Here is a 144,179-nt window from a genome sequence, read left to right as displayed (position 1 = left end):
CTGCTTCAGAGGAGAAGACAGAAGCTGACAGTAGGGAAATGAGTGGAGGCAGTGGTGAGAAGAGATGGAGGTCTGCATATATTCTGAGGGCAGAGCCAATAGGATTTGCTGATGGATCAGCCGTGAGGTGAGAGAATGAGAGGATTCAAAGACGACACCAAAGATTTTGGCCTGAGCACCTGGGAGGATGGAGTTCCCATCTGCTGAAATGGGAAAGGCTGCAAATAAAACAGATTTGGGCATAGGATAACAAGTTCAGTTTTGGACATAAGAAGTCTGAAATGTCTGTTAGACACCCCAGCAGAGACATGAATCTGCTATTCATGACAGAGGTTAGGATGGAGATATTAATTTGGAAATCATTGATGTATAAATTGTATTGACAGTACTGAATTGTACTGGGTGAAATCTCAAAGTGAGTATGTAGATATGGAGAAGAAAAGAAGACCACATACTGAGGAAAAAAAGGAACAAGCACCAAAGACTAAGAAAGAGCCATCAATGAGGTAGAAGAATCACCAGGCAACATAGTATTTGGAAGCCAGATAAAGAAAGTTATAATAAAGGAAGAAAGAATAGTCAACTGTGTCCAATGCTGCTAGAAAAAAGTAGAGAACTGACTTTTATATTCAACAATGTGAAGCTTATTGTTAAATCCAAGGACTCACTGGTAACTCTTACAAGAGCAGTTTTGATGGAGCGGTGAGGCAAAGCTTGATTGGAGTGAATCATTTCCAGTCTCTGTTTCAGAACCGTGTTCCCTACACTATTCCTCTTTCTGCCCTCTCTCTTATCCTCCTGGTTATTTGCCTTGCTGTTTTCTCATCTCTGTCTTCATATCTGGTTTGGATTTGGTGTTTGACCCCATTTCCATGATTATAACTTTGATTCCTTTAAAAAATGACTATGTGTCCCGGCCACCGTGCCTCCAGATGCCTCATATACAAATCTCTCCCAGCTCTCTCTGACCCTGACCCATTCTACTCTGATATTAACCTCATAGTTTATTGCTACTGGATTTGTCCTGGCTTTGTAGGGGACCAGATATAAGTGTCAAAGAGCTTACCACAGATTGGGTTGTTGGCAAAGCTTTCCTGGTGCACAGATTGCACCAAATTTCTTTCTTCTCTTCAACTCATTCTGGTTCATTTTTCCTGAGGCAGACCCATCCACCTGGAGGGAACAGTGGGCTCAACCCTTCCATGAGGTTGGGACCCTCCATGTCTTCAGCTGGTCACAAGGCCTAGTTTCTCTTAGTGGCCTTGTGGCTTCCAGGGAGAGTTCTATCTCCCTAGTAGCCTGTTTTCCTCTGAATTCCTTTAAAGCTATTTTTGGAACTTTATCTTTCAAAGATCATCCTGTGTAGGAACTTCTACTAAATTCTTGTCACCAAGAACAGCTCTAATATTCATCTTATTTGCATCACTAATACCAGACCCTGCTGAATGCTAGGGACACACAGATGAAGAGAAGGTCAGAAGGATTCCTAACAGATATTTGTCATCCAAAGAAATATGATAAGAGTATTCTTCAGAGACTTATGTTGGTCCTTATGTTTGATACGGCTCCATTGGCCTATGATTAGGCCAATATGATGATGGTAGATCCCAGGATCTAAATTTCCTTGAAAAATAAAGGAATGATGGGGTAAGAATGGAAAGTTGTTGAATAATAACTGCTAAAAGATACTATCCAGAGAAAATTTGAATTAATTGTCTTTGTCCATGTTCTTTAGTCCAAACATTTTATGAACATTTCCTGAAAACAAACACAATAATACCTTGGAATGGCCATGGTGATTAGGTTAGGCATCCTAACGGAAACTCTGTGTAAAATTCACCATTTACTTAAGTTAACAATGATGGAAAATTTTGGAAGGTGTCTGTGGCAGCCACTCTCCAAGATGGCCCCCATTGATCTGTCCCTTCTAGTATTCACACTCTTGTGTCATCCCCTCCCAATTGTGATCATTGGAATGAGGCAGAAGTGATGGTATGTGACTTCCAAAGCTAGGTTGTAAAAGGCATCCTGGTTTCTGTCTTATTCTCTCTCTCTTGGATCACTCGCTCTGGGAAGCCATATGCCACGTTAGGAGGACACTCAAGCAGCCCTGTGGAGAGGTCCACATCATCAGAAACTGAGGCCTCCTAACAACTGCCAGTAAGGAACTGAATTCTCTTGCCAGTGTCTGAGGAAGCCACTTTGGAAGTGGATTCTCCAGCACTAGCCAAGCCTTCATATGTCTTCAGCCCTCTCCAACATCTTCACTGCAACCTCATGAGAGATCTGGAGCCAGAACTCTTCAGCTAAGCAGCTTCTAAATTTCTGACCCACAGAAATTGTGTGAGGCAATAATCATTTGTTGTTTTAAGCCACCACATTGTGGCATAATTTATTATGCAGCAATTGATAACAAATATGGTGTCATATGGAACTTTTTGAAGATACTACCTCCCTCAAATCCTAAAGTGCTAATAAAATCATCAACTTTATTTATCTGGTCTATGTACAATTTCATTTCCATTTTAAAATGTTTTCAGAGTTCTGGACATTACCCTTTTTCTTGATATTTACCAAATTTTAGCAATATAGCTTAGTGATTCAGAAGTTGAGCTTTGGGGTTAACAGGCTTTAGTTATAGATATACATTATAATCATTGTTTAATTTAATTTTGAAACATATCTATTTTTCTAGCTTCTTTACTCCCTTTTCAATAGCCCAGAACACAGCAAGCATGTTGCACGTACTCCCATGATACAAGTACATACTGGTTAATTAAGGCACAATTTTAGCAACAAATCTAATTTTCATGATTACTTATATGCCTATTGATTACTTTTTTTTGCAAGTTGGTGACCTATTATTAAATAGATAATGAAATGCATTAATTGTTCAACTATTCCACTCTTTTTGGAGATGTATAACTATAGCTTTAGCCAAGTATCTGAAAACTTTGTGGGGGTAGTTAAATCTCCATAGTAGGATTAATTTTAAAAGTTACATGAAGTTCCTTTTCTTTAAAGAAGATTGGGCTGAGTTTTAATTTTAAGGTTAAACTTGATTTTGGTTTTCTTTTCTACATGGAATTTGACAAATGGGGAGAAAAGACCTACTTGTAGTACAGACCTACTGACAGTAACAAGTATCTGTTACATTGGTGCCTCTTTTGTTCTCAATTTTATTGGTTTACAGTAAGTAGGTTGAACTAAATGACCTATAGAGTCATTCTTCTTCCAGATTTATACTCATTCTCCAACAGGGAAATCACAAGCCCACTTCTTTTCCCCCAAAGGCTATAAAAGATGAAAGGCTTGGCTGAATCTTTGTTTCTAAATGAATATCCAGTATTAATGGTGAACTCTACCTGCCTTTTATATATCTTTGGAGCATCTTGGGGCAGTAAGTTATGAAACTTTCATGAGATGGTTCCAAAAAGATCTAAATTCATTCCCAGAATGCCTGTTGTCATGAGACCAGCAATAGAAACAATAACAACAATGGAGGACTCCCTGTATGCTGGGCAGCATTTTAAGCACTTCATATGTTTTACCTCCTTTAATTCTCACCCTGACCCTATTAGCTATTGTTATCCCCAGTTGACAGAGTTGCCTGGTGTCTCATTAAGAGTGTTATACCTTCTCCACTCACCAGACACAGGGAAGAACATTCTTCCTCTCTCCATGGTCATCAGCATGGTTTTCTTCATGCCAGTAACAGTGCGAGCTGGACTTTAAAAAGAGCAGCTTTGCAAAGTGAGTACTGAGTAAGACAAGTCCATTTATAGCAAAAGGGTGAATATATGGTACAGAAGTCCATTCTGAGACTGTGACACTTTGCTTAGAAGTTGTAAAATCCTGTCCTCCCCAACCCCCCACTCCCACCACACATGCAAATACACACAAACGTGAAACACTCACTTCAGCCACTTCAAATAATTTAAATTTGGTTGCATACAACATTAGAAATCAAACATATTTTACATTTAATGGCTTTTTAAAAAATTCAAGTACTACACCAAAAGTCAATCAGATCAATGAATCATTTTATAGAAGAATGGCAGCAAATAACAGATAGGAATTTGGAAAGATCAGTGCTCTGGCTGAGAAAGAGAAACCTGCCTGCCTTTCTACATAATGAGATGGAGCAGTGCCGCCCAGATATGGGTTTCTTGTGACTATTTGATTTGTCCAATTAAGGTCTTTGATATTTATTAAAGTTTGTCCATGGAATAAACTCTAAGGTACGCAACTGGTTCCAAATGGCTTGTTTCAAGTATAGAACGGAAGCAAGGCTTCAAGACAGAACTCAGAGGCCAAAAGGCATCTCTATCCTCTGAAGTAGAGAAGCTTTCTGAATTCAAGTGCATTTGATTTATGCAAATTCAACCACTCTGTTTGTAGGGGTGGAAGGCTGGGACATAAAATGTTATAAAATGTTATTTTGTGTATATATCCTTTATTATATACTGAATAAATATGTGTGCTTATACATTATATATTGTACATAGTTTTGCACATTCCCATACCATATTATGCAGGGTTGTGCACTCAAAGCCCTGAAGTCAGACTTTATGGACAATTTAAGGGCTATCCATGGGTAATTTTTACCTTACTTGCCTTTTACCTTGAGAACGGTCTTAGAAGCCCAATCAGCCTATGACTCCGGTGTAAATGAAAATGACCCTTCAGTGAGCAAGAAGGCCCATGGGGTGGATGCCCCCTGGTCCCAAGTACTAATCCAGATCGGACTGTTTTTAAGGTGGGTCTCTCTCTGTGTCTGGAATTCACCAGGAATAGAGAAGGAAATGAAGTCAGAGTGACTAAACAATGTTTCTGACCAGTGTGTTAGGTCTTATCCAGAGTTGTACGGAGGTTTCTTTAGTCACTCTATGACAATTGGTAGAAAACTCAGGTAAGAAGACCTTTCAAAACCAGGTCAGTGAGAGGGTGTTTTATGAGCTGTCATATTAAAAGTGTGTTGTGTTGAGCTGGAAATGGTTTTCTTGCCCATGAATTTGCTTCTCTAGCTGGCTAAGGACACACAGGGAGGACAGTTCACCAGAGTTTGCCAGAAAAATCCTCTGCACTATTATCTATTCTTGGAGGCTGTGTGCATAGTAACTACGCAGAGACCAGCTCGAGTCTTATGGAAGAGAGTATATGTTTACAGGGACGAAAATAGTAGCACATTAAAGTCAAGCAGGTGCTTGACTGGGGAATGCAAAACCATCTTTTCAAAAGGGGCCCTGGAAGTTTTTATTCAAATGTTTTCAGCAAAATAAACTGTTACTAGGAAAACATGTTGTTATAAATATAAGAAGGGTCTGCAGGCCTGAAATGCATCTGGCTGATTCCTCCTTTCTCTGTAATCCCGCTAAGCCTAGATGCTCAGCAGTGAAAGTTGGATCTCCTTGCACCCTTCATCACCCCATGGCTGCTGGGAGAATATGGTCAGCTTTCTGAGCTCAAAGTAAACACTCTTTCTTGATTAATGACCCCTGACCTTTTAAAGACTATGTATTCAGAAATCTCTTTTGACCCAGGAGGCTCTTGCATGATCTAATGGGCCAATCTACAGACAGCAAGTTTTGTTTGAGGCAGTGACTGGTTTAACGAGGAGTGATGGTGTGCTCCAAAGAGGCCTGTTCTGAATTATCTCATCGACTGCTGTGTTGAATTATAAACAAAAGTCATTACTTCAGGATTTATTCATTCTGAATTTGTGTTATTTGATAACAATGTATTTGGAAGTTTATCTTTGCTTTATTTCAAAATTTTTTTTACTAAGCAAATTTACAAGGTAAACAAGATAACAATGGAATTTTTTGCTAAGATTTGAGTATTAAGTGTTTCTAACGACTTTGGATGCAACCATTTATAAACAATGTATTAATAATACCCATAGGGGGTTGGTGTCAAGATGGGGGCATAGGCGAACTCTGAACTCAACTTTTCCCACAAACACAACAAATTCAAAGCTACTTTTGGAAAAATTACCCCTGAGAGAAAACTGAAAACTAGATAAAAAGAACCCCCGCAACAACAGACAGTCTTGACTGAGGTGGGAGAGGCAGAAACTCCTTTTTGGAGAGAAAAAAAGCCACCTTCACAAGCTTCAGCACTTCATGGCCGCCTGGGAGCAGCCCAAGTGTACGCAGCCCTCCCTGGAAGAGTGGGGACCTGAGCTGGGGAGTGCTTCTGCTATAAGCATCTTTTGGTCCCAGCACAATTGAGACAAATGCCATGATATCTGGCTTTGCTGGCTACTAACAACAACGGGGAATACCCCCAGAAAAGCTATGGGACATAAGGAAACAAAAGCCAGCTCTTAAACGGCCCATTCATAAATTCACCCACTTCAGAAAGCAACCTAAAATCACCAGAAAGAAAGGTGTACAGTCCTTTGGTGAAAAGAGACTCACCTGATAGGCTCTGGATGCATCTTGGTGAGATGTGAGACCTCTCCAGGGACTGAGACATTGGCGGCAGCCATTACTGTGACCTAGTACAGGCGTGCTGACACAGACGCTGGCAGAGGCCATTGGAATTCTTCCCCTGGCCTCTTAGCCCAGGGTCTGCCTCACCCACTAAAGCACCAATTTAATCCAGCTCAGCCAGGGCAGGCAGCCCACCATAGGGACTGGCCCTACCCAACAGCAGGCCCTCAGGCTACTTGTCAGCCTGCATAGGATGGGTGCCTGGATCCCCCACAGCCGGGCGAGTGGGTCCACCTCTCAGGGGCAGGGCGTGCATGAGGAGCAGGTGGCATGTGGGGGGCTTCTGCAGTGGGGCAACTGGGTCCACTTCAGGGGGTTGGGGCTTGCACACAGAGTAGGACAGTGTTGACGGGGTGTGTGGCCCTGTGGGCGGTGGGGCTTGGCAGCTGCAGAAGACTTGTGCTTCTCAAACAGTCACATAGGGGATCGGCCCCACCTTCCAAAGTCTGAAACAATTGGGTGCTCCCATGCTGTGGGTCAGCCCCACCCAGTCGCAATCCTGAGATAGCTGACAACAGCCTTGTAGACTGGAGGCCTACAGCAATTGTAAGCCCCGGAGCCTAACAATGAGCCACACTGAGGGCCTACTTACTTAACAGAAAAACCACAACAGGAATGTGCTATTAGACCTTGCAGCCTATTGTGCTAGGGACCCCACACCCAATAAAGTGACTGAAGGGTCCATAGCAGCCACATGCAGTTGAGCATTACAACCAGCTGGCCAGGGGGACAGCCCAGCCTCCCTGGGCACCTGCAGCAAGAGTAACCCTGCCACAACAGAAGGACACACGTAGCCCACACAGGGGTCACTCCTGGAACATTTGTAACTGGTAAGGAGAGGGAACCACAGTGCCAGGCCTCATAAGGCATTTCTTAAATAAGTCCACCTCTTCAAGATCAGGAGACATAGCTGACCCACCTAATACATAGATATAAGCACAGAGAAAGAGGCAAAATGAGGAAGCAAAGGGACATGTTCCAAGTAAGGGACTAGGACAAAACCCCAGAAAAAGAACTAAACGAAACAGAAATGAACACTCTATCTGACAAAGAGTTCAAACAGAAAGTCATAAGGATGCTCACTGATCTTGGGAGAAGAATGGATGAACTCAGTGAGAACGTCAACAAAGAATTGGAAAATATAAAAAAGAACCAATCAGAAATGAAGAATACAATACTGGAAATGAAAAATTCACTAGAGGGACTCAAAACCAGAGTAGATGATACAGAACAGATCAGCGAGCTGGACAAAAGACTAGAGGAAATCACCCAAGCTGAACAGATAAAAGAATTAAAAAGAATGAGGACAGTCTAAGGGATCTCTAGGACAATATCAAGTGCACTAACATCTGTATCATAGGTATCCCAGAAGAAGAAGAGAGAGACAAATGGACAAAGAACATATTTGAAGAAATAATAGCTGAAAACTTTCCTAATCTAAGGAAGGAAACAGACACCCAGGTACGGGAAGCACAGAGAGCACCAAAAAAGATAAACCCAAAGAGACCCACACCAAGACACATCATAATTAAAATGTCCAAAATTAAAGATAAAGAGAGAATCCTAAAAGCTGCAAGAGAAAGGCAACAAATTACATAAAGGAAACCCCAAAAGGCTATCAGTTGACTTCTCAGCAGAAACCTTACAGTCTAGAAGAGAGTGGCACAATATACTTAAAGTAGTAAAAGGAAAAACCTACAGCCAAGAATACTCTGCCCAGCAATGTTATCATTCAGAATGGAAGGAGAGAGAAAGATGTTCCTAGACAAGCAAAAATTAAAGGAGTTTATCACCAAGAAACCAATCCTCCAAGAAATGCTAGAGGGACTTATTTAAGGGGGAAAGAGAAGACCACAAATAGGAAAAAATTATCTATTTCCATCATGAGAGGGTAAGGGATACAAACGCACAAAGAAGAGGTTAGATATGATATCAAAAATATAAAATGTGGGAGGAGGGGAGTAAAAGAGTAGAGCTTTTAGAAAGATGTCAAACTAAAAAGACCATCAACTTAATATAGATTGCTCTATACATAGGTTATTATATATGAACCTCGTGGTAATCACAAACCAGAAACCTATAATAAATACACAAAAAATTAAGAGAAAGGAACCTAAACATAAACTAAAGAAAGTCATCAAACCACCAGGGAAGAGAGCAAGAGAAGAAGAAAGGAACAGAGAAGAACTACTAAAATACCCAGAAAAAAGTAACAAAATGGTAATAAGTACATACTTATCAATAGCTACTTTAAACGTCAATGGACTAAATGCTCCAATCAAAAGGCCTGGAATGGCTGACTGGATTAAAAAAACAAAACCCATATATATGCTGGATACAAGAGAGACACTTCAGACCTAAAGACACTCACAAACTGAAAGTGAAGGAATGAAAAAAGATACTCCACGCAAATGGCAATGAAAACAAATTTGGGGTAGCAATACTTATATCAGATAAAATAGACTTTAAAACAAAAACTGGGGGCCAGCCTGGTGGAGTAGCGGTTAAGTTCATGCACTCTGCTTTGGTGGCCTGGGGTACAAAGGTTTGGATTCCCGGCGCGGACATATGCACCACTTATCAAGTCATGCTGTGGCAGCATTTCCCAAATAAAAGTAGAGGAAGATGGGCATGGATGTTAGCCCAGGGCCAATCTTTCTCAGTCAAAAAGAAAAAAAAAGGGGAGATTGGCAATAGATGTTAGCTCAGGGCTAATCGTCCTCAAAAAAAAAAAAAACTGTAACAGAGACAAAGAAGGGCACTACATAATTATCAAGGGAACAATCCAACAAGAGGGTATAACACTTGTAAATATTTAAGCACCCAACATAGAATCACCTAAATAAATAAATCAAATATTAACAGATATAAAAGGAGAAATAGGGGCTGGCCCAGTGGCATAGTGGTTGGGTTTGTGCACTCCGCTTTGGCAGCCCAGGGTTTGTGAGTGCGGATCCCAGGTGCGGACCTGCACACTGCTCATCGGGCCATGCTGTGGTGGCATTCCATATGCAAAGTGGAGGAATATTGACACAGATGTTAGCTCAGCGACAATCTTCCTCACCAAAAAGGAAAAAAAAAAGGAGAAATAGACAGTAACACAATAACAGTAGGGGACTTTAACACTCAAATTATACCAATGGATAGATCACCCAAACAGAAGATCAATAAGGAAACCTTGGCCTTAAATGACACACTAGAACAGACAGACTTAGTAGATATGTACAGAACATTCCATCCAAAAATCAAAGAATACACATTCTTTTCAAATGCACATGGAACCTTCTCCAGGATAAATCACATATTAGGCCACAAAACAAGTGTCAATAAATTTAAGAAGATTGAAATAATACCAAGCATCTTTTTGGACCACAATGGTATGAAACTAGAGATCAACTGCAGGAAGAAAATCAGAAAAGCCACAAATATGTGATTAAACAAAATGCTACTGAACAACGATTGGGTCAATGAAGAAATCAAAGGAGAAATCAAAAATACCTGGAGACAAATGAAAATGAAAATACAGCATGCCAGAATTTATGGGATACAGCAAAAGTGATTCTAAGAGGGAAGTTTATAGCAATACAGGCCTACCTCAACAAACAAGAAAAATCTCAAATAAACAATCTAACAGTGCACCTAAAGGAACTGGAGAAAGAAGAAAAAACAAAGCCCAAAATCAGTAGAAGGAGGGAAATAATAAAAATCAGAGCAGAATTAAATGAAATAGAGACTAAAAAAAAAATAGAAAAAGTCAATGAAACCAAGAGCTGGTTCTTCAAAAAGGTAAACAAAATTGACAAACCTTTAGCTAGACTAACCAAGAAAGAGAAAAGACTCAAATACATAAAATCAGAAATGAAAGAGGAGAAATTATAATGGATACCTCAGAAATGCAAAAGATTATAAGAGAATACTAAGAAAAACTATATGCCAACAAATTGGGTAATCTAGAAGAAGTGGATAAATTCTTAAACTCATACAACCTTCCAAAATTAAATCAAGAAGAAACAGAGGGGGGGCGGAGTCAAGATGGCAGCGTAGGCAGACTCTGAACTCACCTCCTCCCGTGGACACAGCCAATTTACAACTATTCGTGGAAAAATTACCCCTGAGACAGAACTGAAAACTGGATAAGAGGAACTCCTGCAACAACGGACAATCCTAACTGGGGTAGAAGAGGCAGAGACTCCCTTCCAGAGAGGAAAAACGCCGCCTTCACAAGCCGCCAGCTTCACGGCCACTGGGAGCAGCGCACAGGTACGCAGCCTCCCTGGAGGCGCGGGGCCCTGAGCCGGGGAGCGCCCCCGCTGTGGGCATTTTGTGGACCCAGCACAATCGAGACCAGTGGCATAATATCTGACTTTGCCTGCTACTAAAGCATTGGGGAGCACCCCCAGAAAACCCGGTTCACAAAGAAACTAAAACTGGCTCTTAAAGGGCCCACGCACAAACTCACCTGTTCCAGAAAGCATCCTAAAATCACCAGAAAGAAAGGTGCAGAGTGCTTTGGTGACAAGAGACTCACCTAATAGGCCCTGAGTGCATCTCGGTGAGGGGTGAGACCTCTCCAGGGACTGGGACATTGGCGGCGGCCATTGTTGTGGCCTGGTGTGAGCATGCTGACACAGACGCCATTGGAGTTCTCCCTGAGGCCTGCTAGCCCAGGGTCTGCTCCACCCGCTAGAGCACCGATTTAATCCAGCTCAGCCAGGGCAGGCAGCCCACCCTAGAGACTGGCCCCGCCCAACAACAAGCCCTCAGGCAACTTGTGGGCCTGCATAGATTGGTGACTGGATTCTCTGCAGCCTGGCAACTGAGCCGACTTGAGCAGGGCAGGGTGTGCACAAGGAGCGGGTGGAGAGTGTGGGGCAGTGGCGGAGTGTGTGGGGCTCCCGCCGTGGAGAGACTGGGTCCGCTTGGGGAGGTCAGGGCGCTCACACGGGGCAGGACTGTGTTGACTGTGTGTGTGGACCTGTGGGCAACAGGGCTTGTCAGCTGCAGAAGACTTGTGCTTCTCAAAGACCCACATAGGAGGTTTGCCCCACCTTCCAAAGCCTGAAACAATTGGGTGCTCCTGTGCCTGAGGCCAGCCCCACCCAGCTGCAATCCTCAGAGAGCTGACAAGAGACCTAATAGGCTAGAGGCTTACAGCAATTGTAAGGCCCTGAGCCTAACAACCTGCCACGCTGGGTGCCTACTCAGTTAAAAGAAATACTGCAACATAAATGTGGTATTAGAACTTGCAGCCAACTGTGCTGGGGCTCCCCACACCTGATAAAGAGACAGAAGGGCCCACAAAAACTACAAGCAGCTGAGCATTACAACAGCTGGCCAGGAGCATAACTCAGCCTCCCTGGGTGCAAACAGGGAGAGCAAACAGGCCACAATAGAAGGACACACGTAGCCCACATAGGGGCCACCCCTGGAACATTGAGAACTGAGGGAAGCACACTGGAAGCCTCCTAAGGCATCACTTACATAAGGTCACCTATCCAAGAGCAGGAGACATAGCTGACCTACCTAATACATAGACACAAGCACAGGGAAAGAGGCAAAATGAGGAGGCAAAAGAATACATTCCAAGTAAGGGAACAGGACAAAACCCCAGAAAAGGAACTAAGTGAAACAGAAATGAGCAACCTACCCGACAGAGAGTTCAAACTAAGAGTGTTAAGGATGCTCACTGATCTGGGGAGAAGAATAGATGAACTCAGTGAGAATGTCAACAAAGAAATGGAAGATATAAAAAAGAACCAATCAGAAATGACGAATACAATACTGGAAATGAAAAATTCATTAGAGGGACTCAAAAGCAGAGTAGAGGATACAGAAGAATGGCTCTGTGAGCTGGAAGAAAGACTAGAAGAAATTACCCAAGGTGAACAGGTAAAAGAGAAAAGAATTAAAAAGAGTGAGGACAGTCTAAGGGACCTCTGGGACAACATCAAGCGCACTAACATCCATGTTATAGGTGTCCCGGAAGGAGAAGAGCGAGACAAGGGGGCAGAGAATCTATTTCAAGAAATAATAGATGAAAACTTCCCTAACCTAAGGAAGGAAACAGACATCCAGGTACAGGAAGCACAGAAAGCCCCAAACAAGATAAACCCAAAGAGGCCCACACCAAGACACATCATAATCAAAATGTCCCGAATTAAAGATAAAGAGAGAATCCTAAAAGCCGCAAGAGAATGTCAAGTTACATACAAAGGAAACCCCATAAGGCTATCAGCTGACTTCTCAGCAGAAACCTTACAGGCTAGAAGAGAATGGCACGATATATTTAAAGTGCTAAAAGGAAAAAACTTACAGCCAAGAATACTCTACCCAGCAAGGTTATCATTCAAAATGGAAGGAGAGATCAAAATTTTCCCAGATAAGCAAAAATTAAAGGAGTTTGTCACCAAGAAACCAGTGCTACAAGAAATGTTAAAGGGACTGATTTCAGGGGAAAAGAGAAGACCACAAATAGGAAAAATTATCTATTTCCATGATAAGAGGGAAATGGATACAAATGCACAAAAAAGAGGTTAGATATGATATCAAAAACATAAAAGGAGGGAGGAGGGGAGTTAAAGAGTACAGCTTTCAGACAGAGGTCAAACTAAAGTGACCATCAATTCTGTATAGAAGAAGTAAGGAACAGAGAAGGACTACTAAAACACTGAGAAAAAAAAAAAAGTTAAAAAATGGCAGTAAGTACATACTTATCAATAGTTACTTTAAACGTCAATGGACTAAATGCTCCAATTAAAAGGCATAGGGTGGCTGACTGGATAAAAAAACAAGACCCATATATATGCTGCATACAAGAGACACACTTCAGACCTAAAGACACTCACAAACTGAAAGTGAAGGGATGGAAAAAGATACTCCACGCAAATGGCAATGAAAAGAAAGCTGGGGTAGCAGTACTTATATCAGACAAAATACACTTTAAAACAAAAACTGTAAAAAGAGACAAAGAAGGGCATTACATAATGATCAAGGGAACAATCCAACAAGAGGATATAACACTTGTAAATATCTACGCACCCAATGCAGGTGCACCTAAATATATAAAGCAATTATTAACAGACATAAAAAGAGAAATAGACAGTAACACAATAATAGTAGGAGACTTTAACACTCCACTTACACCAACGGATAGATCATCCAAACAGAAGATCAATAAGGAAACATTGGCCTTAAACGACACACTAGAACAGATGGACCTAGTAGATATATACAGAGCATTCCATCCAAAAACCGAAGAATACACATTCTTTTCAAATGCACATGGAACATTCTCCAGGATTGATCACATATTAGGCCACAAAACAAGTCTCCATAAATTTAAGAAGATTGAAATAATACCAAGTATCTTTTCTGACCACAACGGTATGAAACTGGAAATCAACTATAGGAAGAAAATCAGAAAAGCCACAAATACATGGAGATTAAACAAAATGCTACTGAACAACGACTGGGTTAACAAAGAAATCAAAGAAGAAATAAAAAAATACCTGGAGACAAATGAAAATGAAAATACGACATGCCAGAATTTATGGGATACAGCAAAAGCGGTTCTAAGAGGGAAGTTTATAGCGATACAGGCCTATCTCAACAAACAAGAAAAATCTCAAATAAACAATCTAACAACGCACCTAAGGGAACTAGAAAAAGAAGAAGAAACAAAGCCCAAAATCAGTAGAAGAAGGGAAATAATAAAAATCAGAGCAGAAATAAATGAAATAGAGAGCAAAAAAACAATAGAAAAAATTAATAAAACCAAGAGCTGGTTCTTTGAAAAGATCAACAAAATTGACAAACCTTTAGCTAGACTCACCAAGAAAAAAAGAGAGAAGGCACAAATAAGTAAAATCAGAAATGAAAGAGGAGAGGTTACAACAGACACCTCAGAAATACAAAAGATTATAAGAGAATACTATGAAAAGCTATATGCCAACCAATTCGACAATCTGGAAGAAATGGATAAATTCTTAGAATCATACAACCTTCCAAAACTGGATCAAGAAGAAGTAGAGAATTTGAATAGACCAATCACCAGTAAGGAGATAGAAACAGTAATCACAAACCTCCCCAAAAATAAAAGTCCAGGACCAGACGGCTTCCCTGGTGAATTCTACCAAACATTCAAAGAAGACTTAATACCTATCCTTCTCAAACTCTTCCAAAAAATTGAGGAGGGGGGGAAGCTCCCTAACTCATTCTACGAAGCTGACATTACCCTGATACCAAAACCAGACAAGGACAACACAAAAAAAAAGAAAATTACAGGCCAATATCACTGATGAATATCGATGCGAAAATCCTCAACAAAATACTAGCAAATCGCATACAACAATACGTTAAAAAGATTATACACCATGATCAAGTGGGATTTATTCCAGGTGTGCAGGGATGGTTTAACATTCGCAAATCAATCAACGTAATACACCACATTAATAAAATGAAGAACAAAAATCACATGATCATCTCAATAGATGCAGAGAAAGCATTTGACAAGATACAGCATCCATTTATGATACAAACTCTGAATAAAATGGGTATAGAAGGAAATTACCTCAACATAATAAAGACCATATATGAGAACCCACAGCTAATATCATCCTCAATGGTGAAAAACTGAAAGCTATCCCTCTAAGAACAGGAACCAGACAAGGATGCCCACTGTCACCACTCCTATTTAACATAGTATTGGAAGTCCTAGCCAGAGAAATCAGGCAAGAGAAAGAAATAAAAGGGATCCAAATTGTAAAGGAAGAAGTGAAACTGTCACTATTTGCAGATGACATGATTTTATATATAGAAAACCCTAAAGAATCCACCAGAAAACTTTTAGAAGTAATAAACGAATATGGTAAAGTTGCAGGATACAAAATCAACATACAAAAATCAGTTGCATTTCTGTACACTAACAACGAAGTAGCAGAAAGAGAAATTAAGAATACCATCCCATTTACAATTGCAACAAAAAGAATAAAATACCTAGGAATAAACTTAACCAAAGAGGTGAAAGATCTGTACACTGAAAACTATAAAACATTTCTGAAAGAAATTGAAGACGACACAAAGAAATGGAAAGATATTCCGTGCTCTTGGATTGGAAGAATTAACATAGTTAAGATGTCCATACTTCCTAAAGCCATCTATAGATTCAATGCAATCCCTATCAAAGTTCCAACAACACTTTTCACAGAAATAGAACAAAGAATCCTAAAATTTATATGGAACAACAAAAGACCTCGAGTAGCTAAAGGAATCCTGAGAAAAAAGAACAAAGCTGGAGGTATCACACTCCCTCCCTGATTTCAAAATATACTACAAAGCTATAGTAACCAAAACAGCATGGTACTGGCACAAAAACAGACACACAGATCAATGGAATAGAATCGAAAGCCCAGAAATAAACCCACACATCTATGGACAGCTAATCTTTGACAAAGGAGCCAAGAACATACAATGGGGAAAAGAAAGTCTCTTCAACAAATGGTGTTGGGAAAACTGGATAGCCACATGCAAAAAAATGAAAGTAGATCCTTACCTTACACCATGCACAAAAATTAACTCCAAATGGATTAAAGACTTGAATGTAAGACCTGAAACTATGAAACTTCTAGAAGAAAACATAGGCAGTTTGCTCTTCCACATCGGTCTTAGCAACATCTTTTCAAACACCACATCTGACCGGGCAAGAGAAACAATAGAAAAAATAAACAAATGGGACTACATCAAACTAAAAAGCTTCTGCACAGCAAAGGAAACCATCAACAAAACGAAAAGACAACCTAACAATTGGGAGAAGATATTTGCAAACCATACATCTGATAAGGGCTTAATCTCCAAAATATATAAAGAACTCATGCATCTCAACAACAAAAAAACTACCAACCCAATTTAAAAATGGGCAAAAGACCTGAACAGACATTTCTCCAAAGAAGATATACAGATGGCCAACAGACACATGAAAAGATGTTCAAAATCATTAACTATCAGGGAAATGCAAATCAAAACTACAATGAGATATCACCTCACGCCCGTCAGAATGGCTATAATTAACAAGACAGGAAACAATATGTGTTGGAGAGGATGTGGAGAAAAGGGAACTCTCACACACTGCTGGTGGGAGTGCAAACTGGTGCAGCCACTACGGAAAACAGTATGGAGATTCCTCAAAAAATCAAGGATAGAACTACCATATGATCCAGCTATTCCACTGCTGGGTATTTATCCAAAGAACTTGAAAACACCAATTTGCAAAGGTACATGCACCCCTGTGTTCATTGCGGCATTATTCACAATAGCCAAAACTTGGAAGCAACCTAAGTGCCCATCAAGGGACGAATGGATAAAGAAGCTGTGGTATATATACACAATGGAATACTACTCAGCCATAAGAAACGATGAAATCCAGCCATTTGTGACAACATGGATGGACATTGAGGGTATAATGCAAAGTGAAATAAGTCAGAGGGAGAAGGTCAAATACCGTATGATTTCCTTCATTAAGTAGTAGATAATAACAACAATAAACAAACACATAGGGACAGAGAGTGGATTGGTGGTTACCAGAGGGGAAGAGGGGAGGGAGGAGGGTGAAAGGGATAATTCGGCACATGTGTGTGGTGATAGGTTGTAATTAATATTTTGGTGGTGAACATGATGTAGTCCATGCAGAAATAGAAGTACAATGATGTACACCTGAAATTTTTACAATGTTATAAACCAATGTTACTGCAATAAACAAAAAATTAAAAAAAAAAAAAAAAGAAGAAACAGAGAATTTGAATAGACCAATCACCAGTAAGGATATCGAAACAGTAATCAAAAACCTCCCCCAAAATAAAAGCCCAGGACCAGATGGCTTCCCTGGTGAATTCTACCAAACATTCAAAGAAGACTTAATACCTATCCTTCTCAAACTCTTCCAAAAAATTGAAGAGGAGGAGAAGCTTCCTAATTCATCCATGAAGCCAGCATTACCGTGATACCAAAACCAGACAAGGACAACACAAAAAAAGAAAATTATACGCGAATATCACTGATGAACATCAATGCAAAAATCCTCAAGAAATACTAACAAATGGAATACAACAAGACATTCAAAAGATCATATACCATGATCAAGCGGGATTTATTTCAGGGATGTAGGGATGGTTCAACATCTGCAAATCAATCAACATGATACACCACATTGACAAAATGAGGAATAAAAAAATCACGATCATCTCAATAGATGCAGAGAAAGCATTTGACAAGATACAGCATCCATTTATGATAAAAACTATGAATAAAATGAGTATAGAAAAAAAGTACCTCAACATAATAAAGGCCATATATGACAAACCCACAGCTAATATCATCCTCATTGGAGAAAAGCTCAAAGCTATCCCTCTAAGAACCAGACAAGGATGCCCACTTTCACTGCTCCTATTTAACATAGTATTGGAAGTCCTAGCCAGAGCAATTAGGCAAGAAAAAGAAAAAAATTGATCCAAATTGGAAAGGAAGAAGTGAAACTGTCACTATTTGCAGATGACATGATTTTATATATAGAAAATCCTAAAAAATCCACCAGAAAACTATTAGAAATAATCAACAACTACAGCAAAGTTGCAGCATACAAAATCAACACACAAAAATCAGTTGTGTTTCTATACACTAACAACAAAGTAGCAGAAAGAGAAATTAAGAACACAATCCCATTTACGATTGCAACAAAAAGAATAAAATACCTAGGAATAAACTTAACCAAAGAGGTGAACATTCTGTACACTGAAAACTATAAAACATTGTTGAAAGAAATTGAAGACGACACAAACAAATGGGAAGATATTCCGTGCTCTTGGATTGGAAGAATTAACATAGTTAAAATGTCCATACTTCCTAAAGCAATCTATAGATTCAATGCAATCCCTATCAAAGTCCCAACAACATTTTTCACAGAAAAAGAACAAAGAATCCTAAAATTTATCTGGAACAACAAAAGACTCCAAATAGCCAAAGGAATCCTGAGAAAAAAAGAACAAAGTTGGAGGTATGAAACTTCCTGATTTCAAAATATACTGTAAAGCTATAATAACCAAAACAGCATGGTACTGGCACAAAAGCAGACACACAGATCAGTGGAACAGAATAGAGAGGCCAGAAATAAACCCACACATCTATGGACAGCTAATTTTTGACAAGAATATACAATGGAGAAAGGATAGTTTCTTCAGTAAATGGTGTTGGTGAAACTGGACAGCCACATGCAAAAGAATGAAAGTAGAACATTATCTTACACCACACACACAAAATTAACTCAAAATGGATTAAAGACTTGAAAGTAAGACCACAAACCATGAAACTTCTAGAAGAAAACATAGGCAGAACACTCTTTGATGTTGGTCTTAGCAACATATTTTCAAGTACCATGTCTGAGCAGGCAAGGGAAACAATAAAAAAATAAACAAATGGGACTATATCAAACTTAAAAGCTTCTGCACAGCAAAGGAAACCATCAACAAAACAAAAAGACAACCTAACAATTGGGAGAAGATATTTACAAACCATATATCTGATAAGGGGTTAATCTCCAAAATATATAAAGAACTCATACATCTCAACAACAAAAAAACTAACAACCCAATTAAAAAATGAGCAAAAGATCTGATCAGTCATTTCTCCAAAGAAGATATACAGATGGCCAACAGGCACATGAAAAGATGTTCAACATCATTAACTATCAGGGAAATGCAAATCAAAACTACAATGAGATATCACCTCACGCCCGTCAGAATGGCTATAATTAACAAGACAGGAAACAACAAGTGTCAGAGAGGATGTGGAGAGAAGGGAATTCTCATACACCACTGGTGGGAGTGCAAATTGGTGCAGCCACTATGGAAAACAGTATGGAGATTCCTCAAAAAATTAAGGATAGAACTACCGTACAATCCAGCTATTCCACTGCTGGGTATTTATCCAAAGAACTTGAAAACACCAATGCGTAACGCTGTGTTCACTGCAGCGTTATTCACAATAGCCAAGAATTGGAAGCAACCTAGGTGCCCATCAAAGGACGAATGGATAAAGAAGATATGGCATACATACATAATGGAATACTACTCAGCCATAAGAAACAATGAAATCCAGCCATTTGTGACAACACAGATGGACCTTGAGGGTATTATGCTAAGCACAATAAGTCAGAGGGAGAAAGTAAAATACTATATGATCTCACTCATAAGTAGAAGAAAAAAACAACAAACACATAGAGATAGAGATTTGTTTGGTGGTTACCAGAGGGGAAGAGGGGAGGACAGGAGGGTGAAAGGGATGATTAGGCACATGTGTGTGGTGATGGATTGTAATTAGTCTTTGGGTGGTGAAGATGATGTAATCTACATCTGAATCTACATGTACACCTGAAATTTATATAATGTTATAAATCAATGTTACCGCAATAAATAAATAAACAAAGTAGTTATCAACATTCAAAAAAATAATACCCATAGATCATAACACTTTGATGTGTTAGTTATAAATCGTTTTTAGCTATTCATTTAAGGAGGATTCTCCCTAAATAATTTTGCTGGCTTCTTTCCAGTTATCCAAAAGTAATAACTAAGCTACTTATTGATTGATTCAAGAATGCAGACAAAATAGCATTTACCGAGGCCCTACACTTCACTAAAAAGTCAACAAAGATGTGTGCCTATTATGTGGCAGGCTCTTTTTTAAGTACCAGGGACAATATCAGAGAACAAAAGTAGAAAAAAAGGAAAGAAAATCTCTGTCCTGGTAGAGCTTATATTTTCCTAGATGTTGGGATTAAAGCAATAAACAAGTCAGACATGACCTGCTTTCAGAGAGTTTATGTTCTGGTGGGAAAGATAGGCAATAGATCAGGAGAACAATTTTCTAGAGGTAATTGGGTTGGCATGGAATGGAGTATCCAGAGTGATGGTCATTCTGAGGCTCACTTTAGAGCTAGTGGTCAAGGAAGATCTCCTGAGGATATGAAGATTAAGCTAAAACAGAAAGGATAGGAAGAAGCCAGGTATTTAAGAGCCAGGGAAAGCGAGGAAGAGTATCTCAGACAGATTGAGAGCCCAAAACACAGAAGAGTCTGCTGCTGGAGCAACACAGAGAGAGCTGCTGAGTCAGGAGCTGACTGTGAATAGCCCTGGAAACACGGGTGGGAGCTAGGTCATGAGTGGTTTGGACTTCATCCTAAGTGCCAAGGAAAGGATTTTAACAGAGGGAGTGGCAGCACTGATTTATATTTGTAAAAAATCGTCCTGACAACTGGAGAACGGATTGCAGAGGGGCAAAGAGGGAGCAGGGCAGAGAGAGCAGTCTGGAGGCCATGTAAGAATGATGAGAGCTCGGGCCATGGTGGTGACTCTGGAGATGGAGAGTAGGGAATGGTTTTGGGATACATTTTGGAGGTTGATTTGAGAGGACTTATTAAAGAATGGGATGGGGATGAGCAGAGTAAAAGGGAGGCACCACGTCTCGATTGATGGAAGTGCCACAGATTGAGACGGAAAAGACTGGGATAGAAATAAGGTTGGTTAGGGAAAGGGAAGTGTGGCGTGAACAACCATGAATTCTCTTCTTGACATGTTACATCTGCGACGCCTACTGGACACCTACATGAAAACACCAAGTAGCCTGTGGGATGTACGAGTCTGGAATTGAGGGGCAATGCCCAGGCCGAAGGCGTAAGGTTGGCAGCTGTCAGCAAATGTTTACGATGATGGGCCAGGATGAGATCATCTGAGGAAAGAATATAGATGATAAGGGGACAGTTAGTCCACACATTTTCATGGTGGACTCATTTTGTACAAGGCATATGCCTAGTCATTGTGGGCAAACAAATGTATAAAGACAAAGCCTTTATCCTCAAGAAACTTACATTCTGGGTGTGAGAAAAAAACACATGAAAGTGAAAGTAAACGTCAAAAGAACGGACAATTTATTAGTCCAGAAAGGAATCACTATGGGCTTTGAGAATAAGAGTTACTTTGTGATGGTGATGGCAGTCTAAGGACCACAGATGGGGGTGGGGGCTGGATGGGGATTTGGGGATTGTAAAACCTCCCAACTGGGTGGTTTGTAAATATGTACATATTTTTTTCTGTGACAGAATTGTCAAATAATCAAAGGGTTTTGTGAATCAAAAAAGATTAGAAGCATTGCCGTGAGATCAATTTACTCTTGGTCTTAAAAGATTAGTTAAATTATAAAAGGTACAGAGAAGGAGGAAGGATATTTCAGGAAGAGGAGAGAGCGCAAGACATAAGCAAAGAAGCATTCTACGAGAGAAAAAATGCGAGGCAGCTGTGGAAATGGTTTTAGACTGTGCAATTGGGATTTATGTAGAGCAGAGGAGAAACGAAGCTGGAAAATAGGTGAGGACTGAAATGGGGACAACCTTCAATGAAAACTAACGAGATTGGATTTTCTCCTATAGACTGTGGCGAATCATTGGATTCAGTTCAATTTAAAAAAATGAGCATCTGATACGTATAAAGCAATATGTGGTGTCCTGACTGGGGGTGTTGGTGGTGGGGATGAAAGATACTCATGTAGGGTGAGAAGGGTTAAAATTTCTGCACAACATAGCAGAGTTAGCGATAATTAACATTTATTCAGTGCTTACTAAGGGCCAGGCCCTGTGCTAAGTGCTTAAAATGGATTATCTAATTTAATCCTCACAACCCTATGGAGGTATACCCTAGTGGGGTAAGGGGCAGCTAAATTACTTGTGCTCAGTTACATGGCAGGAAAGGTAGAGTGAAACCCAGGCAGTGTAACTCCAGCGCCCAAGCTCTGGAACACGAAGGTGACTGGCCCGGACTATCCCAACTCACTGCTGCAGCCAGAGATGACCCCACACTTCTCATCAATACCTGGGTACTAACCCCTCTGGAGACACCCTGGAGTCACCAAGTGGTAGGTGAAGTGACAAAATAATTATTGCATATATTTTTATAAACTATGAACTTTATTTCAAGATTTGAAAAAATATATATGAAAATAGATATGGGTATTTTATGATTGTAAAAACCATATGAGTTTTTTAATGAACGTTACGTAACATATGTATAGTGCAGTGAACAATCACAAGCATGCAGCTCAATATTCTCTCACAGAGTTAATGTGTCCACGTGACCACTCCCAGATGGAGAGGCATGCGGGAGCGCCCTTCACCACTTCTCTGACACCATCACCAAAGTAACCACTATCCTGACTTCCAACACCAGTGATGACTTTGTCCTGTTTTAGATTTTTATATAAATAGAATCTTCAGTATGTTCTCTTTGCAGTTGGCTTCTTTTTCCTAACATTACATTTGTAAGATTCATCCATATTTTTGCATGTGGTGATAGTTTGTTTATTTAATTCACCTTAGTTTTTAAATAAAACATAATGCCACAATGAAATTATTTGCTTTTTTAGGGAACATATCCCAATTTTTTGAGAATGCAATTTAGTCTCTTGTTCCCTTTTGTCACTTTGATGACAAAGTTTGAGCAACACAGGAACAATCACTGAGTTTGGGGTCAGAAGAAACAGATTCTGGTCCTCCTCCTCTACTCATAGCTGTGTGACCTTGGGCAAGTCACTTAACTTCTCTGAACTTCATTTCCTACATTGATAAAATGAAGGAGTAAAGCTAAAAGGTCTCTTTGGTCTACCCTGGTATAAGTTGTCTTTGCCTCAATTCTAAGCTGAATGGGCTTAATTTAAGGAAAGTTTATAAAGGAAACGAAATTTTTTCAATATAAAAATAGTTTTTCTATTATAGAAGAAACATATGTTTGTTGTAACAATTCAAACAACACTAAGCTGCATAAGGGAAAATTTAATAATAATTGTTCAATCTTACCTTCCCACATATACAAAAACAATGTTAGTTTGGTGTTTATACTTCTATATATTTTCTATGTTGATACAACTAAATGTTCACTTAATGAGTTTTACTCTTGTTATTGTTGAAATGGTATCATACTAATACATTTCATTCTGTAATCTTCTTTTCATGGAAATCCTTTCAATATTACAACATATGTTCCTGTTCATTTAATGTCTGCAGAATTAATGTCCTCACAATGTCACAGCGTGCATGTGCTGTAATCAATCAACCATTTCTCTGTTGATTGACATTGAGGGGGTTTCCAATTTTTTGCTATCACGACACGCTGCAATAAACATCCCTCTAAGTATATTGTTAAACCCTAATGTTCTTTTTCTGCATGATAGATAGAAACTGTCAGATTGTTTTCTAGACAGTTGCTCTAATTTGCATCAGAGTACTTGAGTTTTCAGCAGATACGAATGTGAGATTTGAAGGAAAGAAATGAGATCTTAAGCAATTTTCATAATTATTCCAAATATTCATAGAAAATAGAAAGCTGAAAAATAAAATATTGAGTATATCTTTAATGGCTCACGTTTGAAACTGCTGAAGTCTGAAATGAGATATGTGGGGAGAAGAAATATTTTTCAAGGCAAAACAAAACACAAACATGATTTTAGCCCCCAAAATGCAACATCAAGAATTAAAAAGCAAAAAAATAATTCCTTTCTAAAATCACAGAAATAAGTCATTACACGATTCTGTAGACAGGCAGCTGAGTTGACTGGTTATTTAAATTCTGTTTCAACACCAACCTGGAAAAACTTACAGTAACTCGTTAAAGCCTACCGAGGCATCTTCCCTGACCTGACGTCTCTGACCGGGGAGGCACCCTTGGCAACTCCCCTCTCAGGCCCCTGCCTCCTACAGGCTAGGCTAACCGATAGCCGGCCCCGGTGAGACAGAGGAACGTTTAGAGTTAGGCTATTCAAAGTGATCAGGATTACACAGAGGAAGAGTTACTTGTTCTGTCAATGTTTCACTTTGAGGCTGTTCTGAAAAGGATAATATTCTTTTATCTGCTAAGACCTAAAACACGGAAACCTCCACAACTCCCTCAAGACAAAACCAGATGGAAACTATTGTCTGTTGTCCAGGATAACAAGTCGAGGGCCAAAAGGAAGAAGGGGAATGGTGGAGGGGACAGGGAGGGCAAAATGTCTATGAGGAGTGCAGGAGGGAGGGAGACAGAGACGAGAGTGATTCCTGGCTACACATCCTGACTCAACGGGAAAAGTGAAGAACCTTTTGCACCATCCCTGCCCTCTGTGAGTTAAACTTGTATTTCTGGTGGTGAACTGTTCCTTCCTGTCCTTCCAGGTTTTAAGGGCATAGCTAAAGGTCCCAAGTGCAATGGGCATGGCACAACTCTACAATAACGTGCTCTTCTTTGCACAAGAAGACAGTGATACTTATTCATCCTCACGGTACATGCTATTTTCTATCCACAGGGATAGTTTTACACTAATCCTGTACTGGGTTTCCTTGGACTCCATGGTGACCAGCTGGTCCCGTGTGCAGGCAGCTGATTGAGGCTGTGGAACAGCTAATTGGCCAGAAGTGAGAATGAGCCTGTGACCTCCACCTCCTGGACTGAATGCTCCATCATCGACTGAGCGTGGACTTGGGTCCCTCAGAGCTGGGCAATCAGGGCTCCAGCACTTACTGGTTGTGAAAAGTCATGCAGGCTACATGGCTCCACTCAACCTCAATTTTTCATCCATAAAATGGGAATAATAATTGCTGTGTCATGGTGATTTTGAGAGGAACATACGAGCTAAAGTAGGTAAAGCATATGCCTCAGTAACTAAATAGCCACTTTTTGGCACCCCCAGCAAATAAAAATAATATGGTGCCTTTCCTTCAGATGTAATTCTCATGTACCCTGGCCTGGGCCCGGAAGAGGAATAGCTGGCCACACTCTGGGAGTTGAGCAGCAGCCGCAGTAAAGCCTCCTTCGCATCAGTGTGTGCAAATGTGTGTGCAGGTGTTTATGGAAAGACTTATACAAAATTTAAAGTAATCTTCTATGGCACCCAGAGAATCCTGAGAACGCCTGTGTTTGGTGAATCCTTTGTCTGACTCCTAGTTTGAGTCAGAGTTTAAACTTCTCTCTCCATTTCTGGTCTAGTAGTCTAGATCTCATAAACTGTTCTTCCTTTTGAATTATATATTTGTCTATCATATTATGCCACTGTCAGAGACCTGGACTATAACTATATCCTTTTACCAGTTGGTGGACAGTCTGGCCTTCATTCTTAATTCCTCTAATCATGTTAAAGTTTTCCGTACTGTGATACATCTCACAAGACTTTCAGGGAATGCTAGGAAACTTGCACTGCAGAGATAGAAATAACGACCCTGAGTCACTCCCTGCGTGCTCTTTGAGTCCCCTTATAAGGTGATCTGCCGAGTATACCTTGCCTGCTCTAGCAAGGGGGCCTGCTGAATGTGGGTTCATGCTGGTGACATTAGTCACTGTTAACTGCTCAAGAGCTGAGATCAGGGAGGCAACCACTGAGTTCATCTGTAAAAAAAATGATTGTAGTCATATTGAGGAATAAAAGGCTCTACGGGGACCCATGACTGCAAATTATTCCAACAGAGCTGGGAGTATTTCATAGTAATATTTACTGACTCCGAACTCTGAAAATGCTGGAAGGCAGGCAGTTTGGGGTTCTTAATTGTTTTACTTTACCTGAAAGTGGTCATTCTTTTTCATTTATGAGTTTCTTTTTTAAAAAATCTTTTAGTAGAGTCTGTCTTACTCCAAATTCTCTGCTTGTTTGATTTTTAAATAGAATTTATGGTTTGAATTAAACCCTACTTTTTGGAAATTAACTTTATTTGAAAAAGATTTCCCTACAAATTTTTTCCTACACTGGCATTCATTTAGATAGAGAGGAGAAAAGAAGCCACACAGATATTTTGGAGGTAAGTACCTCTTTTAGGATAACCCTATCTCTTTGTCTCTTGGGGAGCTTTGGCTAGGGCTGTGCTCTCTGGAGGAAGCCAGACATTGGAAGTAGATTTCTAGAACTTCAGGCATTCAGCAATTATGCTTTAACCTACACCCAGGGCATCTGACCTTCCAATGTTGTACTTTGCCAACTGCAGGGAGAAGCTGCTGAAATCTGTGGAGTTGTCATGACAGACGGGGCCATATGGAAAGTGCTGGAAAAACTCCTCCTTAGACTGTAATTGCCTTGATGGGCAGAAACTCTGCCTTCTATTCAGCTATGGAGAGTGCATGGCCCACGGTGCTGGAGGCAGTGTTCATAGTTTACTGTCCAAGGCCTCAAAGCAAAATTAAAACAGGGCATTGAAAATACTCTGCCTGCCCAAAAGAGCCAATTACATTTCATTTCATTTTATTTATAGGGGCATGTTCCTCGATCCCTGAGTACACAATGTGTACACAGGGTGATGATATGAAAAAAAAAACAAAACGAAGAAACAGTTATCTGGTTTATTTGTGATCATGCAGATGAAATTGCCTAGTGGATGTCTTGCTTTCTTCTAATTGAGCATCTGGGTGCCCGGAGAGAATTGGAGCATGGAAGTCAGCAAGGCTCTGAGCAGAATGGCTAAGGTTCAGGCTCTGGGCCAGATTGCCTGGGTTTTAATTCTGCTCCGTTATTTCTTAACATCTCTGTGCCTCAGCTTTCCCATCTATAAATCACTACAATAATTGTGCCTAACTCATCAGGTTGTTATGAGGATTAAAGAAATTAACATACACACGTTTATAAATCCTTCAAATAGTGCCTCGCACATAGTAAGTTCCATATAACTCTTAGTTGTAATTATTATTTTAAAATTTTTACTATCATTGAGAATCTAGGACTTTGTGTCATTAAGTGTGATTCTCGAAAATCAAAATGTTGATAGCAAATTCTCTCTCTCCCTCTGCCTTTTCTGCCATCCTCTTCCTCTCCCTCTCTGTTTCTCTCTGTTTCCTTGTCTCTGTTACTCTCTTCACCTAGTGCTCTGGCTTTACATCCACACTGTGATACCTGATGTTTCCAGTCTTTCCTACGTCATCGTGTTTTTAACGGCAGTGATGTGGGCAGAAGTGAGCTATGGGGAGAATGGCAGGGCTGTGCCATCCACATCTCCAGTATGGGAAAGCAGAAGCTTCAGTTGTCAGGGGCTCCCACTCCATACTTCCCCCCAGGCTTATCCAGAGGAAGGAACATTTTTCTGTGTGGGGGTGGCATTCATGTTGGAAGGGGATGGTGTTATTTTTGTTCCCCACAAATGTGGATGTTTAAAATAGTGCTTTATTCAATCGGCATGAGTGACACATAGACTATGTATAGTGGTGGAACTGGGCCTGGCAGGTGATGAGGGCCAGATCTCACCAAAACCAAGAGTCGTGGTTCTGCACTGACAGCCCCGAGGGCTCTGCTCTGAGGATGCCAGCACAGAACCCCCATCGTGTGCTGCCTGGCAAGTTCACTTGCACAACTACTGAATTGTCTGAAATGGATGTACCTCAGAGCCAGTGAACTGGGACTTGGGCTTCGTTTCCATGGGGCATGCCAGCGGGTCACATTTCCTCTCTGAACCGCCCTCCAAACTGCACTGTACTCGTGGAGGGTAAGTGTATTCGTTGTTCTTCCGTGCCTTTTGACTCGGTGCCCTGCAGGTCTGGAATTCAGCCAGTGTAACCGAATCACGAGGCTGCAGCTCAAGCTATATTTAAGCGCAGGTTTCTTGTCTTGCCATTCTTTTAGAAGCTTAGGGAACTTTTTTGAGATTGAGTAGATATCACAGGGACTTGAAGTAGTGTCAATTTTGACTCCTCGTGCTCCTTTTTAGTGAGTACAATTAAAAGTTTATTTAAAGCATTATGTTTTCAGTCTTTGAAAATTGCCCTTTTATACTTCGAGTCAACACAGTAAGGATTCTAGAAGGGATTCTTTCTATTTTGAAAGAAATAGATTATGTTTCATAGAGTATAAGTTTGGGAAAGAGGGATGGAAGATTTTATTCTTATGAAAAGTTTTATTACCACAACTCATCTGATCTGAGATGAAAGCAAAAGAAACTGCACAGATTTTGAGGAAAACAAAGTTTACCATATGTCCAAGGGAGATTTGAAATCTTTCTGGATTGTCCTTAATTGATTTGAAATGCAATGCAGAATTTGAATTTTATATAAGAACAAGGGAAAAAACAATTTAATCAGACTTGGGAATGAAAGATGGCAGTGAGTAAAGAATAATTTCATACTCGCTAGACGTCTCTATACTAGATCACAGAGAACATTTGGGTGATCTGAATTAGAATCCACACGCCTCCTCCACCCCCAACATTCTCTTTCCATCTTGAAGGCTCTTCTCTCTACCCTCAAGTGTGGTTTCAGTATGACCAGGGAATAGACACTAAAAATATTTCTGGAATGACGTGACCCACTCTCGCCCCATCCAGGAAAGGGACAAGGCTTCACAAGAAACAGCACATGCTTTCCTTTCATTTCTGGGAGTCCCGGGATCCACCTACAGATGCTGTTCCTTCCGTGGCCGATGGCGTTCAGACTCCTAGCTGCCGACGGTGCCAGGCAAACAACTGGACAGAACAGCTCAGCTACAGGAAGCTGGCCACAGTCTCGGCCAGAGCAGCAGCCCCCCAGCCACAGACCACCTCTGCCACCCCATCCAGGAGCCTTCTCACCTCTTGCAGGCTTGCCCCGGCCCCGCCACAGGGGCTGAAGAACTGGGAGGTGGTGGCAGCAGCCGCAGGGGTGCCTACAGCCTTGGGGCCAGTCCAGGCACGTGGGACCCTGCTTCGGGCAACTCTGCAGCCCCTCCAGGGACAGGGAGGGACCCAGGACAGCCCCAGAGCTCACCATTGTCTCTTCCTATCGCTGAAACCTAGGCGAGGGCTCAGAATGGAAGCCACCACTCCTGAGCTGAAACTGCAGGCCAGACTGCGGGAGGTGGGGGACAGGGTGAGTGGAGCTCAAGATAGCCAGGAGCTAAAGCAGCAGCTGCGGCCGCTGCCCAAGCCACCAGCCTCCTCCCAGCGCGAAGTGAAATATGTGGAGATGTGCGCTTCAGCTGGAGTCTGGAGCAGCAGTCGCCGCACGGGGAGTCTCACTCCAGAGCGCCGCCCCAGGGATCAGAGGGCCTCTAGGAGTCCCAAGGAGAGAGAGCAGGATGAAGCCAGCGGTCAGGAGTGCGAGGCTCCAACCTCCCGGAAGAATCTTGCTTCCTCCGGACTCCCCAGATCCCAGCTCCCCGACACTGACCAGGGTAGCCACTTCTCCTTCTCCTCCTCCCCAGTGGACAAAGGCGAAGAAGGTGGCCTTTCCAAGATGGATGATGACACCACATCAACAGGGGCTCTGGCCACCTCGTCCTCATCTTTAGGCTTTGAGAGTGACAGTGGTGAGCGCGCAGTGAGCTGCCAGCCCATGGTAGGAGGAGGAGGGGGAGCAAGAGGAGGAGGGGGTGGTGATGGGGGAGGAGATGGAGCCGAGTGCAAGGACATTATTGCCAGGTCTCAGGGCAGCAGAGACCCCCCCAAAAGTGAGGAGGCTCACTACATCACTACCCACGAGATCCAGCTGAGTGAGGTGGAGCAGGACATGGACTTCGACGTGGGACTGGCCTCCCGCTTGGATTTCGAGGACAACAACGTCATCTACTCGTTTGTGGACTATGCTTCCTTTGGTGGCAGCGATGAGACCCCGGGGGACGTCACCACCGTGACCGAAGAGGACGACGACAACAGCTGCTACCTCAGCACCACTCCCAGCACCAACGCCACGCGGACGCCCAGCCCCACGAGCAGTGACCCCGCCCGCCCAGGCGCAGGCAGCAGCGGTCGCAACACCAGCAGCACGGAAGTGGGTAGCGGCCCCTCGGACAGTGACCCCACTCCCCCACCCACTGGGTCTGGCACTGCCACCCCGCGGGAGCCCTTGCCCGAGCCCCCGGAGGCAGCTTCAGGGGCAGCAGCCGCGGCAAGCAGCTGTGGGAGTGCAGCAAGCCAGATCCTCCTATCAATCAAACCGGCTTCCCGGGCTATAAATGAGCCTAGCAACGTGCGTGCAAAGCAAAACATTATTCACGCTGCCAAGCATGAAGGCGACATGAGCCTCCGCGTCTCTGCAGCTGCTGAACACAATTCAAGTTCACTGAAGCAAGACCCGGCTGCAGCCGTGGCTCAGGACCATGCAAAGAAATTCATCGCGGTCCCTGCTCGCCTGCAAACCCGGTGCGGGGCCATCCGCGCCAAGGAGCTGGTGGACTACTCCAGCGGGGCCTCCAGCGCCGTGAGCGAACTGGACGATGCGGACAAAGAGGTGCGCAACCTGACCTCCCGGGCCTTCCGGAGCCTCGCTTACCCCTACTTTGAGGCTCTGAACATCAGCTCCCGGGAGTCCTCCACGCTCTCCGAAGTCGGCTTTGGGCGTTGGTCGACCTTTCTGGACCTAAAATGTGGAGGTGTTGGAGCCAGGGTGGAACAGAGCCTCCTCAGGAGCAGCGCGGCCTCCGTGGCCGCGGGTCTGAGGAAGGGAGGTGGGGCCCGGACCACCGCAGACCAGCTCTACATCCAGTCCAAGAAGTCCCAGACCAAGGCCTTGGAGTTCGTCGTCAGCAAAGTCGAGGGTGAAATCAAACATGTGGAGACACCGCTGTGTTTCCAGAAGCAGGTCCAGACGGGCTCTCGCGTGGTCACCCTTCTCGAGCCTCTGAATTTACGCAGTGAGAGCAAAGCCACCTCAGCCACTGGGCCCTGCAGGGCCACCAAAGGCTCCAGCAAGGGCCCTGGATCGGCATACACAGACGATGGCTCCGAGACATCTGAGAGCAGCAAGCCTGCCCCCCGCGCCGACGGCCCCCAGAAGAAGTCCAAGTTTGCTTCCAGTCTGCTCAAAAATGTCATCTCCAAGAAGATGCAGCGGGAACATGAGTTCAAAATGGAGAGGGGAGAAGTCATTGACACTTCCTACCATCACCTCTCCAGCACCTCCAAGGAGACGGAGAGCCCACCCGGGGGTGAGAAGCAGCGGGAGAGGGGCCTGCAGAGGCAGAGTTCTCGCCACTCGGAGGCCGGCTCTGAGCACACGGTGGTCAGCGTGTCTGATGCAGGTGGGGAAGGGTCCACGGCTGGGTCTAAATCCCCCACTTTCAAAGCCAGTGCGCCTCGGGAGAGCAATGCAGGCGCTGGCAGAAATTTTGCTGATGGACACACTGCAGTGTGTGAAATTAAAAAGAGCGCATCAGAGACTGTCAGGGGCATCTTCCTCCGCAGTCAGAACAGCGCGTTCCGGTCGTGGAAGGAGAAAGAGGCCGAGAAGCGGGCAGAGAAAGCCCCCATCGGAAAGCTGAAACTCCCCAAAGGGGGCGACTGGAGGGCTGATCTCGGAGAGCTCTCTGCCGGCAAGTCCACCATCATGTCCCGCCTCTTTGTCCCCAACATGCAGCAGACACCCAAGGACAAGCAGCCGGGGAAGCAGGCCACCAAGCAGCCTGCCGCCCAAGCCACCTCCACGGCTGTGACCAGGCCCAAGGCTCCCGAAATCAAGATCAGGCTGGGGAGCGTGCAACAGCCAAGCTCGGATTTCAACATCGCCAAGCTGCTCACTCCCAAACTGGCCAGTGGCAGCACCTCGAACCTCTTTAAGACCATTGAGGACAACAGCAGAGCGCAGCAGAAACTCTTCCGGGGGGACAACCTGGAAAAAGTGCCCCAGTTCCAGGTGAGAGATGTCAGAGACAAGTCCAAGGCCCAAGGCCCCCTCCACCAAGTGAGAGATGTCAGGAAACTAATCAAAGGGTCAGGAGACAGTAGTGACAAGGGCAGTGTTACCCCAGAGCAGGGGCTGACTGGGCCCAAACCCAGGCAGCTGGCTGCTGCAGCTGGCGGACCCGGATCCCTGTCCCCCATGGTGATTACGTGCCAGGCTGTGGTGAACCAGAGAGGAGACAGTGCAGACCGAGAGCCGAGGGAGAACGCGGGCAGAGGCGGAAGCAGCAGGCGCTTGGATTCCTCCTCCCCTGAAGGGACAGTCTTGGTTCACAGGGCGTCTGGCAGGCTGCCTGTGGCCACCATTGCCCCCAATAAGCCTGAGCAGGGCTCCTACCTGCCTGTGCTCAAGATCGTCTCCAAGGCATCTGCCCAGAAGACCCCAGAGAAGGCCAAGGAGGAGGAGGCCAAGGAGGAGGGGAAAGGCCCGAAGCCGTCCCGGAATGCCCTGGAGAAGCTGACCGCCGCCGTGAGGTCCATGGAGGAGCTGTACAGCTTCAACAGGAACGAGTGGAAGCGTAAAAGTGACCCCCTGCCCATGATGACCGACAGCCACGTCCTGTCGCTCATCGCCAGCGAGGAGAGGGAAGGGGCCGAGGGGGCCGAAGGGGACCCCAACAAGCTGGCCAGACGTCTGGGTGAGGTGGAAGAGCGGGGCACAGGAAACAGAGGCGGAGTGGTCCTGCGAGGGGGTCCCGTAGAGCGTCTGCAGCGGAGAAACTCCAACCCGAGCGCTGAGAGCGTGTCTGCCCGGGCAGCGGCCTTCGAGAACCTGGCCAGGGAGAGGCCCCGATCCCTCTATATTCCCCCAGTGCACAAGGATGTGGAGAGGACCCAACCCCTGCAGCCCCTCCCACCACTCCCCAGCAACCGGAACGTGCTCACCGTGAGTGCCAGCAGCACCCAGAAAACTGGGGGTGTCGCTGGCAAGTTCCCCCAAGGACCTTCTCCAGAGAGTCCTTCAACCGCAAAGGGCATCAAATCGCAGGGACTCCGGTCCCTCAAGATCTCTCCGGCCACCCGGGCACCTCTCGATGAGGTGACCAACAGCAAAAATGGCAGCAATTTGGAAAAGAGCAACAGTGACTGTGAGAATTACCTGACCATCCCGCTTAAAGGAAGCTCTGCAGCTGGGGAGCTTCCGGGCAGGCCTGGGGCTGGGAGGGAGGGGCTCCCAGTCTCCTCCGCGGCCACTCTCTGCAGCTTGCCCCCTCTGAGTGCCCGCAGTCAGGTCCCCAGTAGCCCCAAAGGCTCTCAGGTCAGTGGAACCAGCCGGCCAGCTTGGCGTACCAAACTGGACAACACCCGGGAGACAGTAGCTGCCCCCACAGGGCCACAGAGCCCCGAGCGCCCCCCTCCCACCATCTACCACCAGCAGCTGCTGCCCTTCACCCTGCAGGGGGCCCAGCCCCAGGTCCTCTGTTTCTCCCCACCTGGCATGCCTGCCCCGACACCTGCAGGCCCAGCTCCGGTCCCCACAGACCCCTTCCAGCAGCCACAGCCTCAGCAGACCCAGCGTAAGATGCTCCTGGATGTGACGACTGGCCAGTACTATCTGGTGGACACACCAGTACAGCCCATGACCCGGAGACTCTTTGACCCCGAGACAGGGCAGTATGTGGACGTGCCCATGACCACCCAGCAGCAGGCTGTGGCTCCCATGTCCCTCCCTGTGCCTCCCTTGGCCCTGAGTCCCGGGGCCTATGGCCCCACCTACATGATCTACCCTGGGTTTCTGCCCACAGTGCTGCCCACCACCACCCTGCAGCCCACGCCAATTGCTCACACTCCAGGAGGCAGCGAGCTCTCCCCCATGGCGGCAGAGCATCCTGGCAAAGAGGCAGCTGCGACCTTCACCGAGGCCCCATACTTCATGGCCTCTGGTCAGGCTCCTGCCTCCTCTTCCTCCTCAGCCCCAGCAGCCACATCCCAGCTGGTGGGGGCCAAGGGCTTCGCCCAGCTGCATGGCAAGCCTGTCATCAGCATCACTTCACAGCCCCTGGGGCCACGGATCATTGCCCCCCCTTCCTTTGACGGCACCACCATGAGCTTTGTGGTGGAGCATCGATGATGAGCAGTCACCAGAAAGCAGAGTGGAGCAGCTGCTGGTGAGTGAATGTTACGTTGATAATCAGGTTTAAAAGATTAAGACTAATCTTATTTCTTTGTGTTTGAAGTGGCAGATTTACAGCAGAGGAGGATGTCTAGAAGTGGGCACTTTGGAAGAATAGAACACAACCCCACCAAATTATTAAGGAGCTAATTTTCTTGCCAAGCTTCCTCCTCTCCCCACTCCTTACCCTTTGTGGCTGGCCTTTCCCCTTTGACCTTTTCAAATTGCCTGAGTATTTTTCCCACCTTGAGTAGGAGGGGAATGAACCCTGGATCTGTCTGGTTAGCCTTTAGTGAAGGTTGGCAGCAGAAAGAAACAAAAACCCAGTCCAGATTTCACGGAGTGAACTTCACTCTTGTTCCTGGCAGCCCAGTGACAGACAGCCAGCAGGAACGGCCTGAGAGATCATTGGGAACGCTCTTATCTGGCTGCTCCTCAGAAGTAATGAGAGTCAAAGACTGACGTTTTCTTGTTAGGAAGTTTTCTAAAATCTGCAGAAAGGCTTGTCGCCTTCCACCACATCTCCCTCTTGGTTTCTTATACAAAAAGCCTATATTTTTAAGGTCTGGTTTTTCTGTTTTCAGACGATCAGAATACTTTTTCAAGTCTTTGAGGTATCCTACACACACATACACACACACATAGGGTGTTACCTCTACGAGAGGGGGATTCTGGAGCTGCAGTGGCTCCTGGGACAGGCTGCTGTGTTTGATCCAGTCTGTTCAGACGGAGCTCATTTTCATGTCTGCATTCTCTCCAGGGAGAAAAGAGTCAGTTCCCACTTGCCCCCTGTAAAGGAAATCAGATAAAGTAGATTCCTGACACAAGAGTTAACCCAAATTCACAGGCAGGAATCCTTGCTGTAAATACAGTCCATGGAACTTGATAGGAAAAGTGAGCTTGGCTTGTGTGAACCAGGACCCTTCAGGTCAAACGTGTAAGACCGGGGCGACCTTCAGATACGAGCATAAAGGTGTCAGCACTGTGGGGGCTAATTTGCCCCCTCGTTCTCCTGTTCTCTTCAGATTAGGGTTGACATCATAAATGCTTCTAGGACTTTCACTCCTTAGTAAGATCATACTGAACCAAGAAAGGAGATGGGGAGGAGAGAAACCCTTTCTATGCTTATATGAAAGAAAGAAGCCATTTCTCTCTTTTCTGAACTGGAAAGGAACAGAGGAACATTGTTTCTTTGTGCAGTGAAAGAGCCTTAAGTTAGGGAGTAGGGTCATTGGATGGGACTTGCAGCTTCTTCTGGCCAGCTGTGTGTCCCCAGGCCCGCACACTCCCCAGCATTCAGGACACTCAGGTGTCAATAGTATCTGCTCCTCACAATTTATCTGAATGTCGGATGATAGTACAGCGTATTGCAAGGTATAAAACCTTTTTTAAATTAAAGGATTGTTACTGTGTATTACATTGATTGAACTACAAGGCAGCATTAGGCCACTGTTCAAAAATCCTTGGGTCTTTCTCTAAGAATTTGGTGAAAGCACCAACCTCATTTTTCTTGCAATCTAGAAATAAATGGTTTTATTTCTTCCTCTCCAAGAGTTTGCAGCAGGCAGTGTTGAGGATCACAAAGAAAGAGCAGAGGGGGTGATTAAGGATAAATAGTGCATCTTTTGTCTGATGTAGAAAATAAAGAAAAAAATCAATACGCATGTGGAAGAGACTCAGAATTAGAGAATTAATTTTGCAGAAGGAAAAGAGTAGCCTCTAGACAAAAGCGTTGTAATCTTCTGGACAGGGGGTATGTTTACCTACGACTATTTTGGAGCAGCTAATCCTTTGAGGTCTTTGTGTGAGCTGTGGAGGTGCAGAAGCGAGGGGAGGGAGGGCCGGGTGCAGGCTTGCACAGTGTCCCCTCGGCAGCCGCCTCAGGCCTTTCTCCTATCCACGGAGTCTGGAGAGATTAGGCGTGGAGTTATTTCCATTAGACACAAATATAAATCACAGTTTTTAGTATTTGAGATTTGAACTGTGATTAATTTGCAAGTTTCTCTCTTTTTGAAAGTACAACCTTTATTTTAGTCCACAGCCCTAAAGATGGAAAAACAAAAACTGGCTTCATGATTTAAACACACTAGTCAGAGACTAACAATTAGTTTTTTGTGTACAGGCAAAAATCTAATTATCCTAACTCAGATAACTAACTAAAATCCTTAAAAACTTACCTTCTTGAAAGTTCTATGCCACTTTCCAAAGAAAAGTCAGATACATAAAAAGGAAGTGTGTAATTCTTTTCCTTGTGTGAAAAAAATTTTAACACTGTTCAGATATATCAAAAAGTTACATTGTACACACTCCTCCATCAACCGGTGCTCAAACGGATGGTCAGGGTGAGAAGTCTTGGAAGCTGGTTTCAGTTCAAGGTTTCCTTTGAAAACCAGAGTTATCCCAGAGATTTTCCTTGAGGTGGGGTAGGGTTTTATGTGCTCCTTTCAACTAAGAAGTCACATAAATGGTTTGATCCAATCACATTTCACAGAGAAGAAAATGGGGACTTAGAAAGAAATGGTTTTGCTGCAGTCCCCAGACAGTGAGAGAGCCAGGACCTGTGCACTGGCTCTTAGCTCCTGGGCCACACCAGGCTCCCAGTGGGCCGCTCTGTATGTTCCTCAGTAGGAGGCGTGGAGTAAAGGAAGGATGGCAGAGGGGCCTCAAGAGTTCTAAACTGGCAGCCAGGACACCTGGGATCTACTCTCTGCCTCTGGGCATTTGTAAAATGAATGTTTGAACGAAACACACTAATTCCCTCATTCATTCAACAAACGTGAATTACGTGTTTACACTCTACCGGCCACAGTATACTCTGCCGAGGCTATAAACCCACATGTGACCTGGTACTGTCCCACAAGCCAGGAGCCTTCACTCCAGCAGGAGGACACACCCACACACACAGAACTGCAAACCTGTTGTTCAAGTCCTGTCTTAACCTTTAAGATTCCTTCCAGCTCAAATAATAAGTATTTCATCCTCTATTTTTAGCTGCACATTGTAACAGGGAGATTTGCTTTCTCCTCCTCTATGTATGTGAGCATAACCAGCTGCTCTCTCTCTCTCTCTGATTGTTCTGCGATGAATTCCCTTCAGTTTTGCTTTCGTGGGCGTCTTTCCCTCCTCTCTCCTCCCTGTGGTCAATATTGCAGTACTCCTCAAGCTTTGCCATGTCACAGCCGTCTAAGAAGATAAGTAGTGATGTTATTTATTTTACCGTTCTTTCATGATGACGTTGCACGCTGTGATAAATGGATGAGGCTGTCAGCCTGGCTCCTGGTGGCCCTGTGGACAGTCACAGCGGGACCGTTTGTGACCCGCCGGTGTGCTGGGACACCAGCTGCGAGACCTCACTGCCGTCTCCCTTCTTGTCAGGGCTTTACTGTTTGAGGCCTTTGTTGTCGGCTGGTTTTATTTTGAAAGTCCCTTCTCCACAGGACCTTGGATGCCTTTTCTGGTGAGGTTATTTTGGTTTTAGTTTTCTGTCGTTCAGGCGTGTAGCTGTATTTCTCCTTCCCTGACATATTCACTCTCATACTTTCTCCTGCTCACTTGCTCAGATGCCATATTTTGTTTTAAAGTTTTAATTGAGACTAAACGCCATTTGCAAGGGCATAAAGATAAAATACGTAATAATCACAACGGGAAACTTGCCTTGGCGCCAGACCTGCTGCTCAGTGGGCGTTGCCATAATTTTGTTTCCTTTGAATGTCTTTCTTTTTCTGTGAGACCGTATCCTGTTTTGTCTTCATTTTCTGAGTGTACTTTATGTTGCTCCTATGTCGTTGGTCTTCCTTTTCTCCTTACTTCCTCAGAGTTATTCTCCCCGCTGAGTGGAGCCCCACAGGTCAGCAGCTGAAGTGGAAAGACAGGGGCTGGAGTCAGGGGCAGCTGTCTTTGCAGAGAGTTCTAGGGGACCCAGCAGGGCCCTTAGATCATCAAACCCTGTCCCCTGTGTTCAAATTGCAGGAGAAAAGGGGGGCTCAGAGAGGTCAAGTGACCCTTCCTAAGTCACAGTGTCCCTTTGGGGCAGAGTTGGACTCAAAACCTGAATTGTTCCAAACCAGAGTCTCTTTTCCCCTTGCTTCTTTCTTATTGCTCTCCAGGCCCCTCTCTTCTTCCCCAGGGCCACTCTGTGGAGGGCCTCCTTCCTGGGGTCTGTCCCACTCGTTTTCTACCCCTCCTTTCTTCCTTGGCCATTTGTTGGAGAATTTACTTTCTGTTCTTTGCTCTTTTTTCCCGCTATTTTATTTCTTACTGTGATTTCTTCTTTCGCATTCACTTCAAGTTGATGTAGTTAATGCCCCACCTTGCTTCTTCCCTTCTCCTCACTTCATGGTTTGTAGTTTGTTTTTATCGCAGACTGGACAGCTCAAAGGGCAGGGCCCCGCCGGCTCCCTCACCTGCACATTCTTTGCAGCATTGTGCACAAGGCCGGGTGGCTGGGCTGCAGGCTGCAGCCTTGAATTGCATTTTCAGTTCATTCCACAATTGCATTCCTGCATCAGCTCATTTCTTTCTTTTTTTTTTTTTTTTACCTTTTCTTTTCTCCCTTTCTTTTTTCTTGGGTTGTAGTTTTCCTCTGGCTTATTATTTTGTGCCTTTTGCCATAATTTTATTGCCTTTATATTTTCCTCTCTACCCTCTATAAATTAATAAAAAATGAAAAGTAACAGCGAAGGTGTTTTAATCATTTATTCTATACCAAGACTTAACATCATGCCATTTGATTCTTTAACCCAGTAGGTACTATTTTTATTCCTATTTGACAAATGGAAAACTACTTGTCCCAGATCAACAGGTCAGCTAACCCAGGCCTGTCGAGCTCCAGGCTGGTGCTCCTACAGATGACCCCTTGTTTGCCCCTTTCTCTGCTCTCTACCCTCCACAGCTCCATTCCTTGTTGTGACTTGTCCCTCTTCTCTTAACTGGAAAAAGGGGAAGGGAATAAGGTAAGAAGTTGACCCCGAATCTGAAAATGTCTAGCACAGTCTAAGCCTCTATGTGTGTTTTTCTTTTGATTAAAAAATTAGCTATCCTTAGTCATCATTAGAACTCTGTATGCCCCAAAGAGAGACAGTTTCAGCACTTCTAGCAGCTGTGGCTCCCAGTGGTGGGGTAATTGTGTGTGCAGGTGGAGAGGGGCAGGTGTGGGATACCCACCTGAGAGTGGGATCCCTCCTGGATGCCAATGGGTTCATGCACTTTAGTTGAAGGGGAGTGTGTGGCTTTGCCTAAAGCCCAAGTATGTGCATCTTGAAGTGAGGCTGCCCCCACACAAATTCTAATACTCTTATTACTCTGGACAAGTGACTTGCCCTCTCTGGGCGTCAGTTTCCTCTACTGTAAAACAGGGATACTCTGGCAGGTGTGTTGTGAAAATTGAATTATAAGACCATTACAAAGGACATAGCACCTAGCCCATGGCAGGTGGTAAGAGTTCAGTCTCCCTTGGGGACTAGAACCTCATAAATGCCTCAGAGCCCTCTCACCTCAGGCTTCATCAGTGGCCTTCACCAGGACAGAAAATCAGCCCTTGTCCTTGCAGATGCTCAGGCAGCATCAGGGGCCCACACCCAAGATTGCTTTGCATTTCCCCAAACTGGAGGCAATGCCCACATCTCTGTGGTCCCCTTTGAGCTGGCTGATCCCTTGGGGCAGACCAGCTGGCGGTGGTCAGGGTACTCTAGTATCCCCCAAGGCTTTCCAGAAGGTTATACAACCCTGGGCATGGAGTGCCAGCTGCATGTGGTGATTTTCCTCTCTGTCTGGGTGCAAGCCTGTGTGGAGCAAGGGAAATCTGACCCAGCATCCCTGCTGAACTCTGTCGTGTGTTCTGGTCCTAAAATCATGGGAAGTCATCCAGGCCCAACTGCACGGTGACAGTGTAGTCGCCCCTCATCTTTACTGACTTCTTCATGATCCTCTGATAGGTCAAACTGGTGATTTTTATTATTTTTTTCTTAAGAGGAATTGGAGCAACTTTATTACTTTCAAGATTTCAAACAAAATTCCTCTGCAATTAATATAAGCAGAAGCGATATCCTGTGAATGAAGAAAAAGGCAATATCTAGACTTTGGATCCCTAAAAACAATGCCAGTAGATGATGTAAACAGATTTCTCCTCCTTTTCTCAGACTTCTCTCCCCGTCCTGTATTCTCTCTCTCTCTGTCTCCCCTCTGTGTTAGAGTGAGTGTCCTTACAAACCTTGATTCATGATGGGACTCAGCCTGAGTTGTTGTCAGATCCTTGGATCCGCACTGAAATGAGTCTTCTTGGTCTTGTATTTTCTTCTCCTCCCCTTGTAATTACATTTTCTTTTCCTGATGCTCCTCTATATGTCCTAAGGTACAAACACTTAAATTTATAAGGTGAGAAGTTTCCAAACCCACAACAGTCCCTTTCATCTTGAAGGTCATTCCTCAATATATAATACAAAAGAATAAAATAAACAAACATGAAATATATACATGTGAGCTATAAAACCATAATTATTTTCATAGACTTCTTTTTTCTTAAGCATATATTTAACACAAGTCAGTTCTAGGTGACAGGATTTAAAATCTCCTTGGCTGCACTACTCTGATAGCATATAATTGATTAGATAGCTGTTATTTGATACTTCTTACGGGTTATTTTTCACATGATAGAGTCTTCTTAATCCCTAACAAATATTACCTGTGCACCACTCTATTTCTGTCTTCATAACATTATGTTCAAATATCAACTCTCAAATGTTAAAAAAAAACGTTCTTTAGGCAAAGTTCTGACTGATAATCTATATAGAGAGAGATCGACAGAAAGAAAGGGCCAATTTTCAGTAAGCTTTTGAACATGTCAATGCTTAAATTAGAATGGACTTAACTAAGTCATAGGCTCTAACCAGTATATCTCATTTTAAGCAAAATGCACTATACGGAATTCCACATAATTTAGGTAGTGATCATTCGCTTCACAAGAATTCTCAGTATAGAGTTCACTCATTTAACCAGATTAATAACTCATGGTAAATTTCAAATGTTTCAATTTAATTTAAATATCATTTCTGCATGATATTTTAGGAACATATCTCTTACACTATTTTATCCCTGTTTTGAATGATTTCAATGAAACTAAACATTTAACTCTATAATCATTTTTGAATAGTTAATTGTGTTTAGTTCAAGCTTCAAAGAGAGATTCCACTTGGAGCACTTTCTTGAAGTCAGTATAATGTCTGGAGGTTCAGAAACACATTTGCCAAACACATTATAAACATGAACTTCAGCATTACTGATATTGACATTAACCAAATAGTTAAATAAAATGTATTTTGACATTTTTCTTGCTTATTTAAAAGTGAGATTTACTTTTAGAGCTAACAATCTTTTTTTTGACTATGTTTGTTTATAGGAGCAAGAAAGAAAGATGGACGGTTCTTCTTTAATCTGAAGGTTGCATTGTAACAGCACTAAGAATTCATCTGAAAAACTTCCTCTACATGTGTTATTCTTAGTTTTTGCTTCTTATAAACCAAGTGTGTAAGTTTCTATATTTTCCTGAACAATGCTGTTAAGACAGTTTGTGTTATTTTAGTTTTACTAAGCTGATTGAATGGTTGCATTTTTCCTGTGTAAAACTTTCTTTTTATACTTTAATACAGGATATAAGCTTCCTATTCATCTTTCCCTCCTGCATTTGTGACTAGGCAAACAATCTCTTAAGTGTTCTCATGGTTCAATCAAAACACACAACACAACAGGATTGGTTCTGTTGTAAACCAAGCCAGCAAACTAATATTTGGATCACAAATCTCCTTATAGGTTCTTGGAATGTATCAGGACTAGCTGGCATAGTTGTAGCACCAGTCTGCATTTTAAATATGAGGGGTCTGCATTTTGAATCAATACCAGCCAAGCCTAGTCATTCTCTTGGTTATGTTTTACATGTTCTTTTATTGGGTTTAGCATGATTTCAAATGTGATTGTGAAAAACAGTGGTTTTAACTTTTGTGCTTTGCTTAAATTTTCCCATTTGTACAATGCCATGACACTCTTTGTTGCCTTAAAATGGAATGGCTTGAAATACTGGAGAGGCAGTGATTGCAATTAAAATTAAGTTTTTAGTCTCAGAAAGGTATAAAATATCTGTTTCCCTCTCAGAATCCAACCTTTGTTATGAGTGTATAGCATATTTTTCTTCCTCAATGATTGCCTCCATAGTTGCATACTCCTGTCTCTCACGGATTGTTTGGAGTCTGAAGAGTGACTTGTTGGGGCAGTAGAATAGAACGTAAACTCTGATTCAGTGGCTCTGATTCTCTCCAGCCCTACACACACCAATAGCAGTGACCCAGGATTACACCACTTGCTCCTTATGGTTTTAAGAGACGTTGAGAATCCAAATCACGGAATCTTTCATCAATATTCAATACTGCCTCAGTTATAACCCAGTTCTGAAGGTTATTTTAGTGAGTGTTCACAATGAGTCTTGAAGAGTTGATTGAACAGATAAATATTTAGCTTGTCATAACTAATAAGTGTGTCAATATATATATTCCACAAATGTTACATTGGAATATTTCTTACTTTTTAAAAGAATAACTTGAAGGTTCTCCCAGACTTTCTTTAAGGAATCTCCTCTTTTTTACTTATTGTTTGAAGATAAAGCATTCTGGTAATTTTTTTAAAAGCCCTTATTTTGATTTTAATGATCATTAATATTGTTTTCTGCTTGAAATAGCTTCCTGACGCCACAGAGTCTCGTGCTATTCCTGACTGAGGGCGTGAGCAAAAACTCTGAGGCTGATTGTTGTCTGATTCATGTCATCTCATGAGGTCGCGGCTATGCCTCCCATCTCAGTTAGACTCTTTTCAAAAAAATAACTCAACTTCACTTTCAGGGCCTTCCTTAAAGGAATTTTGCCCTAAAAAGAAGTTCTGTGGGGTAAAAGGAAGGGTCTGAGGTAGAAATAGTCGGCTCTGGTCTCAATTCAATCAGTTATGGGGTGATGAGGTAGGAAATGAAGCGAGAGCCTCCGAGACATGAAACAGCTTCTGTGTGCGGAAGAGAGGCCCTTGTGCCCTATTGGGGAAAGCGTCATTCCCCTGTCACAGAGGTCACCTTACCCAGGTCCATCAACAGAGTCACTCCAGAACTTACTTAACCTGTCACCATTGGGGAACTTCTCTTACAGCACCAGCCCATGTTCAGCAGAGACTGGCTGGGTATGAAGTCACTCCATATTGAAACAACAAGGTAGAATCAATTGCAAAAAGCTCAAACCTATAGTGCTCAGAGCAGTGCCATGAAATCTTAAGTATTTGAACACATCTGGTGAACTAACATAGGATTTGGGTGTATAGTACCAGAATTGATAAGACTGTTTGAAAACCACCTGTGACTTTTAGGAAAACCCAGTGGCCATGTTGAGTGTCAACTGTTTGCCAGGTCTTCAAAAAGAGGGACATCTCCTTCCCTAGAAAATATGGTCGAGTTCTTACCTACCCAGGGCTGGGGTCCTTATAAGCTCTTTATCATTATTTATCACCAGCAGATCTGAACCTTAAATTCTCACATTGAGGGGAAGTAGGATAGAAACTAGGAAAGAAAGGAGAACTTTTCATTTTTTGGTTCTATCAGAGAGGCCATGTCCTCTGAGAAGCTGCGAAGGATGTAGTCAATGTCCAAGTGGTTAAAAACAGAACTTTAGCATAATGCTCAATGAATACCACGTCATCTATTGATAATGTTATGGTTCTCTAGTTCATCAAACCATAAAAAAACAAACCAAAGCTGCTAGGCCATTTACTACCTCAAGCGATAGAAAGGAACATGTTTAAAGACATGAGGTCAATCTAAATCCTCACTTTCATTGTTTATCATTTCTGGAGGTTGCATGATATTGGAATGAAGTGTTGTGCCCTTCCTTTTTCAACCAAAGTTAAGTGGAGTAAAACAAGAGTCTATGAAGCTTTCCAACCCGTAAAATTATTACCCTAACAATGTCCCTTTAGCTACTAAACTACCCTTTTATGTTTTATGTACACAAAACCATTAGTGAAGCATGCAGCATCTCCTAAATACTGCCTTGAGCTTGAATCTAATTAGAATTGCAGAGTCTGACTTTTCCCATTTCCTCTCACGGTTACCTGTGTGACTCAGTTTTCCAGAGAAACCACAGGGCATTGTGTATAGAAATCTTGACCCATTTCCTCTTTTTCTCTGTTGGTTAAATGATCAGGTTGAAATAGGCTCCATTTGAATTGTTGTTGGAAAACTGAACACATTTGTAACCAATATGAACATTTAATTCACTAGTATATATTCTCTTAAAAGCAATCACTGAAATTGCCCTCAGGATTAAATGAAGCCCAGATATGCAGTTAGTGACTTAACATATAGGCTCTCTGTATGTCTCTATATGTCTATATGGCTCTTTATGTATCACTGAGTAAATAAGCTAAAACAAATTACCCTTTGACATCTTTATGATAAATCTCACAGGTTAACGCAAATTTCAAATTCATCCTTATATCACTAGGAAATATCTGATGATATAAATTTCTTTTTTTTAATTTCAGATTTGACTTTATTATCCTTGCCATTAATGATTTAATGCATTTTAATTATTTTCATACTCCATGTGTTTGCTACAAATTGAATGCTCATGCTACCTGAAATAATACTTTGGACTGCGGGACAGTATTGATTCCTAAGTAGATGGACTATAATCTCATGATAATTATATATATATATGTGCATGAGAAAACACATTCAGTAATAGTCTCTGTGTTTAAACTATCATGGTATACATTTTCCTATGTGGTGCTTGAGGAGTTTCATTCTACAGTTTACAAGGTGTAGATTTGCACCCCAAATTCTCAGGGTATGCTATTTTACCCAAATACTTGAAAGAAAAAGGTGCCCTGTATTTTATCAGTACTGTTGAGGGGAAAAATTATGTGTAAGTTTGCTTTAGAAAACTACTTATAAAAATCAAATTCATAAAATATGTTAGGCTTTTACATAATTTCTAAGGAGATATACATATAGATATGATATATATTTTCAAGAGACTGTTTCTATATTCTTAACTAACTTCTGGGTCCTAAGTAGACCTCACAGGTGCATAAAATCATTAACAAAGCATGTAGCATTTGCTAAATTGTACCTCGAGCTTGAATCTAATCAGGATTGCAGACTCTGGTCCTCTGGGAAAAAAAGCATGTCCATTCGTGGCACGCATGGCTAGGAGGCCCAGAGGAGGATTCTGAAAATTGGACTCATTTGTATGCCTCGTGTGTCAGAAGAGAACTGAATGTTCACAGCAGTATTTGTAAGCTGTTAACATTCTTCTCGTCTTGCAGCTAGAGCATGTTATTAGATTTATTCCTATTTAATTCATAATGGTGCAGAATAAAACACACACACAACACATCTAATTTGATTTCTTTTTTTTAAGTTTCATAATTGCTTTTTGTAAGCTAGTGTTAACGGCAAAAAGTCCTTTCTAGTGCTCCCTGGAATTACCTGTCATACCTGTATCTATCTTCTAGCAGGTGGTTCTTTCTTTTTCCCTCCCTTTGAAGATGTAGGTTTCTATATTTACATTTAAAGCATATTATTGTACAGTAAAGACAGTGGTGGTTGAAAAGAATGTGAAGACTGAGCAAGTTATGTCCCAAACAGAGGAGAGTAAATTGTGTGGTAAACGAAGAAAGACATTGAATAATGCTGACTTATACCCCTGACTATTAAAAAAGCCAGTGGTAAATGGAAAGAATGTGAAAATTTAAACTGCTCTCAAGATTGAAATCTCGGTGGAAGAGTGCCTACCTGAGGTTTGATGTGACTCAATTACAGAATGCAGTGAGCTTGGCCAATGAAACTGTGAACCCAGCCCAGCAGCTCTGAGAATTACATTCTCAGTGTGCTGCAGATGAAGAAAGCATCTTAGTCAAGGACTATGAGACTAGCCTACTTACCTTTCATTGCCAGCATTCGTCAGTGATTGTGCAATCTTGTGTAATGGTCTTCTATTTTGACTCTTGAAAAAAAAAAGTTTTGTTGTTGTTGTTTTTCCAGTAAAAGTAACTACAACGAAAACATGCATTGTTCGTCTTTATTTTAACTCAAAAAATAAGCTTTGGACATTTTCATTTTCTTCTGTCTTCTAACTTGAATCCTTCATTTAATTAAAATACTTTATTGTAATGTTTCACATCCAGATTGTATTAGTTTTCTATTACTGTGGTAGCCACAAACTTAGTGACTTAAGATAACACAATTTATTATCTTACAGTTCCGGAGGTCAGAAGTCTGGTATAGGTCTTTCCCTGTACACAGAGTATTTCCCCTGACCAATTCAAGGAGTCTAACTGCTTGCATCATTAAGTAGCGTAGTGAGGGGCATCTACCAAGGTGTGTGATGCTCTGCTGGCACCAAAGAGCAACCTAGACAACAAGTGTCCCTGTGGGCCCATACTGAGGCTCAGGAGAGTCATTGTGGTTATCCCCTTCAAAACCGAAATGTAAGAGGCACACAATTTGGAGACTTACTGCACAATGAGTATCCACGCTGTAGCACGTCCCTTAAGTCAAGCACTAGTCAACTAAAGTCACTATAAACCTTAAGACTGAAGCCCAAAAAAGACTTGAACCCACATTTCACAAAGAGGGACATCCAGTATTCCTTACATATGTCCAGGGGTTGTGGGTTATAGGGTGAAAAAGAAAGTTGAAGGCATTTCCAGGCCTTATATTTTCCTGAGTCACCTCTGGCTTCCAGCTCTTATTTGCTGTGGATTCTCAAACTCCATTTTCCATCTTGCCTCAAGTGTGCGCTGTTTTACACTGCATTGCATCAACCCTCCAGACTTCATTGCCGTACACCCATCCAATCCTGAGTATTCCAGACTCGAGACAGTATGTGTGGATTTTGCTGAAGGTTTAGGGTACATGGGATGGAAATTAGCAGGTGCTGCATCTTCTGGCCACCAGCTGCATGAGCAAACACCTTAAACCTGAACCACTGACATACTTGTTCTTAAATAGCCCCATGCCATCTCTGGCACTAGATAATTTTCACTGGTTGTTGAGTTCATTTGTGCTTCAGTTAGAGCCCTCTCCCTTCCTTCATCCTCTCCTCGTTAGCTTGCTGGCTCAGAATCCTCTAATTTCCTGTTATTTCTTACGGGTTGTAAAGAGAGCAATTTGACCACCTAATGAAGCCCTACTAATACAGACCGACTGTACTATGTCCAGAATACCTCATCTTCATAACCAAACAGGCCCATTGTTCTAGTTATGTGTTGCTGTGTAACAATCCACCCCAAAACTTAGTGGCTTATACACTACAAAAATCATTTGTTTAGCTCATGAATCTGCAATCTGGGCAAGGCTCGGCATGGAAGGTTTGGCTCTGCTTCACACAGCAGGTCTACTAGGGACTAGAGAATCTACTTCCAAGATGGCTCACTCACATGACTGGAAAACTGATGCTAGCTATGAGCTGGGAATGCAGCTGGGGCCAACCAGGGGCCTCAGTTCCTCTTCAGCTGGGCCTCTCCATGGGCTGCTTGGGCTTCCTCAAAACATGGTGGCTGTATTCCAACAATCAGTATCCCAGAAGACAGCAAGCAGGTGCTGCCAGTTTCTTAAGGCCGTCTAGTCCAAGCCTTGTCAAAGGTATGGAAATTGAAAGAGGAAACTGGCCAACAGCCACAAAGAAGAGATCCATGCCAACGACCCAGCATGGGGCAGGCAGGGAGCAAAGAGGGCTAGGTGTGAAGAGGGAAACCAGAGCAATAACAAGAGACTTAGTCATGCAGGCGGCAGGGAGCTAGTGAAAGGCAGTAAGGGGAGGAGTGCAGGGAGCAGTAGCATGGCTGGAGCCCTTCAACAGGAAGCTCATCCAACAGAAGTGGTGGGAAAAGATAGTCATAGAAGACACTCCAAAAACTAATCTTTGTTTTTCTGTCCCTTAGGCTACAACCTGATCAACAGGTTGTCCGTTGAGTGCAGTCTTCTCTGAAGACTTATATACCTTCAGTACTACTGGATAGAGAGTAAGAACAGGTTTTATTATATATACATATAAATATGTATATACACACACATACACAAACACACACTAGATAGAGTATTGCAGAATAGCATTATCATATTATATATTATTATAATGTGAGAATTATAAAGAGATAATATAAATTACACCTAGCCTGTAGTTAGCATTCAAGAAATGTTAACCACTACAAAATACCCCTCTCTTATAGCATTTCTGCTTCTGAAAAATTCAAACTCACTTCTATACAGGTTGCTTAAAAATACCCAAACCGTTTATTGGGATATCTTCTATTTATAAAAATAATGCATGTTCTTTGAAGGAAATTTAGAAAATATTAAAATATTCTAAAAACTGGAAAGTAGGGAAAATTCTTAATCACTCAGGGGGACCCACTATACAAATTGCCTCTAGAAATAAACACTTGTAAGTATATTTTATGCTTTGCATGTTATTTTTGTAGTCTACTTTTTTGTTTCATAAGATTATAAACCTACCTCCTTATCTTCCAATATTCTTAGAAGAATGGTTTTTAACAGCTGTATCTTATTTCCTCATATGGTTGTATCATAATATTTTTAATCAATCTCATATTTTTAAGTACTTAGTTTTTATAGTTTTCAGCACTGAAAATAATGATGCAACAAACACCTTTGAACACAAATCTTTCCAAGCATCTCTGATGATTTCCTTGAGATAAAGTCCCCTAAGTATTATTACTGAATAAAAGGGCATGAACATTCTTAAAACTTTTGACACATGGGATTTTGAGATGTCTCCCTACCTCCTATATCCCAACTTTGCCACCCACAAACATTTAGAAACTTCATATTTTAGCACTTCACTTGCTTAAAATTATCCTGAAGACGGAGGGATGAGAGGCTCCTTGTGATTTTCTGAAATACGTATTTCACTGCATATAGTACAAACTCTTACTTGCACAACCCTCACCCCCACCCCCACCAGTTTACAAACATCAGGAGAGACCAATGATCTTATGATTTTAAGTGTCTCCTTTCTTCGCTGGGTCAAATTTCTTTAGAGCAAGGCTCTCAAAGTGTGGTGTCGTCCGCATACCGACAGCATGGGCTTCACCTGGGAAACTACCCTTGTTTTCAATGTAAGTCCTCAGCCCACCTCAGGACAGCTGAATCCAAACGAGGGGGGAGGAGGGGAGGGCTTCTGGTTTCACAGGGCCTGCAGGTGATTCTCATGCACACCGTTTTGAGAACCACTGCTCCAGACCACAGGACACAGGCAACCACAGGCTGACCACTTTCTTGGAGGGAAGCGAGAAGGCTGATATTCCTGAGCAGAACACTCTGCTCTTGACCCATCATGCCAGTGTACTAGTCCCCAGGGAGATATTCCCTTTCTGATCCTCATTTTCCTCAAGGACTTTTTTTAAATGAAGACAATAAATGCCTGTTTCAGGGTTTTTGTGAACCTTTTAAAAAGATAGTGCTTAAGAAATATTGCTTTCCTTCTTTTTTGGCAAAGTTAATCTAGCCTTTATTTTTTGATCCTTTATTTTTTAATTTTTTTTAAATTATTTTATTGAGGTCATATTGGCTTATAACATTGTGTAAATATCAGGTGTACATTAATATATATCAGTTTCTATATAGACTGCGTCATGTTCACCACTGATAGTCTACTTTTTGTCTGTTACCATGTATACGTGCCCCTTTACCCCTTTCGCCCTCCCCCCACCCCTTTCCCCTCTGGTAACCACTAATCTGTTCTCCTTATCCATGTATTTGTTTATCTTCCACATATAAGTGAAATCATAAGGTGTTTGCCTTTCTCTGTCTGGTTTATTTCACTTAGCATGATACCCTCAAGATCCATCCATGTTGTCACAAATGGCACAATTTTGTCTTTTTCTATGGCTGAGTAGTATTCCATTGTGTATATATACCACATCTTCTTTATCCACTCATCTGTTGATGGGCACTTGGGTTGCTTCCTCATCTTGGCTATTGTGAATAATGCTCCAATGAACATAGGGATGTATAAATCTCTTTGTATTGTTAATGTCATGTTCTTGGGATAAATACCTGGTAGTGGGATAGCTGGATAATATGGTATTTCTATTTTTAGTTTTTTGAGAAATCTCTATACTGTTTTGCATAGTGGCTGCACCAGTTTGCATTCCCACCAGCAGTGTATGAGGGTTCCCGTTTCTCCACAGCCTCTCCAACGTTTGTTATTTCTTGTCTTGTTTATTATAGCCATTCCAACAGGGGTAAGGTGATGTCTCATTGTAGTTTCTATTTAATTAGGAATGTTGAACATCTTTTCATGTGCCTATTGGCTATCTGTATGTCTTCTTTGGAAAAATGTCTATTCATATCCTCTGCCCATTTTTTGATTGGGTTGTTTGTTTCTTTGTTGTTGATTTGTGTGAGTTCTTTATATATTTTGGGGATTAATCCCTTGTCGGATATATGATTTGCAAATATTTTCTCCCAGTTGGTGGGTTGTCTTTTCATTTTGTTCATGATTTCCTTTGCCTTGCAGAAGCTTTTTAGTCTGATATAGTCCCATTTGTTTGTTTTTTCTTTTTTTTTCCCTTGCCTGAGTAGACATGGTATTTGAAAAGATACTGCTAAGACTGATGTCAAAGAGTGTATGTACTGCCTATATTTTCTTCTAGGAGTTTTATGGTTTCAGGTCTTACATTGAAGTCTTTAATCCATTTTGAGTTAATTTTTGTGTGTGGTGTAAGCTAATGGTCTACTTTCATTCTTTTGCACGTGACTGTACAGTTTTACCAACACCATTTATAGAAGAGACTTTCCTTTCTCCATTGTATGTTCTCGGCTCCTTTGTTGAAGATTAGCTGTCCATAGATGTGGTTTTATTTCTGGGCTTTCAATTCTATTCCATTGATCTGTGTGTCTGTTTTTGTGCCAGTACCATGCTGTTTTGATTACTACAGCTTTGAGGTATATTTTGAAGTCAGGGATTGATACTTCCAGCCTTGTTCTTTTTTCTCAGGATTGCTTTGGTCTTCAGGGTCTTTTGTTGTTCCAAATAAATTTTAGGATTCTTTGTTCTATTTCTGTGAAGAATATCATTAGGATTCTGATTGGGATTGCATTGAATCTGTAGATTGTTTTAGGTAATATGGACATTTTAACTATGCTTATTCTTCCAATCCATGTGCATGGAATATCTTTCCATTTCTTTATGTCTTCTTTGATTTCTTTCAATAATGTCTTATAATTTTCAGTGTATAGGGCTTTCGCCACCTTGGTTAAGTTTATTTCTAGATATTTTATTCTTTTTGTTGCAACTGTAAATGGAGTGGTATTCTTGATTTCTCTTTCTGCTAGTTCATTATCAGTGTATAGAAATGCGACTGACTTTTGTCTGTTGATTTTGTACCCTGCCACTTTGCTGTAGTTGTTGATTATTTCTAATAGTTTTCTGGTGGATTCTTTAGGGTTTTCTACATATAGAATCATGTCATCCATAAACAGTGAGAGTTTCACATCTTCCTTTCCAATTTGCATCCCTCTTTTTTTTCTTTTTCTTGCCTAATTGCTCTGGTTAAAACTTCCAGTACTATGTTAAATAACAGTGGTGACAGTGGGCATCCTGTCTTGTTCCTGTTCTCAGAGGGATGGCTTTCAGTTTTGCGCCCTTAAGTATGATGTTGGCTGTGGGTTTATCATATATGGTCTTTATTAATTTGAGGTGCTTTCCTTAGTCTATACCCATTTTATTGAGAGTTCTTGTGATAAACTGATGTTGGATCTTGTCAAATGCTTTCTCTGCATCTATTGAGATGATCATGTGATTTTTATTCCTCATTTTCTTAATGTGGTGTATCACATTGATTGATTTGCAGATGTTGAGCCATCCCTGAATCCCTGGAATAAATCCCACTTGATCATGGTGTATGATCCTTTTAACGTATTGCTGTATTTGATTTGCTAATATTTTGTTGAGGATTTTTGCATCTATGTTCATCAGCAATATTGGCTTGTAATTTTCCTTTTTTGTGTTGTTCTTATTTGGTTTTTGTATCAGGGTAGTGTTGGCCTTGTAGAATGAGTTAGGAAGTGTCTCATCTTCTTCAATATTTCAGAATAGTTTGAGAAAGATAAGTATTTAATCTTCTTTGAATGTTTGGTAGAATTCACCAGAGAAGACATCTGGTCCTGACTTTTGTTTGGGGGGAGGTTTTGGATTACTGTTTCAACCTCTTTTCTTGTGATTGGTCTATTCAGATTCTCTATTTTGTCTTTTTTTTTTTTTAAAGATTTTATTTATTTATTTTTTTCCCCTTAAAGCCCCAGTAGATAGTTGTATGTCATAGCTGCACATGCTTCTAGTTGCTGTATGTGGGACGCGGCCTCCGCATAGCCAGAGAAGCGGTGCGTCGGTGCGCGCCCAGGATCCGAACCCGGGCCGCTAGCAGCGGAGCGCGCGCACTTAACCGCTAAGCCACGGGGCCGGCCCTCTATTTTGTCTTGATTCAGTTTTGGGAGGTCGTATGGTTCTAAGAATTTATCCATTTCTTCTACGTTATCCAATTTGTTGGCATATAGCTTCTCATAGTATTCTCTTATAATTCTTTGTATTTCTGTGGTATCTGTTGTAATTTCCCGTCTTTCACTTCTAATTTTATTTATTTGAGTTTTCTCTTTTTTTCTTAGTGAGTCTCACTAGGGGTTTGTCAATTTTGTTTATTTTCTCAAAGAACCAGCTCTCAGTTTCATTGATCCTTTCTACTGTTTTTTTAGTCTCTGTTTCATTTATTTCTGCTCTGATTTTTATTATTTCCCTCCTTTTACTGACTTTGGGCTTTGTTTTCTTTTCCTAGTTCTTTTAGGTATAGTTTAGGGTTACTTATTTGAGATTTTTCTTGTTTGTTGAGGTAGGACTGTATCACTATAAATTTCCATCTTAGTAGCACTTTTGCTGCATCCCATAAGACTTAGTGTGTTGTGTTTTCATTTTCAACTGTCTTTACGTATTTTCTGATTTCTCCTTTGATTTCTTCGTTGATCCAATGGTTGTTCAGTAGCATGTTGTTTCGTCTCCACATATTTGTGACTTTCCCAGCTTTTTTCTTGTAGTTGATTTCTAGTTTCATAGTATTGTGGTAGGAAAAGATGCTTAATATGATTTCAATCTTCTTAAGTCTATTGAGGCTTGCCTTGTTTCCCAACATATGGTCTATCTTTGAGAATGTTCCATGTGCACTTGAGAAGAATGTGTATTCTGCTGTTTTTGGATGGAATACTCTATATATATCTATAAAGTCCATCCGGTCCAGGGTTTCATTTAAGGCCACTGTTTCCTTGTTGACCTTCTGTCTGGATAATCTATCCATTGATGTAAGTGGGGTGTTGAGGTCCCCTACTATTATTGTGTTGCTGTCAATTTCTCCCTTGAGGTCTGTTAATAGTTGCTTTTTATACTTTGATACTCCTGTGTTAGATGCATGTATATTAATAAGTGTTATGTCTTCTTGGTGGAATGTCCCTTTTATCATTATATAATGCCCATCTTTGTCTCTCATTATCTTTTTTATCTTGAAGTCTACTTTGTCTGATATAAATATGGCTACACCCAGTTTCTTTTGCTTGCCATTTGCTTGGAGCATCATTTTCCATCCCCTCACTCTGAGCCTATGTTTGTCTTTAGAGCTGAGATGTGTTTCCTGGAGGCAGCATATTGTTGGATCTTACTGTTTAATCCATCCAGCCACTCTGTGTCTTTTGATTGGTAGATTTAGTCCATTTACATTTAGAGAGATTATTGATATATGAGGGCTTAATACTACCATTTTATCTCTTGTTTTCTGGTTGTTCTATATTTCCATTGTTTCTTTTCTCTTGTATTTCTGATGGCTATTTCAGTTTGATGGTTTTCTGTGATGGTTTTCTCAATTTTCTCTTTATTTATGATTTGTGACTCTGCTCTGATTTTTTTGTATTGTGGTTACCATGAGGTTTGTACAAAAGGTCTTGTAGATGAGATAGTCTATTTTCTGAGAGCTTCTTATCTCTATTAGCCTAAGCAGGTTCTATCCCATTCCTCTTCCCCTTCTATGTTTTTGTTGTCACAAGTTATTCTTTTTTGTGTTGTGAGTTTGTGACGAAATTGAAGTGTTTATAGTTATTTTTGATGCTTTCTTTCTCTTTATCTTTTATGTTGTAATTAAGTGTTTGCTAACCTATTCTGATAGAAAGCTGCAATTTTCTCATTTTGTCTGTTTATTTATCTCCCTGCTCAAAGGTTTGTAAACCTTCGCCTTTTTGTTTCAGGTAGGAGGGCTCTCTTCAACATTTCTTGTAATACAGGTATAATGGCAGTGAACTCCTTCAGCTTTTGTTCATCTGGGAAAGCTTTTATTTCTCTGTCATATCTGAAGGATAGTTTCACTGGATAGAGTATTCTTGGCTGATAGTTTTTGTCTTTCAGTATGTTGAATATTTCATTCCATTCTCTCCTAGTCTGTAAGGTTTCTGCTGAGAAATCTGCTGAAAGCCGATGGGGGTTCCATTGTAGGTTATTTTCTTCTCTCTTGCTGCCCTTAATATTTTTCCTTCATCACTGACTTTTGAAAGTTTTAATATTATATTCCTTGGAGAAGGTCTTTTGCATTGATGTAATTAGGAGTTCTATTGGCTTCATGTACTCATATGTCCAGTTCCTTCCACAGGTTTGGGAATTTCTTAGCTATTATTTCTTTGAACAAGCTCTTTGCTCCTTTGTCCCTCTCTTCTCCTTCTAAATACCTATAATCCTTATGTAACTTTTCCTAATTGAGTTGGATATTACTCGAAGAATTTCTTCATTTTTTTAACATCTTAGTTCTTTCTCCTCCACCTGAAACATTTCTAGGCTTCTATCTTCAAAGTCACTAATTCTCTGCCTCATAGGTTCTACCCTATTTTTCATGATTTCTCCATTATTTTTATCTCATTAATTGTATTCTTCATATCCAGAATTTTTATTTGGTTTTTTTTTTTTTTTTTTTTTTTTTTTGGAGCTTCAATCTCTTTGGTGAAGTATTCCTTCTGTTCATTAATTTTATTCCTGAGCTCATTGAACTGTTTTTCTGAGTTATCTTGTAACTCGTAAAGTTTCTTTATAACAGTTATTTTGAATTCTCTGTCAGTTAGATTGTAGTCTTCTCTGACTTCAGGTTTGCTTTCTGGAGAGTTGTCATTTTCCTTGTACTCTGCAGTGTTGCTGTAGTTCTTCATGGTGTCTGATGAACTGATCCTCCGCCAGTCCATTTGTGGTTGTAATCACCTGTTCTTATTTGGGTACAGCTTTGGTTACTTTGGTTCTGGTCACCTTGGTCTCGTGTTCCTCCAGTGGCTCTCTGTGAGCTCAGATGCTGCTGTCCCCTGTACCACCTGCACTGCTGTTCCTGGGTTGTCTTGGAGTGCTGATTGCACCACTGGCAGAGGTGCTGGGTTCACAGGTGTCACTGTTGCTGGGGGGGCCTGGGGACCCAGGGACTTGTATATAGCCCCTGCTGCTGGTGGAGCTGGTGTTGGTGTTGCCACCAGTGGGGGCTGGGTCACCAGTTCTGCTGTGGTTTCTGTTGCTTTTGGTAGCAGATTCCCCCTGGCACCACTGGGGGGAGGGCAGGAGCTGTTTTTTCTGTTCCTGCCCCATCTGCTTGTAGTCGTGCCCCTTGACTGCTCTGCATTTGCGCTGGCCAGGCCGCAGCCACTTGGCAGGGCGCCTTCGCACAAGCCAGGCCACCATGCTCGGTGGGCGAGTGGCACTTGCATGGGCAGTGCCACTACTCAGGCGGGGCGCCATCATGTGGGCTGAGCTGCTGCCAGTTGGAGGAAAGTGTTCTCGTGGACGAAGCCACTGAGGTATGGTGGATGATCCCATGGGCCAGACTACTGCTGCTCCACAAGCATTTGTGAGGGGGGGCGAGGCTGCCCCTGCCTCCACTCATAGTAGTGCTGGCTGCTGTGTGAGGACCCTGGATCACTGCCACTGGGGAAGGGGATGCTACTCCCCTAGTTCCACTGCTTGCCTTGGGGTCCAGTCCACCCACCTTTGAATGTATGACTGAATGGATCTCTTAGGCATCCTGTTGTGCTATGTAGGGAATCCTCTGTTGGTTAATGGATGTCTGTTTAGTTGTAACTTAGAGGGGAGAGACAAAGGGAACAGCTTACTCTGCCATGATGCTGATGTCACCTTGATCCTTTATTTTTTTCTTTTGAGGGAAGTGTAAGAGCATTGGGCCATGAAGGGAGAGTAAATTGCTTTGTTATGGAGAAATCTTTGCTCTGAAAGAAATCTTTCTGCTTCAAATGTCACCTTGGCCTTCTTGAAGGCATTGAGCATCCTGAAAGTTATGAAGGCACTGACATCCACAGGGAATAGCTCAGCTGCTACTGAACACCAGCTACATGCTGCATGGAGGATACTAAGGACTAAATACATTAACCTGAGCTTGAGAAGCTCACACTTTATTTGGGAAGATAAGATATTTCCATAATAAAAGTAATTTTTTGTTAATGACACGAGGCAACAGAGAAGGATAGACACCCCAGTAGGTATGATTAATTCCCAAGTAGTTGGTATATATAATACGTGCACCTGAGAAGCAGGTGTCTCAGTAGCTGGCAGTTTCTATGCACAGGAAGTATAATGGGAGCTGGGTTTGGTAAGATTCGTTTGGGCAGAAAGTCAGGGTAAAGGGTGAGAACAGAGGAATTGAAACAGCCCAATGTTGGTGTGTTTGGAGCACATGTTGCAGGTTCAAGAGGGGTGTTGTTCGTGAAGAATAGTGCATGTGAGGCTGGAGTGAAATGTTGAACCTGAGTGTAGAGAGAGAATTGACTCCCAGGTTTAGGAGCTCAGACAGGATATTGGGTAAGTAGCAGAGTACAATGGTTACATGCTTGAACTCTAGAGGGATACCCCTGGGTTAAATCCTTACTCAGCCCTTCACCAGGTATAAGATCTTGGACAAGTCATTGAATCTCTCTGTGCTTCGGTTCTCCATAGACAAAGGGTGTGTAATCATAGTTCCTACCTTATAGGGTTGTTATGAGAACGAAATGATTAGAACCTATGAAGTGCTTAGAACAGTGCATGGCACCCAATGAGTGCAATATAAAATGTTTGAATTTATGTTGGAAGACTTTGGCTAGGCATAAATAATTTTAATTCTTGAGAATTGTCTTCTCATCCAATTTGTATTCACCATTTCCCCCTCAGATGTCATTAAAGAGCTAATATCTTCTTTCCTAATTGAGGAATATGTTAGAACATCTCCACCTTCAAGCATCTCTGTGTATCTCAACAACTTGAAAGATTCATGTCACACTGAAATCTTACTCCATGACTGTGTTTACATGGTTAATTCATGCAAATTGAATGAGAGAAGCATAAAAGAAAGTGGGAGTAGGTGCCCCAAAACAGAACGGAGGTGACTCACTTTCACTAACAAAAAGAATCAGGTCATTTAAACCTAAAGCCTATTCTGGAAAGAGAACGTCCAAACTTTTACATGTAATCCTAGAAGATTATGGCAGGAATCTTTCTAGTAAAAATAGAAGGATGAAAATAGCTTACAGGTTTATATGATGTTCCAAGTCAACTGTGAATAAATTAAACTTTTATTAATAGGACGGCAGCAAAGGATTACTACTTCCTTTTGGATTAACTGTGATCCCATGATGGAAGGTAAATGATTAGGTAATACACCTCCAATGGTGGGCTTTTTATTGACCTAAACTTTTATATTCTTTTCTAATCTTATCAAATAGGAAACGAAATTGTACAGTAGGATCTCTGAGCATTGACAATTGTTTGTCTGCACACTCAAGCTGAAGACAAACAGACCGTACTCCATTTGGGGGTTTTGGATGTCTTGGATAGTAAAGGAACCTATGAACAGCGCAAGGAAGAGAACAATTCTGGTTAAGTAGTAGCTGGGGCAGAGGTAATAAATCATATGGCATAGCTCAAATTTAACCTCCTTGATGATGTTTTCTTCATCTTTCTCCCCTTTATGCTCTCTTAGGATTTTGAATACATTTCTTTTATAACATTTATACCATTGTACTAAAATTATTTTTAGTTATATTGCTTCACTCACTTCACTGAATTTCTTGAGGAGGCAACCTGTCTTTTTTTTTTTTTTTTTAACCTAGTACATTTCTTGATCCTAATAGACCCTCCATATTGTGTGAGATGACTGATTAAGTAAATTAATAATTTGTAGGGAAGGACTCATCATATAAACTTGCACTGGATTTCTTCCATTTTCCCCTCCAAACCCCACTCTACCTTTCCACCTTTGTGGATAGTCTGGATTAATAGGCACTCTTATCCTCTGGCTTCTGATTGGTTTCAGCCAATGGGTACCATAGGCAGGAGATGAGAGGGACGAAAGAACCCTGGTTCCCTGGTTCCCTCCAGCCGAGGTGATGAGGGCTGCTTGCAACCTTTAATTCAAGGCCATTGCTCCACACACCTCATGCTCTCTGGGTTCCAGTGACCATTCCCTCCCTTAATCTTTCAGGCTCCCTAGTGTTATGAGCCTCAGGGTGCTGCACCATCCCTTGTGGTTTCCCTGTTTCCTGCTCATACCTTGATAAAGTTTATTGAGTTCTTCTCAAATTACCCAGTTTGGATGTACCATCAGTTTCATGCAGCAACCCTGTTCCTTCAGGGACCCTGACAAAGAAAGAGAACTTGACGGTAAGGGAGATGGTGACTAAGAATAGGCAGAAGTTTACACACAGATATGACATTCTACTCGAGTCCTGAAGAAGGACAATGACTGAGCTGGGATGCAGTCTTCTTCCAGTATTTTCTTCCCTCTGAAAAATGCTATCCATTTCACTTACGATGTGGAGAACTCTTACTATTTTTTCCAAGAACTCTACTGGAACTTTCCAATTTTGTGGCAATTTTAGACTCATTTTATACTTCCTCATGAAAACACTTACTCTTTCCTCATGGTAATTATCACATTCAGAGAACACAGGCAAAGGAATTTGGTAAAGAAGGAATCGGTGAAATCTGAAGTCAACTTGGGCATGTGGAGAAATGGATATCAGTCATGTTCTTACAAAATATGAGAATAATTTTTATAATGTGAAAGTAGTATTTTCATTATAAGCAAATAAACAAGCCTGGTAATCTTCCTAAGACCCATGGTGCTCATGGGTGAAAGTCCAGAAAATAGATTCACTCCAGGGAATCAGAACATAAGATGCTGCTTTATTCAGGAGTTCCATAGGACCATATATTAAAAGTTAATGTTAGTGAATACCTATTAAGTGCTTGCTATGTGCCAGGCACTGGCCCACTACCTTACGTCATCCTCACAACCTATGAGGGGCTGCTCATTCCACAGGTGTAGAAGCTGAAAGGCTTGGAGATTTCTAAAGCAGGATTCTGTGGAAAAGGTGAGATTTCACATATGCAGGATTATCTTACTCCAAATTACCGTCACTGCTCCCCTCTCCTGCTTCCACCTTCCTGGATGCTGCAAGTGAGAGGTTCCAATGTCCAAGTCATCCCGCACCAAGCCCTGAGAGTTAGAGAGGAAATGACTACTGTGCTCCCTAGCTAGTTGCAAGGTAGAGGTAGAAGTAAAGTGCAAACAAACCTCTTTTTATTAAAGCTGATTATTGATAAATAAGAACATTGCTCATTACATCTCTAATATTAAAAACAGGATTAATGATAGCAGAAAACATTTATCAAATGCCTGTGCTTGGCACTGTACTTGTGTTATCTCAACGAATCCTTAAAACAACCCAGAGAAATAGAAATTGTCACACCCATTTTAGAGACGACAATTGTTTGAGTCACAGGCCCAAGATCATTCAACCAGTAGCTAGTGGAACTGGAGTTCCAAGGCAGGTCCCCCTGTCCCACTCCCCTGCTACCCCTACTGCTTCTTAGTCAACAACTAAATTGACGAGGAGCAGTGAAGCTTCAATCAGTCCGAATCCGGAACAGATTATTAATGCTGGGAAAGACACCTCGAGTTCTGTTTCCCCTCCCTGTGCAGGAGGGCATTTAGACTATTTAAACATGTTTTAAGCTTTCAAATACAATCTTGTGAATTTTCAAGTATATTACTTAGTGAAAATAGAGCTAGAGCCATTGTTAGATGAGACTTCCTTTCACGTTTTGTGGTCATTACTGTCTGTCACTGCTGTTGCCCCCCACCATCTTCACCAGCACCATCATCTTTGCCATGTCCCCTCTCACTACTTCTATGCAACATTGTCCTGGAGGTTCTAGCCAAGGCAATTAAGCCATAAAATGAAATTAAAGACATTCAGATTGGAAAGGAAGAAGTAAAACAATCTCTATTTATAGATGACATGATCTTTTACACAGAAAATCTTAAGGAAGCTACCAAAAGATAGTGGAACAAATAAATGACTTCAGCAGATTTGCAAGATACATGATCAATACACAAAAATCAATTGTATTTATATACACTTGCAATGATCAATCTAAAAATGAAAGTAAGAAAACAAATCAATTTAAAGTAGCATCAAAAATAATAAAACACTTGGAATAAATTTAACAAAAAAATTGTAAAACTTATACTCTGAAAGTTACAAAACATTGTTGAAAGAAATTAAAGAAGATTTAAGTAAGTGGAAAGATGCCCCACGTCCATGGATCAAGAGACTTAATATTATGATGGCAATATTCCTCAAACTGATGCACGGGTTCAACACACGCCCAGCTGGCTTTGTAAAAATTGACAAGCTGATCCTAAAATTCATATGGAAACTTAAGGGACTCAGAATAGCCAAAACAATCTTGAAAAAGAACAAATTAGATGGACTCACATTTCCCAATTTCAACACTTATTACAAAGCAACAGTAATCAAGACACTGTGGTACTGGCATAAGGATAGATATACAGATTAATGGAATAGAACTGACAATCCAGAAATGAACCTTTACATTTAGTCCATTGCTTTTCAACAAGAGTGCTGAAACAATTCAATGGGGAAAGAATCATTTTTCAACAAATGGTGCTGGGACAATTGGATATCTGTACACAAAGGAATGAATTTGGGCCCCCTACTGCACACAATATACAAAAATTAATGCAAAATGAATCAAATACCTAAATTTAAAGCTAAAACTATAAAACTCTTAGAAGAAAACATAAGAGTAAATCTTTATGATGTTGGATTTGGCAATGGTTTCTTAGATATGACCAAAAGTACAAGCAACAACAACAAAAAATAGATAAATTGGATTTCACCAAAATTAAAAATTTTTGTGCTTCCAAAGACACTATCAAGAAAATGAGAAGACATCTCACAGAATGGGAGAAAATATTTGCAAATCACGTATCTGATAAGGGACTTATACCTGAAATATATAAAAAACTCTTACAACTCAATAATAAAAAGAAAAATAACCCAATTGAAAAAAAAAAAGGGTGAAGGATCTGAATGAACATTTCTCCAAAGAAGATGTAATAATATGTAATGGCTAATAAGTACATTGAAAGAGGCTCAACATCAACAGTCATTAGGGAAATGTAAATCAAAGTCATAATGAAATACCTCTTCACACCCACTAGGATGGCTATAATCAAAAAGAAAGATAAGTGTTGTATAAGAAGTGGAGATATCAGAACCCTCCTACACTGCTGGTGGGAATGTAAAATGGTGTAGCCACTTTGGAAAACAATCTGGCAATTCTTAAAAAGTTAAACATAGAGTTACCATTTGATCCAGCAATTTTACTCCTAAGTATATATCCAGGAGAAATGAAAATGTATGCCCACACAAAAATTTGTACACAAAATTTCATAGCAGAATGATTCATAAGAGCAAAGAGGAAAACAATCCAAATGTCCATCAACTGATGAATGGCATATCTACATAATGAGATATTTTTCGACCTTAAAAAAGAATGAAGTACTGATACATGCTACAGCATGGATGAACCTTGAGAGCATAATGCTAAGTGACAAAAGCCAGTCACAAAAGACCACGTATTATATGATTCCATTTATATGAATAAATCTATAGAGACAGAAAGTAGATTTGTTATTGCCTTGGGCTGGGAGATGAGGAGATTGGGGGTAATAGCTAAAGGGTATGGGTTTCTTTTTGGAATGATGAAAATGTTCCAAAATAGATTGTGGTGATAGTCGTACAAGTCTGTGAATGTACTATATTTATATACAATATAAAAATAGAATTCTATACTATAAATGTGTGAATGGTATGATATGTGAATTATATCTCAATAAAGCTGAATTCAAAAAACTGCACATTCATTATTGCACATTCAGACCTGCCTCCAAGGATGAAGTACCCTTCATGGAGGAAGGGACACTTGGCAAAGAAAAAAATAGAGGCCTACAAGTGGACAAAGACTTCTGATACTGCCAGAGAAAGAGACACAAGAACCACAGAGAAAGGGCGCTGACTCCCAGAACTCTGTAATACAGCCTAAAGCTTTGTAGCTGCTGTCCCACATTTGTCACTTTCATAACTACTGTCTATATTCTTTTAGCAGCAAATTTTTAAAACGAAAACGACCTGGGAAATATAGTACAGTGGATTCAGAGAGCAGATTCTGAGTGAGATGATTTATACTTGAGTCCTAGTTTTGCCATTTGCTAGCTGAGACAATGTCTTCTGTGGGGCGAGGTAAATGTCTTTTGTGGCCCAGTGTCTCTGTCCGTAACTGTGCTGCCCGTCGCAGTGACTGCCAGCCACATGTGGCTGCTGAGCGCCTGAAACGCGGCGAACCCCGAAGGAGGTGTGCTATGTACGCAAATTACATGCCACATTTCAAAGACCTAATCCTCCCCCCAAAACAAAATATCCCATTAATCATTTGATATTAATTACATGTTGATATGATAATACTTTGGATATATTGGGTTAAAATATATTATTAAAATTCATTTTATCTGCTTCTGTTTATTTTTTTTAATGAGGCTACTAGAAATTTAAAAGTACTTATGTGGCCCACACTATATTTCTATTGGACAGTGCCAATCTAGAACACGGAAATAACAATGCTGCCTGTTAAACACAGTTATTGTGAGAATTAAATGATTTAATATATGGAAAATGCTTAAAAATACCTAGCCCATAATAAGCACTAAATAAGTGTTAGATGATTAAAAGATATTTTTGGAGGTAGTCAGATTCAGAGAAGCAAAGAGCAACTTGTCACGGGCAGAAGGCCAACGAGAGGCAGGAAATGGCAGGAGCACTTTGCAGAGGAAATCAGCCAGGCTAAACGCTCAAGGTCTGCAGGAAGAAGCTGACTGGGCAGAGGCCCATGTCAGAGGGCTGCGCAGTTCCCAGACGGACCTCTTTGCAGAGGACAAAGCCATCTGGACACTGATGTTTGAGCCAGTGAAGTGGTCAGAACTAGAAGACAGCAAGTGAGGTTTACAGTTATATTCCTGGCTCTAACACATCATTTCAAAATGCGGACTATCACTCCATTCTTCTTAAACTTCTATCTAATTTGTCTAGAAAGAAGTTAATGTTTGTTTTATGCTTCAGGTTTCTTGTTGCTTTGGAGCGTGTTAGAGTTGCTAAGTACTATCCATTCTCCAAATGGGGGGCTGTATTTGACTCAGCCAGGCAGATGAGCAGTTGGGAAGTAGCATAGCACTAACATCTAGGACATGGCAGCCATCACTCTTAAGTAAATTATTATTTTACATTTCACAGAAGCAGCCGTGAATTGTTGAACATGACATGGCTGTGGTTCCTTAGCCCATGAAATCTTCGGCCTAGTGCTCTAGCTCAACTTGCTTTTGCTGCAGCGTGAGTATCTTTAGAGAGGGCTTCCCCCAAGGCCAATGCCACCAATGACACACCCCCCACTTCAGTTTTTGATTCCTTTCTCTTTTCTCAATAACATAACAATAAGGGAGCCGGTCCACCCTTTATGAAAACTGGGCTTAGAAGCTTGTTTTCAAGTTTACAGGGCCTTAAGTGGTTCTGAGTGCTGCTATTTTCAGTGGCCCATTTTCCAAAAGGCTTTGACCTCCCTTTACAGAATCTGGCCTCTTCTACAGAGCCGCAGAGGTTTATTTGTGTATATATCTGGGCTCAGAAAGTGTCAAGAATAGAGAAATACAGTGTTTGTAGTAATGAAAGACAAAAGCAATTCAGTAGGCTTTCCACATATTTATTTCATCATGCATCATTTTAAATTTACAACCAGTGGTGGGCTAGCCAAACTTCCATTGTGTGTGTGTGTTTAATGGAAAAATGAGCACCTGTTATCTGTTTGGGTTTATGACTATACACACATGTATCTGTTTTATTAATAAATATTTTAAAATGTTTAACATGGCTCTTTTAATTTACACAAATAAAGATGATCTTTTCTTGATTTCATATTTTAGAAGTCCAAATCCATCAGTTTCTCAAAGCAGTATTCTCTTTGGCTGAAATTCTCTCAGCCATTCTGGCTTTTGCATGATTGTGGTCAAACAGACTGGAATTTCTACCACAAAACAATTGAATGAAAGCTAAAATGATGACTACATGAAGATGTCCCTTATAAAGGACAGTGTACTACATTACAGTCTCAAAGAGACACAGCACAAGAAAAATCAAACAGAGTTTCTGAAATTGATATTTCTGATTCCCATGTGCCAAGTCCAATACTTTGTGGGGCAGAGGGCTGAAGACTGAAGGGCTTTTTTCTAGCAATCTGACGACGTGGTCAGCAGCAAGATGAGATGGTTTGTTTTAATCTGTGTGCCTTCTACCTCAAGGCTTAGTAAAACCAACAACAGAAGAGATAAATATTAATTCTCGAAGTTGGCTGACAAAAGTCTTTAAAAAGTCTTGTACCCTCCCCCTACCCCCCAAAAAGAAGAAAAAAAGGTCCATTTTTCTCCTGATTGGGCAACATGTTTGGTAGAAACAATCTATGTTTAAGGTTCTATCAAGGGCTTCACATGCACAGATTGAAAATTGTTGAAACAAAGTTGGGTTCTCTGAGTATGTGAGTGTTTTGTTTTGTTTTTTTATAAACAATAGTTTCTTCTTAGAGCAGAACTATTCTCAGTGTATCAAATGGGATTTGAGAGAGGTACAAGAAAACTTAGATTGTTGCTAAAACTGTCACATATGTTGGCTCAAAATTGACACTGTAGGTAGTATACTGAATAGGCCCAAATTTAACCATTTGAGGTTTCTCATAGCTTTTTACAAAAATCTTAAATACAGGTAAATATGTAAACACTGTGCTCTCAAAGAGCAAGTACTTTGGCATGTCACATTCTACCCCTTCTGGGGAGACAGAGTCAAGTGAAACATTACTCATCAGTTTCAAAACCAACTGCTGGAATTACTCTCAGGCTGAGGGGCAAAAACCACCTTGCACATCTCAGAGTTCTCTTGGTGGAGTGGGAATTCAGACCCTGCTACCAGCCTTTCTTTTCTTCTCCGAGAGACGTAACCTCTGCCTGTGGACAGCCTTTCATACTTTGTCTCAAATTGCCTGCATAACAACAACAACAATAACAAAATCACACACATATTGAAGTCACCTCAGACTCGTCAGAGCCAAGTTACTGAGTGTACACTTGAAGCTTCCGTTTCAAAGCAATTTGAGAAGGGACATGAGTGCCAAAGACGCCCAGCTTTCATTCCCATGAATGGGGCGATCTTTATCTTCCCCTTTCTTTTTACACCAACATATACACTACACGCTTCAAATGCCCGGGAATGCGAGTCCTGCCGTACATTTTTTTTGTAATTAAGGACTAAATTCCTTTCAGCTTTTTGGAGATGCTGTTAAGCTTTGCAGGCCTTGCTATGGCTCCCACCCCTCATTCCAGGAGCCCCACCTTGGGACCACCCCCCCTTGAGTAAGTAGCAAGTCCAGCTGGACTTAAGCTGAGAATGCTGACAGGGAAACATTCCCAGAGCTCTGGCCCGAGTGAAATGTGGAACCAAACCAGTTAGCCATATGCTTGGGCTAGTGGTCACTGCATTTTGACCATTAGCAGGTTGATTTTTTTTTAATACACTAATGGAGGTTTATTCTAGATATGAGTTAGTATAAGTTAGTGATTGCTTAATATTCTTATTATAATCCACTATCTTTTCTTCTGTAAAAATATAACCTATTCATGTTTGTACTTATATCATTTATATATTCCTTAGATGGATCATGAAATGTCAATAAAATAAAGAAAGGTACTCAACTCTGGCCTACTTATCAAAGGAGATATGTAGGATATGGCTTGCTGTTTTAAGTATACAAATTGCCTCCATGGTTAGTAGTGCATGCCAAGGAGACCTCTACAACTAACAAGAGTCAGTGCTACCTAGACCCAAAGCATTCTACTTCCACGTGATAGTATTGTTATAAATATGCTTACAAGATTCAAAGGACACAGTATAAATGAGAAGCCTGTAGTGGAAGAGGTGTTGGGAAAATTACATGGACAATTAAATTATATATATATTTGGTTTTTGAGACTCTAAAAATTCTACTGAAAGCATTTTTTTTTTAATTTCAAAATCTCAAACTCTCAAGCTTGAGCCAAAACTTAAACAAGGTCAAGTTGTTGTTGTATGGATTACCTAAAATTTGTGACTTCTCTTGGGCTCTTAAACCACGGTAAATGATTGCCAGGTGTTTTGTTTTGAACTTTCTGTCCAGGAGACAATTGTGAAGATAGCCAATAATATATAAGTGTCCATTATTTTTGCTGAAACTACATGGCAACTCTTACAGTAAATCAAATCCCTTTGTTTCCTTGATAAATTATTTCTGGATTAGAATATGATATCTCCAGAATCAAAGTAATTAGTCACTACAGTTTCTTGATATCCTACAAACTGACTTTTTTTTTTTTAGCCTTATCAATTATTCTTTTACTCATTTAAAGAAAATTCATGTTTCATTGGATTTTTACCATTTTCTTTAAATTTCTGAAACTAAATGCTCAAACTGGGTGCAAGTTCCTGGTAAACTGGGGATGGCCCTGGAACATTCCATGAGCACTGCTTCTTACCTGAATGGCGCTCCATCCTTGTCCATCTGCATGCAAACTAAGAATGGGTACTGAGAAAACTGCACTGTGGAGATAAACTCCATGGCTGCTTCTGTTTCTGCACTGACCTCCAGGCCAGCTTTCACAAAAGAGGAGTCCACAGTGATATCACCAGTTATTACCAGAGCCACCCTAAGGATTTGGGCAAAAAAAACTGTTAACATCACATTTAACTGAGCTGCACTAACAGCTATCGTTTCACAGGGTCTGAACTTGTGACACTGATGACTGGAAAGAAACACTTAAGTAACTAATATGTGACCTAAATGCACTTAGAGTTCTGTTGGTAACCAGGGCCTGGTGAAGGTTTGCCCTTCCCCTGTGCCCTCACCCAGCCTTCAGTCCTAGATGTGGGAATGAAGCGTTTATCAGGTACTACTATTTGGTATGGGCATACGAAGGGCCAAGATGAAAACATGCCTGGAACCTGGTCCTCTTAGGAAGTTAGAAATACCTGAGTTATCTCAAAACAAAGTCTAACATCACTGAGAAGACAGCTGGTGTTTGTAACAATTTTCTTGGTAACTATCTCTCTGTTGGCTTTTATGTAACTATTTCCACTCCATTTCATTACTTTCTCCAAAGAGTCTCTAGAGACATAAGTCTATGGTTGCAAAGATCTTTGAAAAAATATTGTGTCACAAAGAACCATTCCCACAGTGGGGCATGTACAATGGGTGCCCCAGGAAGGACAGATATGGTGAGTTCTCCAACAATCACCTACAGAACTGGACAGATAGATGGAATTGACTAGGGAATGTGGCTTGGATGAAGAGGATAAAGAATCCCAGTGGAAGGCTTACCTCTAGAACCACTCTCGTTTAATTGTAGACTTTAAGAGAATTTGTGGGAAATTACTCCCACGATTAAATCCGAGCTGTCTGTCCATGCTTTTTTGATAGGGATACTAATCATTGCTGTGCAACTTAGAACACTTGCTGACATTGTTGTCAGTGCAAAAGTAGGTCAGAGGTGGTATCGTTTAAATCCCCGAATCCCTTGACATACTTTCTAATATCTTACTCTCAACAAAGGCTTAAGAGATATTGTTTAAATTGAACAAATGAAAAATTGAAGATAGACTGGCTACAATGTGGATACTGATAGAATTTTAGGGGTACTGTGTCCTCTTTAAAAATCTAAATATTTTTTGTTGTTGCTGTTGTTGATTTCTTTCTGCAAAGAATTCAATTCAGTTTAATTTGGGGAAACTTCCACCTAGAAAATACTTCAGAAAGAGAAGAAAGATGACTGATTCAGTGGGAAGCCCTAAATTATATTGCTGATCCCTCTGATGGCCTGTTCCATTTCTCATTCTTTGGCTCCTTTTAGTAACACTGTGGGTCACCTTTCACGTTAAATGTGCCACCTTTTGATTGTTTTCAATTCCTTAACCCATAGTTTAAAATACATCAAAAATTTAATTTTATCACTCCTATCTCACTTCTGCCCCACCATATTTTTAAATATCCAAAAAAGTAAAAATTAATTGCATTTTCCATTTCTTTTTCTTCAATTCTGTAACAAACAGAAGAATAATTTGTTGGATTATCACACTGGCTTGGACAAATTGTTCTATATTCAAAGTAAAACACTTCAATTTGAAGTGAGAGGTAGATTAGAAAAAACTAAATGAGCTGAAAACATTTTGTTTAGAAAAATGAATGCTAACAAAAAAGCTCAAAGACTCCTAATGTTTAAGTCTTAGATTCTACACAAAAGTGATCATCTTTTTATTTTTATCCACTGAAGACAGCAAAAGAGGAAAGATTTTAAACCCCAACAAGAGGGATAAGCTAAAAAGTTTGCTTCAAAGTAAAATCTCCCGACAGCATTGTCAACTACTGAAGTGGAATACCAAGAGAAGATGAACCTCTCATCCATGGGGCATGCTGTCTACGGATGTTTTTAAAAACAGGAAGATTCTTGGCTGAGTTGTATTAGGTATCGAGCTGCTCATAAGCAGCTACGGAAAGAACGACTTCCCATGGTTACTTCCTACTCTGTGATCTAATAGTTACAAATAGAAAGCATAGATTTTGAAAACTCAGAGGGTTAAACAATTCCAAAAACATATCTCTGCAGTTCTTTGCATAGAATATTATACATACGCTTACCGATTTCTCACTCGGGTTTTAGACTCACGATACCACAGACTAAACTCCATTGCCCCTGAAATATCAATAGCTAGACCACCCTGGACCTCCATATTGGCCTTCAGTCCAGATTGCAACTGAAGCTCCTAGAAACAAAAATATACAATAGTAGTAATAATAATAATAAGCACAATTTAGCCAACCCCTTCCCAAAGGCGCATTCAACCTCCTGCTGTAGATAATACCATCTGAGTTGTGTTAATGTTAGAGTATTTCTCTAGGCTTGGAAATATGTTGTTCTAATCTTGATCACTAGAAGTAGACTGCTGATTTGTTAAATTAGTTAGTCAACTAAAATTCTAGAGAAGTGAAGCGCCAATTGAGAAGGGTGTTTTCTTTCAACCATTGCCTCATTTTGGGAGAGGCAAAGTTTCTCAAAGTGTGGTCCCCTGAGGAACAACAACAGTGTACTGGGAACTTGGTAGAAATGTTGAGTCCCACACCTACTGAATTAGAAACTCTGAGGGTGGGGCCCAGCAATCTGTGTGTTTTTTTTTGTTGTTGTTGTTTTTTGTGAGGAAGACTGGTCCTGAGCTAACATCCGTTGCCAATCCTCCTCTTTTTGCCGAGGAAGATTAGCCCTGAGCTAACATCTGTGCCCATCTTCCTCTATTCTGTATGTGGGATGTCACCATAGTATGGCTTGAGGAGCAGTGCATAGGTCCACACCGGGGATCCAAAGGTGCGAACCCCGGGCTGCTGAAGCAGAGTGCACGAACTTAACCACTACGCCACCAGGCCAGCCCCAGCAATTTGTGTTTTAAAAAGCCCTCACATGATTCTGATGCACCTAAATTTGAGAACCATCAGACTGGGGAAAATGAAGGCATCTCCATCAGAAATCCAGCCATGGCTTTGGGGTTAGGGTGAGGGGTCAAGCTAGACGATCTCTTGAGGTCCTTCAGCACTTCTCCGGCTATGTGCTATGTGAAATATAGACAACTGCATCCTGCTGGCAAATGAAAGGCAGGATAAAAGCTGCTGGTCCCTGTACAAGTTCCAGCAATCGCCTAGATCGAGCTAGGAAAGGAAGGCAAGGCGATTTAACTAAGCCTTAATGTCTGTTGTTTGACGTTTGGAATGACATCAATTTAACAGACAAGCCCAACATGAACTCAACAGCATATTCCAGAGGGACAGTACACATTTGCAAACATAGTCCATCCTGAGCAATTCTGTAGTTGTCTGAAACCCATTGTTTTGTGCTGTTTGCCAGCATTTAGCCTTTAAGTCTTGCATTTACAATGTACATCAGGTGGAGTGACATTGGCTGAAAATATCTTCAGCTAGATTGCAATCAGATTGCCTGGGGACAGTATTGGAAATGATAATGGTTCTGGAAAAAAGGCTCAGTATCCTTAATTTTGATATCCCTCCAAAGACCGTGGTTCACGGCAAGTGGCAGCATGACTAACTTCTTTATGTAACTGCCCTGCTCAGACCAAACAAGCTGTGCTTTTGCCAGCTACAAATGCTGTGATTTTGCTTTCTAGAAAGGATCATGTTGATCTCCCCGAATTCTCTCCACTTTCTGAAAAAGGTGGCCAGTAATCTCAGTCAGAGGACTTGCTTTATAACTAGGTATACTGGAAAAGTCTGATTGTGGCATGAAGCTACTTTCAGTCTGAAAGACGCTTTGTTGAAAGCGTGAGACCCAACACAGAGCTCAGAACACTTTAGGAGAGAGCCCTCAGGTTACTTATAGCTACATTCAGTCTAGAATAAAATATGGCTGTGGTAGGATGCAGGGGTTGTCTCAACTAATATGAAAGAATACAAATTATCCAGAGAAAACCACAATAACCATGCCCAAATTTTAACCTATGTCTATGAACTGCAGAACCAAGATATCAGAGTTCTGCATTTGCACCGTAATTGTGATTGTTCCCAAATGAGCCCTACTGTGTGCCCTGCCTCAGAAGCATTTCTTTCTTTGGATCTTGTCCTCTCTTGCCAATTTGAAAATTATAATCTTGTTAGTCCGTGCAACCCAGAAAAGGTCTGCGATGAGGACTTTGACCTTCCCACTGACTGTATATTAGGTGCATGTCAAAATATACCAAGTGCCGTGGAAAAGAACATTTCACGGCTATTAGACAATGTGCCTCTTCTGGAGAGAGAGCTTTTCCATTGCAGTATGGGTTTTGAGGAGTGCCTTGGCTTTCTGGGAAGATTCCATTTCTCTCATGCAAAGAGATCATGGAAGAACTCTGACATGTAGTCATAGAGGAATTTTCTTGGACCCCCATAAAAGGACTAACCACTGATCCCTGTGGAAGGACAAACCACTCTTTCTTTGTGATAGGGACTAAATCACACAGTACAGTGGTTCTAACTTGTGAGGGGTATAAAATAGGTGGAACTAACAGTTTTTAAGCACCCACTGTGTCCCTACTGTGTCTATGTTTGATGTCTCATTTAATTCTCATACTAATCTCCCATGGTAGGTGTTATATCTGAAGATTGAAAAGAAAAATCAGGCTTGGTGGCCATACATGGAGCCTGAATGAATACCCAGACTGTCTCTAGGGTGGAGACTTTTCTACCACCAGACATGGCTATCACGAAACCAGAACTCTCTTGTGTCTCCTGGCGTGCAGGAGGCCTCTTCTGAGAAATGTTGCACAAAAGAGCATAGGCTTATATCTTTGTTTGACCCAGAAAGCATGTTTGTTTAAATTATTGCCCATGAACTACAGGAACAAGATCCAGGAGCTCTGTATTTGTAGCTAATGTGACCCCTTTGAACTTTTACCTTTGGTCCCAAAGGTGTTTTTTACAGTTCAGATACTGACATTTTGACAACTCATTCCATTGCTTCCATTCAGGAAAACATGTTCTTTCCCGGCTAAAGAAGATACCCTTATTAAGCTGACTTTATCAGACATCCTTCTCTGAAGAGTAATCCAATTAGCCGAAAAAAGAGAGAGAGTGAGCACAGAGTAATTCCATCTGCCCTAGTGGCTGTGACAGGCTACCCATTGCCAAACTTTCCTTCAATGTCAGCACTTGACCTAGAGTGGTATGTGCCTCTGAAGCTGGGATGGCATTACTGGAGTGCTCTGTGGAGCCAGGGAGCCTTAAACAGCTTATTTGTATAGTAACCCCCGATCTGCCAAATACTCCACCCTGAAATACTCAGACACTGGGTTATGTTTAATAGTGAGGGGACGATCTTTTTCTTAGACTATGCCTTACGTGCCCTCACTTAATGAACAGAAAAATCTTACAAGATAACCTAGATCAGGAGTTGGCAAACTATGGCCTGCAGGCAAATCTGGCCCCTTGCTGCTTTTGTAAATAAAATTTTATTGGAACACTGCCATACTCATTTGTTAATGTATTACTTGATGGCTGTTTTCACTCTACAACGGCAGAGTTGAATAGTTGCAACAGAGATCATGTGTCCCATAAAGTCTAAAATGTTTACTTTCTGCCCTTTACATGAAAAGTTTGCTGACCCTGATCTAGATTACTACCTATGTTTATGTGGGAGATCAGAATTGGCCACCTCAAAATATGTCTCTCTACCTTGATTAGTTTCTCTGAAGAACATTTGACCTCCCCCCAAACTGCCAAAAGCAATAGATTGGGAGGGTCCTTGCTAAGCCCATTCTTATCAAAGTTCTGTTTTAGGGAAATGTCCATCTGTAAAGGTATCTCCCTCTCTGTACCAGGAAGAAGGAGGGATGACCTTATCTCTAGAAACTCTTATCAGTGTGGAAAGAAGGTGAGGACTTAAATCTGCATACTCTTGATTATTGTGCTTTCTGGTAATCTCCCATAGCTGACTCTTCCACCCCCAACATCCTCCTTCGTCTACCTGAATATTTGCCCAGAAACTAAGTTTCCCTGGTTTCTCCCATGTATACACATTACAAAGTTTTCTTTGATTTTCTCCTGCTATTCGGTCTCATGTCAATTTAATTTGTAGCCCAGAGAGAAAGGACCCAGAGTGGGTGGAGGATAGTCTTCCTCCCCTGAATTTGCATCAAGTTTTACACCTGATTCAGACCATCAGGCATTGTTGACGGGTAGCTGAGCACATACAGATGGTGTTGAACTGTTATTATTCCTGTGTCTTTCATTAAGAATGCATCTCCCCAGGGACAACATTGCAATGGAAATGTGCGGTGTAAAATTCTGATAGAATCTGAGAACCGCTTCTCATGTGTGCCCTTGAGGATTAAGGGACATGAGAGGCACTACTGGTTGTCCTTCTTCTTTTCATTCATATTAACAGAAATACAGTTTTGTGTAGAGTGACAATGCACCCATGGAAAAACCATATTTACCAGCCTGCCTTGCAGCTGGAGACATCATATGACACAGTTTTGGTCAATAACAAAAGGGCTTCCTTTTGTAGACGCTTATCTCTTATAGGAACAGATGGAGCTTCCAAGACAGTTCTTGAAAAAGACTCAGACTCCGCTGCCCCTTACCCTTTCCTTCCTTCCTCCTGGAATGAGGAGGTAGTGCTGGTAGTACAGCCGTCAGCTGATAATCACGAGGGGACAAGCATGAGGGACAAGCCACTAGTAAACATGGCTAATCTAAGGGAAGAAGAGTTTGGATCCTGATAATATCTTAGGGTTTCCATAGTAATCCTGGACTGCCTACTTCCAAATATTTGTTACATGGTAAAAATCGAACTATTTGCTTAAGCCACCCTAAATTGGCTTTTTTGTTATATACAGCATCCTGAACTGTTGTGAAGAATAATAAAGAAGGGGAATTGACATTTAGTTCCAACTAACAATGTTTGGGAGGAGTTTTAGTAAAATCTGATATTTAAGGTCTCTCTCAGGTCTTAAAATCTACCATTTCATAATCAGAACCCAACAAATCAGAATCCTCAAATTATCTGGCAAAGAATGGAGATAGTATAAACTTTTGATCATCTGTTCCAAATGCCTCACTTTGCAGTAGTACCCTCTTATCTGTGGGGGATATTTTCCAAGACCCGTGGATACCTGAAACCATGGACAGTACCAAACCCTGTATATACTATGTTTTTTCCTATACATACATACCTATGATAAAGGTTAATTTATAAATTAGGCACAGTAAGAGATTAACAACAATAACTAATAACAAAATAGAACAATTATAACAACATACTGCAATAAAAGTTACCACATGTGAATGTGGTCTCTATCAAAATATCTTATTGTACTGAACTCACCCTTCTTCACGTGATGGGATGAGATGACACAATGCCTATGTGATGAGATGAAGTGAGGTGAATGACGTAGGCATTGTGACCTAGTTTTATTTTCCAGACTGGGTTTGACCGTGGGTAACTGAATCCGCGGAAAGCAAACCGCGAATAAGGGGAGAACTACTGTATTAGTATGAAATCCTAGTTTAAAGCTATTAACCAACTGCCCAAGAGAATACAGAAAGTAACTAGTGAAGGCAAAATTCAAACCTAGGCTATTACCTGTGAATTTATTAAACCACAAAAGCAAATTTCCCAAGCAAATCCTACTGTCTGTAAATTTTAATCCAATCTCCTCATATATCTTCAATATCCTAAGGATGAATTAGAGTTCATAGTGATCACTTTAAGGATTTCCCATAAGATCCTTATTTAGCAAATATTCCATTTTTTACATTGCTATGCTTAGTAAGGCAGGAAATAAGTCAAGCCATTAAAGAAAAAAATTTTAAGCATCAAACATTCAAACTCAAAGGTTATTCAGATTAATCCTCTTCTATTTCTCAGAAAATCCAATGAGGCAGACCACTCCCACTCCATAGTATCTTGGTCAACCAACTCTTACTGCACAGAAGATAGTATTGCCATCCTTTAATACAGTAATGTAACAGTTGGGGTGAGAAAAATTGAAAACCATTCTGAAGAATGCAGTTCAAGTGAATGAAAGTACTCCTATTCTCTGATAATGAATGAACCTCTGTAAGATTCTGTGAACATGAGAATTTGGGGCAAAGAATCTCCATGAAACACGTGGTTGGTGTCAGTGGTTGTGCCTCTACTAATTTGGCAGGGTCAAAATGACACACTCTATGGATCTTCATCACTGTTGTCATGATAAATGTCATCAGTCACTTGGGAAGCCACGCAGCTCAGCGCCAGCCTTCACAATCAATATCATCTACGCACTCGTGCCCAGAAAAGCCAAGTGAAGACGTAATGCCATCTCTGCTCTGTTGTATCCTAGGTTATTTTCTCCATAAGTTCTTGTTTCTGTTAGCATAAGCATTTTCTCTTTTTTTCCTTTCAGTTTTATTGAATTGACATTGAGTATTTTCTCTTTGCCTCAACAGTGAAATTTCTAAATCAGTTAATAAAGGCCAAAAAAAAAACCCCAAAAAACAAATAAAACCCCTGCTTACCTACAGCAAAGGAGAAAAGTAGAAAGGGCACCAATAGAAAAAGGGCTGAATGCTTAGAATGTGAGCTCCAGGATGAGTGGAAATTTGTCCTGTATCCTCTAAGCATAGAGCACACTGAAAACGTGCCGGGTACATTTTAAGGATTCAATAAATACTTGCAGAATGAATGAATTACCTGGGAATGATCTATTAGCAGAATAAGTCCTTTCACCACACTGATAGGGTCACTAGATGCTGACAGCATTTTGGACATCAAATCACCGTATCCATTGAAAAAAGTGACAGGTCTGAGCTGAACATCAAAGAGGATGGCTGACATGCCAGCGTAGGAGTCAAGGTTCTCCTCCCCCTCATCGGGAGTGGCTGCAATTAGGGCCTCCAGTCCTTGGGCTTCAATGACTACCTAGGGGAAAATGGATATAACAGTCATGATATGAGCTTCCCACCTATTAAGTAAGTGATGGTGAAGCTTCTGAGCTACAGCTAGAATTTTTCTAGGGGTCAAAAATTCAAATATCGGCAGCAGCTAGGCAAAAAGTAAATAAATAAACAAAAACAAAACAACAACTCTATGCCTGAATATAAGGAAAGTTAGTTTTCTTCATTTGATCCTCACAGCCACCCTCTGAGGTACATATGATTTTATCCATTTTGTAGATGAAGCAAAAAAAATGCTCAAATGGCAGAGGCAGGATTCAACCCTCTCTGTCTGACTACAAAGGCCATGAGCTCTCCATTTTATGCGTCATCCTAGAGACTCTTAGTTTCTCCAGGACTGTTGAACATAACAGCTGGGCTATCCTGTAGAGCCCCTAACAGGGGATGGAGAGGTGTTGGGGCAGTCGACCTCAGGCTTCTGCTATGAGAGGGTGTGGAACTCTCTAAGTCATGACTCACAACTTTCTGTGTCAAGCTTTTCTCTCTAGCCAAAGGAAAAGATGATGGGCTCACATCCTGATCTCCGCCATACATAGGAATCCTGCATCTTCTTTGTCCTCCATACCCAGCCCCTTAACCATCGGGTGTTTGGCATTTCAGAGCGCATGTCAGAAAACAGATGGCAATTCCTCAGGACAGAAGGGCATAGTATTCTGACTAGAGTCCTATCAAAGGGTGTGGTAATATAATATTGATACAAACTCAAGTTTATATAGCACTGGATAATTTTTAAATCTTAAATGAGCTTATTTAGAAGGTCATAATTTGATATGCATAAAAACTAAAAGGAAAATATATTTCATAGTTAGGAAGCCTTTATAGATTGTCACAAAACCAAACAGATGGAAGTCAACTAGCTGTCAAAAGCTGACACTTGATTCTTTTCTCTCCTAGCAGTATTGAAAAATATAGACTGGCTCTTTAGAAAGCCATATGCTATTATGAAAGTTTTTATTATGGGGAATCAGTCTCTTCACAGAAACACCTAGATAAAGGTGTTTCTTTATCTAGAATATCTAGAATTCTTAATTCTAGAATTAAATATATGATTCTAAGAAATACGTCTGTGAATAAAAACAAAATATTTTAAAAAGAATATGTGAGAAATACTGGCGTGATTTCAATTTTGTGAATATGTATACCTTTGAAATGACAAATGGATGTTTGGCAAGTCCAGTGAGTCAACTTACTTAGGTTTCAAGTTCATGTCTGAAACTCTCTCTGGGATTATAAACCATACAGCCTCTTGCAGATGACGGAATCGTGAGTGACTTACAGCAGAAGCCACAATTAACTTACGCATTCTATAGTGTTACCATCAGTATATATTTTATTTTACCTCAGCCTCACTTCTTACATACTTTATTAAGCAAAATTAACGGAAAATGAGTTACCTGGCTACTGTGAAGATGAGCCTTCCCAAGGCACTGAAAGATATTCAGGTTACTTCTCCTTAGAATGCCAGAACCAGAGTAAAGAATGTCAAGGCTGTAAGTAGCTGCCGAGTGGGGACTACCTAATGACAAAAAAGCCCTGTCATTTAATAAGAGTTCCAGCAATAGCAAGTTGGGGAAGGGCATGGAGGGAGAACCCTTCTTTGGGTTACATACGTGCCATGTAGCCAGTATAGGCAGAAGACGATCCACTCTTGGAGAAACGGTCATAATTATGAGCAACCATTTCCTTCAGAACTCGACGGACCATTTTGCTGCAACACAGGAAAGGAAAAAGCTGCACATTCATTGTAATGGCTGTTTTCCAAGTCAGATTTGGAAAACATCCAAACCTCAGTGGAAATTTTCCTCGTGCCACTCCAAGACTGGAGAGGTGCTGGCTGAAGTGCCAGCGTTGGGATTAGGGCTTTCCCCTTCATTCCTCAGATATTTGAAATTCAGTGTGGTATCAAAATGACAGAAGGCGAGGACGCCTAGCTATGAGATGGCTTGAAGTGACCGACGGACACACCTCAGGAGTAGACAATACGTGTTCTTTGAATCACCATGGTTCTGTTGTTCAATGTTGTAGTGACATATAACAGCAAATTTCCAAGAATTTCTTCTACTTATGTAGTTTTCAATTAAAGAGACATCTCAGTAACCATTGTCTTCTCTAAAGTAAGTCTTAAGCCTTACCCCATGTTCTTCTATCCTTTCTACCTATCTAAATAGTGTTGCAATCTTTCCATTCCTGACTACTTAACACTAATTATATCAGTAATAATAAAATATGACAACACAGCAAAAAACATTAATATAATCAACTACAGACATCTGGATCTAGATCTGAGGTAGAAAATAATTGCAAGGAGGGAATGGTAACCTTATATGTTTTCCCCACAATAACACTCGTTTATAAGATTTTAACCTGGAGAAGAAAACATGAGGAAGGTCAAGATAGCTGTCCCCAATTATTCAAAGGGCCTGCAAGTGGATGAATGATTAGCCCTGCTCTGCTTTACTCCAGGGATAAAACCAGGGCCAACAGGGAGATTTCTTTTATACAAAGAAGCGACGGCAACAGTGCGAGTCTCTGAACAATGATACAAGCTCCTCAGAGCAGGTGAACCTCCTGCCACTGGAGAGGCACAAGCAAAGTCTGGACGCCACTTGCCAGGAGACTAGACGCCCACGCTGGAGAGAGACACCAAGTGAGCTGGCCTTTCGTGTCCCTCCAACTCTAGCATCTTCGGTTCTGAGAACCTGACCTGCAGTGTTCGCGATGGCTTCCTCACCTTTCCCAGGCTGTTTTCTACCCTGCACCCTCCTCTTCACTGTCCCTAAATCACTGGGTTCACCAGACAAAGGCAGCAAACACACCCAGGATCCCCTCCACAGAGTCCCTTAAAAGTAAACGAAGACACAGAAGTCTACTCGGTCCCCCAGGAGTCCCTGAGAAATTGCTTCTTTCTCCCTCACTCATCTGTTCTGTCCATCTTCCTTATTGTCCTGCTGTTTTCTCCTTTCCACTCACTCCCCCTGTTTCTTGTTCCTTCAGTCTTCTCCTTATTTCTCTTTCCTTCAATCTTTACTGCCTTTTTAAAAACTTTCCTTTCTCTTTATCTATTTTCCACCCTCCCCCATGTCTGTTTTCCTTTTCATCTGGGAATGCTCAAATTTGACTCTTCCTGGGGCTAGTGCTCTGCATGTGACTCAGGGGAAACGGAAATTCCTTCTCCAGCCCTCTGATGTAGTAGTGAGGAGGTGTAGAGAGCTTTGGGGGAGCAGCTTTGAAGAGGGACGTCAGTGAATTCAGGAGGAGACGGGAACTGGAAGGAAGATGAATCCAGTAAAAGTGCAATGCAGGCTGTTGATCCCTGCTTCACACCTTGGTCCTAAAACATGCGCCATGTCTAAGGTTTTAAACTTAAATGGTAAATTAATTTGATCTGTAATAAATGAGGCTTCAAAGATCCTTAACATTTGGAAAGTTGAGATGAAAGACCATTTGGCGAGAACTTACATCATTTTGTTGTGTTATTTATAAAAATAGTCCTATTAAAAATGTAGTTGAATTTTAAACCATTGCAAACATTTGGCAATATGTATTTACCAGACTGAACAGGAACCCCAGAGTGAAAATCATACCCAGAGTTCCAAAGCATAGTGCCAAAATGAAGTTCTTTTATTTGGCCCACTAAATAGCTCTCATATGGGAAATTTGGCGAACTCTTTGGTTTTATGCAACATAACCCAGCATAATGATCACACCATTCTTATTAGCCACATGTGTACCACACCAATACACAAATAAGCTTGAACAAGAAGAGACAGGTGCACTGTACCATACCTTGCAGGCATTTCAAAACGTAGAATGTCTTGAACAATGGACAGCATGTATTTATTCATTTCGTTGGGCAGCTCCCCAATAGAGAGCAGGATGTTCTTCACTTCCATGTACGATGGATTGTTATTTAAAATGATAGCAGCTGCAGTAGTGCGCACAGTCTTCTCATGAACTTTACGATTCTGGTGGTATATCCTGTTTAAAGTCTTCTTCACCTGTTCATAAGATGTTCAAGTTTAGTTAGTGCACATCTAGATTTTTAAAATTGATACTGTGGCAGGAATAGTTAGTGCTCTTAAAGATGTACATCTGTTCCTACATTTCCCAGGTTTCTTTGCACTTAGGTTGGGGCCACAGTTCTGACTAATGGACAGTGAACAGAATTGCTGTGGGTAACTTCTGGGATGAGGCAGTGAAGAGCTGGTGTGCCTTCTCCCTTTCTTTCTTCTACTACTGCAGCGAACTTAGGGCCACATTTTCACTTACTTACATTAGGCAGAGCATAAATGAGAAATAAACTTTTGATAAGCTGAGATTTTGAGGCTCGTTTATTATTGTAGCATATTAGTTAGATGTTACTGAACTAATATAGATTTTTAAAGATACTACTGCTATGTGCAATGGGGCTCTGGGGAGAGATGGCTATACGAATCGATATTTCCTTGCAATGAAGTACTTCAGAATTTTCCCTTCTCCTTTCTTTTTTCTGATTAATAGACTTCATTTTTTAGAGCAATTTTAGGTTCACAGCAAAATTGAGCTGAAACTGCAGAGAGTTCCTATATATCCCCTACTTCCCATCTCCCCTCCTCCAACACACACACACAACCTCCTCAACATCCTGCACCACAGTGGTACATTTGTTACATTCGATGAACCTATATTGACACATCACTATCACTCAAAGTTCATAGGTTACATTAGGGGGCTTTTCTTTTTCTTTAACAAAACATTAACACCAAAGAAAATCTGCCAAAATAACTGCATTTTGTGGCAATGAATAATTTAGTTGGTTACTAGCATTGCCTAACAATATGTGGTGTGTGGGGTTCTGTACTAGGCATTTGTAAATATTTCTTTCAGTTCTTCTTCCCTCTGCCTTTTCCTATCTCCCCAACATGTTGTTGGCCTTGTTCTCACGCATATAGGCGCTAAATAACTTAACTAAGCACATACAACTAGGAAGGGACAGAGCCAGAAAATATATGTAGGTCTGTCTGTCTCAAAAGCCCATCATGCTTGGCAGCATACCAACTCTGACACAAAACTGGCAGGGAGGTGCTTAGCTGCAAACTGGAAAGATCATGCTCAGTAGACCGTTTATCTTGAGGTTTATAAACATGCTCTGCCCTAACAAAAATTTAATTTAGATGGCTTCCTGAAAATGTAGCTATAGGAACCAACATGGTAATACTTAAGCCAGGATATTTCAGTGTCAAAAAGTTTAACAGCACCTTAAAATTTACGGAAGTAAAGATATTTTTGAAAAGAATTTGTTTCTTAAAATAAGAGAATGTGCTTCAGTATTTATGCTTCAGGATATAGAATATTATCTATTCAAAATGTGAGGCTGCTTCAGAATAGCCTGAAATCCGATTTAAGAGTTATTCCTAAACAGGAAAGAGAGATTGTTAGTATGGAAAAAAATAGGGTGACAGCATTTGACTCATGTTTAGGCATGCTTTTTTCCTTTTGTGAATGTTGCAAATATTCTTGGGGAATTTACCTCATCAGTTATGAAAGCGACATCGAATCTCTGGAGAGCAGTGGTAGCAAGGTGGCTGATGGGTCCTTCCCCTGCCTCTGCGTACTTCAGAAGCAGTGGGATGCCTTCCGCAAGCAGGGCATTCTTCAGAGCCAGCAGGTACATCATGGTGTCCTCTTTTTTCTCTGCTTTTTCAAGTCCTCTCAGAATTAACTTCTTTGCTTCTACCACTGCCTAAAAAAGTCACATACTACCTCAGACATATGCCTAGCCATTCATTACACAAGGCTTGGGCAAGACTGGCTTCACTCTCAGGTCCAAAAAAACAACATAAAGTTTTAAAAAGCTTTGCATTGGTTGCCTGACTTAGGCACAGAATGAAAACAAACAACTAAAGCTTGGTAAGGGTGTTGTGTGTTTTTAAAAAGTACATACATCAACACATTCTTAAGCAAAGAGTATAATAAATAATGGACATATTTACCTTTTGAGCACATTCTGAATGTATAAAATCATTTTTAAAATTCCCTTGTGATTGATTATTCATAAAACTGCCCATTCATTGAACTTCTAAAGCAACAGTCAGATGGCGCCTAAGCGGTGCCACACGCTTTCTCTTAAGTAACGATTTGGTGCAAGTGCTTAGAACTCCACCAGGTCTTGTTCTAAATGTTTAAAAGGTGCTTATTTCCACTTGAAGCCAAATTTGCTTAATACTACCACACAGTTCAAGAAATATTTCTTGAATGTGGCAGGTATTTTGCTAGGTACTTTTCAAATATGTTCTTTAATCAGCAAAGGCCTTGTTTCCTGGCCTAGAAGAAAAGGAATTGAATACAAGTTAATAGTTTAATGGAAAAGCAAATTAGAAATAGGGACATCTGGGTTCTGGTCTTTGTCACTACATATGTTTTAGGATCTTCAGTTTCATCTTTAAAATAAAGATTCCTAAGATCTAATTCATCTATAGAATTTGTCAAACTCTGAAATTAGGCTGCAGATACACACACATACAAACACATACACACGGGGGGGCGAGAGAGAGAGAGTTGAGGAATGAGGGGAGATATAAAAGGCTCCCAAATAGAAGGAAAGATGCTAACTTCATGTGTAATCAGAGAAATGCCATTTCTCAACTATCAAATTGATAAAACAACTCAAAAGTTTGATAACATACTTTGTTATAGAGGCTGTGGGGAAATAGGCATTTTCATACGTTGCTGGTGGAAGCATAAAATGGTATAATTTCTGTGGAAGATAATTTGGCAAAAGCTAACAAATCTGAATTTTGATCCAGCAACCCTAACCCTGAAGTTACATCTCCAACAATAAGAAAAAAATATGCCTACGATTATTCATTTCAGCATCGTTTGTAATAGCAAAATTGTGGAAACCACTTAATGACCATATATAGGAGATGTGAATGAACTGTGGTGCATCGACTTCTAGACCGTTGTAAAAAGGAATGAGAAAAATCTCTGCAAACCAGGATGGGAGATTTCCAGGGTGTATTTTAAATGTAAAAAATAAGATACGAGAGAGTGTATATAAAATGCTATATCTTGTGCAAGAAAAAGAAGTAAGAATGTGTGCTCACATCTGCTTACTGTCGCAAAAAGAAACACAGGAAGGGGAAATCAAAAACTAATGACACTGTTTTCAGAAAGGAGGTAGGTGAGAATGAGGTGAAGGGGTAGAAAAGGGAAGGAGACCTCTTTGAGAATATTTTCAGAATAAAGTTTTGCCTTTCAAACCATGTTAATTTTTCACATACTCAAGAAATAAAATTAAATCAACAAGGATTGAAGATTGTTAAAATAGAATTCAAACAGAAACAAATGAACTGAAGTGTATATCAAACTGATACCATAACTAAACAGAAGAGAAGAAAAAGAATACGAGAGACTTTTGAATATAGAACTCTGTACACCTTTAGTGAGATATATTCTAAGGACAAAGAGAACTGTGATGAAGTCTTGAACTTTATTTAGTCAGTTTGTTTTTTGAAGTGATATTGACTTAGCAATTCCAAAACTATTTTTGTGTGTGTTCTAAGATTGACCAAATGAATCAATATATTGATGTTCTTGAAAACTAGTGTTCTCACTGTGGGAGAAGGAAGATATAATTATGGAATGGGGGAAGGGGAGAAAGAACCTTGTCGTATTGGATTGGAATTAAAGGTAGCAGTATGAACTCACCATATAATAAACACAAAAATATGTATTTTGTCCATCGTTAGGGCCTACACGCAACAGCACTCAAGTAATAAGAAATAAATGTATTCAGGGGTAAAATGTCAGATAGATGTCTGCAATTCACTCTCAAATGGTTCAACCAAAATGAAATAAATGGAATGAGATCATGGAAATATAGCAATATGTAAACAATTGGCAAATATAGATGAAGTGTATATAAAAATGTTCATGGAATTGTACTATTTTTACAACTTTTTTGTAGGTTTGAATTTTTTCAAACACAAATTCAAGGAAAAAAGAAATTAGGATGCAGGGAGGTCAAAATGTAAGCAAAAAACAAATAGAACAAAGAAATAGGGGGCTTAGTACTCTGTGAATTTGTCTAGCTGTCATTCAGACAGTCATAGGGCAGTAGCTTTCATGCCAGTAACTGCTGAAAAGCTATAGCACTCAATAGGATGGCAGGTACCTTTTAGGTAGTGTAAGTATTGTGCGCTCAGTAGACACGTTAAATTCGTACTTAGAATACATCTTTTTCTTTCTATTCATGTGTCTTTCACTTGGGCAAAAGGTAGATAAGTATTCTATAGCAGAAAGTTCAAAAGAAAATGTGAATTTACTACAATCCCTCTGGTGGCCAAGTTTAATCATTTTCAAAGATACATTTTTTAAAAAATTGCTCAAAAACATTTAAAAAATTGAATGATAGTGATAGTGGATAGTTTACAGCTACCTACAAGGTAACTTTAAAGATGTGATGAGAACTAGGCTGTTCCATTATCAGCAGGACTTTAAATTTAATCCTTGGTTCAGTTTCCTTCTCACGCTATATTCTATTCTCTCCCAAGGTTTCATCCATTGTCTATTCCTGGCCCTGACTCCTCTTCTGGGCTGCAGACGGGTGTGGCCATCTGCCTGTTGGACAACTCAACTTGGTGGCCCAAAGGATTTCAAACTTAACATGGCCAAAACAAATTAATAGTTCTACCCTCCTCCCACTCCCAAACCAGGTTCTACAAACTTTGCTTAAGTGGTTGACATCACCATACATCTAGTATCCTAACCTGGAAGCTTAATAGTCACCTAGATTCTTACTTCTTTCCCATTCCCCACACTCCTTCAGTAACTAAATACTATTAACTCTATCTCATAAATGGCTCTTGAATCTGTCTCCTTCTTTCACCCTACTGCCCCTACATTAATCCAGACCTTTACTAATTCGTGCCCAGGTTGTTGCAAACGTTTCCGACCAGATCCCACTGGCTCTAATCCAGCCAACACCCAGTCCATATACCGTCGTGCTTCCTTCCAAATAGAAAATCTGAGCTTGTCATTCTCTTGCCTAAAAACTGCATTGTTCTCCCTTGTCTCTGTTGAATGAAGGCCAGACTCCTTAGCCTGTTATTAATAAAGACCCAGCCGACCTCTCTTCTCTCTTCCCCTTTTCTGCATCTCCACTCTCACCTATCTCTCCTACAAACATAGATATTTTGCGCTCCAGCCTCACAGAATTTCTCACTATTCCCAAGCATACCAGGCCCATTTTAACTTTGGGCTTTTCCATACACTGTATTTCTCCTAGAATGTCCTTCATTCTGTACTACTGTCTCTTCACCTGTCTCTTCTAGACTAAACTCAAATATTACCATTTTGGTGAAACCTTCCCCCCAAACAGAATAGTTTGCTACATCTCTGTATTCTCAGAGCATTCTGTTTATATTTCAATATTATTATTTATATGTTGGTGGTTGATAGACTAGGAGTTCTCTGAGGATGGTAGAATATTTTGTGCATTTTTATATTACAGGATTAGCATCACGCCTAGCACAGAGTAAACGTTCATTAAATACTGCTGAATGGATGTTTTTATATTTGAGTCTTCTTTTTAGCCAAGATGTTTGATATATGATTGCTAAAGTAAACCAGCTACTCAAATAATTGCAGAAATTAAAAAATTTAAGAAGTCATAGCTCTTTGATGTCATAAAAATTATGCAAATTTGATTTCTGCCAGAACTTAATAAGCTGATATCAAATATTTTCAATGCCATTGTTTTTAGTGATCTTTTTCATACTTAGTTTTCATTCTAGTTATAAGTTGCCTCTTTTGGAATTATTTGGTTTCAAAAACACTCTCTCTCTTGTTTTTTTTTTTTTTTTTTTTTTTTTTAAGATTTTATTTATTTATTTTTTCCCCCCAAAGCCCCAGTAGACAGCTGCGTGCCATAGCTGCACATCCCTCCAGCCGCTGCATATGGGACGCGGCCCCAGCATGGCCAGAGAAGCAGCGCGTCGGTGCGAGCCCGGGATCCGAACCTGGGTCGCCAGCAGTGGAGCGCACTCACTTAACCACTAAGCCACGGGGCCGGCCCTCTCTCTTGTTTTTAATAGCAAGCACTCAGTAAGCAAAATAATATAGTGATGATTTTGGAGATAGAATAAAAATGCTGACTGGAAGCTGGCTGTATAATAAATGTGGACAGAAAAAAAGACTATGTTTTTGTATGTTCAGCATCTTTTTTTTTTTTTTTTTGTGAGGAAAATCAGCCCTGAGCTAACATTCATGCTAATCCTCCTCTTTTTGCTGAGGAAGACCGGCTCTGAGCTAACAAGTATTGCCAATCCTCCTCCTTTTTTTCCCCAAAGCCCCAGTAGATAGTTGTATGTCGTAGTTGCACATCCTTCTAGTTGCTGTATGTGGGACTCGGCCTCAGCGTGGCCGGACAAGTGGTGCGTCGGTGCGCGCCCAGGATCCGAACTCGGGCCGCCAGTAGCGGAGCGCGTGCACTTAACCACTAAGCCACGGGGCCGGCCCTGTTCAGTATCATTAATCTATTTGCATTATAGAAAGATAGGCTGTGTTGGATATTAATCCATTTGGATTTTCCATATTTAGTTATGCTCATGGAGGGTTTTCTTTTATTTTAATGAGAAAGATGTTAAAAATGATAGTCCCTTCAGGCAAGTGGAGAAGGTTTGAGCAAATGAAATTAAAAATAAAATGTAAAATTCTAAGTAATTAGAAGTAACTAAATTCCCACCATCAAAACTCAAAACTGCAAACCACACTTACTATAGATAAAGTTCTGCTCTAGGAGGTAGCCCTAGAGTAGATATTTTTCTAAAAACAAGAACTATACCATACACAGCATTCAAAGCTGATACATAGTGGACACTCAATATATATTGATGGGGGATTAATGGACTATTTGCTTGTATTCATTGAACATTTTCTATGTACCAGGCACCACTTTAAGCAATTGGTGTTGAACAAAGATCTATTTCTGCATAGAGCTTACATTTCAGTGGGAGAGAGAAATAAACAATAAACATAATAACTGAATTATAAAGTATGTTAGATGGCAATAATTGCTAAGCAAATATTGAAAATAGAGTAGGGTAAGGGGGATTAGGGGTGCCAGTGGTGGGCAACACAGTGAGTAGGACATAGAATGGTCTGGAACTATACATATAAGACTTGAGATCAGATTTGCACTCACTTTGAGTTTGCAGTCTTCGTTCTGACACAGCTTCCTGACGAGGGCCCCAATGATGATCATAACAGTTTCTCTGATGTCATCGCTCCCAAAGGAACCTTTGAACTTACTCTGTTAGCCAAACAGGGATAAAATGGGTTACCAAAACATTTAAATATTTCCAAAGGACATTTTTAGTTAAGAGACAAAGTAACCAATGCCTGAGGAAATGTTTTTATATTTCTAGATTGCAAACTAAGAATTTTGCTTTGAGAACACTTAGACATTCACTGTCTAACTTTCAATTGAAGAGTTAACAGAATCTTCCCTTTCCAGATATTCTTAACATGGGTCTATGAACTCCCCAGAGGTTTATGGATTGGGTTCATTGGGTGAGTGAACCAAGAAAATGGTCTGTAAAACTCTATATATGTGTGAAAAGGGGCTTCATTGCTTTTATCAGATTCTCAAATGGGCCCATTTTCCAAAAAGATTATGAACTCTTCCACTAGATCACAAGTGGGTAAGTATACTTTTTGTTTTTAAATTTTGGACCCAAGAGAAGTCTAGCTTTTGTTTCTAATATAAATTTTTTAATATCTAAAGAACTGTATCTCTTCAATGTACTGTGCATTAAATACAATGAAGACTTTTGAAATCAAAACAAATCCTTTAAAATCAATTTTTGAAGCATAACCAAGACTTCTCCCATCTGAAATTTTGTCCTGTCACATTATATGACAGGTGAACACAATCTTTAAATTTCCATAAAGTATAGGTATGTTGTTTAGAGGAATTGTGAAGAGGACATTATCTGAAATAATTTACTATACAGTTAATGATTAATGTATAAAAAAAGAGCCCAATAGAATTTGAATGTAAATAAACAGAAGGCTCTAGTTTCATCCTTCATTCTGATCCAGTAACTTTTACTTACTGGTTAGATTCTTATGAGCCTTTTAGCAGCTGGGAGCCTTTATTTCCCCAGCGTCCATTTGACTTACAATGAGGACTCGCAGGAGTTCTTCATTGGGGTGGGAGGCAAATCCACAGGCATAGAGAAATCTCTCCTGGAGGATAACACTACTGTCACTTTTGAAATCCAAAAAGTCCAAAATGGCATCTAATGAGTCTGGAGTCTGAGCAGAGGTGACAGCATCCACCAGCTGAGGACTAGGAAAAAGGCACAGTGATGGATATCAATGTTTACGGTGCTTAAGAAATTATTTAAAATCTCTACCATTCACAGACTCTCCATTGGTTTGAGTTTCCTAAAGAAGTGAAATGTTTTTATTTGAAAAAAAAAAAGTGAATGACCTTGAAAAAAAACCCATTTTATTTTAAACCTCTCCCTTAACTCTTTTCTCCCTAACTAAATGTTAATTCAGAATATACAAACTAACTTTACTATATTAGCCTCAGCCAAATATAATTTGGAGACTTGTAAATAAAAATTATATAAATATGGGGCCAGCCCGGTGGTGTAGTGATTAAGTGCGCACGCTCCACTTCGGCAGCCAGAGGGTTTGCAGGTTCGGATCCCCAGCGTGCACTGATGCACCGCTTGTCAAGCCATGCTGTGGCAGTGTCCCATATAAAGTAGAGGAAGATGGGTACGGATGCTATTAGCCCAGGGCCGGTCTTCCTCGGCAAAAAGAGGAGGATTGGCATGGATGTTAGCTCAGGGCTGATCTTCCTCACACACACACACACACACACAAATTATATCAATAAAGTTACAAATTAGGTTCTACTTCTTTTCTACATGAGTAATACATAAAAGCCATGGTCCCCAACACGGATTCTCATTCTCTAATTAGCTTTGCAAATATACACATTTCCCAAATGCCTTATTTACTGAGGTAGGATTATTTAATGGAAAGATGGAAAATTCTTTTAACTTTAATTTGTACTAAAGGAGAAGTTTTGCATATTTTTTAAAAAATAAAAAGCACCATGGTATAGTTCAACCACAATGATTATGTGTGGGCAGAGCAGAAGTCCTATCAGAAAGTTCTAATTACATATTCTGGTCATCAAGAATCTTTGATTGGTTGAGTCTGGTATCATGAAATTTCTGAAACTACTTGTCATACTAATGAACATATTATGTATGTAAATATTATATTCCACATCCAGATAAGCACACCATGCACGTGGTTAGTGCTTTATACTTAAAAAAAAAAAATGATATACTTGCACTATATCATTTTGATCCTAACAAAAACCTGGTGAATAAAGCAAAGATTGAGAGATAATACTTATTAAGTGACTATTATGCCAGCACTGCACTAGAAAGTTTAAGTGGGCAACTTCTCTTTTGCTTTAAATTCTTTATCTATAAGATGGGGCTAAAAACAGTAGTTACCTTAGGATTGTTGGGAGGATTAAATTACATAATCTTTGTAAAACACTTAGAATAGTGCTTGGCACATTGTAATTGCTCAATAAATATATGCTGTTATTACTACAATCACCTCATTTAATCCACTGAACATCTCTGCCAGTTTAATACTAATATGCCTCCTTACCCATGAGGAAACAGATTCAGAGATAGTGAGTCATTTGTTGAAAGGCCCATAGCTGGCAAGTGTACAGCTAGACTGGAACTCAGGTTTTTCTGACTCTGGAATCCATGATCTTTTAATGACATCACTGTTTCCCAAAGTGTTTCCTGTGCAACTCTAGCCCTACAAAATGCTTTAAGAAGAGGGGTTCTCAAGGTCATGTAAGGTTAGACGATGTTTAAGGAAACATACATAATACTATCTGATTAAACATGCTGAAAATTTCTGTAGCAAAGAGAACTATTTGACTTGGTTTTACCCAGTGTTTTTCAAACCCAGTTGCTCCTCACAGAATCCTTTTCTTTTGGCATGCTGGTTAATATTCTGCAAATTACAGGATACGCACAATAGACACTTTGGGAAATGTTACGTTCCACAACCCTGCCTTTCACTATCTTACAATAAATAGAAGGAATTATTTTCCGTATTTTACAGATCTTGAAAGTGAGGCTCAGAGAGGCTTAATGTAAATGACTTGCTTTAAAGGTTATATGCTGTTGGAGATCAGAATTTAATAGTAGGTCTTCTGATTTTAGTTCATCTTAGTATCCTTTCTACTACACTACGCCACGTGTGTGTGTGTTTTTTTTAAATTTTATTTATTTATTTTTCCCCCAAAGCCCCAGTAGATAGTTGTATGTCACAGTTGCACATCCTTCTAGTTGCTGTATGTGGGACGCGGCCTCAGCATGGCCGGAGAAGCGGTGCGTCGGGGATCCGAACCCAGGCCGCCAGCAGCGGAGCTTGCGCACTTAACCGCTAACCCAGGCGGTTGGCCCGCCACAAGTGTGTTAAAGATGATATGATACAATATTTTGAAAATAATCTGATTTATCAAACACATAAAGTCATCCAAATTATTGCTGCCTTAAGATTTCTAGCATACAAACAAGGTTAAGGTTTAGTGTAATTTCTATTCTAAATTAATAGCTAATTTTTGCACTTTCTTGTCAGTATTTTCGTCTTTGATATAAAGACAAATCACCCTACAAATATACTTTACAGTTCTATGATTATAACAGGGTCTGAGAATTTATGAGTTTGTATATCTTTCAACTTCTGGCTTAAATATTTATTTTTGAAGAGAGCAACCAACTGTGGTTAGTCATATGGAATTCCTATCAATTTTTTTAACGTCCTCAAGGCAAGTAAATAACAAAGACAATCAAGAATCAACAGATTTCTCAGAGAGAAAGCTAAATTCTCTTCTTCTTAGAGAATGAAGTCCTTTGAACTCAGTGACTACTGCTGCTGCGTGTGTGTGCATGCGTGTGACTTGGCCAATTACCACTTTTGATTACGTTAATGGCTAGTTTCGACTTTGTCAAATGAATTGAGCCATGTTCTATATCATTTGGATAATTGATATCATACAGCTGAACTTGCACTTACAAATTCTATATTACAGACGAAAAACATTTGTATTTACAGGTAAAGTAAATTTGAGAATTAAGTCAACTCTATTAGGCATGTACAATGAATCACACTTTCACCACATATTCAAATAATGCACAGGTTTTTTTCTAGATTCTTTTGGCTGTTTACCTCAGTTCTCAGTTTTCTATATAAAACACAGCTTCAATGGGGGTGATCATTGAATCTTTAATGAAATCACATTTTTCAATGGAAAAAGTCATACTCTTGGGGCCAGCCCTGTGGCTGAGTGGTTCAAGTTCCACGCGCTCCACTTTGATGGCCTGGGTTTGCAGGTTCGGATCCCGGGCGTGGACCTACACCACTCGTCAAGCCATGCTGTGGTGGCGTCCCACATACAAAATAGAGGAAGACTGGCACAGATGTTAGCTCAGGGCCAATCTTCCTCAAACAAAAAAAAGGGGAAGATTGGCGACAGAGGTTAGCGAGTCTTCCTCACCAAAAAAAAACCCCAAAAAACCAATGACCCAGAAATGCTTTCCTACAGACAACTCCACACAATGTTCAGGGTACTTACAGTACTTCCTTGTTTTCAGCCTTTAGGATCTGGAGAATCTCTTCTTTCTTTGCAGTCCTGAGGTGCTGAATGAAGGCCAGGAAGCTCCTGACAGCCTCAGCTTTGGAGAGGCTGTTGGGCTGCAGGTGGTTTCTGGTGACCTGCCAGTGCTCTGAGAGCTGCAAAACATGGCTGAGGCTTGTACCGCACTCAGAATTCTAAATATCCACATTTACAAGGGATGTTCTCCCCAGAAATAAATTTTTCCTCCTACCTGACAAGCAAAGGAAGCTTTTTGCATCTTACCTCATTATACCTGATTGCCCCCTGCTCATATCACCCTTGTGTGACTCTCAGAGGCAAATACAGAGGCCTGTTGACCCTGGGGGCAATTCCTTTGCAGAAGGATCATTTTTGTCTATTAGTATTTAGCTCAAAGGAGTTTGGGCTTTGGGCATATAGATCATTCCATGGTTACACCCAGGGAGTTATATCTGAGGCCAGGCTTTGACTACCACAGTGAAATTGTACAGAATATTAATTAATGGCATTGGAGGGGGAAAAACGATATTGGAGGGGTAAAAAAATCAGAATTGCTAAAGAATTGTGTCAGGTTTCTTATTTACTGAGACCTCACTGAAAATCAGTCTTTGTACTAATTTGAGCTCCCTATTCTATCTCTTCATTTTATTGTTTGAATGAAATCAATGTTTAACTATCGCTGAGGTCTGAACTATTCATTACTTATACGTTAGAGTAGTATCTACACAAAGGTAATTCTCATACACACTATTGTTATTCCACTGTGGTTTTAAAAATAGTAAACAGTTCCAATTAATAACATCTTTTGGCTTTGAAATAAGCTAAAGCACTTATTTTTCATAGTTGACCACTTTTCGCCTAGTTGTAAAAAAGGCGTTAAATCCCATTAGTGAACTCCAACTCCCTAACTCTGGGGTAATCATCATGCTACTAGTTTTTAAATTATTAATTCCTTCTAATAAGCAATAGACACATATTTTGCTCTTTTTCAAATCCCTTTTGGTTATCTAATCTTAAGAGGATATTCCAAAGCAAAATTCCAGCTGTACTTAGCTAAAGATTTAATGGGTCATTTCTGAGGGCAGAGAGAATATCAGTGTGAATTTAGATGTTTTTTTCTTTAAAGGGTTGCAATGGTGACGTTATACTGAAGGTGGAAAAGCAAATTCCTTGGAGACATAAACCCTTCCTACAATAATGATGAAATAATTATCAAAGATCTTAGATGGCTCATAATGCTTAATAACTATGGGGGGAGAAATTAATAGTTCACAGCATAAAAAGATTATCTCTTTCATTAGTCACTTTCCTAAATAATTTCCATCTCATTGACATTAAAAAATTATACTGCAACGTTAAATGATACATGGAAGAAAAAACAAATAAAAGAAAAAAATTTGAGAATGATGATTTTCTATTTTATTTTATATTCCCCTTAATTCAATTTTGATAAAATTGAGAAACTAACAAGGAATTAGCACCTTGTACTTTAAGCAAATTATGGTATTAGTTCTTGATGATTCTACTTCTCTGAACACCAATAATAACCAAGGGACGAGCATCTTCTGGTAGCTATGAACAGAGCATGAAGCCAAAGGTTTGCTCCCCTGACAAGAGGTTAAGAATTGGGACATGCTGGACCATAACGTCATTTCTGTGGCCATATATCATTATTGATGCAATAAATGAACTTTCTCTTTGCTGGATTAAAAATATAATAAGATGATCTACACTTTGCCTTGGGGATGTGCTATCTCGTTTCTGGCTGTCACTGGAGGGCAGTTTGGGGTGTGGTAAAGATGTGTTTCCTAATTTAGGCAGAGAGCTTGGTATCCTTTTTTTAGTTCTCACAGCATTACTCAGAACACTGAGCTCAGTAAAATATTTCACCTGTGAACACATCTCTACTAAAATGGCAGAACTTTCAGGATTTGGATCCCTGTGTATGGTCTTGACACCACATGGTTCCCCCTAACTTCATTAGGCCCTTATTCCTCCTGCTTTCTAGGTGCTACTCTTAAGAAGTTGCCCTTAAATCATAACATTTTTGATCTGAGATGAATGGATGGTAGTTATTTTTAACTCTTGTTGTATTATTCACCATTGCAGGTGCCATTCTAACTCAGTTATGTCTGGTGGTTCTTTATCAACTTTCTTCATAGAATTAACTGAAGCTTCCAGTGGAGACAAAAGGAAAATAGAATTTTAAGCCATGATTATTTCCACATTTGGCCACACAAAGCAGTTCTTTGCACTTACAGAAAGGCATCCTTTGCACTCGCTCTGGAAGACCTGTCCCACAATGGGAAGGGCCACATACTTGGAATCAACTGCTTTAATTACGGCTGCAACTTGCTTTCCAGGCATTAGTCTTGGGCCTTCTTCAGTCGTCCTCAGCTCTAATTTCTGCCTGCATACCAAGCAAGAGAAATATTACATTACCAGCATTCTTTTAAGTGAACAAGCTACTAACTGCCATTCTTTTGGCAAATAGGATACTAATACATTCAAATTGTGAAAGACCATGTCTTTCAAACTGTAGTATCTCCAGCGATTACAGAAATCTCAAGATAATTATGAAATCTTTCTGGAGCAATAATTTTATTCAAAGATTTGAAAATTTAAGTCTGAATTTTCAAAATATTATGACGAGAGAATACAGGGAAAAAAAATTTGCCTGGATGCTGAACAAGATATGTGATGTCACCTCTTTCGAATTTAGCCCAGCTTTCTGAAAATGCTATCTTCAATACAACCACATGTCACTTATTAACCCAGATAACTAGGAAATATTATTTTCCAAAAATGGCCTCAATAATATTTTTGTCTGATATGCTCTTTCAGAACTTTGTCTCTCTCTCATCAAGAGGTAGCATCTACATCCATCTTCTTGAAACTGGGCAGGACTCTGTGACTGCCCCGACTAATAGAGGATGGTGGAAGTGACACTATGTGACTTCTGAGACTAAGTCATAAATGGGAACTCAGCTCTCATCTGGCATGCCAGTAGCACAGGTACCTTTGGAGACTTGAGCTGCCACCTAAGAGGTCTGTCTAGCTGAAGCTGCTGTGTTGAGAAGCACATGGAGATAAAGAGAGATGCATGAGGACCCTCAGTAGTTTAAGTCTTCCCAGCCCAGGCACCAGATAGGTGAGAGAGCAACCATTGAATGATTCCAGCTATGGCCAGTGACTGTCTGCTACTGTATAACAGATGCCAAGCAAGGCATGCCTAGCTGGGCGAAGGCAAGCCCCAGAATTATGAGAGAGAAAGATAAAATGATTGTTGCTTTTTACACCACTAAATTTGGGGTGGTCTGTTATATACCAATGGAAACCTGATAGACTTGATAAGCAGTTGGAAATATTTAGTTTATATGAAAATAATATAGATATAGCATAAAGTAGAATGCAAAATTATACTCCAGCTGAGACTTCAATAAAATTTCAAAGCATTATAGTTTGAGGCACTTCTCCTAAGATTTTGCACCCATTCACCTCTGAGATTAGGGCCACTTCAGAAGAAACATTTGAGAAGCAATGGCATAAGGTATATTACATTTAATGCTAGAAAATATTCTTTTCTGAATTAAAATCTGAAAATAACACATATTCTTAGATTTAGAATTCCCGTTTTTAATCCTGTGAGATCTATTCCTACCAGAGGAATTTCCTCAAATTGAAGAAACAGGCTTGAATATTTAAGTGTTATAAATCACCTCAAAAATTCTGTCACATTGCTTTTCTATGGAACTTTTTACGTGTTTCTTAACAATAATAACAAAAAAACTCTCAAGGGGAAAACACGCAAATGCCACCACTTTTTAACCTGAATATTAAAAACATTTGACAGAGAAATCAGAAAATTAACTAGAATGAATCAAATAGCTTATCTTTTAAAATTCAAATTCTTTTCAATAAACAAGTGATTTTTCATGAAATTCTGTTGAAAAATAGAAGTTTTATTACATGCCATATATTATTGTAGATGATGTGAAAAATAAAGATGAGCAAGATATAACGACTGTTTTTGAGGAGCTCATAGTCAAAATAAGGGTGCACTATATATACACACACACATATGTATCCACCTATTAAAAACCAAGTATAATAATATATCAAATAACAGAAAAGAAAATAAAAATTATCCTACTTTGATACTATTTTGCCTGCAATAGTTTGTAGACTGTTCAGCCCAAAAGCATGTGTCTCTTCTGCGAGCACAGCTACAACAAAGCTGTCTTCTATCTTATAGGTAGTGACAGATGTGGCTTTCGAAGTGACACCCAAGACCTAAATAATAAATAAATATTTGTAGAAGTCACAAGTAATCCACTTTTTATCTTTGAATCAAGTCAAATAGACAACTCTCTTTTAATCTTTAAAAGAGCTTCCCTTTCACACCCTCCCTCCATCACCCACACTTATAATATAATAAAATAAGTGATTCATTTGATATGTGTGAAACTATACTCTGAACTGAAAATTGTAAATATTCCCAAATTATATTGTTACCTTATTTTTCTATTATTTTAATCTCTAAAAAATGTGATTATTTGAATGCCTCAAAGAAAGTGATATCTATCATACCTGATTTGGGGTTGTAAATCCAGACCTCTCTATTTTGCATGAATCCAAGGCCTTAGTTTTGGTCACTTTGTCTTGATGAGCCTGGTAGGTCACTTTGCAATCCCCGGAAATATCTACCTAAAAAGAAAAGTGAAAATATAATGTTGGGATTCTTTTATTTGAATCTTAGTGGGAAGTGGCTTGGAAATTGGGGTCCCTAATAAACCATTGGGAACTGCCTTTTGTCCAGGCTCACAAGATAGCAAGACAGGAGGAACTCAGCGTTTCCTGCAGCATGTGGACTCTTTTCCATCCTCTTTTGTCGAGACTTTCTAGTGCCTTCTTATTGCCCCAGGAATAATAAAGGATTTCCTACTTCTCTTTAATGTCTAATAAGAATTAGACAAATTGCCGGTCATAACCAAAATCTCTGGTAAATGGGTAATTATATGGCAAGGGGAGTTGACTTTTAATGCTGCATCTAGGCTGTGTATGTGAATGTGTGTGTGTGTGTGTGTGTGCATGTGTGTGCGTGTATTTTGACTAGCTGAATATGATTAGAAATTCTTAAAATCCTGTGGGATTAATTCAACTCATTATGAACGACAACAACTTTAGTGTAGGCAAATCTATCCCAATACAGACTCTGTTTAGCTTCTCTGAGCCTTCCCTCGGGCCTCTGCCAGCACCACACTCAGCCTCTATTCTAGCAAACTAACCAACAATTCCCTTGGTCCAGTCCTACCATCAGATTTTCTCACCCACTCATGGGTGGCTGAATTCAGAGCAGGAAACTTGGACTCGGCTTTACCTTTGACTCCAGGTGTGATACTGGGGGAGCCACTTAACTTCTCTAGTTTAACTTCAATTTCTTTGTCTATAAAATGAAAGGGGTTGGTATAGACCAGTGGTTCCCTAAACTGACAATGCATCCAAATTATATGAGAAAACTGTTAAGATACAGATGCTCAGGTCCTTCCTAATCTATTGAATAAGAATCTCTGCAGTGAATCCAGAGAATCTATATTTTTATCAAGCTCCTTGTGGGATAGCGATGCACAGTGATGTCACTGGAATGCTCCCCAAGGTTTTCTGCATCTCCAACATTTAGTCATTCAATAGGTCTCCTTAAGTATAACTTACTCTAATTTCCTTTACCACGTATTTGAGTAACAAAATGTTGGGGTAAATGGCAATTTGTTTCACATGTAAATGAGACTTGACTATCCAACTCACCTTTTCTGAGCATTACCACAGTAGTAACTTTTTTACTGAATTTCTACCAATAGAAATCCATATAGACAATTTTGGTAACTCTATTGACAAATAAGATTCTATATCTTCGATATTAGTAAGTACCTCACTGGTGGTTCCAGAGCTTAACTGCGTCTGAAATAGGCTAGCCAGGCCTCTCTTGATATTTTCTATGGCCACCGGCTCATTTTGATATGAGTAGAACTCTTTGACCTAAGGGAGAAAAAGGATAAACATAAATGAGGCAAAAATGCATCATTTATCAGATTTGGTTAAATAACTGGCAGGAAGGGTCAGATTCTCACCCCGATCAATAATGGGAGAAAGAGGTTTGTTACTCCAAAGCTGGGATTTCTTTTTCTGTGAAAAGAAGCTATCTACATTTCTAAGAAGCTAAACCATCAGAATATGAAATTTCAGGAGAATAATAATGAAGGCTCTGAACATGATGGGCACAGCATAGGGAAGGGAAGAGAACACTGATATAGGCTGGGATTTCTGTGAAAACAAGCAAGATCGCCTAAGGAAGAGAAATCAGGAGCATTCTCTTTGAACATGTCAGCATGTTCTTTACCTGTCACCCTGCTTGAAACAAAAACTAACCAAGGTTTAAAATAACAGCAGAGAAATAGGTTCTTGGAAGAGAATGGCAATCACCACCCTTGAGACTCCTGAGACAGCACAGCCTCTACGGGCTGTGACAAGGGCCAGACATCACCATGAAGCCCATCGACAAAATTCCACAGAGCTGACTTTCTCCGGCCCTCCAGATCATTCATGTTGGCCATGGGTAAAGGAGATCTAGCGGTTGGAAGAGTTGAGGCTGAGAATGCTACCACTGCCTGGCCTGCCCCAGGCACTGCTTTGAGTTTCCCCTGAGAAGGAAGGGAAAGGAAGTTGAAATGAGGAGGGTGACCAATTTGGCTGACATAATAAATGGCTTACCTTAGCTTTGTTTCATTCTTGATATGTACAGGCACAAGGGTCATAACAATGTCTCACACTATGTTGATAATTTAGCTCATGTTTAAGAAACAAGGATAAAAATATGATGAGAATTTTCTGGAAAGCAGTCTGCCATTTTTCACCCAGTATTAACCCCAAAGACTTCACACAATTACAAATAGAGGATGGATATAGCTTCCCTATAAAAATTCCCAAGGCATATGATAATTATAGCTGAGCTTTTCTAACAGAAATACCCAGAATGCCTTCCCATTGCTCTTTAAAACCAGCCACGGCTTCTCAAGGAAAGCAGACAGCTCAGTAATTACGCAACGAATTAACATCAGTCTGAACAATTCAGCCTACAGGAAAACTCTCTCCTACCTTAGAAGAAGAGAATATTTTGTTTGAATTATCCAAACAAGTGCCAAAATCTCTATTTTTACTTTCTACATGTACTCTGCCTAGTGACAGATTTATAGGTGCTTTATTCAGCAATCAATTTTAGTCGTTACACTAGACAAACCTATAAATGTTGGAATTGTGTTTGTCCAGGTTAAAAAGGAACTAGAATAGTGACCTCAGCGTCTGAAAATCCATGCTATCATATTCTCAAACAAATCAATGGCAATCTCTCAGAGCCAAGGCTGAGTTTTTGATGTTCTATTTTGTAAAGTGGGTCTTCTTTCCTTTTAAAAATTACAGTGTAATTTCCTTTTCAAATACTTGGAAGTATGGTATCTCCAGATATCATGACTATTAGAGGTTCATAACTGGACCCCTTGAGCCCAGACGCAGTCAGAAGTGCTCGCTCAGTGGCAAAACACACATGCCTATGGCCTATGACTTTTCTGGCCTGAGTCTTAAATACTTCAGAAAGCAAGAGGATCATTAAGTGAGAAAAATACTTGTACTGTCATCAGTATCCTCACTTTCCTTCCAGGCTACAAAATGTGCCTGAACTACTTATAAAGTTTTACCTAAAATTTTAGGAAACCCAGTGCTCAGATTTTTTCATCTTTGGACTACGCATAAGGTTAAATGCTCTTCTATTACTGGCCATTTCTATGGATCAAGTTTTGATCTTGACCGCTAGGTCCCTAAAAAAATGGTGTTAGATACTTTTTTTTCCCTAGCAGGCTGAACAATGTAAACTGTGAGACAGAAAGAGAATTTTTTTTCATTCCTTCTATTAGTTTTTATTACTTCCCCAGAACTAGAAAAGTGGACAAGTCTCTTTTTCCTTTGTATGACTGCTACATTTGGGGCCTAAATTCTGTTCCTTTAGTGCAGACCAACAAGATCTAAAATGAAGACAGCACTGGTATCCATATTAGCTAAATGTCAAACTGTTAGAATTGGGCAGGCTTTAGATAATTACAAAAATAATAATAAAGTCAGAACTTTGCAGTTCAATCCATGTGGTCATCACAGCAATAACTTAAATTCATTATGTCTCAACAGGAACTGAGTAAGTTTTATTATATTCAGGCCATAAAGCTGATTACTTCATTCAGTTCTGAAATGAGCTCTGAACATCTGAGAACACAGGACTCTCATCTAAATTCACAGTCCCCAGAGCCTCCTGAGAGCAGCAGTGGCACAACCTTGTTACAAACTAAGCCTGTATCCCAAGGAACCAAGCACAGAGGGAGATGGGTGGGTTGTGGGGAAGGAGATACAGTGCCTGTTCTGGCCAAATTTTGAGGGCCAATTTCCCTTTGCAATCAGTAGGGATTATTCATATTTTTTCCTTAGGAAAAAAATGCTTCTATAAATTCCCTTAATTCATACATTCTTTAAGGATAAGAGAAAGCAAAATTCCATTAACTGGCCAAACAGCAAAAATAAATAAAAAGAATCTCAGCAAACAGAGATTAGTCATGTTTTTTGGTCTACTTAGTAGGAGCTATGTCTCTAAACATATCTTTGATATGTGTCTAAGACAGAGCATAGCTAGGAAATGGAGCATTGGGAAACAGACAAGTGGAGAAATACATGAAGAATTAGAAGGTTTTCAAGGTGTCACATTTCTTTTAGAGGTTCAGTGTGTGTACAGCAGTCACACTGCCAGATTCAGAGAGCAAACCAATGCCTAGATATGACACCAAATAAAGAGCTGACTCAGCAGCCACATAGTTAATTTAATGGATATTGACAGTGAAAATCAGAAATGGAAAGCTGGTAATTATCCAGTTAACTGGATTAGCATTTCAGGCCAAAAATTTGAGGCTGTAACTTGTTACATTTCAGGCTGTAACTTGAGGCATCTTTTGCTTGTCAGTGTTAATCAACTTAACCAAAAAACTGTCATGTTTCCAACTTCATTTATGATTTGTAGACAAAACTAGAGTCATACCCAAACACTTACATAGGGGAGATAAGTGGGCATGGAAAAAAAGAATATATGCAATAAATATGCATCGAAGTATTTTAATGGGCTCTCTTTTATAATGTAAATATGGGAGCTTAGAACATGGGGCTCTGGAAGGACAAAAAATACATGCTGATGAGCATTCTTGAAATCACAGAAATTTCAGGGAGTAAAACTTAATTTGAGCCTGGGGTAGAAAGCACTGTTTAAGAAAATTGCCAATCAACAGTTCAGCCTTTCCTTTCATAATTTCTCTCATAGTAAGCTGAAGTGATAGTCCAAATAATAATCTTTCTGACCGTGATGCGGCTGAAAATTCCACATGGCTTCTTAGTCCCCAGGGTCATGTTTTTCCCAGCAAGTATTTTATTGTATAACTGAAAGATATCACAGTGCACTTTAACCTGTGGCTGCAGTAAAGGGACTTACATCACATGTCACAGCTCCTCTAGAACTGGCATGCTGGAGGGACTGAAATAATGATGTGGCAGCTCCATCTCACCCTTTGCACAGTGAGGACAGTGAGTCCTTTTGTGTGTGTAACAAAAGACTTTGTACTCAACTGCTACCCAAGGGGCTATAAAATGATTGATTGTCATTAAGACTATAAATGCAATTAATATTTTATGGACTCAAGTGTCTTGGCACATTGGAAGGCCAGAGAAGAAAATAACAGGATTTCATGTTGTTAACAAAGTTTTGCCATATGAAAATCAGGTGAGTTAACAGATTCGGTGAACAATGAAATAGGAATACTACAAGTCAACCAAAGAGGTGGTATTTTCCCAAATACTTTCCACCTAGAAGGCAGTATACATAGAAGGTTTCCTGCCTAGACTCTAAAATTAGACCTTCCCAGCTCCACCACTTGCCAGTTGTGTGACCCTAGGCAAGTTTCTTTACTTCTCTTAAGCTTGGTTTCCTCATCTATTACAAGAGGATGATGAAGCAGCACCTGCTTCCTAGGGCTGTCGTGAAGATAAAAGAGAGAATTCATGTAATGCCTTCAGTCAGCTTCTGGGGCACAGTTAAGTGCTCAGTACATTTTAGCTATTATTAAGCAAACAATAAGCAAAGCCTTTCTCAAAGTTCAACTCATTTTAGTCGCATATAACCTTATTTGTTCATTCCTCTAGTTTACAAACATTTATTGAGTTCCCACTACAAGCAAGGTGGTAATACACAGAGATAAAGACACAATTGCTGCCCATGAGAAGCTTACTCTGAATGTGGACAGTGTACAAATAAAGAGAGAATCACAATACATCGTGATAAATGCTTGGACAGAAATAAACCCAGGGGAGTAAGGGGTTTGGGAGAACGTTGGGAAAGGCTTCCTGGAACACCAAGTCAGTCAGTGCACGCTTCTGGGTGGTTTGGGGAGGAAGGGAGTGGAAGGGCCTGAGGGTGAGGAGGAGGGCCTGGAATACAAAGAGGAATGGGAATTTTCTCTGCCAAAACCCATAATCTACCATGAACACAAATGACCAAGAGGAAAGTAATACGGGCCATGCATGAACTACAAAATTCTAAGAGGGTTCTAAAAAGGGATGGTTATTTCCAGATGGCTGGAAGGATGTGAACTTTACAAAAGAAAGGGCCTGTGAGCAAAGCCTGAAACATGGTATTTTGACAAGTAGAGAAGGAAGAGAAGCGTTCTTGAGATGGTGATTCATAGATGGTTGTAGGAGAGGTGACGACACAAGAATCCTTTTGTGAGTCCCTTTACAGTACTTTATATAAAAATGTGCATTGTGATTAGCAATATAGTACATGCCTGAAATTTATATTTTAAACTATTTTTTTTATTTTTATTTGGAATCTGGAGAAATTTTAGAAATGTGTAGACTTTTAACTATAAGGGTCCCTTTCTGTTTTTCTACTATAATTCCTAAATTGAGCTTTAATCTTTACTGATACCTTTTTATCCATGTCAATATAATATCTACACTTTTCATAAACCCACATGTGTAATGCCTAATAATTCACTGATCACAATTCTTCTCAATTCCAAACATATTAAGACCATTTTAATAGACTAGAATCAAACCATAAGTAATGCACACAAAGAATTTTCTGAGCAAATTTCCAAATGAATATTATGGTGTTCATTAATTACTTTGTATATAAAATGCTTTTCGAAGTCATAGCCTTTAAATAATCTCTAAGTGCTTTTTTAAAAAAATCAACTCTACCTTAAGAGTTCCATGTTCTTTCAAAAGCTTCAATTTTATACTTTAGCCAGATATTCATATTCTCATAACAAGTTAATATCACTTATCTGAGTTAGATCATTTCATTCTCATAATTTGTCAACTTTCTTGAATTTATCTAATCGTGTGTGATGGCCTGTTGTGTTACAATATCTTTTTAATCCTTCATAATTTAATAAGATATGCACCTTGAAATAATGCCTCTCATCAATAAACAAATACTTGATTCTACTATAAAGATTTTCATAAAAATAGATAACATAAATGGCTAGTGAATGCAATGCCTTGATTTACTTCTGAAACATTAATTTGCAACCTCTGTTTATTAATTCTTGAAAAAATTCCATTTACCATAAAAGTAGTGACACCATGACCACCTTAAAATAATATCTACTAAAAGGAAGAAAAATATGATATTCGAGAAAAAAGATGTGGGAACCCAAAAATCACTTTTACCTTTCCATGGATTAGATGAAGGAGGACAGGTCTTTGTAAAGCTTTCAAGTTTCCCTTTCTTATGATGCTGGGTGGACTTTTTCCTTTGAAAATGTTCTTCTCTCCTCTCTGCTGATTCACATTTTCAACATTTACATCCTTCATCTGGAATCATGGAAAGAAACCTATTAGAAAAACTTCCTATGTCTGTTTCCATCAGAGTCTCTTAGAAAATAAAATGGTAAAGCAATAAATGGAGTTGGCCATAATTTCTTCTGTTGTTTCTCAACTTATGATTCATAGGACCTAGCCATTAACTTTGAAAGAATGGAGAAGATATTACGAAATTAGTTTTTTAATTAGGTAAAAATACTGATACTTAAACTTCAGGTTTACAGTAATTGTGACTGGAAGATGGCTCTTTTATGTCACTGTCACTCTCCTCATTCGTTTTGACCTGTTGCTGTCTGTCTGATCTCTTCACTTTCTGCACCATTTTGTTGAAAGGAATCCTGCCCCATTGCACTTTATCTGTATATACAAAATTAAAGATGAACAGTCTGATTGCTGAACAAGGAGGTACACAATGTTTTCTGCAGGACACTTTACTGTTCTATTGAGAAATAGCTCAGAGAGGTGGATGACAAAGTTTTGATCTAACTTGGAAAACACAACAGCTATTAGAGACATCCAAAGAAGCAAAGATCACTTGATAAATGTATTGCAATGACACTTCATTATAGAGTCTATCAGCCACTACTTATCTGTCACAGTGAAACAAATCTTGATCCTGCATACCTGTTTCACACTAACATGTAGAATAACAACCGACTTTACTAAAGAAATCTATTGCCTTTAGGTCCTTGAAAAGCAAATACAGAATCACCATATATTAAAACTAGCAGAGGCCCTAGAGGCCATTTGATTTGACCTCCTTTCTCAACACATAAATCTAAACCATCATAAGTGACCAAATACTGCCATGCAGGGGAGCACCTGGTTCTTTTCCTAGGAAGAACACAGAATAGATTTACTCTATCATTAGCAATTCTATCTATTGTATAAAGGAACTCAGGAAAATTGGGAGCTCCCAATTTACTCCTCTTTCAGTTAGCATGGTCTCAATTGTTTTTCATATGACATGGATTCTAGACTCCTCACTCTCAGAACATTTCAAATGGATTCTAGTTTAACGTGCCTATTAATACAACATATAGAACTGGACTTCATACTCCACTTACTCACCAGTATATGCCTTCTTTTGCCTGCTTCAACAATTTAGAAAGATCAGATCACTTTTTTTTCTTTTTTTTTTTTTTTTTTTTTTTTTTATTTGTGAGGAGATCAGCCCTGAGCTAACATCCGCCAATCCTCCTCTTTTTTTGCTGAGGAAGACGGCCCTGGGCTAACATCGGTGCCTATCTTCCTCCACTTTATATGGGACGCCGCCACAGCATGGCTTACCAAGCAGTGCGTCGGTGCGCGCCCGGGATCCGAACCAGCGAACCCCGGGCCGCCGCAGCGGAGCGCGCGCACTTAACCACTTGCGCCACCGGGCCGGCCCCTGATCAGATCACTTTTGATTAGCAAAAACTTCAAAACTGTAGTCTACTTATTTTAGTGACAGATAACAAACTAAATGGATATAAAACCAACAGCACAAAACAAGTTCTGTCAGATGGCACAGTTCTTAAACACTTTGCTGACATCTAATCTTTGCGTCTCTCTTGTAGAAAATGCCCACCGTGATTTGGATCAGTTGGTCATCATCACCATCAGGATTCCTCCACAGTAAGACAACGTCCACGTTGGATGAAATTCGGTAGCCCACACTGTCTTGGAGTTTTCCTTTGTCTCGATCAAGAAAAACTTCAGTGGAGTATGTGAGTTTGTACAGCCGGTCATTATTTAATGAGAGACCAGTTGTGTGACCTGCATAAAGATGGTGACACAAGTCAAGTCTTACTTGTAAGGCACCCATCAGGCAAGGACTGTGTTATCTTGTCATCAACACATTCCTCATCTAGCACAGTGATGCCCAGTGGAAGCTTAGCAAATATTTGCTGAATGAAATATGGTTCTACTTCTCCACCTGCTAAAATCATTGGCTTGAAAAAAACAAACAAAAAAAACTAACAAACAAACAAATAAGCTTCCATTTCAGAAAACCTTAGTTTGTATTCCTAATCATAATTAGACTATCTAAATATTGCCCTGGTTGAGCCATAGACTATTTTTTCAAAGACATGTCATTGTATTGCTTTTAGTTATATGAATATAATTTATTTTCCCCCTAGCTTTATTGAGATATAATGAATATGATTTCAAGTACAAGTTCAGCCAGGGATTGCTTTATAAAATTAATAAAAAACCTTGTGTAATTAATATATCATTTAAATGCAATGAATCAATGCCAAAGTAATTTTAGGGGTTAGAAGGCAATTCCCTAAATTGGATATTTTGGAATTCAAAGAATATCCCTCCAATGTAATTTATTCTATTAATTTAACTTGTTAACTTTTAGTACAAAGGCACATTTCAATGCTACACACATGTGAATTTAAATTAGCTGCTCCTGAATAAAATGATGTTTTACTACATAAAATCTTAGCACAGGCTTTAATTTGGCAGGAGCAATTTCATGTCAAATAGTATACAAGTCAGTATTGTGAGCCAAAAAAATTGATATATGGAGGAGTTCACACACTCTCCAATTCAGTTGAGTTTAACCCAAAGACATGTAAAGGAGTAGGATCAAGTCTTCCTGAAGGTGACTTGAAGTTTAGGGTCATACAAACTATTTGTATATTTTCTATCTACGGCTCTCAGATCGAGATAGTCAGAAAAGATTTCACTATACATTTTTCCTCAGTGCTAATGGGGTTGCATAGCCTAGTTAACTACAATAGTCAACCACAGCTTTTTTTCCCCTCAGGAAATATGTATATGGGGGGAGGGACAAGAAAGGGTGTTGAGATGACTAGGACAGAAGTGAGGCAGCTGAGAAAGGAAGTAAAATTACTTTGCAAGGCCAAAAATTAAGAAAACCTCTGAAAAGTCTTTACCGTCTACAGTCTTCATCACCTACTACAGCACCTACTGCCCAGAGGAAAAATGATCAAAATACATTCTCTGTAATCAAGTGTTCTAAGCGTTTTTTGTGCACTAACTTACTTAAACCCCACAAAAACCTAACGAGGTAGGTACCATTATTAGTCTCATTTTTCAGATAAGGAAACTGAGGGGCACAGAGATTATACATTTTACCTGAGATTATCCAGACAGCTGGCGGTGGAGCAAGGATTTGAACCCAGGCTGTCTACTCCAGAGACCACGCTCTTATCTGTACTATGCACATCTAAATCTTTAGGCTGAATTCTTTTCCATTCCTAGGGAGTGAGTTAGGAATTCATTCATTCACTCATTCAATCAACAAGGATGTGCTGAGCACCTACTGGGTGGCAGGTGCTTTTCTAGGCTCTGGGGCTATACCAGTTAACAAGCAGACAAAATGTCTACCTGTGCGGAGTTTACATTTAAATGAGGAGGAGATAGGCAATAAAAAAATAAGTATATAAGCAAATTATAAAGTATGTTAGAAGTACTAATGAAAAAAAAATGAAACAGGAAAGGGAATGGGGATGTTGAGAGAAAGACCTTGGTGAGGAGGTAATATTCTTGAGAGAGGCTTTAGAATAGCCACATCTACATCTGTGGGAAGAGCACCTCCCTCACCTCCATCCCCACACTCCTACCTCCCCAACCCCCACAGAGGGAGCAGCAAGTGCAAAAGCCCTTGAGGAGGGCTACACAAGTGTAATGGAGGGACAGCAAAGAGGCCAAAGGGGCTGGAATTGAGTAAGTGAAAGACACAGTAGAAGGAGACTAGGTCAAATAGGTGCCTATGGGCAGAAGGGAGACTTGGGGGGACGTTTGCATAGGCTTAGAATTTGACTCTGAGAGAGAAGGGTAGCCACTAGAGAGTTTTGGGTGGTGAAGTTACATGATCTGATAAATCTTCAAAGAAAGGGGATAAGGAGGCAAGAAATAAGAATCTAGAAAAGCCCGGAGAAGGAAGCAGGGGAGTGGGTATCCAAGTGTATAAACACAAAAACAGACTGTGTCCAAGCACTAAGTCAGGCAGAACCTCAGGTGTGAGATAGGGGAGGCAAGAAAAGTCAGGAAAAACTTGAAGGAGTTGAACTCTGTGACTCCCTTTAGCCTCCCGGGCCTCCACCTCTTCTACATTTTAACTGGGGGCTCTGCTGCAGGTTCAAACATTGGCTTCCCGGCCAGAAAAGATATTTTGGCCAGAGAGGCCTTCTTTTTATGGCACCCATCAAATGCCACGTAGAGTATAAAGGAAATGCATGTCATCTTATCTAATCCTCAGAGCTATTCTGAAAGGTAAGCATTATATGACAGCTGAGAAAAGCTGACTCTGAGTTCAACACAACATAGCGGATAGAATGCAGAATTTGATGTTTAAATTTACCGAGATCCAAGTTTTGTGGACTACACAAAGGTGTCTTCTGATTAAAATAAGTATGAAAAGTTTGTAGGAAGGTAGCCTTTCTTAAATTCCAAAGATTTCCAAACTATCATGTTGATTATTTTTTTCTTACTTTTCCTTTACCGGTCTAAAGAATGTGAAAAGGGACAATACATCATAGATCAGTTCTTGACTATGACTTGGAAGTTATAAAGCACAGGAAAGAATGGGGCTTGTTCATGTAGAACTTTTTCCTACCTCTTTCAACAGTAGATAAAGCCTAACAGTTCAAATAAGCGGATTGTGCTGTAGTGTGTCCCTGTTATCCTCTCCTCTTTGATAAGTACTTCTCTGTTTATGTTATTTAGAGATCTAGCAACACTGGGCAATGGGAGATGTTCTATTTATATTGTTGACTTAATTTCTTTCTTAGGGTGTTGCTCTTCAGAGTATGCAGAATGGCATTTTTTGGAACTGATGTTGGTAAAAACAGAAGATAAATTCATTTTAGCCCAAAAAGGAGTCAGTATCTCTTCACTGTGCCTCTTCGAGTGCATTTAGAATTTTTAAGTGGCTTAAAAGCAACAAAATTCTTAGTTTTGAACCTTTTAAGAAATATCTTAAAATACTCATTTGTCAAACTTAGTTGAATACAACAGCACAGTTAATTGGCTTAAACAAGAAGACAAAGTAGAGACAAATTAGTCAGGTTTGAAGAGACACGCAGTAGTGATAAAGATGGTAGGCAATGGGATTTAGGATTTCAACAGAAAACTATAAGGCCAGAAGTAAAAGAGTAGGATGAAAGACAAGGAAAAAAAATTGGAAGATGATTAATGGGAATGGACTGACAAGTATGGGTAGGGCCAGGGACTGAGAGAAAGACTGGAAGTGAGGGAGTAGTTCAGACCTTAGAGGTGACAAGATTAAGTAGAAAGCTTATGTGTGGGTTATGGAAAGTAAAGTACTGTAAAGAAAACCCGAAGAAGGCACTAAGAATAGACTCACAATTACAAAATATGATTCAGAAAAAGTAGGGAAAACCTGAGTCTCTAATTTAGAATGTTCACACTCAGCGTATCTTTTCTAAAGAGACTCTCTTCCACATCCATTCTAACCCCTCCTCCATTCTCTTCACCACCCAACCTGCACGCAACATCCATCCAGATCTGGGGATTTGCTAAACAGTTACATTGATAATTAATTTTGAGATGAGTTTTGAGATGATGCATGGGATCCCAAACTTATAATGGCCTGATTTTAAAGTAGACTCTTCACAAGTAGTTTGCTTATTAAATGTCAATCATTATGGAGGGCAAGGAACCATAATTAAATCATGGTACTATAATACAAAAGGTTATCGCATCTAGGTAGAGAGACAGCTGCCAAGTCCTGTACTTTTTATTCATAATATTTGGTATAAAAAGCTGGTACCAGGAGGCTAATGACACTTAGGCTTTGGGGCCCTCACTTGCCCGGGCTCCTTCCAAGATCTTGGAGGGGGACCTAGCAATGTGTACACATGACATATCATTTTTTCAGTAACATTTGCAAAGTAAGATATTTTTGTAATTTTTTCTCAAAGATGACCCCTAATTGCACAAGCTTCGGGGTCTAAAAATCCGGATTTGCCGCTGAGCTTGTACACAACAAACTATAACTATTTGTCATGTTCTAAACCACAGTTCCCTGTATGTCATTGTTGTGTGTGTGTGTGTGTGTGTGTGTGTGTGTGTGTGTACCTTTAAATCTTTATAACTGCATGTATTTGAAAATATCAAGTTACTCAAATTTCTCATTTATAGGGCAGGAAAAAAGAGAAGCCAACAATAACTACTATATCTCAATTATTTTTCTCAAAATAATTATAATATTAGGTTTGATATTATGGTGTATATATTGCTTATATTTCAAATACTCAACAGTTTATTTGACAGATAAAATAGTAAGCTCTCTATAACAATCCTCAGACATAACTTAGAAACCTTTACTTTTTTCTCATTAAAATTTTTTCATCCAAGTAAGGACCATATCTTTAAATACTAAACATTTTAGAAACTAGTGAAAAATATTGTCTTTAGTTCAAGAATCTAAAGTGTGATTTGCTTAGGTGAAATAATCTATATTTAGCTCTCCATTTATTGTTCCAATAACAAAGATTTTCCCTTTTCTTCATGTGGAAATTTTCCACACAAAAAAATCTTAAGACAAACTTCACTTTATGATCAAAAAGTCACAGTTTTCCCACAAGGGTTTTAGAAGTTTACAAGTGAATTGTTTTATATCAAATACTTTGAGTACACAGTTATTAAAATTGGACCCTATTGTGCTAAGTTCTGTGTTAGATCAATTGGTTTTGACAGTGCATCCTCTTAAGAGACTCTAAAAAGTGATAATTTTACAGGTGCAACATTTAGAAATCCAAAGAGTGCATAAATCAGCTGATTTAAAACAAGAGTCCATATTTATACGTCATACAGCTTTTTGAAACCATTACTCATAAACTGTTTGTTTTCTGTGAAGTGTATCAATTCATATGTGTTTTCTGAAATAAATTTTAACTTAGAAAAATAGCAACACTATTTTTCCAAAGATAATGTCTTCTTTCTTAAATCTATATCATGTAGTTTTATTTTCTGTAATTCTCCAACTAAAATAGTTCTATCAGTTTTGAATGGTAATGGAATTAAATACACACTTTAGCATTTCATTCATAATTCTTTGGCAAATGGAAGGCCTTTTTCATTGGGTCCAATTGTTCTTGATATCACATCGCTAAGCAACTAGAGGGAAATTTAGGAACTGCTTTTTTAAAATTCTCTTTTACAATTCAAATGAAGGAGCTGCATTCAGTGAGTGACCAACTGAAGCATGTAACAATAGCTGGCATCTTTTTTCTCCCTTTTAAAACTAGACCATGAATGAGAAAATGAAGCAAGAAGCACACCAGTCTGAGGAACTGAAACTAAAAGGAACCTCTGTTTTCTTAATATATGTAGGAATTTGAATTTGGTTTGCATTCCAACCCAGTACCTTCACAAACATTCCAAAGTTACATGGTTCCGAAGATAGTTTAGTTAGGAACTCTTCCACTATTCACACACACATATTTTCCCTCAAAGATTAAAATTAAAATTTAGCAACAGGTAACACAAACTTACCTTTAACAGAAGCTGAATATGAGGAAATGAAGCAGAGAAAAAGCACAGCAAGAAGAATCATATTGACTGGCTGCCCTCTAACGCATCCAGTTCCCAGCGAGAAGTCACCGAGAAGTGGGCGCTTTCACTGGCAGCGAGGGAGTGACCCTCCTCAGAACCTGCAACAATAATGTTTATCTTTGGGGAAAGGTCAGATTCCAAACTCCAAAATCAGGACCTAGGTTCACCAAACGGCTCCCGATTAATGATTAAACTTAGGGGGACTGTAGTTTTCAGTCTTTCACCCTTTTAATTTTTTTTACTCAATAAGGAAAAATCAAAACATTTTTCACTTTTGAGAGCTAAACCAGACCAGTTTACCTTCCTATAAATTCAGAAATACTGAGGGACATTTGAGGAACACTGGTGGTAATATTTTTCTGCTCAATCTATAATCACAATGCCTATAATATTAAATGCCTGTCTTCACATTTTACCACTTTATGTGGGAGAGTGGTGAAGATTCTCAAACTCACCTAAACTTAGTTAAATTTTATTAGGTCTTGTATGGTCATCTTTGAATTTTTTTATTTTATTATTTTATTATTTTTTTGTGTGTGTGAGGAGATCAGCCCTGTGCTAACATCTGCCAATCCTCCTCCTTTTTTGCTGAGGAAGACTGGCCCTGGGCTAACATCCGTGCCCATCTTCCTCCACTTTACGTGGGATGCCACCACAGCATGGCTTGACAAGCAGTGCGTGGGTGCGCGCCCGGGATCCAAGCTGGAGGACCCTGGGCCGCCGCAGCGGAGCGCGTGCACTTAACTGCTTGCACCACCGGGCCGGCCCCTGAATTTTTTTATACTATGTGTATGCTATTATAAAAATTCACTCTGAATTTTAGGATTTAAATTTAAAATTTTTAAGTTGTACCACCCCCAATTATTTCAAAATGTTCGAGTAGATAGAACTTTCATTTCCAAAACCTAGATGATTCTCCTTATGTGTGAAACTATACGGGGGTTGGAGCAAATCAGCATTGTCTACCATTAACGTGCTAGCAGGCTGACTGAGTATATCGTACTAGACCCCTAGCCATGTCCTTGACGAGAAACACCTGTGTAAGTCCCCAAATTGGCTGGAGAGAGTCCCCTGTGCTTTCTGAATCCCACTTCTAGGAAAAGATTCAAAGGGGGAATTTCAGCTCTTAGCACTTTTGCTATAGAAAATTAATTTAGGAAGCTTCTCTAGAATTAAAGCGAATACTCTAGTATGCCTAAGGCCACGCTGACTAAACCAACTCTTGTCCTTGAGAACTCCCCCAAGAGAGACTTGATATGAACAAAACCTACTAAAATGAGGTGGTTTGGGGGGCATGTAAGGAGGTTTTGGCAAAGGAGGGAATAAGTGCTGGTGAAGGGCTATTTGAATGAACTTGAAAATACTTACAGCCATGTTTATGTATAAAACGAGTTCTTAAATCCAGCCTCATCTTTCTCAAAACCTTTTTCTAGAATCCTAATCTTAAGCTTAAATCTTCTAGACAACCTAGGTAAAAGACAGCCAACTTGACAGACAGGGCCACAAAATGAAATATAAAATTTAAAAATCTCCAAAGTCAAGCATATTTTCTCTTGAAATATATTTTTATACACAGAACTGAAAGAGGAAAACTGTTTGTCTTTACTGTCTCTTGAGTTTAGAACTTCATTTGCTATCATGAGTTTTGTATACGAATCATGGCTAAAGTACCTATACAAAAATAAAATATTTGGTTGTGACTATCATCTTGAAGTCATAAATAATAAGTTTTCCTGGGGCAAACAGAAAAGGCCATCCTTAGAAAAATACCTTTGTTGAAGAAATATAAGTTTTTATGAATAGTAAGTATTATAAATACAAGGTAATGTGAAAATGCTTTATTGCTTTACATTTGAATAGATTTCTATGTGTTCCCACAATTCCTGCAATACACACACAGTGATATGAAGCCATTATAGTCACTTAAACTGTACAACTTTATTTAAATTAAAGACTATTTTGAATATTACGTGATTCTATGAGAACTGTTTTTTATATTTCCACTTAAGGCTCACAGTTACACAGACCTTTAACGCTGGTGGTTACACTACATGGTACATGATACGTGTCTCTTTGGGTAAAGTACCATTCATTGCCAGGTGTTTGCCAGAGTCCAGCCAATAAAAGGCATATCACTATTGCCTAACAAAATAAATGCTGTTTCATTTGAGCATTTGCTTTCTACTAGAAAGCTCCTATGAGTCACTGCATTAAATGGCCATTTCAACACAGGATGTTCAAATAAGATTTTCTGTTGGTAACAAATAATACCATCCTTTTACATTTTGCTTATAACTTTTTCTTTTTAGAAAGACATTTGAAAGACTTCTTAAAATTGTTTCACCAGAGATGAAATAAAAATGCCAAACTCTTTTCATAGTCAGTCAATTCTATGTACCAAAGAAGAGGCATTCTCCTTCGTTGCTCTGTTGATCAAGCAGAGCAGACATCATACTGTACAATATATGTGGGAGGTCCCTCCCAAAACTCATCAGCTATTTTACATGGCATGTGAAGCAGGACAGGTGCACAGCCCGGTATGAAACTAACAAGAGCTGCCATCTGTGGAACCATTACTATGTACATACACTATGCTAAGCACTTTACATTTTTTATAGTATATTGTAACAGTAATCATTTTACATATTAGAAAAATGTGGTTCAGATTAATTTAGTAAAATGACTTAAGGAATATAGAAAAACAAACCTTGAAACCTAGATCCAATATTCCCCTTTACTTAAAAAATATTAGAGCTAGGAAGTGGAAAAAAATTATTTCTTATGTATAGAATTATTGAGACTGTCCTTTAATAAGTCCATCACAACTTTTTATGGAGGCCAACAGAGCACTTGATTGTTACGGTTAGATGCTCCAGGCTGAACATACAGGGGAAAAAAATTGATCTGTGCTAGCCAGGTCAAAATCAAATAGTAGATTTTCAAACAATGCTATTGCAATGAAATTCCACTGGTAGTACAGGACACTGTGGAATATTTGCTATCCTGCTATTTTGCCATGATAAATAAGAGACTATGAAATAAAGATGGATGACTAATTCCAAAGTACAGTTGTATTTCTGTTGAGTATCAGAGGTTGTCAGGAGTTAACTCATTTTCCTAGATTAGAAGATAAATGAACTTCAACCCACTAAAGGTTGGAAGGAAATGTGTTACCCTACTAGATATATAGATATAGTAAGTCAGGATGTATGATAGCTATAGAGAAAAAAAAGTCTTTATAACATCAGAACACTTTACTCTGTTCTTAGAAGCATGACATTAATAAAAAAATTTTTTTTAGGGCCAGCCCGGTGGCGTAGCAGTTGAGTTCTTGTGCTCTGCTTCAACGGCCCAGGGTTCACAGGTTCAGATCCCAGGCACGGACCAACACACCATTTGTCAAGCCATGCTGTGGCGGTGTCCCATATAAAGGAGAGGAAGATGGGCACAGATGTTAGCCCAGGGCCAATCTTCCTCGGCAAAAGGAGGAGGATTGGCAACAGTTGTTAGCTCAGGGCTAACCTTCCTCAAAAAAACAAACAAAAAAAACAACAACAAAAAACTTTTTTAGGGGCACACTTCAAGTTATCCCTAAGTGGTCATAATAAAGTCTAATAATATTTTCAATTCAGTGGTAAAATTAGCATTTTCAAGGAATCTTGCAAAAAATATTTTTGTTAGGTTAAGAATATTCTTATGATGTGATGATCTCTTTTATACCAAGGCAGAATTATAAGAGAATACATATACTGTTTTAAAAGGTATTAAGAATTCTCTTTGAGAAAATAAAAACCCACTGAATGCCTTTCATTAACAAAAGTAAACTTGAGACTTGGGTTTGAAACATTTGGAATATAAGACTCTCCCAAAAAAATAGTTATTTTTCCAAGTTGGATTTTATTAACTAAACTTTACCCCTACCTTTCACATCCCCCCAAGCACACATATTTGACAACAACTAAAAAATCTTTATGAGTCAACAACAGTCACCTTAAGAGGAGTCTAATATTACATTATCTTTGGCCACACAAAACTGAATTTCTAGCATTTAAAAGCGAGAATTGATGGCTTTCTTTCAGTAGACAATTGTAAAGAAAACAAAATTTAAATTTTGATCAAAATAATTTTATTTACTAAGACAGTCCAGAAATTTCCCATATAGCCTGCACCAAGTTGCCCCTATTATTAATATCTTACATTAGTGTGGTAGATTTATTAATATTAATAAACCATATTGATATATTATTATTATTAACTAAAATCTATACTTTATTTAGATTTCCTTAGTTTTGATCTAATGCTTTTTTTTTTCTGTCCCAAGATCCCATCCAGGATACAACATTACATTTAGTTGTCATGTACCTCTTGGCTACGACAGTTTCTCTGATTTTCCTTATTTTTGATGACCTTGACAGCTTTGAAGTGTTTGGTAGGATCAGGTCAGGTGTTTTGCAGGATGCTCCTCTACTGGAATTTGTGGGATGTTTTTCTTGTGATTTGACCGGGCTTACAGGTTTGGGGGAGGAAGACCACAGAGGTGCCATTTTCATCATATTACATTAAAGGCACATACTATCAACACGATTTATCACTGTTGATGTCGACCTTGACCTCCTGGCTGAGCAGTGTTGTCAGGTTTCCACACTGTGAAAGTTACTCTTTCTTCACCTTCCTTTCCATACTCGACTCTTCGTAAGGAAGTACTATGTGTAGCCCATACTTGAGTAGTAGGGAGTTATGTTCCTCCTCCTTGAGGGTGGAGTACCTACATAAATTATTTGAAATTCCTCCGTATGAGTTACCTCTTCTCCCCCAATTATTTATCATTTATATCATTATGCACTCACGAATACTTATTTTATATTTTGGGGTATAATCCAATACTACTTTATTTGTTTCTACAATTGCTCCAGCTTTAGCCATTGGGAGCTCTTTCAGTTGGCTCCTGTGTTCCTTTGACATATCCCATCCTTGTGCATGTGTGTGTGTGTGTAAGTATTTCCTTAACTTCTGGCACTACAAGATGCTCCAGGATCATCTCGTATACCTTGACCCCAATCCTAGAATCAGTCAGTTCTCCAAGGAGGTCTCATTCCTTTTATTAAAGAATGGTATTAGAAACCAAGATCTGGGCACAACGTGTGCTCATTTCTACAATATTGAGTCTTCCAATCCATGAACGTAGAAAATCTCTACATTTATTTAGATCTTTATTTCTTTCATCAGAGTTTTGTAGTTTCCCTCATAAAGATCCTATATATATTTTGTTAGATTTATACTTAAATGTTTCTCTTGTTTTTAGTGCTATTGCTTTTTTAACTTCAAGTTTCAATTGTTCATTGCTGGTAGATAGGAAATCAATTGACTTTTGTATGTTAACTTTGTATCCTGTGACCTTGGACCATCATCACTTACTAGTTCCATGAGGACTCTTTTTGTTGATGTTTTACATAGACAATCACGTCATCCCTTTGTCCTCACCCTCAATTACCGTCTGCCAGTTTTCCTGCTGATCTCATATTAGTCTCCCTTGCTTTTCAGTGAATACCTGTTGGCAGTTTGGAGGTCCTCGCATTCTCATGGCCTTCAGATGCTCTGTTGTCTTCCCACTCTTTCCTCCTACACAGATGCTGAAACTAAGTTGGTGGTTTGTTCCCACTTGCTCATATTATGAGCATTATAAGGATTCTTTTTCACTTAGCTATGTTATAGCCACAATCTGGGTTTGTTGCTATTATTGTTGTTTTGTTATCCTAGATGTTCTACCTGTTTTTATGAGGAAATTCAGACTACACTGCCTCCACAGTCATCTTCCTAGAGTCTTCAATATTCATATATTACTTGTGGCGAGAGGATAAGGTATTTTTAAAAAAACATTTTAAACTTTTTATATATTTTTAAAGTCAATCAAAATGCAAGTGAAATGATTATAGATGACAGGCTGATTCTGCCTTTTAGATACCTTTCAAGTCATTTAAAAAAAAATTAGTTTCTTTTTGCTTTCTTAGCCTGAAATTAATGTACGCCTGAAATTAATGTACTCACAAGTGTTACTCTATTCCCACACCTCCTCACTCCCAACCTGCTGAAGAATACTATCAGAATTAAGGAAATATCAGAAGTAGGCTTAAAATAATGGAATTTGTGATGACTGCCCGATGTTTTCATGGCAAACATTTGGAGGAGCTCATAATCATATTTATTACCATGGTTTTGAGTACTGAAATTCTGTTTCTATCTGTAGCCCCCTTCTCACTCCACAATCTACAGTCCAATTTAACAAACTGGCTGCCAACTGCCTGAATGTGGTCCACAGACATGTTTTGCTTTGCCTGCTCCGTATTCAAAAACAAACAAAATAGTTGTTAACACTTAAAAACAGATTTCACATAAAAATCCAGATTTCTAGCTGCTCTTAAAAAATTGAGATCTCTGTCATTAGGCCCACATTCCTACTTGGAACTTGTACCCTGATTAAACAGAGAATGTGCTCTCAGTTTGTGACACTTTTCTCCCAGATAGCTTCTCTCATTTGTTACCTTCTAGTCCTCATAGACATTATAGGTTTGTAACCCGTGGACTAGCACCTCTTTGATTTCAATCTCTCATGTTGGCTTAAACTACAAATATGCGCTGATGATTTCTAAAGCTGTTTCTACTTAGATGTCCTGCAGACTCCCCAGAACCCACATATTCAAAACCAAACTATTTTTTTCAAAACCTAATTTTCTTCCACTATTCTCTAAATGACCCAGTTAACAGAGTGGGAGTCCTATAGTTGCCCAAATTAGAAAAACCTTTAGAGTTATTATTTCCTCCTTCTTCCTCATCCTACAGACAGCTTTTCAGTCATGTGCCAAACTATGACATATCTTTGCTTTCACTGTTCCCAATATTTTAAATACCTTTCCCTTCTTGATATCTGGAAAACTACTTACTTTCCAAGATACAGCAAAATTAATCAGTTTATGAAACTACATCCCCTGCCTCTAGGAGCATTTAGTTTGCTGCTTTCCAAGTAAAGGCATCTCAAGTACATTATATATTGTATGGTATGTATTTACTGCTGGCTCTCCCACTAGACTAGGGATTCCTTAAGGATAGAGATCATGATTTAGTTATCTTTGTATCAACAGCACTAAGACAGAAAACATGGAATTCAATAAATGTGTCAAATAAATAAACATATGAATTTCACAAATCAATGAAAGTAAGATTATTTCATATTATGATTTTACCTTACTACACTTTCTACATGCTTCAATCTTTGGTTAAATTGCCCTTTATTTCTGGTACTTTTTTGGCGCTTGCTTTGGATTGATACTAGTATCATTTTAAATTTTGTACCATATGACTATAAAGTTAAATGGCTATGTCAAAAGAAAACTCATTGACTCCACTATTAAAAGATAGGGTTTTTAAAGTAACTTAAAATTTTTGTTTCCAATATGTGAATCTAAGGATGCCAGGCATTAACTCTGAAAAAATATATAATTATTCATTAAACAGGTCCCTAAGGGGCAACTGACAGCTGTTGAAAGATTTGGCACATCACTATGCCAGCCTGAGTTTAATGACCTACATGTGAAGGGCTACATATCCAATTACTAATCCTCCCTCAGCTACTCTTTGCCCTGATATGGAGGCAGCTGAAAAAAGATGCCCTACTAACAGATCAGACATGGATCCAGACTTCGTTGCCAATGCTCAGTTAAGAGATCTTTTAGATTTGAGATGAGGAAGAAACAGAGTGGCCCACAATAGTGTTACAGCTAACATAATTTTTCAAGTAAAACTTGAGGGTTTAAAGCAAGAGTGACCAGGTTTATGCTAAATTTAAAGAAATTTCAATACTTTTAGAAAACTCAAATTCTGAACTTAATTTTCTACTCATTGAAACCTTTAAACATGTTCAAATGTTTTCAAATATCAAGAATAATTTACTTCAGAATTCTTTCCATACTGAGATGATAGTCTCATATTCATTGATTCAAACCTCATTCTTATGCTCAAATTCTGTGATACTTTTAGAAGTAGGACCAAATCAAAAACTAAACACAAAACGACAATCGACGGGATTATGTTTCAGTTCTCCCTCAGTTGACTTGGTCTATATATAGCAAAAAGATTATGTAAGGTCAAGTATTATAAACAATGAAATGTCACCTGATGTTTTGCAAAATAGCATAGAAAAAATAGCTCAAGGAATGAATGGGAGTAAGACTTATGGCTGTAAGCAAGAAAAAAGGCTTAAACATTCTAGATTTAAATGCAACTTATTGGGAATTTTACTCACTTTTTACATTTGATTTTCCATTCGAGTTGTGTAAAACTATGTGATACTGACAAGCTTCTACTGTATAAATTATTCCGTCTCATCTCCAACACAGAATTAAGAGCCCTTTGTCAGTTTCGCACTTTTAATTTTTAAGAGTAGGAATGTCTTAACACCCCGCCCCCATCCCCACAGGAATATATGAATGAATACGTGCCCGCAGGTACACACTAGCCTTGAAGTGTTAAAACAAGCACCACTGTAACTACCTCCCACTCCAAACTCCCTAACTCCAGACTCCACCCCACATAAGCTCCCTCCCCTTTCTCCCACTGCGGGTCCGGAGTTGGCGCAGCTAGATGACGCAAGGCGTAACCGCCGTAGCCGCCTACGTGTAGCTACTGTCTCTGCCTCTGGGAGTTGAAGTTTCCGAAGGGACTCGTGCGCGGGATCAAGACCACTCCAGAAAGGCTTTCTGCGTGCGCTCTCACGTTCCCCGACAACTACTTAGCTGGGTAAGTCTCCTGGCACTGAGGCTGCTGCTCGCCTACCCTTTGGTATCTTCCGGCCGCAAAAGGGGTGCGACCCGATGCCGCCCTCGACTAACAACAGGGGCTTCCGGGGAAAGGGGCGTGGGGCTGTGCAAGTGGCGGCGGCGACCCTGGTCCCGAAGGAAGTGACGTCAGACACCGCGCGTCCCCGCTACCCGCCAAGCAGCTCCCTGATTCGCTGGCTGCTGCTTAGTCCCGCCTCTGGAGTGCCTTCGCCGGCAGGTGGCCTGGAGGGAGAGTGGGGCGAGGTTCCGCCGTCCGCGGTGGGGTACTTGCGGTCGACGTTTGTTTGGGGGTCGGGATCTGGTCCCTAGTGTGGGAAGAGTGTGAGTTTCCAAAGAATGAGGGAGAGGGAAATCTGGACTCTGAAGGGCCGGAAAACGAGCTGTGGGTGTGCTACTTGGTAGCTAGAGACCGTGGGCAAGTCGCTCTAACCTGTTCCTGCAGCGAGGGGCTGCGGCGGCCAAGCGCTCCGGGCTGTAGGGAGCCCGGGGCCGCGCTCTGCAGGGGCCGTCAGCCCCGCCGTGTGCGCCGAGGACGGTGCCGGAAGACCTCGCTGTTCCTTGACTTCCAATCGGGACTTTTTCTAGAGAGAGAGAGGATAGCGACAGATGACTTTCCCTCTTGCTGTTTGTTTTTGAAATCCCGCTGCTCTCCCCCCAGCCCTCCGCCCAGCGGCCTCACCGCTGACCCCAGCGCTCGCCCCTGCGCATGTGGCCGGCGCGTTATCAAAGGGTATTGCTTCTCTATCGCTGTCAGCTCATTTACCTCCGTTCTGCAGTTCATCCAACATTCGGTTGGATCTTTCTGGAAGGGAGGCTGTCATAAATTATGAAGACTGTTTATTTTAGCCCAGTCAATAAAATCCATGAAAGTTATTTTGCTTTGTTCCTGAACATTTCTTTTGGCCGTTCACCGACTTATGTGGTGTTTCCTCTCTGCCAAAAGCTGTGCTAAGGGGTGGAGATACAACGAAGATTGAGATAGTTTTTTACGTATTAGTCCCACACCAAATGGCCTTAGTCATCGTCATCCCGTTCTGTTTTGTAAGACCATCTGATAACCTATTTCTGTGACTAAATGAACCAGATTTTTTTTCTATGCTAAAGTAAACTAAATTGCACACAAATATTTTTATAACTGCTACAAAATGTCATTCTTAAATGTCGGTTGGACGTGGTTGAATGAATGAAAATGTACAGTGAGCGTCATTGTATGTGAGAGAGGAACGCAAAACTCTCTGCCACAGAGCTTATAAACTGTGGCCAAAACTAACATAAGAAGCAAGCATACCTAGTAAAATGCCGCCTTTTGCTGAACAGGTGGCTGAACGAGCTAGTGCATAGTGAGATGCTTATTGTAGAAGCAGTGGGAGTTGGTACACATCTTTGTATATGAAGTGTGCGGTGAACAATAATTTATAGGATCTCAAGCCAGCATCATTTTTCTTGTATTCCGTGCTTCAATGTATCTAGCTTATTCAAAGCTTAAAAAAGATTCACTGCATTTTCTTAATTGGGAATGGCTTCAAAAATAATAATGATAATGATGTTGACTAGCTCATGACCTTTCCTTGTGTTTGATAGGCTGTTTAAAAACATTAGTATGCAATGATAGGCCAAGTTAATTTAACTTAGACTTCTTAGATAGGAAAGGCAAAAGCTCCCCCTGGTGTACATGAGTAAAACATTGCTATACATTGCTTTTTAAAATTTTCACAGTATAGAGCCAATCAGCACTTGTAGTTTTGAACTTAATAGGGAACTAGCAAAAAACGATGCCAGTGATGAAAGGAAATGTTCGTTCTTAGAATATTAATCATTGTTTTGTGAAGGGAGCAATTTGTTTCCTGTGAATTTTAATTGTGCTTTTAAGTTTGCACATTTAGCTTGATAGACAGATTAGCTTATGTTTTCTTCACCCTGTATTGTTTTGGATACATGCATTGCTGACTTTTACTTAATGTACTATCTATGAAAAGGAAGTAAAATTTTATTTTAATATAATAAAATTAATAAATAATTTTAATTAATTTAATTTATTTTAATTGTAATCCTGGGGATCACAATATATGTTTTAAAATTTTCTTCCTCCTAATCTTTTCAGGCTTAATTGAGTTTCCCCTGCCTCCCATTTCTTAAGTTGAGTGCTTACCTCATCTTCCAGCTTTTTAAAAAAGAAATTTCATGAATGCACTCAAGGCTATATGTTTATCTCCAATTACCTTTTTGTGTGTATTTCTCTCATCCTCTTATTCACATTTTTTAACTGCTGCAACATAATGCTTTTTCATTCTCTTTCTCCGTCTGAATTCTGAGTCAGGTTGTCAGGATGTCTTCTAATTCGTCAGTTACTTCTTGGACGCCAGGTAATCTGGAGTTTGTCTCGTCCGTTGAAATTTTTATATCTTCATTTCCTAGTTTCCAAATTGGTTCTTTTTCATGTATTCTTGTTTTGCCTGCTTTTGTGTCCTAATTTCTTGTTTTGTTTCTACGGTTCTTACTCCTTATGATCTCTGAAAGATTCCAACCAAACTTATTTTAAAGTCGTTTTCACATTGCCCTATTATTTTCAATTTGTGTAGAGTGAATTTATCTCCTGATTGTTGATTTTGTTGGTTTTTTTCCCATCATTTCTGTCTTTTTGTAATTTTGCTTTGCAGACTCATCTTGAATGGAATTATCACTTCATCTCTCCAAACTACCTTTCTATCTACAACTGATTTTATGGTTGCTCCCACACATGGTCCTGTTCAGTGCTTCAGTCCACAGCAGAGCTTATATGGGTGGTTCAGAATTCTAATCATGTAGTGTTTAAAGTTCATATTTCCCCCCCGGGCTGGGCCCAGATTATTGCTGAGAGGCTGTGTCTGCTTACTTCAGGTTTCCCCCAAGTACTCAGCTCTGCATAAGCCATAGTCTAATTTTACCTGTTTTCAGTCTTTTTCATGGAAGAAAGAGCCCCACCATCAGCACTAGTTTAAGGGTTCATCTTATACTGTCTCCCATCTCTCTCCCATCCTCTGTTTTGTATTATTATTATTCTCCCTGCTTTAAAGCTAGGGAGACTCCCAGCTGCCTTTGCACAGCAGACCCAGCAGGAACAGTATCTATTCTAGTTCTTGGTTTTAGCTATACCTTTTTTTGTTTCCCTTTTTTATGTTTTATCTACTGTGTCATGTATTTCCAGAGTGGGAGACAAGGTGCCTCAAAACATGAACTTTTGGCAGCCGTCTCTGGGAAGTCTGTCCCCATTTTTGATGCAGTGGCATAGAGGTAGACCAGGAGCTGGTTTTTTCGCTTTGTCTTTCAGTGACACAAGTCTTCTCAGCGCCCTCCCACAGCAGGGGTGAAGCAACACAGCTCTTTTACATTCTTTGGAAACTTTCATTTTCTAAATAAGGTTTTGGATTCTGGAGATAGTAGAGTTAGATCTGGGTTTGAATCTTAGCTCCATCACTTCATTTGTCTAGTCATTCAAAAAGTATTTTGAGGACCTACTTTGTACTAGAATTGTTCTGGGTTGCCTTGTTTCTTAGGAATTATTTAGTAGCTTTGTAATTTGGGGCAAGTTATTTAACCTCACTGTGCCTTCTTTCTTTGTAAAGTAGGCATAATATTGTTTACCTCATAGGGTTGTTTTAAGGATTAAATTAGATAATAATTTTTTTATTAAGCACAGTAAAAATTAATAAATGTTTGCTGTTACAGTCATGTGCCACATAACGTTTCAGTCAATGACGGACCACATATACGACAGTGGTCCCCATAAGATTAGTGCCATTTAGCCAAGATGTGTAGTGGGCTTTAACATCTAAATTTGTGTAAGTACACTCTATGATGTTTGCATGACGACAAAGTTGCCTAACGACGTATTTCTCAGACGTATCCCTGTCATTAAGCGACACATGACTGTTCTATTTTCATTACTTTTTAAAATCTTTTGTAATATCATATTCACTTATTTATTTATTCCACCAATATATAATAAACATCTACTAAGTGCCAGGCACTGTGTTAGTACTGGCAATCTAATGTTGAGCAAATGCAGACATCATCCCTGCTCGTATGGAGTTTCCAGTGTAGAATAAAATTTGAGTTATTTCTAGATGTTCCCCCAAACTAAAGTTACTCTTTGGTTAGTGGTATATGGAATACTTGTGAACTCTTACTTGGGTTACTAGATGATGCTTTCCCTATCTTAGTAATTTTGTGACCTAGTAAAATGCCACGGCTTTTGTTGTAGCTCCCAAAGCACACATATTAAAATTTCTTGTCTTTCAGTCAAAATTTGGTAAACTTTCTAAGTTTGCTTAGTTATCTCCATATGTCCTGTTACAACATTGTACTTTTAAAGAAAGCAAGAGCCATATAATAAAACTACTGCTTCAATTATGTTCTGCAAAGATTTCATCCTTCCATTATCTGAATTGTTGGGATTTTTCTTTTTTGTTTTAGATATCAGCTTCTCTGCACAGACTTGTTAGTTATCTCTGTAAGAAGGAAGAATCATGGAATTTTCTGTAAGGCCAATAAAACATTTGGAAGCTTGACGCTTATTTGATAGGGATGCGTAACACACATTTTTAAGCTTTGGTGTTGATAATTATTAAAGTGAAAAGAACTCTCGGTATTTCTAGCCCTTTGTCTAATCTGAAGGCAAGTTCACTTCTAGGCAATACATACAAAGATGTGGGTAGTTAAATCCAAATAAAAATGTTTGAGATGGCCCTAAGCATTCCATGACTGATTACAGAATCAACTTACATATTTTTGTTTTCAGCCATTACTAAAGTGGGATATTTACAATTACATGTTTACAATGAAATATATTTGTGGGGGCAACCAAATTTGTTTTCTACGCTATTTAAAATGTACAAATCTATAGCATATCTTTTGTCAAAAACCAATCATAAGTATACACCTAGATAATGAAAGTAACATTTCTCTTTTGCATTAATTTTGTATTTCTGATTCATTTATAGAAATTTATTCTAAAGAAATAAATTATTGGGTCAAAGGGTATTAATATTTTAAAGCTCTTGAAGCATAGATTTGTGTGGCCTTCTGGAAAAATTATGCCATGACCACTAAAAGTATGTGAAAACACCCCATTTCATCAAATGATCTTTGCCAGTAAATGACATTTAATTGTCTCAATTTGCATTTTTATTCATTACTGATATGGTTTAATTTTAATCACATCTATTGGGCGTTTTTTGTTTTACTTTTTTGTGTGGTTGTGAATCATGTTCATGTCAAAAGTTGCTTTTCAATTTTTCAGAGGCATCAAATAATGTCATCTGAAATGTTGCCAGCAGTTATTGAGACTTCTAATGCTGAAAGAAAGCAAGACTTAAGTGATCAAGAGGAGAGCCGGAAGCCAAGATTAGAGGAAGGGTTGGAACCAGTATCTAAACGACAAATGAAGAAGCTAATCAAACAGAAGCAGTGGGAAGAGCAACGAGAACTCCGAAAGTAGGTCTCCAGATGCGTGTGTGCTGCCCCGTTCAGACGTCCAGACGTGTGGAGTGTGGGACCGTGGATGGCCCTTGGACACGTTAAAAGTGATTGTGTTAACTAAACTTGGGGGTAGGCATATTGTTAGCTAACATTGTCAGTTGGCTGTTAAAACTGTATGTTTGAATTATTTTTTTAGCAGTGTTGATGAATTTACACTGTACACTTTTTCTCACCCAGAACCTATTGTGAGTAGCAGCACAATTTCTGAAACAGCTGACTTAGATAAGGGATGTAGTTAGTATCCATGTCCTAGATGTGGAACAAAAATAACCACCTCGGAAAGATCAAACTTGGGCCTAACATTGATTTTGCTAGAACTGTTGCAGGTTTTGGTGAGAGCAGTTAGGCTGCAGCTGTTATTGTCCAATGCCAGAATTTACTGGGAGCAAATAAGCTATAGTTAATGTAGATCAGAGAAAAAGTATATGAGATTTTTTTTTTATACAATTAATTTGACTTTCTTTTTTTCCCTATACCTTATAAATGTTGCTTGAAAATCATGTAGGGGAAGAATAAAAGAAAAATTCATCATAACTCTCAAATTCAGTATTTATAAAGTTTTCTTAGTAAGTGTGATGCCAATAATAAATGAAATTATTATTAGTATTGTTTTTGCAAACTCATTTCCTTCCTATCAAAAGTTTTTAGATGGACTACATAAAATTGCTGATATTTGACCATTTTTGATCCGCAGCAGTGGCAGTTTCATATGGTTCAGCCTGCTGATTCAAAAAAGTAATTGCTTCCTTATCTATTTAGAAGAGGTTTGTAAATATCTGAATATACAAATAACAACAAAAAGTTATTTTAATTATTAATTTTAGACAAAAGCGGAAGGAAAAACGCAAGAGAAAGCAATTAGAGCGGCAAGGTCAACTGGAATCAAACTTAGATGGAAATGACAGAAAACGTATTCGAAGAGGTGTTGTTCACAGTACGCTCCGCCTTATCATTGACTGCAGTTTTGACAGCCTGATGGTATTAAAGGTATGTGAATCATTGTCAGAAAGATCCTGTAGGTAAACTAGGGTGAATAATTCTTGCTTTAAATATGTAATATCACTTTCATATAAATTTGTACTAAAATGTATCTTAAATCATATTTCTCAAAATCTGTGCCCCCTGAATTTAACTAGTAAATTGCTTTTGTGTATATGTATGTGTATAGACAGAGAGAGAGAGAGAGACACCATAATTACATTATAAAACTCGATAACTGCATGTTAATCATAAAGATCTGTGTTTTCGTCATTTGTCCTAATCAAAAAGAAGATAATAAGGGGCCGGCCCGCTGGCGCAGCGATTAAGTGTGTGCGCTCCGCTTCAGCGGCCCAGGGTTCTCGGGTTCGGATCCCGGGCTCACACTGACGCACCGCTTGTCAAGCCATGCTGTGGCGGCGTCCCATGTAAAGTGGAGGAAGATGGGCACAGATGTTAGCCCAGGGCCAGTCTTCCTCAGCAAAAAAAGAGGAGGATTGCATCGGATGTTAGCTCAAGGCTAGTCTTCCTCACAAAAAAAGAAAAAATAGAAGATAAGAAATATGATTTGCTTAATAGAACTAGGTCTTATTTAATAGTTTGAGAAACCTGGTTGTTTGAACAATGCTAGTGAAGAGAACGTGCTTTAATTACTTTCCAAACTTTTGGTAACTTACTAAAATAGTAATAGTATGGCTCTGAGAGGTTTTTTCTATCTCTTGTTGCCTCTTAAGAAGTGTACATGTTTGATGAACTAGCATTTTAAGTGGATACGAAATATGAAATAATAGATCACTTACAGAGTATTGATTTTACTTATGGTAATTATTTTGTTAATATATGAGGAAATTGAATGGAAATTATCAGAAAGGACTGTATTTCAAAAGAAAAAATGTACCTATCTAGTCATCCCTTCTGCTTTTTCTGTTCCACTGAGATTGTGGAATGGTCATGGATGAATTTGAAAATGCTGCTTTAAAAATTACACTCTTTTGTAGGACATTAAGAAGCTTCATAAGCAGATTCAGCGCTGTTATGCAGAAAATCGACGAGCACTGCATCCTGTGCAGGTGTGTTTGAGGAATTTAAAACAGACTCCAGTTTCCTCTTATATCTTTCTCAGAAGGTGGTGTAGATAATCATGACTGCCTTTACAAGAGTTTCCAGATAATGAGGAACAAAATGCATATTTGAAAAATGTTTTATTTTTCTACAAAAAAAAGTAAAATATTTTAAACATTTTTTCACATATGTCATTCTCAGACACACCCTGCCCAGTCATCATCAGTCTCATGCACATTGACCTGCTCATTGGTGTCTCTTTATTAAGGGATATACACACATTTTCATACCTGTTTGTCAGCTCTCAATTCCTTCCCTTCCGGGGAGTGAGGGAACTCTCCTGCCTAGTGTGTGCTATGGTACCTGTTGGGTAGATTTTTTCTACTTAAAGGATTTTGACTCACAGATAATTTTGAAAGGTATTTCCTTAGCTAGAGTGAAGGAGTGATTTGTGAGACTAGTGGGCCACTATTAAGAGTAGGGTCTTTTTTCTTCCAGAATTTGCTTGAATTCTAGGTGGTCTAAAAATTAACACTGGCTCACCGATGTTAAGAACCAGAAACTCTTTTTTTTTTTTTTTTGTGAGGAAGATCAGCCCTGTACTAACATCTGCCAATCCTCCTCTTTTTTTTTTTTTTTTTTTTTTTTGCTGAGGAAGACCGGCCCTGGCTAACATCGGTGCCCGTCTTCCTCCAATTTTATATGGGACGCCGCCACAGCATGGCTTGCCAAGCGGTGCATCGGTGCTCGCCCGGGATCCGAACCAGCGAACCCCGGGCCGCTGCAGTGGAGCACGCACTTAACCACTTGCACCACCAGGCCGGCCCCCAGAAACTCTTAATATATTTTTGGTTAGCTATATTCTTTTGATCAAGTGATAGTAATTTTATATTTTTACATTTTATATTTCTCTCACCCTTGATTAGACTTGAAATAGGTGTCAGGGTTTAGAATCAAAGAAAAATTATGAAGACTGGACTGGTGAAAAAATAACATTGGTGGCAAAAGAAGGGGAATGGAAACCTGACATGGAGGCAGGGACTTTGTGATTGTTAAGGGAGAGGCAGATGATAGGTGCTTGAAAAATGGGATGAAAATGTAGATGGAATATGGAAGTTGGTAGGTTATAAGATACACAAAACATCATTTCTACCACAAACTTATTCTTGTATGTTTAAGGCATATCACAAATTTATTTTTTTTCTAGAATGAAAATATGTTGTGTTTCATTGATGATCAGATGAGTGTATGAGGGAAGTAAAATATTGAGCTTTAATAGTCATTTGCTGTCTCTTTTTATGCCTACTAATCTCTTTACAGTTTTACTTGACAAGCCATGGAGGCCAGTTGAAAAAGAACATGGATGAAAATGACAAAGGATGGGTCAACTGGAAGGTAATTGAAATAGATTAACTCTCACATAATTCCAAGTATTTTTATGCTTAAAAGTCTATATTTTTTACCTAAATTCTACATATTGCCAAAAATATAGGAGTCAGCAGTCTCCAAACCCTTTGTATCATGTACCTAAGTCTAAGGTTACAAGACTGGGAGAAGCTAGCGACTGAGATTTCTAGGCCAGCCCTGTGGCTTAGTGGTTAAGTGCGCGTGCTCCACTACTGGTGGCCCAGGTTCGGATCCCGGGTGTGCACTGAGGCACCGCTTCTCCGGCCATGCTGAGGCCGCGTCCCACATACAGCAACTAGAAGCATGTGCAACTGTGACATACAACTATCTACTGGGGCTTTGGGGGGAAAAAAAGGAGGAGGATTGGCAATAGATGTTAGCTCAGAGCCGGTCTGCCTCAGCAAAAAAGAGGAGGATTAGCATGGATGTTAGCTCAGGGCTGATCTTCCTTGCACAAAAAAAATAAATAAATAAAAATAAAAAGTTCAAAAGAAATATTCTAAAAAAAAAAAAGAGACTGAGATTTCTATTAGTTTGTACTTGCTCTCATTAAATTTCACTTGCTATTTTACCAGCAACCTTAAAACATATTTTTAAAAAAAGGAAAAATTTTAAAGATCTTAATACAATCTCTGCCTAGCAAACTGGCTATCCATTATTTATAAGAATGAAGTCACTCTAAAATTTGGAAATGTGCATGCATTCTGTTTCTTCCAAATCTGAGCTGTCCCATATGGTGTCCACATTCCACACATGGCTGTTGAACTCTTGAAATGTGACTGGTCTGAATTGAGATGTGCTGAAAATGTGAACTATACATTGGATTTCAAAGACTTAGTACCAAAAAAAAGACAGAATGTAACATCTCCTTGAAATTTTAAAAAATATTTATTATATGTTGAAATGATAACATTTTGGGTATATTGTGTTGAAGACAATGTATTATCAAAATTAATCTCACCTGTTTCTTTTTAATTTTACTAGAAGATTCAAAATTACATATGTGGCTCACATTTTTTTTCTGTTGGATGAAACCATTCTCAGTCATTTGCAAAGATGACTAATAGATTGGCTTTGGTACCAATCCCTGAGGGACCCTGTTCTGGTTAGAGAAGTCCTGGGTTATTCTCTTACTTTTTCTCTTTCTCAAAGCCAGGTCTCGTCATGACAAACTTTCCCTGTCACACTCACTAGTCCCGTAATGACTGCATTTATTTTATTAGTAGCCTATAGTGTGAAACATTTTCAAAGGTTTTTTTGAGTTTCAAAGTGCAGCATATTTACCAAGTTTTATGTTGGTGCCTGTTTTCCTGAGACATATTGTAATAAGTTGCAATAGGCATACTTTCAGTTATTTTGTGGCTTATTAAAATTTATTATGTATACCACCAGCTTTCCAGAGAGACATGAATTCACTGGTCTCTAATTACTCAGGTCCCTTTTGGGGCCTTTATTAAGCATAGGGGTCAAATTTTTAATATGCCATTTTCCAGAAAAGTGCCTGTTTATTAATCAATAGGTTGTATATTTTAGGTGAGAGGTCTCCTTCATTTTTAATTTCCTTGAAAATTATTGGGTAAATGCCATCTGAGCCTGGTGACAGATCTTCCTTTATTGTGTCAATGTAGTCTGTAAAATTCTGACCGCCAACTGTTGTTCACCTGATCTGACAGTTTTGGTGAAGAGGATTTCAAATGTGTATCTTCGTAAAAGCGGATGCGTGGGATTTATTAAATCTATAAGCCACTTTCTTTTGCGTATTCATGTAGATGTAGAGGAAGTAATTGGAGAAGGCGTTCTTTGGTTGGAGAACAATGTGAGCAAATACATGACAAAAATGCGTTTGTTTTGTTGGAACACAGATAAAGTTAGAAAGGTAGGTTAGTGCCATATTCAGGAAAGAGTTACTAAGTTAAGGAGTTTGAATTTTATCCTACAGATAAAGATAAAACATTGAAAGTAGTGTTTTTAGAAAATGAGTCTGCCATCAGCATGTGGAAGCAAATTGGAGAGATCTGAGGCTAGAGACAAGGAAATAACACTAGGGGCTACTTAAATAATTGAGGTGTGAAGTGATAAGCAGTTGAAGTAGTAGGTTCTAAATAATATATTGTAATGATATTCTTTCAAACTTCCTTTCATATGTTTTTGGATGGGTTTGTCTAGGGAAAAGAATAATAATCATTTTTAGCCAATTTTCTCAAAATCCTTTTAATTAATAACATCTTTGCCCTTGTGTCTTAAAGGATATCCACATCAAACCAGATCATTATAGTGAATTCATAAAGAAAGAAGACCTGATTTATCTTACATCAGACTCACCTAATGTACTGAAGGAATTAGATGAATCAAAGGCCTATGTGATTGGAGGATTGGTAGATCACAACCATCACAAGGTACTATTAAGTTTTCATTTTGCTTTTGCTCATATTTAAAATTGATGTATCAACTTTCTTAATAGTAACAATAATACTAATGATAGCTGATCTTTGTTGAGTGCCTACATATTTCAGTCACCCTCCTAGCTAAGCACAGCATTTCCATCTGTTAGTTTGCTTAATCCTCACTACAGCCTAGTGCAATCAATGCTATTATCGTCTGCATTTTACAGATGAGGAACCAGAGGCACAGGGGAATTCAGTCTAGAATTAATAGTAGTAGGTGGTAAAGCAGATATTTGAAACCAGGCAGATTGTTCCAGAGCCCACATACTTAAATGATATCCTGTATTGATTGAAGATGATGCTGCTAATCAATATCTGGGCCACTGGTAAAATTTATACCAAAACTGGTAAATTTATACCAGTTTTTAAATATGTGATTTTCATAGGATGTGTTTTCTATTCTTTTATATTCATACTTTTTCTCTTGCCACTTCCTCACCCTCATTCTAATGAAAAATTACAGAAATGTACTTTCTAAAAGAAAACATCATTTTGTACTTTGCCAGCTGTTTTGCAGCACGCTAAATTCAACCCAACTAAAGAAAAAACATGTTTACCAAGTGTCTGAGGAAGTATTGTCAGAGTTCTGTGAAGTTATTCATTATTCTTGTATAGCACCACTGTGCGGTAGACTTTCTGCAGTGTTGGAAATGTTTACACCATCCTGTCCAGTATGGTAGCTGTGTGGCTGCTGAGCACATGACATGTGCGCAGAATGAGTGAGAAACTGAATTTTTTAAAATTATCACTTTAAATTTAATTAGTCACATGTGGCTGCATTTGGACAGTGTAGCTCTATAGCATCATAAGGAATTTTATCAGAATAATCTTTAGCCTTTTTATTTTTTTTGTAGTGGAAAAGTTATATTTTGTTATTTATGTAGAACCAAATTTTTTTCTCTCATGTTGTATATTTCTCTGAACTAAAACAATTTTGTTTTCAAGACCAGTTGCCTCAATCTATTATTAATGATTTGTCTCTAAAATATGCAAGCTACTGGTTGAGAAACTTAGCTCTTCTTCCTCCTCTAGTCTGTCTTTTGGCTATTTCAGTTCTGGTTAGACCTAGGCTTTAAGGATTTTAATTTTAAGAAGAGAGAAAATTCATATTCAACATTCTTTTAATTGACAGAAAGAGAAAAATAAAATTTATAGGCAAGTTTTAAAATTTCTCAATTCAAGTTTTCATTTAATTTGTCTTTGTCATTTGTGCCTCTTAGTATTATGTAATGAGACAGAGTTTTATCTTTTACATTCGTGGAAAGAGTAATGGTACTTCTCTAGGAATTCAGTTTGAGTATTTTAAACGGAGAGAAAAGGCAATGTGGGATGGTGAAAAGGTATTTGAGTCAGGAGGCTCGAGCCAGGTTTTCCTATGGTTCTACCCCTGGGGAGCTTTGTGACAGGGCAGGAAGCATGTCTTTGGTTTCCTCGTTGTAAACTGGTTAAAACAAATGCCCTAAGCATTCAGACTACTCGTTGTCAAGAGAACATTTCCAAATTAGCAGTTAAACACACACAAACACATGCGCACACTCACTTCTTCAGATAATATTCTCTGCACTAAAGTCTTTTCTAAAAATTGTTTATTCTGTCATAGACTAAGTTAAAATAATTTGATGTTCTAGTCCAAGTTACAGTGTCTTTGTTTTAGGGACTCACCTATAAGGAAGCATCAAATCATGGAATTGATCATGCACAGCTTCCCCTTGGAAATTTTGTGAAGATGAATAGTAGAAAAGTTTTGGCAGTTAATCATGGTAAGCTATAAGGGGATAAACTGAAAATATGCCTGAGTGAACATTGTGAAGAATAATATTATGTTTATGTTTTGGTAGAAAATATATACCTTGCTGGAGACAAAATTGTGAAACATAATCGTGTATAATTTGTTTGAATATAGAAATAATACATGCATATTTTAGAAAATTTTGAAAAGTATAAAGAAAAGTAAATAAGCTGTAATTTCACTACCCAGAGATACTTGGTATTAACTTTTTGGTGTACTTCCTTCCAGTTTTTTTCCTATGCATATATAGTATTTATTACATAATTAGATTTTTACTCTATTGCATAAAATGTTAAAAATCTGGGGTGTTTTTTCCCCATTTATAATTATATTTTTCCGTGTCATTGAATCATTGTTGATGACTATGTAGTGTTCATCATCTGAATATATAATAATTTAACCATTCTCCTGTTGATTTTTTTTTCTTTTTACTATTATAAATAACATTTTAATAGACATTCTTGGACCTAAGTCTTTGCCTAGAGTTTTGCTTTTTAAAAAGTTTTTAATAGAGATTTTTGTTAGAACACAACTTTTTTGGGCTCTTTTTATGTGCTACACACTTTAGCAGGCTCTAGGGAGTTATAGAAATGAACTTATTGATTCAGAGAATGAACTACTTCTAAGACCTTTGCTAGATAGTGGAAATTACTTTTCCATAAAGTAATCCAAATTAACCCTTTAGCAGTGTATTAAAGTGAGAGTACCTTGGAGACAATGTTAATATTCTTTACCTCTAACACAGGAAAAAAAAGCAGGCAAGACGCTTCTCAGAGTGAGTGGCTCTTTATAGGAAAGATAGAAGAAATTTAGATTAATGCTAACTTTTTTTTTCTGGTTTTTATGTTAACACATAAAGGATAAAAGAAGTGAAGGGGATGAAGAATAGGAAGGAAAGGAGAAAGGTCCTCTGTCTGTTGATTATAACTGACAAGGGTAATGGTAAACCTCTGAGTGCCTAAGAACTAGATTGAGGAGAAACTAGAGAAGAGAGAACAGACCTGAGAGCCTTGGGGCCAAATTGGCTCTGAGAGCCAGCAGGAGAAGGAAGTGGTAAGGACAAAGTAGTTACCAGATATACTAGCACACTTAACACAAAAGCACTGTATTTTAAAATAGAATATGCAACATTGTGATGAACTCAGCTAAGAAATGTATGGTGTTTGTCTTTGTTGCAGTGTTTGAAATTATTCTGGAATACCTGGAAACAAGAGACTGGCAAGAAGCATTTTTTACTATCTTACCCCAACGGAAAGGAGCTGTTCCCACAGACAAAGCCTGTGAAAGTTCTTCATGTGACAAGAAATCCGCCAGAGCTGAAGGTGGATTGGACAGTGATTCCAGTGAGGAGGAAGATAGCAGAAATGAACTAGATTCACCACGTGAGGAAGAAAAACAGGATGAAGAAAACAGCACTGAATCTGTAGTCAGCTCTGTACCACACTAATGTCATCTGGGTTTTTTTTTTTTTTTTTTTCTTTCAATTTAGGGAAAAATTAGGAGAAAATGAGGTGCTTTATAGAATATTGGAATTGGAAGAAAATTTCATTTTCTCTTATTTCTGCTGTGAATTTTTAAAACTTTTTTTTTATAAAAAGCCCTTATAAGAAAGCATTTTTTGTTTTTGCATAAGATTTAAACATGTAAATTTTTTAATAGTTTTCTAAGCCTCTAATAAGAGTTTTTTGAGAATTTTATTTTATTAGTAAACCTTCATTCTCTTATTTACTGGATTTGTATTCTTTAGAATGTACCTTCTGACCTTTCAGTTTTATCATCTTATGTTTATCTCAATGTCTTTCTGACTTATTGTCTACTTATTTATGGAGGCAGATATTCATAAATCTCCTGTAAGTCTACCAAAATATTTTGTATGAGAGGTTACCTTCTATTTGCAGCTTTTATATTCAGTTTCGTTACTTCAGAGGAATATAGTGATTTTAGGAAGAAGTATCAGATTGATAAACTCACCAATTTATCTTTTGAACTGTGGAGCCCATCTCTGTTCCTCCTTTGTGAGGCCTTTTCACCATTCTAAAAGCAGTCGCTAAAGACTTAAGAACCTCTTTAAGATATTTTCTTAATTCCAATAGTGGTGATAAATTATTTCAATTACAAAATTTAATTTTTCAGGCTAGATTATTTTAAAAGGCTGTTGAAGGATCAATTTTGTCTTTACCTAAATTTAAAAACAGCTCTTAGCAGCTATCCTTTCCTTCCATATATACTTTTTTTAAATAAAATATCTGTTGGTTCTTAAAGTGTATAAAGTTAACTTGATATGTGCATCTGCCTACTATCATATAATAATATTCAAGCTAATGTAAATGTAATGTAAATAATATAAGCATGTGTGAAAATATGCATATAATTGTATATATATCTGTCCACAGTGTGTATGCTGCTCAGTTATTAACTGATGATAACAGGATTGAGTTGCCATATATCTGTTATTAGTGTGAATGATTGTGTTGAACAACACTAAGGAATTTGAATTTCATAAAGTGCAAAAATCCATAACTAAACATTTATATGAGGACATTAGCAAGGGGAGATGGGGCTAAAAGGAGATGTTTCAGTTTCCTGCCAGTAAATGTAGAGCAGTTATGTCTAAAGTGATTGTTCTTTGTCACAGCCAAAGTCAGATTTCAGAACCCTTCACTGAGTTTGGATAAATTAAGTTTCTATTCTTTTTACTAATTGACATCTCAAATTATATACACATTCTGTAGAAGGTTCACTAGGTTTAGTATGGATGTTCACTGTCTCTTACTTCTTGTTGCTTTATTCTTAGTAATCTGTTATAGTTATCCATTTAAAGGAAGGTATGTAAACAAGCTGTGCAAATAAAAAAAGCCCCTGCAATTCTAGAACAAAACTTATATCTTAAGTTGTATTTTTCAAAGTTTCAGGTTTTTCTGAGTATATATGGTTTAGTAGCATGAAATATTAGGCCTTTTAATTAATTTATTCCATATAGAATAAAGCTCAGTTTAATTTTGAAAGGTGGGAAGAATCATAGGCACTGTGTAGTTTAATTTTCACTGAGTGTAGAACTGCCATAACAAATTACCACAAACTGGGTGGCTTAAAACAACAGAAATTTATTCTCTTACAGTTCTGGAGGCTGAAGGTCCAGGATCAAGGTGTTGGTAGGGTCGTGTTCCCTCAGAAGGCTCTAGGGAAGAACCCTTCCTGGTCTCTGCCTAGCTTTGGGTGGTTGCCGGCAATCCCTGGTGTTCCTTGGCCTGCAGCTGCAGCACTCCAGTCTCTTTTGTCGTCACATGGCCTTCTACCCTCTGTCTTTCGTGCCTGTATCGGTGTCCCTCTTATATAACGATAGCAGTCATTGGATTGGGGTTCACCATAATCTAATATGGCCTCACGTTAACCTGATTACATTCAAAGACCCTATTTCCAAATAAGGTCACATCCATAGGTACCAGATAATAGGATTTGAACATGTCTTTTGGGTGGACACAATTCTATCCACTACAAGTCCGTATCTTGTTCAGGCTGTTGACAAGAAGGCAAAGATTACAATTAGAAATAACTAATGTTGGAGGTATTCAAAAATTTGGTTTTTTAAAATAGTAATCTTTTTTTCTTGATGTATTCTTTTTCTCAACATTGTTTTGGTTTATTGAGGTGCCTTATTATTTAAAACTTCGGTAATATTAAAGACATTGGTATTGGAACTTAATGAAGGTAGGGAATTCAGTTAGTACTTAAATGCATCAAAAGGAGATATGTCTCCTGAAATAATAGGATTTTCTCATTTCATTTCTTTAAAAACCTGTGGTCTTCATAAAGGAGAAGGGGCACATTCATACGGGAAGGGGCATTCTTCAGACTGATTCTCCAGTAATCAGTGTGTTGCCTGTTGTCTTAGAGCGTTTGAAAATACTTAGAATTGGAAGAGCAAAAAGGGAAACAGGAAGCAACTCTGAAAGAATGTCTTTTAGGAAGTGAATGAACAATTATGAAACCCACCAATTATTGACCATTACAAAATAAAGTGATATATCATTTCACTTTATAGATGGAAAGGGTTGCTGAGATGATACAGATAAAAGACAAGAATTGTTCTGGGCCAGCCCTGTGGCTTAGCAGTTGAGTGCGCGTGCTCCGCTGCTGGCGGCCGGGTTCGGATCCTGGGGGCGCACCGACGCACCGCTTTTCCGCCGATGCTGAGGCCGCGTCCTGCATACAGCAACTAGAAGGATGTGCAACTATGACATACAACTATCTACTGGGGCTTTGGGGGGGAAAAATAAATAAATAAAATTAAAAAAACAAAAGGTTCTTAGAGCACTGAGAACATCTACAGACAACTGTTGTAAAAAAAAAAAAAAGAATGGCAGGGATTAGAATTAATGACAGCAGTGGCCTATAGTGCTCTTTAAACTTTGATCTCAATTAGCATAGAGATGTTTGTCTCTGTTTTCCTAGCTCCTTGCCAGACACACGGAGTGGGCACTTAATAAACGTGAAGGGGAGAACCAGAGACAGAATCGAGATAATACAGTTAGTGGAAAGAGGTGGCTTAAATCTCAGCACTGCTACTTGTTAGTTGTGTGACTTTGGGAAACGTATTCACCCTTTGTAATTCTCAGTGTCCTCATTGGTAAATGGGAATGTTATCCCGTTTATCCTGTCTCTCAGGTCAAGCAAGCAATTGGTTTGAAACCAAACAGCAGCTAGCTTGATAATACTATCTCTATTGACATTTCTCCATTTATTGCCTCATTTCCTCTGTTTCTCACTCTTCCCTTTTGATGTTGCCTGCCTGGAAAAAGTAGTAACATATAAATAAGCCTTTGTTTCAGGCTCTGCTTTCTAGGGAATCTAGGCTTAGATAAGATTTTAAAAATGCAAACTTTGTAAGTTGTCAGAATGAACACTCATTAAACAAAATATGGAAATCAGATCATTTAGTGAAACATTCAAAAAAGCAATAAAAACAGAATGCTAACGTAAAATGCGGTAACCACACAAGACCATATCTCTCTGTCCTATCAGCAAATATCCATGTTCTAAAATCACTCAAATTTGATTAAAAAAACTCAAGACTCAAATATATGCTGTATTTAAATAAAATTACTCAACAATGTTGAAAATAAAGGAATAGAGAAAAGCAGTCAGGCTAATAATAAAAAGAAAGAGAAGACAAAAGTCACAATTTTAACATTGGGTAAGGTTCAACACACTATAATTACACAAGGATAGGAGAGTATGTTGTAATGTTGAAGATCCTTGGTTCAGTCCTTAGTGAAGAGCTGACAGTTAAGAATATCTATGCACTGAGGGCGAAGTCAAGATGGCGGCGTAAGCAGACTCTGAACTCATCTCCTCCCACGGACACAGCCAATTTACAACTACTTGTGGAAAAATTACCCCTGAGAGAGAACTCAAAACTGGATAAAAGGAACTCTTGCAACAAAGGACAATCCTAGTTGAGGTGGAAGAGGCAGAAGCTCCCTTCTGGAGAGAAAAAATGCCGCCTTCACAAGCCGCAGCGCCTCACAGCCACCTGGGAGCAGCCAAAAGGTACGCAGCCCTCCCTGGAGGCGCGGGGCCCTGAGCCGGGGAGTGCCCCTGCTGGGGGCATTTTGTGGACCCAGCACAATCGAGATGAGTGGCATAATAACTGACTTTGCTGCTACTAAAACATTGGGGAGCACCCCCAGAAAAGCTGTGTCACAAAGAAACTAAAACCGGCTCTTAAAGGGCCCCCACACAAACTCACCCAGTTCAGAAAGCAACCTAAAATCACCAGAAAGAAAGGTGCACAGTGCTTTGGTGAAAAGAGACTCACCTGATAGGCCCTGAGTGTATCTCGGTGAGAGGTGAGACCTCGCCAGGAACTGGGACATTGGTGGCGGCCATTGTTGTGGCCTGGTGTGGGCGTGCTGACACAGACGCCATTGGAGTTCTCCCTGGGGCCTGCTAGCCCAGGGTCTGCCCCACCCACTAGAGCACCGATTTAATCCAGCTCAGCCAGGGCAGGCAGCCCACCCTAGAGACTGGCCCCACCCAACAACAAGCCCTCAGGCAACTTGTGGGCCTGCATAGATTGGTGACTGGATTCTCTGCAGCCTGACAACTGAGCCCACTTCAGTGGGGCAGGGCATGCACAAGGAGCGGGTGGAGAGTGTGAGGCGGTGGTGGAGTGTGTGGGGCTCCCGCCGTGGAGAGACTGGATCCACTTTAGGAGGTTGGGGCACGCACACGGGGCAGGACTGTGTTGACTGTGTGTGTGGACCTGTGGGCAGCAGGGCTCGTCAGCTGCAGAAGACTTGTGCTTCTCAAAGACCCACATAGGGGGTTTGCCCCACCTTCCAAAGCCTGAAACAATTGGGTGCTCCTGTGCCTGAGGCGAGCCCCACCCAGCTGCAATCCTCAGAGAGCTGACAAGAGACCTAAAGGCTGGAGGCTTACAGCAATGGTAAGACCCTGAGCCTAACAACCTGCCATGCTGGGGGCCTACTCACTTAAAAGAAATACTGAAACACAAATATGGTATTAGAACTTGTAGCCAACTGTGCTGGGGCTCCCCACACCTGATAAAGAAACTGAAGGGCCCACAACAACTACAAGCAGCTGAGCATTACAACAGCTGGCCAGGAGCATAACTCAGCCTCCCTGGGTGCAAACAGGGAGAGCAAACAGGCCACAACAGAAGGGCACACGTAGCCCACATAGGGGTCACCCCTGGAACATTGAGAACTGAGGGAAGCACACCGCAGGACTCCTAAGCCATCACTTATATAAGGTCACCTATCCAAGAGCAGGAGACGTAGCTGACCTACCTAATACGTAGACATAAGCACAGGGAAAGAGGCAAAATGATGAGGCAAAGGAATACATTCCAAGTAAGGGAACAGGACAAAACCCCAGAAAAGGAGCTAAGTGAAACAGAAATGAGCAACCTACCCGACAGAGAGTTCAAACAAAGAGTGTTAAGGATGCTCACTGATCTGGGGAGAAGAATAGATGAACTCAGTGAGAATGTCAACAAAGAAATGGAAGATATAAAAAAGAACCAATCAGAAATGAAGAGTAGAATACTGGAAATGAAAAATTCACTAGAGGGACTCAAAAGCAGAGTAGAGGATACAGAAGAATGGATCTGTGAGCTGGACGAAAGACTAGAAGAAATTACCCAAGCTGAACAAGTAAAAGAGAAAAGAATTAAAAAGAGTGAAGACAGTCTAAGGGACATCTGGGGCGACATCAAGTGCACTATCATCCATGTTATAGGTCTCCCAGAAGGAGAAGAGCGAGACAAAGGGGCAGAGAATCTATTTCAAGAAATAATAGATGAAAACTTCCCTAACCTAAGGAAGGAAACCAACATCCAGGTACAGGAATCACAGAGAGCCCCAAACAAGATAAACCCAAAGAGACCCACACCAAGACACACCATAATCAAAATGTCCAGAATTAAAGATAAAGAGAGAATCCTAAAAGCCGCAAGAGAATGTCAAGTTACATACAAAGGAAACCCCATAAGGCTATGAGCTGACTTCTCAGCAGAAACCTTACAGGCTAGAAGAGAGTGGCACGATGTATTTAAAGTGCTAAAAGGAAAAAACTTACAGCCAAGAATACTCTACCCAGCAAAGTTATCATTCAAAATGGAAGGAGAGATCAAAAATTTCCCAGACAAGCAAAAATTAAAGGAGTTTGTCACCAAGAAACCAGTGCTACAAGAAATGTTAAAGGGACTGATTTAAGGGGAAAAGAGAAGACCACAAATAGGAAAAATTATCTATTTCCATGATAAGAGGGTAATGTATACAAATGTACAAAAAAGAGGTTAGATATGATATCAAAAACATAAAATGAGGGAGAAGGGGAGTTAAAGAGTAGAGCTTTCAGACAGAAGTCAAACTAAAGAGACCACCAATTCTGTATAGAAGGAGAAAGGAACAGAGAAGGACTACTAAAACACTGAGAGAAAAAAAAAGTTAAAAAAATAGCAGTAAGTGCATACTTATCAATAGCTACTTTAAACATCAATGGACTAAATGCTCCAATTAAAAGGCAAAGGGTGGCTGATTGGATAAAACAACAAGACCCATATATATGCTGCATACAAGAGACACACTTCAGACCTGAAGACACTCACAAACTGAAAGTGAAAGGGTGGAAAAAGATACTCCACGCAAATGGCAAGGAAAAGAAAGCTGGGGTAGCAGTACTCATATCAGACAAAATAGACTTTAAAACAAAAACTGTGAAAAGAGACAAAGAAGGGCATCACATAATGATCAAGGCAACAATCCTACAAGAGGATACAACACTTGTAAATATCTACGCACCCAATGCAGGTGCACCTAAATATATAAAGCAGTTATTAACAGACATAAAAAGAGAAATAGACAGTAACACAATAATAGTAGGAGACTTTAACACTCCACTTACACCAACGGATAGATCATCCAAACAGAAGATCAATAAGGAAACATTGGCCTTAAATGACACACTAGAACAGATGGACCTAGTAGATATATACAGAGCATTCCATCCAAAAACTGAAGAATACATGTTCTTTTCAAATGCACATGGAACATTCTCCAGGATTGATCACATATTAGGCCACAAGACAAGTCTCCATAAATTTAAGAAGATTGAAATAATACCAAGCATCTTTTCTGACCACAACCGTATGAAACTAGAAATCAACTATAGGAAGAAAATCAGAAAAGCCACAAATAGGTGGAGATTAAATAAAATGCTACTGAACAATGACTGGGTCAATGAAGAAATCAAAGAAGAAATAAAAAAATACCTGGAGACAAATGAAAATGAAAATATGACATGCCAGAATTTATGGGTTACAGCAAAAGTGGTTCTAAGAAGGAAGTTTATAGCAATACAGGCCTATCTCAACAAACAAGAAAAATCTCAAATAAACAATCTAACAATGCACCTAAAGGAACTGGAGAAAGAAGAACAACCAAAGCCCAAAATCAGTAGAAGAAGGGAAATAATAAAAATCAGAGCAGAAATAAATGAAATAGAGACTAAAAAAAAATAGAAAAAATTAATAAAACCAAGAGCTGGTTCTTTGAAAAGATCAACAAAATTGACAAACCTTTAGCTAGACTCACCAAGAAAAAAAGAGAGGAGGCACAAATAAGTAAAATCAGAAATGAAAGAGGAGAAATTATAACAGACACCTCAGAAATACAAAAGATTATAAGAGAATACTATGAATAGCTATGTGCCAATTTGACAATCTGGAAGAAATGGAAAAATTGTTAGAATCATACAACCTTCCAAAACTGGATCAAGGAGAAGTAGAGAATTTGAATAGACCAATCACCAGTAAGGAGATCGAAACAGTAATCAAAAACCTCCCCAAAAATAAAAGTCCAGGACCAGACGGCTTCCCTGGTGAATTCTACCAAACTATTTAAGAGGACTTTATACCTATCCTTCTCAAACTCTTCCAAAAAATTGAGGAGGGGGGGAAGCTCCCTAACTCATTCTACGAAGCCAACATTACCCTGATACCAAAACCAGACAAGGACAACACAAAAAAGGAAAATTACAGGCCAATATCGCTGATGAACATCGATGCAAAGATCCTCAACAAAATACTAGCAAATTGCATACAACAATACGTTAAAAAGATTATACACCATGATCAAGTGGGATTTATTCCAGGTATGCGGGGATGGTTCAACGTTTGCAAATCAATCAACGTAATACACCACATTAATAAAATGAAGAATAAAAATCACATGATCATCTCAATAGATGCAGAGAAAGCATTTGACAAGATACAGCATCCATTTATGATAAAAACTCTGAATAAAATGGATATAGAAGGAAAGTACCTCAACATAATAAGTGCCATATATGACAAACCGACAGCTAATATCATCCTCAATGGTGAAAAACTGAAAGCTATCCCTCTAAGAACAGGAACCAGACAAGGATGCCCACTGTCACCACTCCTATTTAACATAGTATTGGAAGTCCTAGCCAGAGCAATCAGGCAAGAAAAAGAAATAAAACGGAAAGGAAGAAGTGAAACTGTCACTATTTGCAGATGACATGATTTTATATATAGAAAACCCTAAAGAATCCACCAGAAAACTTTTAGAAGTAATGAACGAATATGGTAAAGTTGCAGGATACAAAATCAACATACAAAAATCAGTTGCATTTCTATACATTAACAATGAAGTTGCAGAAAGAGAAATTAAGAATACCATCCCATTTACAATTGCAACAAAAAGAATAAAATACCTAGGAATAAACTTAACCAAAGAGGTGAAACATCTGTACACCGAAAACTATAATACATTTCTGAAAGAAATTGAAGAAGACACAAAGAAATGGAAAGATATTCCGTGCTCTTGGATTGGAAGAATTAACATAGTTAAGATGTCCATACTTCCTAAAGCAATCTATAGATTCAATGCAATCCCTATCAAAGTTCCAACAACATTTTTCACAGAAATAGAACAAAGAATCCTAAAATTTATATGGAACAACAAAAGACCTCGAATAGCTAAAGGAATCCTGAGAAAAAATAACAAAGCTGGAGGTCTCACACTCCCTGATTTCAAAATATA

General features: G+C 39.6%; 3 protein-coding genes across 6 annotated transcripts; 2 read left to right on the top strand and 1 right to left on the bottom strand.

The window, feature by feature from the left end:
• Positions 1 to 28,803: 28,803 nt before the first annotated feature.
• Positions 28,804 to 34,249, top strand: C8H4orf54 (chromosome 8 C4orf54 homolog). The gene has a single exon (XM_058547563.1). The coding sequence runs from the start codon at positions 28,883 to 28,885 to the stop codon at positions 34,247 to 34,249; it is 5,367 nt and encodes a 1,788-aa protein (XP_058403546.1). The 5' UTR covers positions 28,804 to 28,882.
• Positions 34,250 to 64,493: 30,244 nt separating this feature from the next.
• Positions 64,494 to 120,225, bottom strand: MTTP (microsomal triglyceride transfer protein). 2 transcript variants are annotated; one of them, XM_058547558.1, is made up of 19 exons: positions 119,853 to 120,225; positions 111,497 to 111,654; positions 105,588 to 105,775; positions 103,865 to 104,008; positions 97,982 to 98,089; positions 96,644 to 96,760; positions 96,207 to 96,346; positions 94,313 to 94,463; positions 92,033 to 92,190; positions 88,519 to 88,687; positions 87,539 to 87,646; positions 81,863 to 82,075; positions 80,140 to 80,351; positions 77,964 to 78,061; positions 77,748 to 77,869; positions 76,091 to 76,318; positions 69,517 to 69,641; positions 67,361 to 67,531; positions 64,494 to 65,835 (listed from the first exon to the last, which is right to left on the bottom strand). In XM_058547558.1, the coding sequence occupies exons 2-19, from the start codon at positions 111,555 to 111,557 to the stop codon at positions 65,664 to 65,666; spliced, it is 2,685 nt and encodes an 894-aa protein (XP_058403541.1). In that variant the 5' UTR covers positions 111,558 to 111,654; positions 119,853 to 120,225; the 3' UTR covers positions 64,494 to 65,663. The 2 variants fall into 2 exon arrangements, with proteins under 2 accessions (XP_058403541.1, XP_058403542.1); XM_058547559.1 differs by lacking the exon at positions 97,982 to 98,089.
• A 22-nt stretch (positions 120,226 to 120,247) lies between these two features.
• On the top strand, positions 120,248 to 135,167 carry TRMT10A (tRNA methyltransferase 10A). Of its 3 annotated transcripts, none has more exons than XM_058547561.1 (8): positions 120,248 to 120,346; positions 125,666 to 125,859; positions 126,729 to 126,891; positions 127,881 to 127,952; positions 129,265 to 129,339; positions 131,598 to 131,747; positions 133,450 to 133,555; positions 134,763 to 135,167. In XM_058547561.1, exons 2-8 carry the CDS (start codon positions 125,678 to 125,680, stop codon positions 135,029 to 135,031), a joined length of 1,017 nt encoding a protein of 338 aa, XP_058403544.1. In that variant the 5' UTR covers positions 120,248 to 120,346; positions 125,666 to 125,677; the 3' UTR covers positions 135,032 to 135,167. The 3 variants fall into 3 exon arrangements, with proteins under 3 accessions (XP_058403544.1, XP_058403545.1, XP_058403543.1); XM_058547560.1 differs by lacking the exon at positions 120,248 to 120,346 and adding an exon at positions 124,086 to 124,904; XM_058547562.1 differs by lacking the exons at positions 120,248 to 120,346; positions 127,881 to 127,952 and adding an exon at positions 124,084 to 124,904.
• Positions 135,168 to 144,179: the final 9,012 nt, after the last annotated feature.

Source organism: Diceros bicornis, chromosome 8 (genome assembly GCF_020826845.1).
Source record: "Diceros bicornis minor isolate mBicDic1 chromosome 8, mDicBic1.mat.cur, whole genome shotgun sequence".
In the NCBI taxonomy this organism is placed as follows: Eukaryota; Metazoa; Chordata; class Mammalia; order Perissodactyla; family Rhinocerotidae; genus Diceros; species Diceros bicornis.
The sequence above is the reverse complement of the archived record's forward strand: the minus strand, read 5'-3'. Positions and strand labels throughout refer to the sequence as shown.

Excerpts from the sequence above, each read along its gene's own strand:
- C8H4orf54 (XM_058547563.1), top strand. The coding sequence starts at position 28,883 with ATGCTTTCCTTTCATTTCTGGGAGTCCCGGGATCCACCTACAGATGCT.
- MTTP (XM_058547558.1), bottom strand. The coding sequence starts at position 111,557 with ATGATTCTTCTTGCTGTGCTTTTTCTCTGCTTCATTTCCTCATATTCA. Across the intron at positions 76,319-77,747 it reads CTCATCTTCACAGTAGCCAG|GTAGTCATTGAAGCCCAAGG; the intron begins GTAACTCATTTT and ends ATTTTCCCCTAG. Across the intron at positions 65,836-67,360 it reads AAGGATGGAGCGCCATTCAG|GCAATTTGAGACAAAGTATG; the intron begins GTAAGAAGCAGT and ends GTTGTTATGCAG.
- TRMT10A (XM_058547560.1), top strand. Across the intron at positions 125,860-126,728 it reads GAGCAACGAGAACTCCGAAA|ACAAAAGCGGAAGGAAAAAC; the intron begins GTAGGTCTCCAG and ends TATTAATTTTAG. Across the intron at positions 129,340-131,597 it reads AAGGATGGGTCAACTGGAAG|GATATCCACATCAAACCAGA; the intron begins GTAATTGAAATA and ends TGTGTCTTAAAG.